Raw genomic sequence first — 144,179 nt, 5'->3', positions numbered from 1 at the left:
GCACTAAGAACTCTTTACATAACAACATCATTACGACAGACCAGCCTCTTAAAGTAAAACCCGCATTCAGTGTTGGTGGTTGTGAATTATGTACATTTCTCCCCATTACTTTACCCTGCAATATCACTTCTGAATCTTCTAACCTCTGTGACTGATCGATTTAATCTCACATAGGGCAGTCCCCTCATTCAGGAATCAATCTCGTAAACCATTGTTACACCCCTCTGAGACACATATATCTTTCATTAGGCAAAGATACCATAATTACACATATGGAGATAGATAATGAAGGATAGGAAGAGATTACTCAGTCTATTGAAACATTTTAAGTTACAGCAAAGTAGAATGAAGTGGAGGGAGAAATATAGAGACAATTCAATATAAAAATAGAATCGTAATTGTGGGCATTTTTAATTAACATTGAATAAGGTAACAAGGAAAGGTGTGAAAAAGGGGATTTTTATACCTTATGCAGAATTCCTTTCTGACCCATAATGTAAGAATTCCAGAAAGAAAATAGTTGGAACAAGTATGAAAGAAATAGAATAGCAGATAGAAGAATTGGAAGTGGGATCCCATGTAAGGAGCATTAATCACACCTGTTAGGGTGCATTCTCCAGTTACCTTATGAGGTAACCGTAGCCTTCAGCCAGGAGCAGATGTCATCAGGTGGTTCCCAACCTTCTCCGAGTGTTTCGACCCTTAACCACGACACTCTCCAGTTGGTGGGCCGGCAGTGGTGGCCAAATCACTGCCCATCTGCTCCTGGCTTCCAGCTCCCCTTCTCTCGCCTACTCCAAATCCAACAAGAGGCTCGTTCTGCCTCTCCCCCCACCTACGAAGTGCTTGTTTTTTGCTCCTTTCGTCCAGGCCCAGATCTGACAACAACTGCCATGCTGATTTGGCTGGGAAACCTCTGCAGCCGATCTCCACAGGAAACAACCATGCCTGCCATCCCTTGTCTTTACACTCCTGCAGTAAGGGCTGGTACTTCAAGGCCTTTCTCTCGTGGGCCTCTTCCCATCCCTCCTTCCATGGCACAGTCAGCTCAACCAGAATTATTTTCTTGTCTTCGGTTGACCACAGTACAATGTCCAGGCGTAGAGTTGTGTGCACCACATCCAGAAACTGCAACCTCCTTCCCACATCGACCCTCATATCCCAGGACCTGGCTGTTAGCAGCAGACTGGGCTTTGGTTGTTTGGTTACGAAAGCCCTAGCTCCCTCTTTGATGAAGGTGATGGCTTTCCTCAAATCTGTGCCAGCCGTCCTCTTCTTGCATGTCTCCCGCTCTAGTGTGTCAGCAAGAGCCAGAAGCACCTTATCATGGTACCACCTACACCATCCTTGAGTTAGAGCTATTTTACACCCGGACAGTATATGAGCCAGTGTCCCCTTTTGACCACAGAGCTTACAGTTCGGGTCCTCTCTCATCCCCCATGTGTACAGATGTAATGGTGAAGGAAGGGTGTCATACACGGATCGCAAGAGGATGGAAATACGGAAGGGCTCCAGTCTCCATAACTCTGCCCAAGAGATCTTGCGCTTAGGCAGATCCCATTTTGTCCAGGCACCCTGGGACGCTTGTTCCAGTGCCTTTGAAATCCACTTCTCTTCCTCACAGATCCGTACTTCTGCCTGTATCATGTCTCAGCTGTTCCTTATGCTTGCGTTTCCCCACTTCTGGAAGTCGACTGAGCCGAGGCCTTGTCACCCGACGCAGGGGTTGCCGGTGATATCTCGCAGCTTCAGAGAACACACTGCCTCCTCCACAGCTGCGTTGGCTGCCCACTTGTGCCCCGATCTGGTTGTAACACCTGCTTGCTTTACCAAGACATCATTGGAATCTCTCAAGCTTAATAAGGCTCTGCATTTTGCCACCTTGAATTCCTCCACAACAGATGACAGGGGAAGCTGCAGTTGCCCAGAACGAATGTAGAGGCCCGCTGAAGAGAAGCTTGGGGGAACTCCCAACCATCTCCGCAGGTGCTTGTTGGTTTTCCTCTCGATGCCCTCTGCGGCAGTCATGGGGAATTCATAAAGTGTGAAGAGCCAGAGAAGCCTGGGCAGAATGCCGTATTAGTACAGCCAGGTCTTGAATTTACCCGGAAGTCGGGATTTGTCGATCTTCTTCAGCCATTCGTCTGCCTGTTTCACAGCATTGGTGACATTGGCCCCATCTGTCAGTGACACATTAAGCCACTTCCTCAAGCATTTTATGGGGTTACCTTCGATGGAAGGGATGACCTCACCCTGAACTTGGAGGCTAAACTTGTTAGTAACTTTGCCCTTTCTGATCACCATGCACCCGGACATGTTGGCCTTGAACGTAATTGGCCGTGCTTTGGGTTTGATCTCCCACTTCGGAATTGTGATTTACTGTCCATTCATACCCTCACTTAACCTGTCCAATTGTGTGGGGCTTTGCTCAATGGGCCTCCATTTCCCATGGTCCACTTGTGTGCCACGGTGAGCCACAGTGCCCCGAGGATGCTACTTTGCTGGAACATCCCTGACAACTGACAAAGCTGACCACCAGGGTTTCCTGGCTATAAAAACTTTAAGTTAGTTGCAATAAGTACGAACATTGAATGTGTTATTCTGGATTTTCAGCATCTGCAGAAACTCTTGTGTTTTTAATTTAGTCGTAACGGGCTTTGAATGTCTGTGGCATTCAAAGACAATTAGAACCTATTAAAATCAAAGTAAATAACAAAAAATTGACTCTACCTAAACACTTATTAATAACAACATTAAAGTACAGCAACTTATCGGAAGTAGTATATTTTCCCCATTGCCCTATAAATCTTGTTCTTGTGTTCCCGTTGAGATCAATGGGGCTGGACAACAGGTTTTGCCCAGCCTTGAACATGGGAAGTATGAAAGTGAATTGTTGATTAAATTAGTGCGGAGAAAGAAATATTCAAATTTGTGCCTGAATTAAGTGCCATGCTGATTCTTTCTTATGTATTTAATGTCAAAACTCCTATTTGTTGTTTAATCCTCAACTCCTCCTATCCTCACCACTGAGTGTCACCATCCTTTCGCCTTGCATTCTTTCACTCCAATTCCCAAAAAGATCATCATCACCTCATCCCTTACACTCAAATCCTGATCTCCTCCATTTATTTGGGTGTCCCCCACCAATCAGTTCCTCCTCTGATCACTTTTGTTTTGCTGTTGTCTTTGCCCCATTTCCGTCAGCATGCCTTTCCTAGTCACCTGTCCTCCTTCCTCACTTCCCTGATCGCACTATCCACTTCCGATCTGATAACGCATTCCTCCACTCATCCGCATTGAAACCGCCCTTTTCTCTCTTGTTAACACCCAATCACCCTCCTTTTCAGGGTCTGCTTTCCAACTACAGACTGGACCTAATTGGCATCCCGTTCCCCAAATAATCCTTTCCAAACATCATATGTCTGTCTCCCCTCTTGTGCTCATTTTTGGCATCCACCAACCTTTTCTGGTTGACCTGCCACTTCGAACACCCCAGAATATCTCCATAACAGGCAAAGCAGTGGCTGGAATTTGAACTTTAGCTTTGATGGTAATGAACTCTCATCAAGAAAACAAGGGAGAAAGGAACAATGAAATTAAGCTCAAGGAATTAATTTAACAGCCTTGAAGACCCATCGATTCAACTAATTTCTTTTGATTGCGATGAGGACAGTTGCCTGAAAAGAAAGCTGAAAACATTGTCTGCAGTGTTGGAATTTGCAGATTACAAGTTGTTGTAACTTTCTTCATTTTCACACTGATGAACATGAATAGTTTTCCATCATTACAACAGCAATATCGGGGCCAAGATGTTACTTATGGAACTACCTGTTCATATAAAACAGCTATGAACTTGTAATTCATGTTTGATATGGGAAAAAGCAACTTAGAATGTCAAAGGGTTTTGGAAATGCTTCTCTTACATTGGCACATTGCTGGAAGAGAAACGGAGGGTTATGGGCTGTGTAGGAGGGAGGGATTAGATTAATCATGGAGTAGGTTATTAAGGTCAGCACAACATTATAGGCTGCAGGGCCTGTACTGTGCTATTCTATGCTCTATGTTCAAAAATGAAAGACAAAGATGCATTAAGAGCTCCAAGTTCATTTTGACAGATACTTTATACTTTATTCTTTATTGTCGCCAAACAATTGATACTAGAACGTACAATCATCACAGCGACATTTGATTCTGCGCTTCCTGCTCCCTGAATTACAAATCGATAGTAAATATTAAAAACTTAATTTATAAATCATAAATAGAAAATAGAAAAATGGAAAGAAAGGTAGTGCAAAAAAAAAACCGAGAGGCAGGTCCGGATATTTGGAGGGTACGGCCCAGATCCGGGTCAGGATCCGTTCAGCAGTCTTATCACAGTTGGAAAGAAACTGTTCCCAAATCTTGCCGTACAAGTCTTCAAACTCCTGAAACTTCTCCTGGAGGGAAGAGGGACGGGAAGTATGTTGGCTGGTTGGGTCGTGTCCTTGATTATCCTGGCAGCACTGCTCCGACAGCGTGCGGTGTAAAGTGAGTCCAAGGATGGAAGATTGGTTTGTGTGATGTGCTGCGCCGTGTTCACAGTCTTCTGCAGTTTCTTCTGGTCTTGGACAGGACAACTTCCATACCAGGTTGTGATGCACCCTAGAAGAATGCTTTCTACGGTGCATCTATAAAAATTAGTGAGGGTTTTAGGGGACAGGCCAAATTTCTTCAGTTTTCTCAGGAAGTAAAGGCGCTGGGGGCCTTCTTGGCAGTGAACTCTGCTTGGTTGGACCAAGTCAGGTCATTTGTGATAATGACCCGGAGGAACTTAAAGCTTTTGTCCTGTTCCACTTGTGCACCACCGATGTAAATTGGGTCGTGTGGTCCGCTACTCCTTATGAAGTCAACAACCAATTCCTTTGTCTTGCTGACGTTGAGGGATAGGTTATTGTCTTCGCACCATGTCACCAGGTTCTTAATTTTCTCTCTGTACTCAAACTCATCATTACCCAAGAGACGGCCTACAATTGTTGTGTCATCAGCGAACTTATATATTGAGTTTGATGGAAACTTGGCTACACAATCATTGGTGTACAGTGAGTACAGCAGGGGGCTGAGTACACAGCCTTGTGGGGCACCGGTGCTCAGAGTGATTGTAGAGGAGAGCTTGTCCCCTATTTTTACAGCCTGGGTTCTGTCTGTGAGGAAGTTGAAGATCCAGCTGCAGATCTGAGTGCTAAGGCCCAGGTTCCGGAGCTTAAGAATCTGTTTATTTGGAATGATGGTATTAAAGGCGGAGCTATAGTCAATGAAAAGTAGCCTTACGTATGCGTCTTTATTCTCCAGGTGTTCCAAGGAGGAATGTAGGGCCAGAGAGATGGCATCTGCCATTGACCTGTTGCTCCAGTAGGCGAATTGCAAAGCGTCGAGGTTGACCGGTAGGCTGTGGTTGATGTGTGCCATAACCAATCGCTCGAAGCACTTCATAGCAATTGATGTTAAAGCCACAGGTCGATAGTCATTCAGGCATGCCATCTTGCTCTTCTTCGGCACTGGGATTATCGTTGCCTTCTTAAAACACGAGGGATCTTAGACTGAAGCAAGGAGCAGTTGAAGATGTCAGCAAACACTCCAGCTAGCTCGCTTGCACAGGCCCGGAGAACCTGTCCTGGGATGCCTTCTGGGCCCGTCACTTTCGTGGGATTTATCTTCAGGAAGGCCCTTCTAACGTCCTCCTTGGTGACGATGAATCTCGAGGCCACCAGGTCCGGTTCATCCGGAGGGAGTGGGACGCTCCTCTTCTGTTCCAATCTTGCATAGAATACGTTAAGTTCGTCAGGAAGAGAAGCACCACAGTTATTGACATTCCTAGCCTTTTCTTTGCATCCAGTGATCTCATTTAGACCCTACCATAGTCTACTGGCATCCCTCTGCTTAGCCTGGGCTTCCAACTTGGCTCGATATTGCCTCTTGGCACCCTTAATGGCTTTCCGGAGTTCACGCCTGGATTCCGTGTAGCGACTGGTATTCCCGGACCTAAGAGCTGCAGCTCTAGCCTTCAAAAGGGACTTAAGACCATAAGACCATAAAACAAAGGAGCAGAAGTAGACCATTCAGCCCATCGAGTCTGCTCCGCCATTTTATCATGAGCTGATCCATTCTCCTATTTAGTCCCACTCCCCCGCCTTCTCCCTTCTCACCATAACCTGGCTACTCAGATACCTATCAATCTCTGCCTTAAATACACCCAATGACTTGGCCTCCACTGCTGCCCGTGGCAACAAATTCCATAGATTCACCACCCTCTGACTAAAAAAATTTCTTCGCATTTCTGTTCTGAATGGGCACCCTTCAATCCTTAAGTCATGCCCTTGATCTCATAATTCATCCAAGGTTTCTGGTTAGGGAATACCCGGATTGTCTTGCGAGACCCACAGTCCTCCATGCATTTCCAAATAAAGTCCATCACAGCTGAGGCATAGTCATCGAGGTTAGCTGCCGAGTCCTTGAATACTAACTAGTCCACTGATTCAAAGCAGTCATAGAGGACCTCATTGTTTCCTCCGTCCAAGGCAACGCTACTTTTGACACCGTGACCTCCCGCTTCAGTTTCTGTTTGTAAGCCGGGAGGAAGAGTACGGCCTGATGGTCCAATTTTCTGAAGTGAGGTCGTGGGACGGAACAGTAGGCACCCTTGACTGCTGTGTAGCAGTGGTCAAGTATATTCGGGCCTCTAGGGTGGCAGGAGACATGTTGGTATAACTTTGGCAGCTCCTTTCTGAGGTTGGCCTAGTTAAAGTCCCCAGCTGTAATCAGCAAAGCCTCCGGATATCTGGTCTCAAGTTCACTGATGTTGGCATACAGTATGTTCAGAGCACACTCCACGTCTGCCTGGAGTAACAGATGATCAAAGATCAGTACTTATCTCCCGCCAAAGAAACTGCAGATTGATTAGTGTTAAATTTAAAGCTGCGCCTTAATAAACTCTTGTGCCAATGATCTCAGATGAGGAAGTCACATCCTGAGTGCAGTGTCCATGTTTGCTGCTCATTTAAAAGTCTGTGATAAAAGTCCCTGCAATGGGTCATGGGCATGTAAACTAAGTGAGCAAGAGGGTAGCAAATTTTGGGGCTGGGAGACAGTCACCAGCTCCAAAGCTTCCTTGTTAGCCATTTCCTCCCACATGCCCATCGGCTTAACTCAACACCCCAGAAGTAATACACAGCAAATGGCAACCACCACAACTTTTGGATGTAGGAGGAAAACTCCTGCACACAGAGGATGCCCACCTGGTTACAGGGAGAATGTATAAGGTCCATGCAGGGAATTCAGGAGACTTAGATTCAATCTGAGATGCTGGTGTTGTGTCTTGTAACTTCTAAACGTTAAACTAATTCCAAGGAAGACAGAAGAGTCAGGGTATGTGGGTCTGGCTTTGGCTTTACTGTAAGCGAGGCATGTGCATATCACATGGTAGTGTGATGACGTATGTTATTCTTGTATCTTGCATATAGCTCATAATAAATTATTTAAACAAACAATAATGCTATATGTATTTATTCAAGATTACTCAAATATTATTGAAATACCCAACAGATGGATCCATGAAGCTCTGATGCTACCTGCTGTGTCACTATACCACCATTAATTATATCTTAGAAGCAAAAAAAGCACAGAAGGAGGCAATTGAGCCCTTTGTGGCCAAAAATGGAATTGCTTAGGCAATTCACAGCCCTGACTCTTGCTATCCTGAATCTTCGTTCCTGGGTATCAACATTTCTGAAGTTCCATCCTGGGGCCAGCGTATCGATGCGATTATGAAGAAGGCACACCTGTGGCTACATTTCATTCATAGTTCGAGGAGATTTACTGCGACACTGAAGACTCTAGCAAATTGCTACAGCTGTACCATTCTAGCTGGTCGCATCACCGTCTAGTAGGGAGGTGCCAAAGCACAGGGTTGGCAAAAGCTGCAGAGAGTTGTAAACTCAACCAGCTCCATCAAGGGCGCACGTCTCCCCACCACATTGAGAAAATATTCAAAAGGTGATGCCTCCAAAGGGCAGCATCCATCATTAATGACCCCCACCCCCTTCCAGGACATGCCCCCTTCTCATTGCTACTGTCAGACAGGAGGTACAGGAGTCTGAGGACACCCACTCAACATTTTAGGAGTAGCTTTTTCTCTTCCACCATCAGATTTCTGAACGGCCCACGAACCAATGAACAGTACCTGACTATTTCGCTCTCTTTTTGCACTACTTTATTATTTTAGAAGTATTTCTTATTGTAATATATAGTAATTTTTATGTGTTGTATTGTTCTGCTGCTGCAAAACAACAAATTTGATGACATACACTATGTCAGTGATAATAAACCTGATTCTGATTCTGACTCTGATTGGTAACCCTGTGGATTATGGATTTCCATCTACTCATCCAAACAGCCTTCAAATATCTCTGCCTCCTTCTGTGGGACCACGATTGGTTGGGATCCCAAGAAGTAGCTGTAGTGGTGGGTAAGATTTTAATTGGAAAGGCAGCCAGTTCACCGTTAGCAATTAAAGTTTATCTCAGATTAATATCAAAGAAAGGAGATCTTTTGTCCTCTTAATTACAGGAGGAGATTTTCATATCTTGAAACTAATCCTCTACATTATGAAATGTTCAACTGAATTGGGTTCCTACATTGAACAGCCGAACAAAGATTTAGCTTGTTTCAGGATAGTATGTAGAATCAGTATTTATCACTCTTCCTAAAAAAGATGGAGCAATAGAATGTGAATTACATAGGACCATAATGAGTCATATTACCAAGATACTTCTAAGAATTTTGATAACAAGAGTTAAAAGTAATAAACAAGCTGAAATACGCAAAGAACAATGTGTTTTTGTGAAAGACAAAGGTACAAGAAACGCAATATTGATGTTAAGGATACTATCAGAATGAGCTATTCAAGTGCAAAAAGACAACTCTGATGATGTTTCACTCAATAGGGTTGATTCTGGGCAGCAGGAGATCCCGGACCATCATCAAGCTACTGCTCATAAAATTAAAGTAACACGAAAGAAAATTATTGCCAGTTGGAATGTAAGAACCCTATATCAAGCAGGAAGATTGGACAATGTGATAAATAAAATGGAAAGACTAAAGATGAACATCATGGGAATTAGCAAAGTTCATTGGATAGTTGCTGGAACATGTCAGATTAGAAATAAAACACTAGTTTATTCTTGTGGAACATCCCATACTAATGGAATAGGAATTCTTATGGATGAAAACATGGCAAAAAGTGTTTTAGGACATTAGGCAATATCAGAAAGAATGCTCCTTGTTAGATTCAGAGGACAACCATTTGATTTAGCAATTATACAGGTACATGCACCTGGAACAAATGAAGATATAGATATATTCTATGAAGAGCTTGAACAAGCAAATCTCAAGATATGGTTATTGTCATGGGAGATCTAAATGCTAAAGTAGGACAGGTGCTGATGGAAATACCATAGGAAAATTTGGACTAGGAGAAAGAAATGAAAGAGGTGAGAAATAGGTAGAATGGTGAAAGATGAATAATCAGGTCATTATGAATACCTACTTTAAAAACCATCCAAGACACTTGTGGACCTGGAAAAGTCCAGGTGATAACACTAGAAATCAAATTGACTTTATTTACTATAAACCAAAGATTTAGAAACTCAGTGACTCAATGCAAAACACATCCAGGTGCAGACTGTAATAGTGACCATAACCCAGTAGTATGTCATGTAAAAGTAAAACTTAAAAAACTGAAGAAGCAAAAACCTGAACAACCTCTTGCCTACTTGCAATTAATTAAAGAAGAAAACTTAAGACAAAAATTTACAATTGAAGTAAGGAATAGATTTCAAAGTCTAGAAATAGAATCTGTTGAAGATGAATACAATCATGTAGAAATGAAATTTAACTCTCTGAAGGATGCCTTGGTAGAATCAGCAAAGTCAGTGATTCCTAATAAAGAAAAAAAGCACAAAGAATAAATGGATGACAGATGAAATCAAAAATCTAATGGAAGAAAGGAGAGGGAAGAAAGCAAATCCTATAGAATATAAGTCCTTAGATAAAAAAGTTAAAAGCATATGTCAAAAAGCCAAAGAAGAACAGTTAAACCAGGAATGTGAGCAAATAGAAAGAATCCTTATTACTGATCCAAAAAAGTTACATGAACAAATCAAGAATATCACTGGTAAAAATCTCCTCTGTTCTTCAAGTGCATGTTTGAAAGCAAAGGACGGTGCCATTATCATGGAAAAAGATGAGATTATGAGCAGATGGACTGAGTATATTCAGGAATTGTTTGAAGATGATTGAGGCAAAATACCAGAAATTTAAGAAAATCATTGAAGGTCCAAGTATTTTAAAATCTGATGTTCGTAATGCAATAAATAAGATGAAGAAAGGAAAGGCAGCAGGTCCTGATGAATTAGTAATAGAACAAATCATTGCCCTTGAAGTTTATGGAATTGAAAAAATTAGATTAGATTAGATTAGATTAGAATGATTTCTTATGATATCATTCTGGAGGAACATTGTATCATTTTTTAATGCATGCATTTCTAAATGACAATAAACGAGGACTGAGTGTCCTCATAATCTAATCTAAACTTACTGATGTAATCAATGACATTTATGAGACTGGAATAATACCAGAAGAGATTAAAAAATCAGTATTTATCACTCTTCCTAAGAAAGGTGGAGAAATAGAATGTGAGTTACATAGGACCATAAGTTTAATGAGTCATATCACCAAGATACTTCTAAGAATTTTGATGACAAGAGCTAAAAGTAAGATACAAGCTGAAATAGGCAAAGAACAATGTGTTTTTGTGAAAGACAAAGGTACAAGAAACCCAATATTGATGTTAAGGATACTATCAGAACAAGCTATTCAAGTGCAAAAAGATTTGTTTGTTTGTTTTATCGACTACACAAAAGCATTTGATAAAGTGAAGCACAATAAATTATTTGAAATGTTACAGGAAACCCTAGATCTAGATTCGAAAGACCTCGGCCTAATCAGAAATCTGTACTGGGAACAAACTGCTGCTGTAAGAATAGATGGAGAAGTGAGTCAGTTTTATGAAAATCAAGAGAGGCGTTAGACAAGGGTGTGTTTTCTCCCCTGATTTATTTAATGTGTACAGTGAAACAATATTACAAAAAATAAGAGACACCTTGGGAATCAAAGTTGGCAGTGAAAGCATCAATAATTTCAGATATGCAGATGACACTGTGTTAATTGCAAGTACGAAGGAAGAACTACAAAACTTAATTGATATAATTGTTGAAGAAAGTACGAAAATGGGTCTAACTATCAATTGCAAAAAGACAGAATGTATGGTGATACCCAAAAAGAAGGAGAATCCTATCTGCAGGCTGAGAATAAATGGGGAAGACATAAAACAAGTACAGAACTTTTGCTACTTAGGAAGCTGGGTGACATCAGATGGCAGGTGCGACTTGGACATCAAAAGAAGAATAGGGATGGCAAAAGACACCTTTACGAGAATGAAGAGTATACTGACAAATACTAAACTAGGCATGACAACCTGCCTCAGAGTACTGAAATGTTACGTTTATCCAGTTATGTTATATGGCTCAGAATGTTGGACAATATCTGGTAACATAAGGAAACGAATTGTAGCAGCAGAGATATAGTTTTTGAGGAGGATGCAAAGAATATCATGGATGAAACGAATATCTAATAAGGATGTCATGAACAGAGCAAACACAAAAAGATAAATAATGTATGAGATCATGAAAAGGCAACGTAACTTCATTGGACATGTGATTAGGAAAGAGGAGTTAGAATGCACGGTAATTATGGGAAACATTGAAGGGAAGAAAGCAAGAGAAAGACAAAGAGAAATGATGATGGAGACAGCAGCCAGAGAACTGGAAATGAATACCAATGAATTGATCCACTTGACCGGAAACAGGCGTGTGTGGGCCATGGCAGTCAAAGCTCAAACTGGGCATGGCACCTGATGACGATGTAGAATTTTATAGTATAACTGTAAAATGACTAAAATTCACCATTTTGACCACATTGAATACAGATGATAGAATGAAGCCAATTGTAAATCCTGCAGAACATATCCTGATTCGAAGCAGCTTCTCCACAAATGTTGACTTCTGTTCGTTTCTGGTGATTGGTGTTTCATATCTTCATTATGACAGAAAAAGTACAATTTATTGAATGTGCATCATACACTCGATGGCTACTTTATTAGGTAGCCCATCTACTTCGAGGTTCGACGAGTTGTGCATTCAGAGGCGCTCCTTTGCACTTGTCTGCTGTACCGTGTGGTTATTTGTGTTATTGTCACCTTCCTGTCAGCTTGAACCAGTCTGCCCATTCTCCTCTGACCTCTCTCATTAACAAGGCACTTTCAATCATAGAACTGTTGCTCACTGGATTTTATTTTTCGTTTTTCGCACCATTTTCTGTAAATCAGTTATGCATGAAAATCACAGGAGATGAACAGTTTATGAGATATTAAATCACCCCATCTGGCACCAACGATCACTCCACGGACGAAGTCACTTAGGTCATATTTTTTCCCCATTATGATGTTTGGCCTGAACAACAACTGAACCTCTTGACCATGTCTGTATGCTTTTATGAATTGAGTTGCTGCCACATGATTAGCTGATTAGATATTTTCATTAACAAGCAGGTGTACAGCTATAGCTAATAAAGTGGCTACTGAGTGTATTTTATAAATGTTATAAATTGTTCATCTTGTTAACACCTTTTTACTGACAAGTTATTCCAGAGCTGAGTCTTATTGAGACGTACAGTATCTTACTGGGCACAACAAGCATGATTTTCCCTTGTGTAAAACAAAAACAACAAATAGAAATAAAAAGTTAGAATTGGTTCATTTAACATAACTTCAGAAGTTGCAGAAGTAAATCAATATTCCAGTATGTAGAGAAGGAATTAATTTATTCATATGAAAATTAATTTCCCACAACAAAGCTTTATTTTTTTTATAGGCATCTGTTAGTCTCGTGAGACCATAGATTTGCGCCTTTGGGAGGCTTCCAGGGCGCAGGCCTTGGCAAGGTTGTATGGAACACCAGCAGTTGCCCATGCTGCAAGTCTCCCCTCTCCATGCCACTGATGTTGTCCAAGGGAAGGGCAATAGGACCCATACAGCTTGGCACCAGTGTCGTCGCAGAGCAATGTGTGGTTAAGTGCCTTGCTCGAGGACACAACACGTTACCTCAGCCTAGGCTCGAACTAGCGACCTTCAGATCAGTAGATGAACGCCTTAACCACTTGGCCACATGCCAACACTTTATACTCAGGTGCATAAAACATAAATATTTTGCTTTCAGTATGCCAATCTAGAAAATTAAAATAGAACTTTGCAGTTTAATGCTGTTGGATAGATTTATGGTTCTCCTGTGTTGTTGGATAGATTTATAGCTCTGCTGTGACATATTAAGGAACTGAAGCTGCAGCTCGATGACTGTCGGCTCATATGGGAGACTGAGGAAGTCATAGGTTGGAGCTACAGGGAGGGAGTCACTCCCAAGCTGCTGGTGGCAGGTAACTGGGTGACTGTCAAGAGAAGGAAGGGAAATGGACATCCAGCCTGGAGTATCCCTCAATAACAAATATACTGTTTTGTATGCTGTTGAGGGGCACGACCCACTGGTGGGGAGCCGTGGTGACTGGGTCTCTGGAACCGAGTATGGCTCAGAAGAGAAGAGAGGTGAAGAGGGATCGCAGCGGCGAAAGGAGGTGCCATAGTGAGAGGAAAAGAGACAAGATTCTGTGGACACAAAAGAGACAATATGAAAGTATGTTGCCTCCCAGGTGTCAGGGTCAGGTATGTCTTGGATCGGGGCCATGACATTCTAAGGGGGAGGGCGGGCAGCCAGAAGTCTAGGTACATATTGGCATCAATGACACAGGTAGGAAAGGCAAAGAGGTCCTGAAGAGAGATTTAGGGAGTTAGGTAGAAAGCTGAAAAGCAGGACTGCTAGGGTAGTAATCTCTGGATTGCTGCCTGTGCCACGCACCAGTGAGGGTAAGAGTAGGAAAGTTTGGTAGGTGAGTGCGTGGCTGAGGAACTGGTGCAGGGGGCAAGGTTTCAGATTTCTGGATCATTGGACTGTCTTCTGGGGAAGGTATGACCTGTAAAAAAGGGACGGGTTACACCTGAACCAGAGGGGATCCAATATTCTCGCAGGCTAATTTGACAAGGGGATGAGAACCAGAGTGATAGGCTGAGGATGGGGCACTTGGTTTAAAGGAGAGGCAGTGAGACTGCTGGCAACAACAGGCTGATGATAGGTAACATTGCACACAACAGGTTGAGTTTCAGTGTAAAAGGGGGACAAAATCGAATAGGGTGATGAATACTAGACTGAAGGTGTTATATTTGAATGCATGCAGTATATGAATAAGGTAGATAAACTTGTAGCACAGTTTTTTCATGTTCGTCTATCATTGGCGATGAAGATCTCGACACCATTAGTCACTTAAATGATGATGATGGTGTCGAGACTAGCGCATGATTTGGATTTAAGTGAGGGAGAGTTGCACAGTGTCAGCCTCGCTCTCTCTTCCCAATTCCCATCTGGATCCAGTGGCAAGACGAGAGTTGAGATGGCTGGAAATGGGATTAGGCACAGTGGATGACCAGGACATATTCTGTGTCTTGTCCTGCTCTACATGTTCCATGACGCTTGCAGAGTCCGCCTTCTTGACCGTTGGACCTTCCATTGGTCTCGTCCGCTCAATCCGCCGGAGTCTGTCTTCACATGTTGGGATAGACATATAGCACAGTTACAGATTGGCAGGAATGACATTGTGGACATCACTGAATCATGGCTGAGGAAAGATTATAGCTGGGAGCTTAACATCCATGAATAAACATTGTTTCAAAAGCACAGGGAGGTAGTCAAGGGGGATGGAGTGGCTCTGTTGGTAAAAAAAAATAAAATAAAATCCTTAAAAAGATGTGACATATGATTGGAAGATGCAGAATCCTTGTGGATAGAGTTAAGAAATCTCAAGTTTAAGAAGACCATGATGGGCATTATATACAGGAATTAGAAAAGGCATGTCAAGAGGGCAATGTTATGATAATCATGGGGGATTTCAATGTGTAGGTAGATTGGGAAAATCAGGTTGGTGCTGGATCTCAAGGGAGGGAGGGATTTGTAGAATGCTACAAGATGGCTTTTTAGAGCAGCTCGTGGTTGAATCCGTTAGGGGATCAGCTATTCTGGATTGGGTATTGTACAATGAACAAGAGCTGATTAGAGAGCTTAAGGTAAAGAAACCCTTACGGGATAGTGATAATAACGTGATAGAAGTCACCCTGCATTTTGAGAGGGGGAAGCTAAAGTCAGTTGTATCAGTATTATCGTGGAGTAATGGCAATTACAGAGGCATGAGAGAGGAGCTGGCCAAAACTGATTGGATGGGGATACTAGCAGGGATAACGGCAGAGCAGTAATGGTTGGAACAATACTCACAACACGCTGGAGGAGCTCAGCAGGTCGGGCAGCATCTGTGGAAAAGATCTGTCGACGTTTCGGGCCGGAACCCTTCGTCAGGACTGTAGAGGGAAGGGGCCGAGGCCCTGTAAAGAAGATGGGGGGGGGAGGGTGGGAAGGAGAAGGCTGGTAGGTTCCAGGTGAAAAATCAGTAAGGGGAAAGATAAAGGGGTGAGGGAAGGGAGGCAGGGAGGTGATAGGCAGGAAAGGTGAAGAAAGAATAGGGGAAAACACAATGGGTAGTAAAAGGAGGTGGAACCAAGAGGGAGGAGGTAGGCAGCTGGGGGAGGGGGCAGAGTGACATAGGGATAGGGGAAGGGAAGGAGAGGGAATTACCATAAGTTGGAGAATACTATGTTACCGGAAGATGGAGAATTCTATGTTGGTTGGAATTTGTAATGGTTGGAATTTCTGGAAACAATTCAAAAGGCTCAGGATATGTACCTCACAAAGAAGAAGAATAAATATTCTAAAGGCAGAGTGATGCAACCGCGGCTGACAATGAAGTCAAAGCCAATATAAAAGCCGAAGAGAGGGCATATAAAGAAGCAAAAATGAGTGGAAATTAGAGGATTGGGAAGCTTTTAAAAACCAACAGAAGGCAACTAAAATGTCATAAAATGGGAACAGATGTAAGCTAGCCAATATTATTAAAGAAGGTGCCAAAAGTTATATAAAGAGTAAAAGAGAGGTGAGAGTAGATATGGTATGCTGAAAAATGATGCTGGAGTACTGGGGGAGAAGGAAATGGCAAATGAACTGAATAAGCATTTTGCATCAGCCTTCACTGTGGAAGGCATGAGCAGTATGGTGGAAGTTTGGAACTGTCAGCCATGCAGAAGTGAGTGAAGCTATCATTATTAGGGAGAAGGTGCTTGGAAAACTGAAAGGTCTGAAGGTAGATAAATCACCTGGACCACATGATCTACACCCCAGGGCTCTGAAAGAGATGGCTGAAGAGATTGAGGAGGCATTAGTAATGATCTTTCAAGAATCAATAGATTTTGGCATGGTTCCAAACGACTGGAAAATTGCAAATGTCACTCCACTTCTCAAGAAGGGGAGAAGCAGAAGAAAGGAAATTATAGGCCAGTTATCCAACCTCAGTGCTTGGGAAGATGTTGAAGTTGATTATTAAAGATGTGGTTTCAGGGTACTTGGAGCTGCATGATAAAATAGGCCCTAGTCAGCATGGTTTCCTTAAAGAAAAATCTTGCCTGACAAATCTATTGGAATTCTTTGAAGAAGTGACACGCAGGTTGGCCAATGAGAATTGGTGCATGTTTCATACTTGGATTTTCAGAAGGCCTTTGACAAGGATACATAAGACAGGAAAGATACTAGCATGGATAGAGCATTAGCTGATAGGCAGAAGCAAATAGTGGGAATAAATGGAGCCTTTTCTGGTTGGCTGCTGGTGACTAGTGGTGTTCTGCAAGGATCTGTGCTGGGACTGTACCTTTACATTAGATGTCAATAATTTTGGATTACGGAATTGATGGGTTTATGGCCAGGTTTGCAGACAATACAAAGATAGGTGGAGGGGCAGGTAGTGTTGGCAAAGCAGGGAGATGGCAGAAGGACTTCGAGAGATTAGGAGAATGGGAAAAGAAGTGGCAGATGGAATACAGGAAGTGTATGTTCATACACTTTGGTAGAAGAAATAAGAAATAAGTAGAAGAAATAAAAGCATAGACTATCTTCTAAACAGAGAAAAAGTTCAAAAAATCTGAGGTGCAAAGGGACTTGGGAGCCTTCGTGCAGGATTTCCTAAAGGTTAGTTTGCAGGTTGAGTCTGTGGTGAGGAAGGCAAATGCAATACTTGCATTCATTTTGAGAGGACTAGAATATAAAAGCAAGGATGTAATGTGGAGGCTTTATAAGTCATTCACTTCGAGTATTATGAACAGTTTTGGGTCCCTTATCTAAGAAAGGATGCACTGACGTTTGAGAGGGTTCAGAGGAGCTTCACGAGACTGATTCTGGGAATGGAAGGGCTATCGTATGAGAACTGATTGATGGTTCTGGGCCTGTACTCATTGGAATTCAGAAGAATGAAGGGAGATTTCATTGCAACCTATCGAATGCTGAAAGGCCTCAACAGAGTGGATGTGGGGAATATATTTCCTTTGGTGGGGGAATCTAGGACCAGGGGGCACAACCCCAGAATAGAAGGGAGTCTACTTAGAATGGCGATGATGAGGAATTTCTTTAGCTAGAGAGTGGTATATCTGTGGAATTCATTGCCACAGATGGCTGTGGAGGCCAAGTCCTTGGGTATATTTAAGGCAGCAGTTGACAGGTTCTTGATTAGTCAGAGCATGAAGAGTTATGAGCAGAAGGCAGGAGACTGCGGATGACGGTGAAATGGATCAGCCATGATGAGATGGCAGAGCAGACTTGAAGGGCCAAATGGCCTCATACTGCTCCTATATCTGAAGGTCTTATGGTTTTTTGAGTTAGCCATTTGTCAGGGCCAAGGAGCTACTTTAGACACTGTGACTGCAATACAGTTGACTTAATTTTCTTTAGCAAGAGAGTAAAAGGTAAATCTGATACTATCTGTTAAACCGAATTAGGACTATGAAGGTAAAGATGTTGGGTGAGGTTGATTGAGCTCAAAGTTGATGTCATCTGAGTTTTTCAAAACAACATTGACCACTAGACCCAGTCCTTCAACAACCCATGGAAACAGATTTCATGCAAGAGTTTGTTTTACAGATATTCATATTTTTAAAAATGTAAAAAAATCAAGTCCTTTGCGCCGTTTGCTGCATGCTGCATGGATTTTGAATTGTGATGCATATCTAGATCTGTGTTTGATCTGCTCTACAGCAAGACAAAGCCAAATGCCTTGAATGGAGATGGAGGGAAGCACAATAAGAGTGGAAGGATGCATTGACTGGATTGTGTTGAAACAGGCCACAGCCTGCACTCAGCACACCCCCGCATCTCCAGTCTGGATGTTGAATGCAAATATCACCGGCTCTCTGTTCCACTGAGTCCTTTGCTAAGACCTGGACAGAGACCAGCCTGGGGCTGGTGCAGTGCAAAGATCTTGTATGAAGTGCCCCAGACCGGTTTGACAAAGGGTGAGGCAGAGCTTCGAATTCTCTCCATGTTATTTTATTATTTCTCCAAAAATCTCTGGTACTCTGGGACATTTTAAAAACACGTAAATAATTATTTAAAAAACTACCAAAGAAAGCTCAAAATACAAGTAAACAATCCATTAGAAAAATTGGGACAGATCTTCAATTAACTCTGAGATCACTGGCCATGGACAATGCAATTTATTCCTTCATGGTCATGGGCACAGCCTTTCACTGGATGGCCAGCTGCCATTGCATTGGCACAGCCCAAGTGCAGTATACCATCCAACAACCCTTCTGCCAGTGTGAAAGACCACTTCATGGTTCGGCACACGTGACAGGTGGTGAAATCTTGTCCCTGTTGGATCTCTGTTTATTTTCTGATCCTCAGGGTCCTTTTGGGAATCAGGAATGAAGAGCAGTCTTAATTCCAAGATTTCAGTTTATTTTAGAGTGCAAACAAACATACAAATGCTAAGCAAACTAAATAAAGAGCTGAGAAACGATGCTAAGAGTTGAATGGATGCGGAGACAATGGAATAAAGAAGAAGTCACGATGGTGCCTCTGAAAAATCCATCAGTTTTATAGATAAGAGAAATATCCTAGATAGGGAATAAACTAGCTAATTAGTTACATAATTAAAACAGTTACATCATGTGGACTAAGTGCTAATACTTAGCCAATGAAAAATCAGAAAGGTGATAATACATTAGTTTAGCTGCTATGCTGCTTTCTGTCAGTGAGTGTGAAAAATACATGAGTTTGTTAAAAAGCACAAAACTTATAAAAAGTATTTTTAAAAGCATTGGTTTCAAACACCCAAATCCTCTGGTTCACTGTCTCACACTACAGTTGAGTATTTGAAAGTGTTTTGACTTTGATGGGTACACAAAAATTTCAATAACACCTGAGAACTATTAAAAATAAAATTAATATTTAAAAAATATATTAAATTTGGCACAAGCTCAGAGGGAAGATTCTCCTCGTCTGAGAGTTGAGTTGCGAAACTTGTGGAAGTCTGTGCTGGTCTAAAAGACTCTACTAAAGCCCTCCACTGGTACCATGCATGATAACACAGTGGAAGATGTGTTTAAAAGTTGCTTTGCAGTGAAGTCTCAAGCATGAGGAAGTCTGCAAATGCTGGAAATTCAAGCAACATACATAAAAAAATGCTGGTGAACGCAGCAGGCCAGGCAGCATCTATAGGAAGAGGTACAGTTGATGTTTCGGGCCGAAATCCTTCGTCAGGACTAGGGTCGAAGGGTTTCGGCCTGAAACATCGACTGTACCTCTTCCTATAGATGCTACCTGGCGGGCTGCATTCACCAGCAACTTTTATGTGTGTTGCAGTAAAGTCTCTTTGTTTTGTGTTTCAACAGCTGTAGCAGCATAGGCGTGGAAGTAGAGCCATATAAATGTTGCTTTGCAGGTATGGACTTGTTTAAAAGAAGTAGCCATTAAGGCAAGAGCTAAGAATAACTAGACCTCCAAGTCTATCTGTTAGTCCTAGAGTGGGCAACGTCCAGGACTGCTCATCTTTGAACAGGTGAATAGTGGTTCCACTCAAGACCATTGTCCCATCCAAGATGATTACGCCCATGTCATAATGCTAATTTTACAATGCAGTGTATGCCTGTGGAAGGGCCTATGGGGAGAAATTGTTGCCCTGGTTACTTGTATTGAATGGGCGTGAGGATATTGGTTGCTGATTATGTTCGCCCTATACATTCATTTCGGCTGGCTTCAATAAAACAAAATCTGTGAGGTGAATGCAACTGTTGGGGGGATATGAAGAAATACTGTTGGCTGGAGATACATTTCTCTTGTTACATCTTACTTACGCGATATTTAGAACAACAGGCCATAGCTGCAAATAAATTCAGTAAATATCCCTCTTAGCATTATCATGGAAAAGGATAGAATCAGAGAGGACAGGAAAATTTTTAATTGGGGAAGGACAAATTATGAGGCTATAAGGCTAGAACTTGCGGGTGTGAATTGGGATGATGTTTTTGCAGGGAAATATACTACGGACATGTGGTCGATGTTTAGAGATCTCTTGCGGGATGTTAGGGATAAATTTGTCCCGGTGAGGAAGATAAAGAATGGTAGGGTGAAGGAACCATGGGTGACAAGTGAGATGGAAAATCTAGTCAGGTGGAAGAAGGCAGCATACATGAGGTTTAGGAAGCAAGGATCAGATGGGTCTATTGAGGAATAAAGGGAAGCAAGAAAGGAGCTTAAGAAGGGACTGAGGAGAGCAAGAAGGGGGCATGAGAAGGCCTTGGCGAGTAGGGTACAGGAAAACCCCAAGGCATTCTTCATTTATGTGAAGAAAAAAAGGATGACAGGAGTGAAGGTAGGACCGATTAGAGATAAAGGTGGGAAGATGTGCCTGGAGGCTGTGGAAGAGAGTGAGGTCCTCAGTGAATACTTCTCTTCGGTATTCACCAATGAGAGGGAACTTGATGATGGTGAGGACAATATGAGTGAGGTTGATGTTTTGGAGCATGTTGATATTAAGGGAGAGGAGGTGTTGGAGTTGTTAAAATACATTAGGATGGATAAGTCCCCGGGGCTTGACGGAATATTCCTGAGGCTGCTCCACGAGGCGAGGGAAGAGATTGCTGAGCATCTGGCTAGGATCTTTCTGTCCTCGTTGTCCATGGGAATGGTACCGGAGGATTGGAGGGAGGCGAATGTTATCCCCTTGTTCAAAAAAGGTAGTAGGGATAGTCCGGGTAATTGTAGACCAGTGAGCCTTACATCTGTGGTGGGAAAGCTGTTGGAAAAGATTCTTAGAGATAGGATCTATAGGCATTTAGGGAATCATGGTCTGATCAGGGACAGTCAGCATGGCTTTGTGAAGGGCAGATTGTGTCTAACAAGCCTGATAGAGTTCTTTGAGGAGGTGACCAGGCATATAGATGAGGGTAGTGCAGTGGATGTGATCTATATGTGTCTTAGTAAGGCATATGACAAGGTTCCACACGGTAGGCTTATTCAGAAAGTCAGAAGGCATCCAGGGAAGTTTGGCCAGGTGGATTCAGAATTGGCTTGCCTGCAGAAGGCAGAGGGTGGTGGTGGAGGGAGCACATTTAGATTGGAGGATTGTGACTAGTGGTGTCCCAGAAGGATCTGTTCTGGGACCTCTACTTTTTGTGATTTTTATTAACAACCTGGATGTGGGGGTAGAAGGGTGGGTTGGCAAGTTTGCAGATGACACAAAGGTTGGTGGTGTTGTAGATAGTGTAGAGGATTGTCAAAGATTGCAGAGAAACATTGATAGGATGCAGAAGTGGGCTGAGAAGTGGCAGATGGAGTTCAACCCAGAGAAGTGTGAAGTGGTACACTTTGGAAGGACAAACTCCAAGGCAGAGTACAAAGTAAATGGCAGGATACTTGGTAGTGTGGAGGAGCAGAGGGATCTGGGGGTACATGTCCACAGATCCCTGAAAGTTGCCTCACAGGTAGATAGGGTAGTTAACAAAGCTTATGGGGTGTTAGCTTTCATCAGTCGAGGGATAGAGTTTAAGAGTCGCGATGTAATGATGCAGCTCTATAAAACTCTGGTTAGGCCACACTCGGAGTACTGTGTCCAGTTCTGGTTGCCTCACTATAGGAAGGATGTGGAAGCATTGGAAAGGGTACAGAGGAGATTTACCAGGATGCTGCCTGGTTTAGAGAGTATGCATTATGATCAGAGATTAAGGGAGCTAGGGCTTTACTCTTTGGAGAGGAGGAGGATGAGAGGAGACATGATAGAGGTGTACAAGATAAAAAGAGGAATAGATAGAGTGGATAGCCAGTGCCTCTTCCCCAGGGCACCACTGCTCAATACAAGAGGACATGGCTTTAAGGTAAGGGGTGGGAAGTTCAAGGGGTATATTAGAGGAAGGTTTTTTACTCAGAGAGGGGGATGCACTGCCTGAGTCAGTGGTGGAGGCGGATACACTAGTGAAGTTTGAGAGACTACTAGACAAGTATATGGAGGAATTTAAGTTGGGGGTTTATATGGGAGGCAGGGTTTGAGGGTCGGCACAACATTGTGGGCTGAAGGGTCTGTACTGTGTTGTACAATTCTATGTTCTATGTTCTATGTAGAACAATTTGATTGTTGAAGTTAGAACCAAATGAAAAAATTGTGGTAAATAACACTGATCCATTTCAGGGGAAGCAGTTTGGCAAATAAGAATGACATTCAGGACAGATAGGCCAGGGTGGACTAAGATAAAAGGAGATTTAAATCCAATGTAAACATACTGTATACAGTAGACAAAGGTAGGTAGTGTGAATGGTCTGGTATACTCTATTCATAGAAGCAGGAGTCATATTTTCATATTATCATGAGATGTTAACTCTGATTCTCTCTCCATAGATTCTGTCTGACAGAATTTCCATATTTTCTGTTTCCGTTTCATTTTCATTCGCAGTTTGCATTGCTGTGAATTTGGGTAAATCTATGTACTTTGTATTAAAGTATGGTTTTCTACCCTCTTTCAGCAAAGTAATTTAGTGTTTTAACCATTTTTATTAATTCTCCCAAGAGACTGTGCACTGCAGTATCAACGAGTTTGAAAATGAACTAAAAGTAAATTATCAGCAAAGTATTCTTTGCTATTTTTGACAGTTTTTGAGCAACGCGTTTCGAGGTGGTTTGGTGCAGATTGTCCCCAAAGAGCTCCGGTGGGATTCCCGGAAGAGCTGCCGAGAAGATGGAAAGCAAAGATGGGGAAAAAGAGATAGTTTCAGCTAAGAGAACAGGAGAATTGGAGGTGGCAGCTGATACCGTGACTGGGGACGGCAGCAGGAAGAGCCTGAAGAGCAGCGAGTGAGTTGAGGACCAAGGCTGCAGGCACTGACTGTGGGATTGAGCACCGGCTGCAGGGATAACAGTGTTGCCGCCTGAATATGAGCGATGTAGGAAGGGAGGAGTGGAGGGTGTGGGTTTGTGATACGGCAGTGGGGAGGGGAAGGGGGGAAGGGGAAGGGGGGAAGGGGAAGGGGGGAAGGGGGAGGGGAGGGAAGGGGAAGGGGGGAGGGGGGGAGGGGGAGAGGGGAGGGGGAGGGGGAGGGAGGGGAGGGGGAGGAGGGAGGGGGAGGAGGGAGGGGGAGGAGGAAGGGGGGAGGGAAGGGGAAGGGGGAGGGAGGGAAGGGGGAAGGGAGGGGGAGAGGGGGAGGGGGAGAGAGAGGGGAGGGGAGAGGGTGAGGGGAGGGGGAGAGGAGGGGGAGAGGAGGGAGAAGGGGAGAGGGGAGGGGAAGGGGAGGAAGGGTAATGGGAAGGGGGGAAGAGGGATGGGGAGTGGTACAGTTACGGATGGGTAAGGATGATACAGAAGGAGGAAGGGAGAAGGTGCGAGAGAAGGGTGCATGGTACAGAAGGAGAGAGGAGGGAGAAAGGGATGCAGGAGGGGGTGAAGAGTAAGGTACAAAAGAGTGGTATATGGTACCGATGGGGGTGGTAGAGTGACAGGAAGGGTGTGGGTGATATGGGGTGAAGGAATAGGGGAGGAGAAGAGGGATGGTTCACCTACAAAAGGGCTGTGGGAGATAGCAATGAGGGTAGGAAGGGTGAGTGGTGCAGGAGATGGGAAGGAAGAAGGGTGAAGGTGAAGGAGGGGTCGGGTAGTGTAGGAGACCAGGAGGGATGCATGATACAGTAAATGGTTTCTTTTGATGACTTACACTGTTTATCTTGAGTGTTTTAATAAAATATAAAACCTATAGCAATTGTGCCATAAGACTACTATTGGCTGCCAGTATGTTTCACTAACCATGCAACCCTTTGAAACCTGTTTTTGCTCAACATTTTCATTCAGTGTCCATGAAGTTCATTTCCTGTCCAATCTGTTGATTGGTACTATCCTTGAAGCCAGTCTAATCAAGATCAGTTAATTCTGCAGAGAATTGAATTTGAAATCTTGTCACCTTTTATTAATAAATCACTTAAGATTTAATTTAGTGTGAAATTTTGCAGCCCTGATGTTGTCATGGAACAAATGATTGTTTTGCACCTCAATGAGTAACTGCAGCTTAAATTTTGAATAACCAGAATGATAATTGTTTGATATCACACCACTGATACAATTAAAAAGGGATAGCCACTGAAGAAAACATCTGTTCGTGAAATTAAAGCATTTTGTTCAAAATTCACTTCTTTAAAAAAAGAAAGATGTAACATCTGAGTCCTCTCAATGATTTTGTGTTTCTCTCATACGTCTAAAATATAAGATGTAACACTCCCTAGCTCTTCCTGTGCTAAATCGATGACCGCATTGGTGCTGCTTCATGTACCCACGCTGAGCTTGTCAATTTTATCAACTTTGCCTTCAGCTTCTACCCTGCCCTTAAGTTTACTTAGTCCATTTTTGATACCTCTCTCCCCTTTCTCGATCTCTCTGACTCCATTTCTGTTTAACAATATCTTTTATAAACCTACTGACTCTCACAGCTATCTTGACTTGACTACTTCCCACCTTGTCACCTGTAAAAATGCCATTCCTTTTCCTGATTTCCCCTGTCTCCACCTCATTTGTTCCCAGGATGAGGCCTGGCTTTTCTTTCCAAACATCAGGGCTGTCTTCCTTCTCCAAAGAACGGGGTTTGCCTTCCTCCACTTCCTGGACATCCATGCTTACCCCACCTTTCATCTGCCTTAACGGGGATAGAGTTCCTCTTGTTCTTACCTACCACCCTATGATGCCTCCACATCTAGCACGTAATTCTCCGCAATTTCTGCCATTTTCAAAGGCGTCCTACCACCAAACACATCTTTACATACCCCCCCACACTCTCTGCTTTCCAGAGGGATTGCTCCCTCCATGATTCCCTTGTCCATTTTTCCCTCCCCACTAATGTCCCTCCTGGCACTTATCCCCGAAATGTTCAGGGTCCAACCAGTCTTTCTAGGTGAGTCCGTCAGCATCATCTATTGTACTGAGTGCTTCTGATGTGGCCCCCTTGACATCAATGAGATTCAGTGTAGATTGGGGGCCGCTTTGCTGAGCACCTTCACTCCGTCTGCCACAAGGCGGATTTCCTGAAGGTCAACGATTTTAATTTCAATCCCCATTCCCATTCTGACTTGTTGGTCCATAGCCTCCTGTACTACCATAAAGAGGCCACTCTCAGGTTGGAGAAGCAGCAACTCATTCCGTCTGTGTGGCCCTAACTTGATGACTTTAACTTACAGTAATTTTTTGCCCCTTCCCCCTTCCCGTTCTGGCTCCCCTCTTATATCCTCTCTTCTCCTCACCTGCCCCTGGTGCCTCTGCTCCTTCCCTATCTCCCATGATCCCCTCTCCTCCTGTCAGATTTCTTCTCCATGGATGCTGCCCGACCTGCTGAGTTCCTCCAGCGTGTTGTGAGTGTTGCTTTGACCCCAGCATCTGCAGATTATTCTGTGTTTAGATTTCTTCTCCTTCAGTCCTTCACCTTTTCCACCTATCAGCTCCCAGCTTCTCACTTCACCTCCCCCCCCACCTTCCAAACTCCCCCCCCACATCACCTTTTAGTTTGTAATCCTCCCCCTCTCCCCACCTTATTCTGGCTCCCTCCTCTCCCTTCCTTTCCAGTCCTGATGAAGGGTCTCGGCTCGAAACATAGACAGTTTATTCCTTTCCTGAGATGCTGTCTGATCTGCTGACTTCCTCCAGCATTTTGTATATGTTACTCGAGTTAATTATGTTCCTTGTATACTCAAATGGCTTTTCCAATATGAGTTTTTCTGTTCATTCACATGCCACGTGTAATTACCAACAGATTTGGGTTTAATGTGAAAGATCATAAACTTGCAATTTGTCATTCCTGCATATCTGTCTTGCAGAGTTGCTCTTAGTCCAGAGGGGCATCAAGTTGATCATGTGATTCAGTATGAAGCTCCTCCACTCCCCAGTAAGTATCTGTAACTTCAACAGAATGGCGGTGAAGCACAGTAATTTTGCGTGAGCGACATAATTACACTCAAACATTAACAAGAGACTGTATTTGTGACCCTGTTTTTGATCATACAAAATCCACTTGAGAAACAGTGCTTATTTCGAATATTACCTGAGGTGAAGGAACCTTCACTCCTTTCCCATTTGTTGCAACCAGTAAATATATTACCTGATGTACTGTTAAATATTCAAGCTGCAGTGAACATACTGTCCAAATTGAACTGCTGTAAAAATATCTGTATGCTTCAGTTATATCGGTACTATCACGTACCTTGTAAGAATCTTTGATCTTCTGAATAAACATATTTGATCTGATGAATGTCTATGTACGGTACGTTTAGTGTTTGGAATGAGCTCTTAAAATGGTGGCTAAAATGTAGGATCTGTAGTGGAAATAGTTTGTTTCCTTCTCCGTCTGTCAGTGACTCTTTCTCAAAGTCACATTACAGATTGTGGACAACAGTGGAAATGTGACTCAAGTTTCAGGCTCTAAACAGAAGTTATTTGTAAGGAAGAAATAACTTGCTGGCAATTTTAACATTAAATAAGTAATCTTTTGATGAGGTTTAGGGAATTGTTTTGAAAAATAAGGATGCTAGGCATCAGAATCAATGATTTAGAATAGATGGCTTTTTTGGATTGTATCAGGGGGAGGGGAACCAGAGTGTTAGAGCAGATAGTGAGGTGGAGGAGGATAAAGGTCATGCGAGAACTGCAAGTGTAGTGCATGGAGTAAAGCCAGATCTAAATTACTAAGAGGTTTTGATGAAAGGGGTGTAAAGGTAGTAAGGTAGAAGGGCTAAAGTGCACATACTTCAAGGCAAGAAGCATCAGGAACAAAGGTGATGAACTGAGAGCTTGGATACCTACATGGAATTATGATGTAGTGGCCATTACAGAGACTTGGCTGGCACCAGGGCAGGATTGGATTCTCAATATTCCTGGATTTCAGTGCTTTAAAAGGGATGGGGGGGGAGGGGAGGAGGGGTGGCATTACTGGTCAGGGATACTATTACAGCTACAGAAAGGGTGGGTAATGTGGCAGGATCCTCTTTTGAGTCAGTATGGGTGGAAGTCAGGAACAGGAAGGGAGCAGTTACTCTGTTGGGAGTATTCTATAGGCCCCCCGGTAGCAGCAGAGATTCCAAGGAGCAGATTGGGAGGCAGATTTTGGAAAGGTGCAAAAATAACAGGGTTGTTATCATGGGTGACTTTAACTTCCCTCATATTGATTGGCACCTGATTTGTTCCAATGGTTTAGATGGGCAGAGTTTGTTAAGTGTGTCCAGGATGGATTCCTGTCACAGTATGTTGACAGGCCGACCGGGGGAATGCCATACTAGATCTAGTATTAGGTAACGAACTGGATCAGGTCGCAGATCTCTCAGTGAGTGAGCATCTGGGGGACAGTGACCACTGGTCTTTAACATTATCATGGAAAAGGATAGAATCAGAGAGAACAGGAGAATTTTTAATTGGGGGAAGGGCAAATTATGAGGCTATAAGGCTAGAACTTGCTGGTGTGAATTGGGATGAAGTTCTTGCAGGGAAATGTACTATGGACATGTGGTTAATGTTTAGGGATCTCTTGCAGGACGTTAGGGATAAATTTGTCCCAGTGAGGAAGATAAAGAATAGTAGGGTGAAGGAACCATGGGTGACAAGTGAGGTGGAGAATCTGGTCAGGTGGAAGAAGGCAGCATACACGAGGTTTAGGAAACAAGGATCAGATGGGTCTATTGAGGAATATAGGGTAGCAAGAAAGGAGCTTAAGAAGGGGCTGAGGAGAGCAAGAAGGGGGCATGAGAAGGCCTTGGTAAGTAGGGTAAAGGAAAACCCCAAGGCATTCTTCAATTATGTGAAGAACAAAAGGATGACAGGAGTGAAGATAGGACCAATTAGAGATAAAGGTGGGAAGATGTGCCTGGAGGCTGTGGAAGTGAGTGAGATCCTCAATGAATACTTCTCTTTGGAACTTGATGATGGTGAGGACAATATGAGTGAGGTTGATGTTCTGGAGCATGTTGATATTAAGGGAGAGTAGGTGTTGGAGTTGTTAAAATACATTAGGATGGATAAGCCCCTGGTGCCTGACGGAATATTCCTGAGGCTGCTCCACGAGGCGAGGGAAGAGATTGCTGAGCATCTGGCTAGGATCTTTCTGTCCTCGTTGTCCATGGGAATGGTACCGGAGGATTGGAGGGAGGCGAATGTTGTCCCCTTGTTCAAAAAAGGTAGTAAGAATAGTCTGGGTAATTATAGACCGGTGAGCTTTACGTCTGTGGTGGGAAAGTTGTTGGAAAAGATTCTTAGAGATAGGATCTCTGGGCATTTAGAGAATCATGGTCTGATCAGGGACAGTCAGCGTGGCTTTGTGAAGGGCAGATCGTGTCTAACAAGCCTGATAGAGTTCTTTGAGGAGGTGACCAGGCATATAGATGAGGGTAGTGCAGTGGATGTGATCTATATAGATTTTAGTAAGGCATTTGACAAGGTTCCACACGGTAGGCTTATTCAGAAAGTTAGAAGGCATGGAATCCAGGGAAGTTTGGCCAGGTGCATTCAGAATTGGCTTGCCTGCAGAAGGCAGAGGGTGGTGGTGGAGGGAGTACATTCAGATTGGAGGATTGTGACTCGTGGTGTCCTGCAAGGATCGGTTCTCGGAGCTCTACTTTTCGTGATTTTTATTAACGACCTGGATGTGGGGTGGGTTGGCAAGTTTGCAGGCGACACAAAGGTTGGTGGTGTTGTGGATAGTGTAGAGGATTGTCACAGATTACAGAGAGACATTGATAGGATGCAGAAGTGGGCTGAGAAGTGGCAGATGGAGTTCAACCCGGAGAAGTGTGAGGTGGTACACTTTGGAAGTCCAAACTCCAAGGCAGAGTACAAAGTGAATGGCAGGATACTTGGAAGTGTGGAGGAGCAGAAGGATCTGGGGGTAGCTGTACACAGATCCCTGAAAGTTGCCTCACAGGTAGATAGGGTAGTTAAGAAAGCTTATGGGGTGTTACCTTTCATAAGTCGAGGGATAGAGTTTAAGAGTCGCGATGTAATGATGCAGCTCTATAAAACTCTGGTTAGGCCACACTTGGAGTATTGTGCCCAGTTCTGGTCGCCTCACTATAGGAAGGATGTGGAAGCATTGGAAAGGGTACAGAGGAGATTTCCCAGGATGCTGCCTGGTTTAGAGAGTATGCATTATGATCAGAGCTTAAGGGAGCTAGGGCTTTACCCTCTGGAGAGAAGGAGAATGAAAGGAGACATGATAGAGGTATACAGATATTAAGAGGAATAGATAGAGTGGACAGTCAGCACCTCTTCCCCAGGGCATCACTGCTCAATACGAGAGGACATGGCTTTAAAGTAAGACATGGGAAGTTCAAGGGGTATATTAGAGGAAGGTTTTTTACTCAGAGAGTGGTTCGTGCGTGGAATGCACTGCCCGAGTCGGTGATGGAGACAGATACACTAGTGAAATTTAGGAGACTACTAGACAGGTATATGGAGGAATTTCAGGTGGGGGAGTTATATGGGAGGCAGGGTTTAAGGGTCAGCACAACATTGTGGGCCGAAGGGCCTGTACTGTGCTGTACTCTTCTATGTTCTATGTTCTATCTTAATATTACCTAAGTAATAACTAGTTGTATCCGTTACCTGAGTGAAGAACCAGATTGAAATAGTTGAATAATTTGATTTGTAATGGGTGATAGTTTGAAATTCTTTTAAATTAGTTAATTATTTTCCTGATTATTAGATAATCTGTATTTTGTCCCCTCTCTTTGCCGATCTGAAGGGGCCTGGGTCCATTCTTCATATCACTCCCAATGCATGGCCCCTTGTCCTCCTTTACCTTCATCTCCCAGTTTGTGAAGAGGTACATCTGGCTGTGATTAATATTCACACGGAAGTTAACTTAATCAAGGAATGGTGCTGACAGCGAGGTGCTTGTGGTTGAGGAAGAGGTGGGACTGAAAGAAAGGTACTTGGGCCGCCCTGGGGTTAGTTGAATAGGGAGGAGAAATATGTCCAAGCAAGTGTCCAGCTACACTCATCTCATTATTATTTTTCTCATCTTCTCATCAACTGCCCTCAGATTCTACCATTCAGCTACCACCAGTTACTAACTTCCATGCCTTTGAGACGTGTGAGGAAATGGGAGAATCCAGATCAACACACACAAAATGGTGGGGGAGCTCAGAGGGTCAGGCACCATCTATGGAGGGAAGTGAACAATCTACATTTCGCCACATCAAACCCACGTGATCACAGGAAGAGCAAGCAAACTCCACAAGAACAGTGGCCGAGCTCAGGATTGAACTTTGGCCTCTGGCGCTGTGTGACGTCAGTACGAGCTGTGCCCGTTCTGTGCTGTGAATGTGATTTGCTTGGCTGACGGTAAGCAGAAGAGATGAGGACTAACCAATCAGGAGGGATGGACTAAGGGGGTATAAATACCACCGGACTAAACATGCCCAGGCATCTTCTCTGCTGAAGATGGCAGAGTTTTGTCATTGAAACATCGATCTTAATTGATACCTGTAGCTGGCATGAAGCCCGAGAAGAGTGTATTCATCATATACGCCGAGAAAGCACTAGATCCTTTTTCAGAAGAGATACTGTATTTGCTGGAAATCCAGAGTAACACATACAAAATGGAGGAGGAACACCATTGTAGGAAATGTTGGAAGTCAGGCAGCATCTATGGAGAGGAATAAAGAGTTGATGTTTTGGGCTCATACCCTTCATCAGGACTGGAATGTCACCCTTACACCAGCTGCTGTGTCCTGGTGGCATTTGGGACAAGTTTCTCCAATCCGAGGAGCAGAAACAGGAACATTTTGAAGAAATCTGACCTGTGATGGAAATCCATGTATCGTGAATTTCTGAGCTACTTGCATTTGAAATGTTGTTGTCTTTGAATTTGTTTAACTTCAAGGGCTGGAAGGTTGAGAAAATGCATTTGTTTTCTAGGCTGAATATATTCAGCTCTTTTCATGAAGTAAGATTGTATCCAATAGAGAAAAGAAACTTTAATATTGTATGGGCAATGCCTAAAGCCTGGTTCAAGGGCATTGTGCTTGCAGGTCACCTCATCCTGGTCTTGATGTATTGCTATGAATTTTAATAAATCATTCTAGTGTTTAAGGTGTACTGCCATGTATAAATTAGAGATAAGGCTCCTAATTGTTTTGAATTCTTTGTTACGTGTAGGCTTTTGCTACGACCCTGACACCACTGTACCAGTCAGCTTTTACATTCCATCACTCGAGCAACTGAAATTGTGGCAGCCCTCTATTCAAGAGGATCAATTCAACAGAGCCGTTATCCCCTTAGCTCCGCGACAGCCTCCTCTGCAGTGTAATCGGCCAAGGACGCTGGTCTGTCATGATATGGCTGGTGGATATCTGAGTGACAGGTGCGTCTGTAAACATACCATGTCCGGTCATTGGCCTGAGAGTGAGGCAAAACACTGTGTGTAATTCACTTCGCACTGTTTTATAGTGAACCCAAGTAATCTGTCCCTTAACACAAAAATGGATTGTTATGGTGGTGTTGATAATGTCGATGATTTTATATTAATCTGCATGACTAATATGTAGCGTCATAAAGCACTACAGCACAGACGCAGACCCTTCGGCCCACCTAATCAGTACCAAACTAGTTCCATCGACCACATCTGGACCATACCCCTCCGATCCAGGTACTTATCCAAATTTTTCTTAACTGCTGCTATTGAACCCGCATCTACCACTTCCGCTGGTGGCTGGTTCCACACTCTGTCCACAGAATGAAGACGTTCCTCCTCAGGTTCCCCTTACATATTTCACCTTTCACCCTTAACCTCTCATTCTAGCCTTACACAACCTCAGTTAAAAAAAAAAGCCTGTTTGTATTTACCCCATCTATACCCCTCATAATTTACCTCTATCAAATCATTCTCCTACACTGCAGGAGGAAAAAGTCCTACCTCATTCAACCTTTCTTCAGAACTTGTGTCCTCAAGTCCCGGCACCATACTTGTAAATTTTCTCAGTACTCTTTCTACCTTATTAATACCTTTTATGTAGGTGATCAGAAACGGCACACAATACTCAAGTTCAAGTTTAATAGTCATTCAACCCTGCATGAATTCCCATGATTGCAGTCAAACGAATCAGCATTACTCCAGGGCCAAGGTGCAAGGCACAGTACCAACAATCACATACAGTACAAGTCATACATAGCAGATGTAAGATGGCAGTAAAATACAGAAATATAGTGGAAGTCCTTGAGTCCATGAATGCTGCAGTAGTCTGTAGTCAAACACAATGTAGCTGAGCTTCTGCTAAGTGAACTCTGGGAGGTATCACTGACTCCGGCATGGATGCCACGCCACTCTGTCTGTGGCCCTCCAGTGGAGCGCTGGGCTCCGATGTCTCCTTCGGGATGGCTGCAAGCGGGTGATCCACGTTCACCAATAAACCAAGGAATTGGACTTGCAATATTCCACACCACCAACATCCAGCAGGGTCTTGTGATTTGGGGGAAAAAAATGTTTAAAAAAGTTAATCACACCTTTTGTTGATCCTGTAGAAGCCGCTGAGTCAGACCATGCTGCTATCTAACTGGAAGTCCTGACTGGATAGATTCTCCAAATTTGCGTCACCAACGTCTTATACAACTTCAGCATAACATCCCAACTCCTGTACTTAATGCCCCAACTTATGAAGGCCAATGTGCCAACAGCTCTCTTTAGGACCCTATCAACCTATGATGCCACTTTAAAGATATTATAGATCTATATTCCCAGATCCCTCTGTTCAATTGCAATCCTCAGTCCCCTGTTGCTCACTGTAACTTAGATATGTCTGTGTGTAAATATTATTTTTGATATGTTCCCCTTAGTAATTTATCCAGTGGAATGTTGGTACCTCTGGCAAGGCCAGGAGTTATTGCCAATTTTTAATTTCCTTTGTGCTGAATAGCTACTGAGCCACTTCAGGAGACAGCAGGAGTCCTACCGAAGCCAAGCTGGGTAATGGTATAGTTTCAATCCTGAAGGAAATTGTAAACCTGATGGATGTTTATGGCAGTCTGGTGAATTCCTAATCCTGGTTATTAATATAGGTTTTCTTTATTTTTAAATGTACTTACCTAAATTTAAAGTTTCTAATTGTGGTGGTCAGATTTGAACTGCTGCCGTGTTGGTCCAGCCCTCGGGATTGCTAGTCCAATGACGTGCATATCGTGCAACAAGTTGCAATGAAATAACTTTACCTTTCAATTAGTGGAGTAAAGTAGGCAGTTAGTACAGACTTTTTGCTCAATGGCAGAGAGGAGAATTAAGAGCTCACTTAAGTGATATTAATAATGAACATTGTTGAAGGCAAGAGTGCATGTGTTTTTAGCTTGGGATAGTAGAGGAGGTGATTTCTATCAGGGTAGAGATTTTAAAGGGCTGGAGCAAGTGGAAATAGTTTATCAGTGTTTTTCCTTTTGAGGAGAAATATTGGATCTGTAGGTCCTTCAATGTAGGAAAAAAGGCAAAACTAACTGCTTGAGAGTTTCTTTTTCACTGGAGGAATATAAATTTTTGTCTATACTTTCAAGAATTGAGTAAAATACTCTCCTTTACAGAAGGTTCAGACTTCTCTTTGCTGATTTACCTGTTGATTTTGTAAGGGACCTTTTTAATATACCCTTGCTACGTACACAGCATTTCTTTACCTATTTTCTTACCTTGATTTGCAGCACACAGTGACCTCCGCAAACACCAGATATCCTAAAATATCCTCCCTTGCCATTTCAGAGCTTCACTCACCAAACAGTTTTTTAAAAAAAAATCCAAACAATTCTTTACCCAATGGCCCAGAATTTCAAAGGTGCACTTCATCCAGAGCATACTTTATTTTTGGAATACCTTTTTAAGAGGTATTTTTATAAAGTAGTATTCATTTGGATTCTTCAGGCAAGAAATACTAATAAATTATAACTAGAATCTTCCTTGATAGGCAATAATTACAGTAAACACGAGGAAATCTGCAGATGGTGGAATTTCAAGCAACACACATAAAAGTAGCTGGTGAACGCAGCAGGCCAGGCAGCATCTCTAGGAAGAGGTACAGTCGACGTTTCGGGCCGAGACCCCTCGTCAGGACTAACTGAAGGAAGAACTAGTAAGCAGACGGTCTTTAGTATCGAGGTTTGGTAATAGATGGAGAAAAATACCTATGTTGTCTTAGAGTCATAGAGTACCTTTGGCCCATCTGGTTTGTGCTTGCCTGGTCTTCAGTCTGATCCCTTCAATCTGCACCTGGATCATAGCTCTCTATGCCCCCCCACCCCTCAATCCATTTTCCTATCTAAACTTCTAAATGTAACAAGTGAACTTGCATCTACCACTTATGATAGTAACTCCTTCCATACTCATACCACCCTCTGAAGAAGTTCCCCTCAGATTCCCTTTTAAAAGTTTTACCCTTCATCCTGAACCTGTGACCTCTAGTTCTGGAGACAAAAGCCTGCATGCATTCACCCTGTCTATGCCCCTCATAATCTTGTATACCTCTGTAAGATCTTCCTCCATTCTCCTGCACTCCAGGGGATAAAGTCCTAACCTGTTCATCCTTTCCCGATAACTCAGGTGCTTAAGTCCCAGCAAGACCTTGTAAATTTACTCTTTTAATCTTGTATCTTTTCTCTAGGTAGGTGACCAGAATTGCACACAATACTCCAAATTTGGCTTCACCAATGTCTTATACAACTTATACATAACATCCTAACTCCTGTACTCAGTGCCTTGACTTAAGAAGCCCAAATGTGCCAAAAGCTCTCTATGAACCTCTCTGCCTGTCATACCACTTTCAAGGTATTAGGAATCTATATTCCCAAGTTACCTTGTTCGAAGCCTTACCATAAGACACTGTATGTTTTACCTTGTTTCGTCCTTCCAAAGTGCAACATCTCACACTTACATGAATTAAAATCCACCTGCTATTTTTCAGCCCATTTCCTCAGCTGATTGAGATCACACTGCAAGCTTTGACAGCCTCCCTCATTGTCCACCACACCCCCAATCTTGGTGTCTTCTGCAGATTTGCTGATCACATGTGCCCTCCCATTGTGCTGCTGCCACTTACTTTGAAAAGAAAAACAATTCTACTTCCATTTTAATCGAAGGGAGCAATAGTGTTATTTGCCATATATTGCAGCTCCATGTTATCAAACAATGCAGTTATATGTTTAGATGCAGCATCATATCCATCTCAAATTTTCTCTTTAAACTCCTGATAGTTTTGGTGCTAATGCATTGCTTTGTTTTCAGGTATATACAAGGCACGCCTGATGAGAATCCTTTCATCTTTTACCATTGGATGTATATAGACATCTTCGTATACTTCAGTCACCAAATGGTGACCATCCCACCGGTCTGCTGGACCAATGCTGCACATAAACACGGTGTTGCTGTTCTAGGTAAATATTGATGGATTTCGCAACTAAAATGCGGCGGTGCATCACTTAGCCATAAAAGAACACGTTTCTCAATGTGAAGACAATAGTCATAGTAGTCATAGTCATAGTCATACCTTACTGATCCTGGGGGAATTGGTTTTCGTTACAGTTGCACCATAAATAATTAAATAGTAATAAAATGATAAATAGTTAAATAGTAATATGTAAATTATGCCAGGAAATAAGTCTAGGACCAGCCTATTGGCTCAGGGTGTCTGACCCTCCAAGGGAGGAGTTGTAAAGTTTGATGGCCACAGGCAGGAATGACTTCCTATGACGCTCTGTGTTGCATCTCGGTGGAATGAGTCTCTGGCTGAATGTACTCCTGTGCCCAACCAGAATATTATGTAATGGATGGGAGAAATTGTCCAAGATGGCATGCAACTTGGACAACTTGGACACAAAGGACTTGCAATTAAATGACGTCTTATTGAGCTGTATTTAGTACAAGTATAATCCATTCAAAATGTAAAGTTGAGAACAATGGGCTCCCATAGAAAGCCATTTCTTATTTTAGTTGATTGGTGGATAAATAATAACCACAGGATACCAGGAGAAACTTCCTGATTCTTCAAAATATTTTTGTGGTGTTGTTTCTGTCAAAGGAAGAACAATAAGGCAATTCCTCTAAATTGGGAAGCAGTCCCTGAGAGCTGAGTGTAACATTAGCTTAGATTTTTGAGTTTAGAAGCTAGAGTGTTACTAGTTGATCTAAAATTGGTCCAACTACTACTGAATTATGGCTGGAATGGTTCAGAGGGAATTTTTTTTCCCTTTGACTTTTAGCTTATTTTAATTGCTGTCTTCATGGACTGGAGTGCAATCTCTGAACCATTTTCAATGCAAACATTGGGTTGGAAGTTTTAATTTCTTTCCCAACTGACTGTAAATATCGCTGAGTGGTTCTAGTTATCTTCTTTAGATCTTTTGTACGGTACTCATTTTGATTTCTTTCTTTTTTTTTAAATCTTTTTATTAATTTTCAAAATTACAAACTCAATAACAAAGTTGGTACACAGAGATTGGAAAAATGTTCATCAACATATATAAAATGAATTTTAAGTAACACAGATATAAAAGACTTCCAAACTCATAATGAGATTAAACATTAAAAAAGAAATAGAAAGAAAATATATATATAAACAAAAAAAAACCCCAAAAGAAAAAGAAGAAAAAAAACCCCCAAGAAAAAAAAACAAAACAGGGCTAGACCAACAGCTTATATCGAACATGTTCAACAATGTCATTAACTCCGCTCCTCTCCTCATATAATTCAAGTTTAGAAAAAAGATTCGGAAAGGTCAGATTACATCATATGAAAATGTTGCATAAAAGGGTTTCCAAGTTTCTTCAAATTTAACCGAAGGGTCAAAAATATCACTTCTAATTTTTTCCAAATTTAAACTTAATATGGTTTGAGAAAACCATTGGAATGTAGTTGGAGGATTAGTTTCCTTCCAGTTCAACAAAATAGATCTTCTCGCCATTAAAGTAACAAAAGCTATCATTCGACAGGCTGAAGAAGACAAAGATCTATGTTCTACCATTGGCAATCCAAAGATTACCGTAATAGGATGGGGTTTTAAATCAAAGCATAGAACTGTTGAAATAATATCAAAAATGTCTTTCCAATATTTTTCCAAAAGTGGACAGTACCAAAACATATGAGTTAAAGAAGCCACTTCAGAGTGACATCTATCACAAGTAGGGTTTATATGGGAATAAAAATGAACTAGTTTATCTTTGGACATATGAGCTCTGTGTACTACTTTAAATTGTATTAAAGTATGCTTAGCACATATACAAGAAGTACTAACTAATTGAAAAATTTTTCCCATTTCTCTGTAGGTAGAGAAAGCTGAAGTTCCCTTTCCCATTCATTTTTAATTTTATCAGATATATCTGGCTGTAATTTCATAATTATATCATAAATTATTGCTATTAATCCCTTCTGCAAAGGATTAAAGCCTAAAATTTTATCAAGAGTGCCAGAAGGATTGCAAGTCGGAAAGGTAGGCAACGTAATATTTTAAAAATTTCTTATTTGTAAGTATCTAAAAAAGTGGAATCTAGGCAAATCAAATTTCTCAGATAACTGCTCAAAAGACATAAAGCAGTTATCCAAAAATAAATCGCGAAAACATATTATGCCTTTCGTTTTCCATATCAAAAAGGCTTGGTCCATTACCGAAGGTTGGAAAAAAAAATTAGATATAATAGGACTTGATAACATAAATTCATTCAGGCCAAAAAATTTACGAAATTGAAACCATATTCGCAATGTATGTTTAACTATAGGGTTGAAAATTTGTTTATTCAATTTAGATAGTGCAAAAGGCAATGAAGTTCCTAAAATGGAGGCTAAAGAAAACCCTTGTACAGAATGGCCTTCAAGGTTTACCCAATGTGGGTTTGGAGTTATATTCCAATCTTGTGTCCAAAATATTAAGTATCGGATATTAATTGCCCAGTAATAAAATCTTAGGACAGGCAATGCCAAACCACCTTCTTTCTTAGATTTCTGTAAGTATTTTTTACTTAATCTGGGATTTCTATTTTGCCATATATAAGAAGAAATTTTAGAGTCAATAATATCAAAAAAAGATTTAGGAATAAAAATCGGTATCACTTGAAATAAATATAAAAATTTGGGTAAAATAATCATTTTAAAAGCATTAATACGGCCAATCAATGATAGAGACAAAGGGGACCATTAATGGTAAAAGGTTGAAATTGAATAGATCCCTATGTATCTTAGTAATTTTAACTCCCAAATAAGTAAAATAATCAGTAATCAATCTAAATGGAGAATTTCTATAAATAGGAACCTGCATATTTAATGGAAAGAGTTCACTCTTACTTAGGTTCAGTTTATAACCAGAAAAGCTACTAAACTGAGCAAGCAAAGTTAATACTGCCGGAATAGATTTTCCTGGGTTAGAAATATATAATAGTAGATCATCTACATATAGTGATAATTTATGAGTCTCATTTTCACGAGTAATACCAAATATATTAGGGGAGTCACGAATGGCAATAGCTAGCGGTTCCAAAGCAATATCAAATAATAATGGACTAAGAGGGCAACCCTGCCTAGTACCACGAAATAAATGAAAGAAAGGGGATCTTTGGTTGTTAGTAAATACCGAGGCCGAAGGGGTAAAATATATCACTTTAATCCAGGAAATGAATATCGGACTAAAATTGAATTTCTCAAGGGTATTAAATAAATATACCCATTCAACTCTATCAAAAGCTTTTTCAGCATCCAATGAAACGACACATTCTGGAATTTTGGGTGAAGGCGTATAAACGATATTCATTAATCTCCTAATATTAAAAAAAAGAGTAACGATTTTTAATAAATCCAGTTTGATCAGCAGAAATAATTTGGGGTAATACATTCTCCAATCTCGTTGCCATTATTTTGGAAAAAATCTTAGAATGCACATTCAGCAAAGATATAGGCCTATAAGATGCACATTTCAGTAGGATCCTTATCTTTTTTAAGAATTAGGGAAATAGAAGCTCGATAGAAAGATTGTGGTAATTTACCTATTGAAACTGCATCCCCAAAAACGTTACATAGCCATTTTGATTTCTAACTTGAGAAAAAAAAAGCATTATTGTACTATTGCAGAAATAATAGGGCATCTACATTTTAGCTAGGTATGTGGATTAGTACAACTTTAAATGTCTTTGCCCTGTGACTAAAGAGGGAAAATTGTTACTATTTTGAAAGGCAAAGTGTTTTGATCCTTGTGTTTCGGTTACAGGAACTTTCATCACAGAGTGGAAAGATGGGGCTGCAATCTGTGAGGCATTCTTGGAAAATGAGGAGTCTTTCTGTGCATTGGTGGAGAAGCTTGTGATGATTGCACAGTACTTTCAGTTTGACGGATGGCTGATTAACATTGAAAATCACTTGAGTGTGAGTAAAGTGATTTATTCTGTACCAAGGTTGCAAATGGGCTGGTGCCACTTTAAGCTAGGCACCAAGGAAAGGGATGCAGTCAGTGGCTGTTGACCAAAGATGACGACTTTGCTCTTAACTAGTATTTAGTTGATGGCATTTTCTGTTCATTTAGTGCCAGGCATCAGATAAATGATGTGGAAGGTTTGTGCGGGGTTGTGTGGAAGATGATGTAGGTAGAGGGTGGTGATAATGGGTGCACGTTTTAACTTTGTTAGCTTACGGTAGCTGCCATCTTAATATGCAGCTGTGCAGACTATCAGAAGTAGAAATCCCTCCCAGGTTCGTACATAGAGATACAAGAAGACAAAAGCTAATTTTTAGTCAGGGTGAGCAATAGCTTGGTCAGTGACAACACAATTTTGAGAAGTTCTAAAGAAAGAAAAGAAATAAGAGGTTATTCGAGGGGAATTCGGAGTGTGAAATCAAGATGGCTGACACTGGGACAATGGAGGGAGGAAGGTGCTTATGAGGCCAGGAATGTAGGCTTTGGCTTAATGTACATGGAGTTGAAGGGAATTACAAAGCATTAGGGAGGTAGTAAGAGACAAGATGATAGAAGGTAAATAAGGAACTAACAATGTATGGCTTTGGGAACTGAATAAGAGAGAGGCTGTTTGATTTGTGAGGAGTTGAAGCTTAGGAAGTCTGGCCCTTGAAGCAGAGTAAAGGTTTCCTGCAGTGAGGGAGATGGAGCTTATTTTTTGGCTGCTATGCTGCGCCTTCCGGTAGTAGCACAGATTTCCAGGCAGATTGAGAGCAAGCTGCCTCAAAGCTTTATAGCCAAGGAATTATGTGCAGATGCCAAATGATAGGGTTTAAAAAAAAACGATGCATAAATATTCTAGTTAACGATTTAACTATAAATATCTGGATTCTGTCAACAAATAGGATGTTTGTATTTCAACTTGAGCTGGTGTTCACTCAAGAGTCTATTTTGTGCAGAAGGGTACGATGCTTTGTTCCTGTCTTGTTCCTGCCTGCAGTAGTCAGCTGAATTTCTTCCAGGATATTTTGAGTCGCTCTCTGGATTTTAGTCTCGTTGTTGCTCATGGTTGTCAATTGAAAGCTTTGCACTGCAGAGCAGATTTTTAAAAGGCAGTCAGTTTTATGGAAGGGGATGTTTATGATGCCATTAGATCGGGAGGAATTGGTACTTTTATTTATAGTCTGTAGATTAGTTCTCAAAATACTGTGTGATTTGAAATAGTGACGGGAGGTATATTTTAAAAGAAATCAAACTGCTGGTTGAAATGCTAGACCCGGCTGTTGTTGCAGCTGTTGGATTCTGTTGTTTCGTTTGCTCTTGGTTTAAGTATTGTGCTTTATTTCGTGGGCTGGATGGAGGGATGTTATGGAATCATAGAAAATGTGTCATAAGGCCATATGACATAGGAGCAGAATTAAGCCACTCGGGCCATCGAGACTGCCCTGTCATTCTGTCATGGCTGATTTATTACCCTTCGCAACCCCATTCTCCTGCCTTCTCCCCGTAACCTTTGACACGTTATAGGAGACCATTTGGCCCGTTGTGCCTGTGCCATTTGCAAAGGAGCTACTCACTGTTATCTCACTTTTCATCACTAGATTGAAAGCCTTGCAGGAATGCACAAAAAGCTACTTGTTTAATATGATGAGGGTCTTTGGGTCTGCTGCTCTATTGGGTAGTGTGTCCCAGATCAACACAATGCTCTGGCTGGGAAAAGATGAACTATTCTATCCTCTCATCCTTAACGATTTTACATCTTTGCATCGTGGCTTGTGACCATCAGCCAAGGGAACTTGGTCCTTCTCTATTTTCTCTGTCCTGGCCCTGCATAATTTTATTCACCAATTACAGCTCCCTTTGGCTTTCTCTCTTCCTGTAAAAATAAATCCCATTCTGTCCAGTCTTTCCTTGGAGTTTGATGTCAAATGCCTTACCAAAATTCATGTGGACTGCAGCAACCACAATGACGTCATTGATCCTCCTCGTTACCCCAAAAAGTTCATTCTAGTAAGGCCGACGAGTCCACCCCTCTATAAATTAATGATGACTGTCCATGATAAATCTGTGCCTTTCTAAATGAAAGTTTCTACTTCCACTAATTTGCAATTAAAAAGCAAAGAACTGTAGATGCTTGTACCTGAATCAAAACAGGAAATACTCATTAATATTGGCAGCATCAGTGGAGGCCTTATCAGCAGAATCTTGGTCTCTTGCTCAGAGTGTTTGCAGATCTGTAGTATGCTCCTAATAATGTGTGATTACTCCTTTTGTTCTGTTCTTTACGACAAGCCAAATATCACTTTTTTTTTAGATTATGAAGACACGCAGTCCTCTTTTACTGTCATTTAGTAATGCATGCATTAAGAAATGATACAATATCTCCTCCGGTGTGATATCACAAAATACAGGACAGACCAAGACTAAAAAAACTAACAAAACTGCATAATGATAACATATAGTTACAACAGTGCAACAATACCATAACTTGATGAAGAAGTCCATGAGCACAGTAAAAAGTTCTAAGTCTCTCAAATGTCCCACATCTCACGCAGACGGGAGAAGGAAGAAAGCTCTCTCTGCCATGCCCGACCACAATCTGTCTCTGAGTCATCCGAAAACTTCGAGCCTCCGATCAGCTCTCCGACACCGAGTACTGAGCACCATCTCTGTCCGAACGATTCAACCTCAATCTCGGTCACCAACAGCAGGCAAAGCCGGGGATTTTGAGGCCTTTCCTCCGGAAGATTCCCGACCGCTCAGTAACAACAGCAGCGAACTGGCGTTTCAGAAATTTCTCCAGGTGTTCCTCTGTGCTTTCACGTCTGTCTCCATCAAATCAGAATTGTCCACGGCTCCTACTTAACGGATACGATATCATTTTTCACCAGAGGGCTGCGCACACGTGACGCGCTGCTCTCTCTCCTTCCGCCTATAATCCTTATAGGATATCATTTCTTTTACAGCTGTAATTATTATTCAAACTAATTCTGCCAGTATCTTCTGCCTTGCCTGTAAACCAAGATGGTAATCAGGTATGTCCTGCCCTCCTTTAAGCTAATTGTATTACAATGTGACTGGATCAAGTTCAAGCTCGCTGCAATTCAACGGTATGCATGTGTGCCGCCAAATGAAGTAACGCTCCTCTGGACCAAGGTGCACAAAACAGTACATATAACTCACACACAACACTTAAGGTAATATTACCACAAATACTTTAACAAATAATAAAGTTTAAAAGGTAACCAGTATAACACTTCTGGCGCTTCGTACATGGTGAGACCTGGGTGCTGGCAGAGAGTTCAGTAGTCTTATGGCCTGGGGAGAGAAGCTGTTTCCCCCCTTAACAGTCCTTGTCCTCATGCTGGGGTACCTCCTGCCTGATGGTAGATTATTGGACGGATGGAAGCGATTATTGACACTTGTAGTCAAGTGCCTTGCAATTCCCATACCAGACAGTGCCCTGGTCGAGGCACGCTCAATGGTTCTGCTGTAAAAATTAGTGAGAATGTGGGGAGGGGTGGCGGAGCCTCACTCACCTCTGTCTCCTCAGGAAGAGGAGACACTGCTGTGCTTTCTTGTCTAAAGAGGTGGTGTTGAGGGACCAAGGAGATTGTCCGTTATGAGCACTCCCAGGAACTTTGTGCTCCGAACGCTCTCCACGGAGGAGTTGTTTATGTGTAGTGAGGAGTGGTTAGTTTACGCCTTCCAATATCCCCTCTTTGATCTAGACCTTGTTGAGACTCAAATTGTTGTGCTCGCACCATTCAACCTGCCGCTCTTCCTCCTCTCTGTGTGCCGTCTCCTGGTCGTTGTCGATGGAGCCAGCCACTGCTGTGTCATCGGCGAATTTGGTGATTCGGTTTGAGCTGGATCTAGCAGTGCAGTCATGCATCAGCAGCGTGAACAGTGGGCCGAGCTCGCAGCCCGAGGGGGCGCCGGTGCTGTGCGTGATGCAGCTTGGGGATAGAGCGAAGTGCGAATGTTAGTCGTGAAGGCTGCAGTCCAGGAATTGGTGAAGGAGGCACAAATCAAAAGCATCTGCAGTCTCTGTTGTGTCAAAAGAACAGAAGCTGTTTTCTCTTTTATTTTGGTGAAGGACCATTGGCATGCCTTGCAGCATGGTGCTTATTGTACATGTCAGCTGTAGCTCAATTGGTAGAACTTGTGTTTTAAGTCAGCAGGCTATTTGTTTAAGTTCCACTCTGGAGACTAGAACTTAAAAACTCAGACTGTCACTCTAGTGGAGATCTGAAGGAGTGCAGCACTCTTGGATGTGTCGTCTTTTGGTTAAGATGTTACATTTTTCATTGTACGTTAAAAAAAAATCTAACCCTAATTGAAAGAAGTATAGAATATTCATGCCCCATGCCATTGCAAGTCTTTATCTCTCAACCAGCATTACAGACTACATCGTCACTACACGGAAGGATGTTTTGTGCAAATTGGTTGCCATGTTTGTGACACTGAGAATATTAGCTGCATCTCAACAATACCTCCATGTTTGTAAGTTGCTCTGTAACACTCTGTAGAAGACATGAAAGGTACAATATAAATGTATTCCTTTGTTTCTACTAAGCACTGTGACTTGTTATAAGGTTTGGCTCAGTAGTTTTCACTGTCAGCACTGAGTCTAAAAGTTAGGGATTAAATTCCCACTTCAGTAGCAAGAACACATGATCCTTGCTGGCATGCAATGTTGAGCTATTGGTAGGCTGATCTTTCGGCTGAGATATGGAACTCCTGGAGAGGCAGAGTTTTGAAGAAAAATTGCTGTCCGACTGTGCTGCTATAATTTATCTCCCAGTTAGTAAGATACGTGTCTAAGTAATTTAAAATAGATTATTTGGTCATGTATCTCAATGCTGGTTGTGTGAGCTAGCTGCTGCATTTCTTGCATTAAATTAGTTACTCTGCAATCTAAAAGATTGAAAGCTTTGATAGTGAAAGAAAGTACAAAATAACCCAAATACTTTACTGTGTTTATTTAGACATGAAACAATGGATGGGCGATTAATTACTATGCCTTTTGAATTGTGCCCAAGTTTGCTGTGAAGTTGTGTACAGTCTAGTGGTCTCAAACTTGAACTTGCTGTACAATTTTAATCGACTTTTTACCTATCAAAATCCTTGGTGAATAAGAATTAGAATTTTTAGAAAAGACATTTAGTGCACTGAACCTGAATATAGCAGGCAAATGGATTTAGTTAAGTTCATTCCTGACCTTTTGAATGATGGAGTGACCTTTTGATCTATTCCTTCTGTTTCTTGAGCTGTTTTCAATGCTGGCATTTCAGGATTGGATTCTAGCACTGCATATCTGTTTGATGTTTATGAATATTTTTACTTGTGCTTTGAAAACTCATCCTGTTTTATGTTGTCTGTTAGTTCCTTGTGTGTGTCACTGAAAGAGAAAAATAACTAATTGTTTCCTAGTTGACCCACTGAGTTCCTCCAGCAGATTTGTTTGTTGCTTCAGATTCCTGACCCGATGGGTTTTCTCCCCCAGCAGATTGTTTATTGTTCCAGATCCCAGCATCTGCAGTGGCTTGTGTGGCTCTAGTTGCTTCCTTATTTGGAATCTTTGCATCTCGATCTTTGATCTCCCCAAATTAATAGTCTGCAGGCAATCATGACCCAAATTGCGTTCTACAGCATTAGCAATCTCTGTTAGAATGAATTGCGTGTCCCAGAGTTCATGATTGCCATTCTTTCCCTTACTGAGCAGTGACTGGTATTATTATAATGCAGTCCAATAAAATAAAAATACTGATTAAATGGATATCAAATAGTCTCCAATCGCACTGACAGTCATAACAGGTCTGAGTAGAAATTTTACACATAGGGATACAGCAGACCCAATTACATTTTAATAACTGGAATTTTGTTTTAATAACCGTGCCACTGTTAGCTCAGCTTGTGTTATTTACCAGAGGTGTCATTTATTTTGAAAGTCTTGGCGTCCTTGTAGGAGTCCCACTTGAATGGCGAGGGTGGCGGGGTGGAGTTGCCAAAGGAGGTGCATGGTGCTCATTCCCTCCGCCTGCGTGTAGGTCATCCTTGGGCAAGGTGCAGTACCTGCTTAGCGTCCCTCCCCCACTGATCAGGGTCACGTGAAGCCATAGGAGCAGGTGGTGGACGGTCGTACGAGCAGCTGTCACGTATCACAAGTCCTGGTTATGCGGCCACTGACGTTAGGCAGACAACTTCTGAAGAGTATTGATAATGGCTGGGGTCACCTGTCTTCTAAAGACACTGCCCAGAAGAAGGCAATGTCAAACTATTCTGTAGAAAAAAATTGCCAAGAACAATTATGGTCATAGAGCATGATCACCCATGTCATACGACTTGGCACATCATGCTGACAATGATCTGTACTTTTATTTTAAAAAGCTACCTGGTCATTACAAAGTTCAAAGTAATTTTATTATCAGAGTATGTATATATTGCCATATGCTACCTTGGGACTCATTTTCTTGCAGGCATTCACAGTAAAACAAAGAAATACAGTAAAATCAATGAAAATCTACACACAAAGACTGACAAATAACCAATGTACAAAAGAAAAAAGACTGCAAATATATATATAAAAAAAATAGTACTGAGAGCATGAGTTGTAGAGTCCTTGAAAGTGAGTCCATCGGTTGTGGAATCAGTTCAGACTTGAGGTGAGTGAAGTTATCAATGCTGGTTCAGGAGCCGAGCCTGATGATTGTACGGTAATAACTTTTCCTGAACCTGGTGGTGTGGCACCTGAGGCTCCTGTACCTCCTTCCCAATGGCAGCAGCGAGAAGAGAGCGTGGTCTGGACGGTGGTCACTCTTGATGGTGCATGCTGCTTTCTTATGGCAGCACAACTCGTAGATGTGCTTGGTGGTGAGGGCCTTGCCTGTGGAGTATCCACCACTTTTTGAAGGCTTTTCCAATCTTAGGCTTTGATGTTTTCGTACCAGGCCATAATGCAACCAGTCAGGTTACTCTCCACAGTGCATATATAAGGAAGTTTGTCAAAGTTTTAGATGACATATATAATCAGCCCAAACTTCTAATTAAGTAGAGGCATTGGCGTGATTTCTTTCTAAGGACACATGCTGGTCCCAGGACAGATCCTCTAATATGAAAACACCGAGGTATTTAAAGATACTGGCCCTCTGCACCTCTAGTCTTCTAATGAGGGCTGGCTCATGTATCTCTGGTTTCTTCCTCCTGTGGTCGATAATCAGCTCTTTGGTCATTTTGACGAGAGAATCCAAAAGGTTAATTTAAAAATAATGCTGTGCTATGCGATACGGCAGTCAATGTTCTACAGCAGAGCTGTTAATGGAGAAACAATGTTCCATGCTGAGAGCTCCCCCGCCTTGCTTATCTCATTGCCTGTTTGGAATGAGACAAGTCTGCAGTACACAGTGGGTGCATAAACTTGAATAACAAGAAACGAATCTGATGGCCCTTGTGATGCATCAATTACATTATTTTCCCTTCTCAAAGCTTTCACTACTTTTAAATACCCAGAAGTATACTTGAAGTTCAAAAATGTAATAGGAAGTCTTGAAATCCATTCTTGGTTCAGGCAGATATAATTGTGCAGCAAGGGAGGTCCTAGTGAATTTATGGTACAAAGTTGCACACTTTCAATTCCAAAATATTTAGTATCCTTAAGAAACCAATGAAGTCAACTAAGAGATTACCATGCATGTCTAATATGATTTCTTTTCCTACATATTTCAGCCCACTGCAGTAAAGAATACGCCCAAGTTTCTTCGTCATTTACGCACCAGGATGCAGCAAGCTGTTCCTTGGAGCCTGGTTATCTGGTACGATAGTGTGCTGGAGACTGGTGTTCTTCAGTGGCAGAACGAGCTGAATGAGCAAAACAAGTAAGTGGGAATCGTCTGTATAATAGTTAACTTGCTGCTGGAATAGCATTTGATCATTATCTTGTACAAGTGTTCCAATAGTTCTAAATTCTGTCTGACCTATCCCTACTTGCAGAAATCAATTTTGATTTTGGCCTGGATCAAAATGCATCATGATCTGCACAGGGCATTGTACAAATTATCAGATCATGAGGCATCGGAGCAGAGTTAGGCCATTCAGCCCATCGAGTCTGCTCCGCCATTTGATCACGACCGACCCATTTCCCTCTCAACCCCATTCTCCTCCCTTCTCCCCATAACCTTTCATGTCCTGACTTTCAAGAATCCATCAACCTCCACCTTAAATACACTCAATGACTTGGCCTCCACAGTTGTCAGTGGCAACGAATTCCACAGATTCACGGCCCCCAGCTAAAGAAATTCCTCCTTGTCTCCATTCTCAAGGGACGCCCCTCTATTCTGAGGTTGTACCCTCTGGTCCTAGACTTCCCCCACTACAGGAAACATTCTCTCCACATCCACTGTGTCTAGGCCTTTCAATATTCAGTAGGTTTCAATGACATTTCCCCCCTCATTCTTCTAAATTCCAGCAAGTACAGTGAATTAGGGGTTGATAAAATAAAATTTTTGGTTGTGTTATCCAAGATTTTGTATGCTGATTCAGTTTTGGTGGGGTAAACCAAGCAAAACCTCTGCAAAGTCTGAGTTGTGTGTTCTGGGAAATCCCCCAGCATTGAAAGAGTGAAGCATGGAATACCTCACAATGGCATCCATTGATTTGCAGCTTATATCTAGATGTACCTTCTGGGATTTTTATTTGTCCAGTGAATTTAATAAGCTACTTGCACAGAAATAGATTTTGAAAACATCTATGGAGTCTAAATCAGTATGCCATGAAGGGGACCTCTCTAGACAGAATAAGGTAGGTTCTCTAAATATATTATTTATCTGGCTTTCCCATTTGAACTAGATAGTGGATATGGAGAGGATGTTTCCTATCGTGGGAGAGTCTAAAGACCAGAGGGCACAGTCTCAGAATAAATGGACGTTCATTTAGAACAGAGATGAGGAGGAATTTCTTTAGCCACAGGGTGGTGAATCTGTGGAATTCATTGCCACAGACGGCTGTAGAGGCCAATTCAATGGATATATTTAAAGCAGAGATTGACAGGTCCTTGATTAATCGGGGCATCAAAGGTTAAGGGGAGAAGGCAGGGGAATGGGGGCAAGAGGAATAATATATTAACCATGATGGAATGGCGGAGCAGATCCGAGGGACTAACCGGCTTAATTCTGCTCCTATGTCTTATGATCTTAAGCAACTCAACAGTAACAGCTTTTACTACCTATACCTTTTCTCTAGCAGCTTGATCTCATCCAACAAGCCTTCCCAAAGCACTGATTATAAATTCCCCATGCATGCACTCAACTTAACAGCCATGCAGACCCAAAATTGGTTCAAACCCCTAATCTTTCTACTGCAGACCTTGGGAATGGCTCCAGGCCTGTTTGGTTTCTTTTGCCTACTCTGTATTGTACTATGCAGTGCACTCAACTCATACAGCAAATGGCTGTTTTCTGTCCTGAGCGTTTAACAAAATAAGCCTTTTGACAGCAGCGGTTTAGGAGTGTAGCGGCAAAACAAATTGAAAATCAAAATAGAACAATTGCTGCTTGCCTGCGACTGTCCGAACTTTTATCCCTGTGTGGCGCTTCCACAGCTCAAATAATTGCTCCAAAAGTCGAGCCCTTTATTAACAATTAGCAAACGCACAGTTAAGCATTATTAAGTGTTATCTCAGCGGTCAGCAAAAGATACGACCTCTGCTGATCCCAAACTAGTAATTCCACAAAATAAGCAAGAATACATAACCTATTCCCTTCATTTTTACCAATCCCCCACTCATGTGGCTAGTTACTATAAGAAACATGCGACACAGAATGCAAAGCAGATGGAGAACAGATACATGGCTCCGACAAAGAGCAATATTTTTGTTCAGCTTCTGGACCTTTGTAAGAGGTGATTGCTTGCGGAAATAATTTATAGTACCTAGGGCATAAATACAATAATTGAGGCAGAGAGTCTGTCACTACACCCCTGTGTTAATAGCTGTGATCTTCAGAATCTCTAAGAGATTGAGCAGAATTACACAGTCACTGCTCTGAAATCTACACTATATTCCTTCAGCTGCATTGAAGAAACAATATGAGTATTAACAATTTAGATAGATGAGGCTCAGTTCTTAATAGCAAAACCAGATTACTGTTAAGGTTGAGCAGAAAATTAAAAAAAAGACTAGAAGAATGGTAGTTTGAAAAAAAAGAATGGTTTTATCACATTAATCTTGTAGAGTAGTACGGTGCGGGTTGTTTCAAAGGGGATTGTGTTTCAAAAACTGATTGGACTTTGCACGATTGTACTTTTGGTGCTCCAGACATTTTATTTCTTGTTTAGAGTTTTCTTTGATTCCTGTGATGGTATTTTCCTGAACTATAATTGGACGGAGCAGCATCTTGAGCGAATGACGGCACTGGTGGAGGGTCGTCAAGCTGACGTCTATGTTGGAGTTGACGTGTTTGGCCGAGGAGATGTTATAGGAGGAGGGTTTAAAACCAATCGGGTAATGCTTATTTTAGAGTTCTATTCCAACGTCTTATTTAACTTTCACCCAGCCATGTCCCTATTTTTAACGGTATTTGAAAAAATGTCCTTATATTTGAATGAATTTGCAAACTAGACATACAAATATCTGACTTGTATGATTTGCTACACACATCAGAAAAAAATGTGCCAGTGGTCTTATAGAATTTTTATATTCAAAGATGCTTATTTCAACTTGACATTCTGTATGACTTAATGATATGAACCTTGGTCTTTTTGTTTTTTTGTGGCTATCTGTAATTTATATTAAAATTTCAAAGTAAATGTTATCATCAAAGTACACATATGTCACCATATACAACCCTGGGATTGGTTTTCCTGTCAGCATACTCAGCAAATTTATAGAATATTAACCATAATAGGATCAATGAAAAATTGGCTAGAGTGCAGAAGGCAACAAACTATACAAATGCAAGTATAAATAAATAACAATAAGTAACAAGAACATTAGATAATGAGATAAAGAGTCTTTAGAGTGAGATAATTGGTTGTAGGAACATTTCAATGATGGGGAAATTAATGTAGTTATCTCCTTTTATTCAAGAGCCTGATTGTTGAGGGTAGTAACTGTTCCTGAACCTAGTGGTGTGAGTCCTGAGGCACTTGCACTTTCTACCTGATTGCAGAAGCAAGAAGAGAGCACAGCCAGGATAGTGGGGTCTCTGATAATGGACACTGATTTCCTACAAAAGCATTTTGTGCAGATGTGCTCAATGTTTGAGAGGGCTTTGCTCATGATGTGCTGGGCTGAATCCACTTCCTTCTGTGGGATTATTGTATTGCATTAACAATAATTTAATTTTATTGTTGTTAAGTAATTGACAAGTTATTGCAAAAGTCTTGGCATTGATCTTTGGACTGTGTTTTATTGAAGTTCTGTTAGACTATCTAAAAGGGACTTTAATCAAGAAGGTGGTGATGTGGCCTCTGATTTTAACAATTGTATAGAATATACAAACTTAATTTGGGGTCATAATGGAATTGATAAGTTTTCCAATCATAGGTCCTTACTTACCTTTTGTGCCCAAATAAATAAAATGCTGGAGGTCCCTTTTGTTTTGAGAATATTGATGTTAGTTTTTTGCTGCCCTCTGCTGTTGTGCCACTGTAATGAGACAGACAGAAATCTGTGCCTTTTTCAATCCAAAATCCACAGATGATCCTGGGTATGTGCCTTTAATGAATGTAACAAGCTGTCGCTGAGCACTGCTGACATTTTTCATGTTCAGAGGTTGAAGCAAAGTTTTTTTTTGAGGGAGATTATTGAAATTTAAGAGACTGGCAGAAGAAGATTTAAGCAGGATTATGAAACGAAAATGATTCTGTGATGTACAATATGTAAAGTATTGTGTATGTGATGCCAAAGTATAAACAAAATCAACTGGGGGTTTGTGGGGCTGAATTCTGTCAGGTGAACTTTTCCGGAATAAGTTGTTCTTGTAAATGGGTTTATATGTCCTAAGCTACATTGAGAAAGAATTAGTTGGAGGTAATTTTATGCACTGCCAAAGTATTACCTTATAAATCAAAAGTATCGCAGATGTTGGAAATCTGAAATAAAAACAAATCGCAGGAAGCACTCAGATCAGGCTGCATTTGTGGCAAGAGCGTCATAGTTAACATTTCAGGTCAGAGATCCTTCACCAGGACCAGAAACATTAACTCAGGTTTTCTTGCTGCTGCCTGACATGTTGACTCTTTCCATCACTTTGTATAAATATTGCATGATGGAAAGTTTGGAAGGATTTAATTCTTTTCTGCATTGAATATAACCTTTGATTTGGTTTCATGACTTTACATAAAACTTATTTTACATTAGATTTATTTGACCATAAAGATCAGATTTGGGGAGCAAGATCAGTCATAAGGAGAAAACATTTTGCCAGTCACTTTCACGTCTAACTACCGTTTATAATACTTTTTACTCAGCAAAACATCCCAAGATCCATTACAGTAAATTGGGTACTAGAAGACAATGGGATAATCAAAAGCTTGTTCAAAGAGGACCTTTAACTTGTCTTCAATGAGGAAAATGTAAAGGCTTATGGTTGTAATTAGACTTTCAGAGCTTATTGTGGAGATGGGGGTGTTGCAGGGTATATACTGAGTATAATTGAGCCAAGTATCAAACCAGGAGACAATAAAACATTTTCATTATGAATGTGAAAAGATGCAATTAACTACTATGGTTGATAAATGTCTTTTTGATAATGTCTTGTTGAAGCAAATTAGTAGTTGAGATGATTTGTGTCGACTTAAAAGTTGCATAAGTATTCAGCTGTTGTCACGATGCAGCAATGAATAGAGGCTCTGCCTGCCTCTTCGTGTATTCAAGTTGTATGAAAATGAATGCCAAAGCACGGATGTTGCTGGTACTTGTTTCACCTAATTTCATCTCTTAGCTTGAAACAAAAAGGGAACTGATTAACATCCTGTGTGTGAGCCACTGCAGTCTGATAGTGGCTGTATAATCATGTATAGTTTCAAACCGTTATCTTGCATATCACTTGCTAATGTTCAGAGATATTTCAGAGTTACCCGTTGGGCAAAGATTCTTTTAGGGAGTATACCATAATTAATATTGACTAAACTTTGGGTCTATATTTGTGATGAATTTGCAAAGGTGGGCTGCCTGATCAAGTACCAGTTGTAACTGGCACAATAGCTCTCATCACTCTGGGTATTGTACACTTCTCTAGGAAGATGTGTGCAGACTGGTCCTGCTCTCTCTCTTTGCCTTTGAGGAGCTGGACCTGTGCCACTTTGGGCAGGTGTAGGGACTGGTGTGGTCATTTGATAAGAGGTTCAGTCTGGAGAGAGACTGGCCTTTGGTCTTTGTGGTTGGAAGGAGAAATTGGAGATTGGGAGGGATTGGAGCCAGAAGATTGGGGAGTGTGGTCTACAGGTATTGTAGATCATTGTAATGGATGGGTACAATGTTGCATGGCTTTGAGATAAGTAGATGTTAGGCAGGGATAGATGTTTGGGTAAGTGATAGTCCCTAAGAAACCTCTAGGCGTTCTAGTTCAGTGCTGTTTGAGTAAGACCGAACAGAAACTGAAAGTGACTGATGAAGGGTGCCACTAAGATTGAAACATGATTATGATTATGTAACATTTAAAATATATTGTTATTCAATTGGATGTCCTGGCATTTTTATTCAAGTATTCATTGTATGTATTGCTTTTGTTTCAAGTTGTACAAACCCTGGCTTAATTTTGCTTTGAGGATATCTAGTGCTAAGGATAATTTATTTGACTTTGAAAAGAATATTCAGAACTTCCATTGAAAGCTTCTAATTCTCAGTGTTTCTTATCTGATATTTTTAACAAAGTATTTTTAAGATAATTTGTATTCTATTCCAGTCCTTTGAGCTGATTCGGAAGTACAATTTCTCAGGGGCTATATTTGCTCCTGGATGGGTTTACGAGACTCTGGATAAGGAGTGCTTCCATCAAAACCAACTGAAGTAAGTTTTGAATTACAGAATCTATGACTAATATTACTATATTTATAGATGATAAGTTCTTTTAAAACCTGCACATCTACACAAATGGTATTTACTTCCCAACATCACTTGCAACTTTATGATAGGTAGCTCGGATTCAATAGTGGATAAGGCAGTGATTGTTGTTTTGTGGTATCTGCAGAGCATAACTATATGTCCTCTTGAAAGAGTAGACATGCTGGAAGTAATCCACTTACTGGGTTTAGGAAGAGGGAGAAATCGATAGGATTGGTGGTTTTCCTATCAAATATCAACCACACTCTCTGATTTATGAAACATCTTAAAAACTTAATTGATAGGCATTGGATTTTTACGGTCTGGGAAACACCTTGGGCATTTATGATATTAATATGTAAGTTGTCAAAGATCAACTGAATTGATCATGTTTTTTAATTTGGTATCTGTTGCCTCTCTAGGTTCTGGAGTTTGTTAGTTAAGTACTTGCCCACTCACAGCATCTGCACACTACCCCTTGTCACATCATTTTGTCAAGGCTTCGGGAAGAATATTTACAGGAATGGAGAGGTAGGATTTGAATGAACCACTTAATGGTATAGATTTCACTCTCTCACACTGTGTGTACAGTTTTCAGTATCGTCACAGTGAGATTATTAATCTCAGTTCCAATTCACCTGCTCTCACTATTTTTCCTGAATGTGTTCATCTGAGCCATGGTGATAAAATCTCTTGCTTGGTCTTCTGCTTTTTGAGCTCTATCATCTATGAAGTGCTGCTCATGTATTATGAATTGTTACCTCTGCCGCACCTGAATGTGAAAGTGGGTAATGGGTGAAGAGACTTCTAAGTAGATTGCTCTTGGTAGTGACCATCGTCAATGTGTTGTGCTTCACTCATCCTGATTAATTAAGAATAGTCTAATTGATACATTCCTAGCTTGAGTCCTGTCAGTTTGAGATGATTAGGAAGGATGTCTCCTTTAAATGCTTACAATCCAAGTTTTTGTGTTCATTTGGCTGTTTCTACTACTGTCTCAGTGATAACACCAGCTTTCTCCAATATGTTGATGGTGGGAGATGTTGTTGGTGCTATTATGAGACTGATGCAGAGAAGATCATTATCTGACTCTAGTGCATCGTGTTATCAGCAACTTGTCTGTCCATACTTTGTCCTGAGCCTGCTGCAAGTTGCCGCAGGATATTTAATTTTTAAAGGAACTGCGGATGGAGCTTTACGTGGTAGAATCATTGATGTTGTGAGGTGCAGAGGGATCTGGTGACCCAGTGTATAAATCACCAAAGGGCTGTATGTAGGTACTGCAATTGTTTAGTAAAGTTAACAATAAGGGAGACATAAAGGACTGCAGACTGGAATCTGGAGAACGTTCTGCAGGAGGAACTTACTGGGTTGAACAGCATCTACGGCGGGAGGGGAGGGGTGGATGAGGACGGTGGAAACTCTGTATTAGTCTTGAAGATCTACCTGGAAAAGGCATGTAATTCTGAGAGAAGATTGGGTAGGGTTAGCTCGTAGGTGCTGGAGTTTAGAAGAGTGAGAGGAACTTGTTTGAAACATGAGGGGTCTTGAGAGGGTAAATGCTTCCTCTTGGGTAGAACCCAACACTTGGGATCGCCCTTTCTTAAGATAAATGGTTCACCCAATTAAGGTAAATTATTCTTTTCCTGAGAATCCCGAGAGTTTGAAAGTTCCTTAAAGTTCAATGGAAATCTTTGAGTATTTTTTGATATGGATAAATACTTAATAAGCAAAGGGTGAAAGGATACTGGGGTAGACAAGAATATGCTTGCAATTGGAGGAATTGACTAAGTGACAGAGCAGGGTTGAGGGGCCAGGTGGCCTATGTTTCTAATTTATATGTTCATTTGTAATCTTCAGTGTCCAGCTTTGTTCATGACCTCATAATAGTGAAAGGTCATGTATAAAACATCTGGAGATAACTGATTATGAACTGTTCTCAGTGTCTCTATAGTAGAGTTCTCCACAGCATGTCTCACAGCAGAGACATGATAGTTAGTCTCTGAAAATCATGCCAATGCTTGTTAAACTCTGATATGGGTTAAGTTACTGAAAGGTGTTTTTCTTGACCCCCTTCTGACCTATAATTGACAGACCGCTACTTGATGTTAAGGATAGTTTTTCTCATCCTACAACTTTAGATGCAGCAGAGACATGTGTTTGGTTTGAGAACAGATGCTGTACTTCTGCGCCAAACTAAAATAGGTTAGTTTTATCTGCGTAAGGCATAGTTTTAATGTTCTAACAATGCACGTCACATGCACCATAGGCATTAGATGCCTCTTTCATTTATTTAAGAATTTATTTTCTTAAGATTACTTTCAAATTAACGTTAAAGGCCATCTGCAAACACTATTTAACCTAATGGGGATCTAACACACTAGGGATCCATTGATACTCGGTTGTAAGTACTCCTCAATCATAACTATCTGTTTGATGATCGGGATTACACCCTTGTTTTATTTAGGACTATATGGGGCATCAGATTTATTCTTCTACTTACCTGAATATTTTATTGCCTCATGTGAAAATAATTCTGCTCATTATAATTTTTCTCCTCCCATCATTACTCTGACTAGAATGGCTCAAGAATGATTATTGCTAAATGAATATCCAATAAGTGCAAACGAGCAGCATTCTTTTCAGTTTTCATGTATCAGATCTCAACCTGTGATGTTAAAAGGGTTATATAAATTGCCATTAAATGTTTCAATAGAGACAGTACCATCTAGATTAAGTTTAAATATTGACGATAAGAAGAAAACTTTTGACACCGCGACTCAGAATGAGGGAAGGATACCCAAGTAGCAAGTCACAGAAATAATAGCAGTTGTTAAATATTTCTTTTATAAATATTCCATGCAGTATTTCTTCCTTGGGGAATATTTCTAAATTTAAGAAAGTTTTGTTGAATGTGCAAAATACCAAATTTCAGAGCAAGCTGAGATCTCTGCAACCTGCAGGCTAAGCATAAATTAGTACGTTGACTTACCAATGTAATTATCCAAGATCCCCTTATTGTATTGCTGCATATAATGTGGAGTGACTTCAAAGACATTATCTCATGTTTGAATTCGGATAACTTAACAAGGGATCAATCTAACGAACCAGATCCTTTGATGTGATAATAAATCTGTACTCTTTTCTTGCACTCTGATATTTTTATATCTTTGTTGGACACTTGCACAAATTAGATTAGATTGGTTTATTATCGTATACACCAGGGTGCGATGAAATTCTTTATTCACATGAAACTCTCAGAGTAAACAGTGACCATGGTAGTAATAAATATTAACAATAAATGCAATGACAAGCGCAAAACAGCAAGATGGTAATATTGTAGTGCAAAAAGAAATGCTGGAGTGACAATAATGGAATAACTGGAAGAGAAGGAATTAAGAATCTGAGAAGTTGGCAGCACATGTGAAGATGGGGGTCAGAAGTCTGATGGCAGTGGGGAAAAAGCTGTTCTTGTCTGGACGTCCAGGCTTTCAATCTCCTAGAACGTAGAAGATAGAAAATGAAAGGATATGGCTCCTTGACAGTACTGATCCCTTCCTAAACCAGCACATCGCAAAGAAGGACTGGATGGAAGGAAGTGACCAGATTGTGATGGACTGGGCTGCGTTTACCACTCAAGCAACACACACAAAATGCTGGTAGAACGCAGCAGACCAGACAGCATCCATAGGAAGAAGCACAGTCAACATTTTGGGCCGAGACCCTTCGTCAGGACCTCGGCCCGAAACGTTGACTGTGCTTCTTCCTGTGGATGCTGTCTGGCCTGCTGCATTCTACCAGCATTTTGTGTGTGTTGCTTGAATTTCCAGCATCTGCAGATATCCTCGTGTGTGCGTTTACTTCTTGATAGTTCCAGTGGTCGAGGCAGTGCAGTTGCTACACTGGGCTGAGAGGCAACTTTTCAGGATACGTTCTACAGTGCGTCTGTAGAAGTTTGTGAGAATTCTTGTGGACAACCAAATATTCTCAGGCCCAAGAAAACATATACAGAATGCTGATATACTTTTTTGATGACTATTTCAGTGTGAAGGAGCCAGATGAAGATGCTGGTGATATGGAACTTGAAGCAGTTGACAATCTTCATTAGCAGCTCTGTTGATGAGGTGTTTACCCATCCCACCCCATCCCTGTTGCTGATGTTAAGGGCTAGGGTGTTGTTCTTTCACCATGCTACAAGGTTTGCAATTCCTTTCTTGATTCAGTTGCATTATTGTTGTTAATCCAGCAGATGTGGTGTATTGGCAAACTTAAAGAGTGAGTAGAACAAGGGATTGAGCACGCAACTCTGGCGAGCATCATTGTCGAGGATCAGGGTGAAATTTTAAGCAAAACACAGAAAATACCGGAGGAAGTCAGCAGGTCAGGCAGCATCTATGGAAATGAATTAACAGTTGACGTTTCAGGCAGTGACCCTTCTTCGAGACTGAAAAGGAAGGGGGAAGATGCCAGACGAAAGGAGGAAGGGGAATGAGGATATCTGGAAGGTGAGAGGTGAAGCTGGAGAGGTTAGATGACATTCTAACCAACTGAAGCCTGCTGGTTAGGATGTTTAGAAGTTAGTTGCAGATGAGGGTCCAAGGCCAAGGACCAGAAGATTAGAGATGATCCTGTTTGTTATTTTGGTGCTGAACATTGATCAGAATTCAATGAATATCATATCATTCTGAAATGAGTATTTTGATTGTTGAGGTACAAGGGAGATGATGTCCTCCTCAGACTTATTTTCCTTCTACACAAAATGCAAGGGGTCTAGATTGTCTAGACAGCAAACATTTGAAAATACCTCTTTATACAGTATTATAAATACTATTTTTGAGTATCTGTGTGCTATTTAAAAGCAGCAAAATTTTTTTTTAAATGCATATTTAAGACTGTCTTCATACATTTGATGCTTGGTGACTTGAATTTTACTTGTTTTTACCTGTTTTAATCCAAACACAAGAGTGTGTCGCAGCACTTTCATGTGCAAGTAGTTACTCAGTGATAGAACTTATCCCCCTGACTTAGAAGGTTGTGGACACAATGCTGACGCGGGAAGCACAGAAATCTAGGCTAGGACTCCTATACAGCAGTCAGATGAAATGTTAAGATAAGGCACTGTCCATTCCTTCAAGCGAATGTTATAATATGTGACACACACTTTCGGGAAAGAGCATGGGTTGGGGTGTAGTGGGGATGGGCTTTCCTGGAGCTCTGGCCGATTATCTTCAACAGTTATCACTAGCTGGACATGTAACCCATCTCTCTTATTCAAGTCTATGTTTATTTCTGAGAAATACTTAGTTAATGTGAGTTGTCCCAATGTCAACTCAGTACTACGAGATCTTTTTATACTGGGAAGTTATTCAGTCATAGTTAGACTAGTAGTTGACTCATTCAGTATTGCCTCAACTTCTGAGAACTTGAAAATTTCTCTTCCAAGGTTGCTGCTTTTCTTGCATTACAACTGTGTTTATACTTTCTAACCTTAATTGGCCATAAAGCACCTTGGGACTGGCTTGAGGTTTTGAAAGACTCCAAATAAATGCTGGCTTGTTTGCTTTTGCAGTGAAGGTATTCCTTATGCTCTGCTGTGGGTATGATTGAAAATGATCTGGAAAATGAACACATTGGCTGAGATTACAAGAAAACAGCTTAATGATTTAACACGTTTATGTTTTAAGTTCAGCCAATATAAATTGGAATTAAGTGCTTATTTTGCTGAAAAATTTCTGTTAACAATCTGTATTCATTATCACTGTCATTTTCTGCAGGTGGAGACCACTGGAAATTGGCTGAATCTAAGCACTCAGGAAATTCAACCTTTATTTGTTGATCAACAGCCGGATCAAGTTGATGGTCCAGTGAAGACCTACGGGTGTTCAGAAGATGCCTGGAATGGAGGATGCAGTTTGGTAATTAAGGGGTTAATCCCTAGTACCAGGCCGGAAGTATCTGTAAGGTTAGCTCATGTACAAATATTTATAGATTTATTGGTTTCTTAACATCTTTTTGTTGCCAAGGCCAGGTTTGTGTCTGATAAATCCCTGAGATAATGCGTTATTCTGGCGCTCTCTTAGCACTTTGTGCTCTTATACTGGAAAATGAATCAGTCAATAGCTGGCATGGCACTTAACTCTGCCTTAGCATCTCAGAATTTGGCAATTTTTCAAAATGTAGGTCGTGATGTAATTTTCTTTCAGTTCCATTTATAAAATATTTATGCTGTTTTTGATAGCTAGAAGCAAATCATTGAGTTTAGACCACTTTCATCAATGATTGCAGCAGATGTGCACCCTTTACTTGATATTATAAGACCTTCTAGTGTATCATTGCATTTTCTTTGGTAAAGGGGAAAGAATTTGTAGTTTGGCCAATATCATGCTTATAGCAATTTGCTGGACAAATTTTCCTTTGAATCTGGCTGGGTAAATTTTATTTTTAATTTCGGAGATACAGCACGGTAACCGGCCCTTCCGGCCTGATGAGCCCTTGCTGCCCAAGCACCAATTAACTTTGTATCGTGGGAGGAAACTGGAGCATCGCAAGGAAACCACTTCATCGGGGAGAATGTACAAACTCCTTACAGACAGTGGCAAGAATTGAACCTGAGTCACTAACACTGGGAAGTTTTACTACGGTACGTGCGGCCCCAATTGTGTATCCTCAGGTCGAGTTGATTGCCAAGTTGGCTTTGAGCTCTTCTTTTCATTGCTGAGTACATTGAAGGTTCAGGTGAAAAAGAATATTCTTTTCTTCCCATTGTTCATCAAGTCGGGCTAAACGTCTTCTAATATTTATAGTCTACTTCATTTTCTCTTTTACTAGCTCTTGGAAGAGGCTGCAGCTGTAATATTGGTCACATTATAGGACTATGTTTACTTTGGAGCAGCTCTACTTTTGCTCATTTACCAGAACTCTTCTGTCTCAGAGGAAATATGATTTATCAAGTGTCCCCTCGCAAATAAAACTTCATCATACAGTTGTCTGGCTATAGTAATTTGGTTATTAAAATCTAGAATTGTTATTAATTTATTGATAAATTAACTTTTCTGCTCTTTCCCTTGATCAAAGTAAATTTATTATCGAAGTACATATATGTCACCATATACACCACTGAGATTCATTTTCTTGAGGGCATACTCAAGGAATCTATAGAATAATAACCATAACAGTATCAATGAAAGACCTATCTAACTTATAGTCATAGTCATACTTTATTGATCCCGAGGGAAATTGGTTTTCGTTACAGTTGCACCATAAATAATTAGATAGTAATAAAACCATAAATAATTAAATAGTAATATTTAAATTATGCCAGGAAATAAGTCCAGGACCAGTCTATTGGCTCAGGGTGTCTGACCCTCCAAGGGAGGAGTTATAAAGTTTGATGGCCACAGGCAGGAATGACTTCCTATGACGCTCAGTGTTGCATCTCAGTGGAATGAGTCTCTGGCTGAATGTACTCCTGTGCCCACCCAGTACATTATGTAGTGGATTGGAGACATTGTCCAAGATGGCATGCAACTTGGACAGCATCCTCTTTTCAGACACCACCGTCAGAGAGTCCAGTTCCATCCCCACAATATCATTGGCCTTACGAATGAGTTTGTTGATTCTGTTGGTGTCTGCTACCCTCAGCCTGCAGCCCCAGCACACAACAGCAAACATGATAGCACTGGCCACCACAGATTCGTAGAACATCCTCAGCATCGTTCGACAGATGTTAAAGGACCTTAGTCTTCTCAGGAAATAGAGACGGCTCTGACCCTTCTTGTAGACAGCCTCAGTGTTCTTTGACCAGTCCAGTTTATTGTCAATTCGTATCCCCAGGTATTTGTAATCCTCCACCATGTCCACACTGACCCCCTGGATGGAAACGCGTCACCGGTGCCTTAGCCCTCCTCAGGTCTACCACCAGCTCCTTAGTCTTTTTCACATTAAGCTGCAGATAATCCTGCTCACACCATGTGACAAAGTTTCCTACGGTAGCCCTGTACTCAGCCTCATCTCCCTTGCTGATGCATCCAACTATGGCAGAGTCATCAGAAAACTTCTGAAGATGACAAGACTCTGTGCAGTAGTTGAAGTCCAAGGTGTAAATGTTGAAGAGAAAGGGAGACATGACAGTCCCCTGTGGAGCCCCAGTGCTGCTGATCACTCTGTCGGACACACAGTGTTGCAAGCACACGTACTGTGGTCTGCCAGTCAGGTAATCAAGAATCCATGACACCAGGAAAGCATCCACCTGTGTCATTGTCAGCTTCTCCCCCAGCAGAGCAAGGCGGATGGTGTTGAACGCACACAGGAGAAATCAAAAAACATGACCCTCACAGTGCTCGCTGGCTTGTCCAGGTGGGCGTAGACACGGTTCAGACTTGGGCATTCAACCAGTGTGCAAAGGACAACAAACTGCAAAGACAAAAAAAAACCAAATAATAGTAATAATAAAAAATAAGTAAGCAATAAATATTGAAAACACGAGGTGAAGAGTCCTCGAAAGTGAGTCCATTGGTTGTGGAAACATTCCAGTGATGGAGCAAGTGAAGTTATCCCTTTTGATTCAAGAATCTGATGATTGGGGGATAGTAACTATTCCTGAAGCTGGTGGTGTGGGTCCTGAAGCTCCTGGACCGTCTTCCTGATGGCAGCAGTGAGAAAAGAGCTAGGTGGTGGGGATCCCTGATGATGGAGATTGCTAATCCAACATTTTAAAGATCTTAACTTGTAACTTGGGTTCTACTATTCCTTGTGAATGAGGTAATAAAGGTTTATAAAGGGAAAGGTGTTTGCAGTGGAAGGTACCATTTTGCTGATAAGTGCAAGATTAAATTGTAGGAAAAAGTTATGATGAACAGTTTTTGATTTGGTAAACACTTATCATATCGAGGTCATTTGATTTGCTGTGTAGCATGAAATACTATGATTTTTAAGGGCTCTCTGAATGAAACTGAAGCTAGTCTCTTAATCCTCTGATCATACTGTGATGCTACTTTTTAAAGTTTTGGATGTGCGTCCAGTGTTGTGAAATTCTAATATTAACTGCTGTCCTGTGACTTCCAAACAAAGTCCATGATGACAATAGAACAGTGACACAACCTTTTTTTTTGTATTATTTAAATTTTTATTTTAGAAGTACGGATTGGTAACAGGCCCTTCCAGCCCCACGAGCCCGTCGTGTCCAATTCCACCCTTGTGACTAATTAACCTACTAACTGGCAGGTCTTTGGAATGTGGGAGACAAATGGAGCATCCAGAGGAAACCTACGCTGGCGTAGGCAGAACTAACAAACTCCTTAACGGCGGTGGTGGGAATTGAACCTGGATCTCTGGTGCTGTAATAGCATTGTGCTAGCAATTATGTTGAATTACCACAGTCGTTTTTTTTAGCAAGCTGATTGCACTCTTTATTTTAAAAATATTTCTCCCAGCATTGTTTATCCTTTTCATCCAAATTCGATGTGTAATGATGCCTTTTTAGACTCCAAGATCCTTTTCAGGAAATCTGTTTTCCTGACTTTAATAAAGAAAGGCAACTGTGTTTATCCTGAATAAGTTAGCTTAATCTGTTGGCAACTGGGTCTGGAAAGTCCTGTGTGTGACAGAAATTGAATCTATTAAATACTCCCCAGCATCCATTTTATTAAGTACTAAACACCTTTTATAGAAATATTTCAGACTGACTTGTCAAAACAAAACAAAACTCCAGTCTTGTGTTTGGTCTCTGTAGTACTATTTGGAAGCATGCCAGCTCATTGGAATATTTGTTCCTTGGTATTGTTCAGTGATCTGGAGAAGCTAGTTATATATCATCAGAAGTTAAGACATTGAGGTTAGCATCTTGAAGGAAGCTCTGTCACATTGCGGCAGGAATGGGAGTACTGCTGTATCCTCCAGCGAGAAAGCTCTTTTAAACTATCAATAAGCGAACTTGTGAAGGTTCAGTTGTAGCTAAGTCTGTTTCTTGCCTCATTTATATGTCTCTTCATTCATCTTCGATTATGCTCATTTGTGATTGAGCAAATTGTGGATGTGTTTCTGGATTGAAATTTAAAATTAATCAATTACAAAGCATATTTTAAAGTAACACACGAAATGCTGGAGGAACTCAGCAGGTCAAGAAGCATCTGTGGAAATGAATAAACAGTTGACATTTTGGGCTGTGATCCTTCTTCAGGACGGGTGGGGGAAGGTAGCAGAATAAATCGTGGGGGTGAGGGGAAGGGGGATAGCTAGAATGTGATAGGTGGTCAGGTGGGTAAAAAAAAAAAGGTAAAGGGCTGGAGAGGAAGGAATCTGATAGGAGAAGAGAGTGGACCATTGGAGAAAGGGAAGGAGGTGGGGACCCAGAGGAAGTGATAGGCAGGTGAGGAGAGGTAAGGGGTCAGAGTGGGAAACAGAAAAAGGGAGGAGGAAGGAATTTTTTTTTACCGGAAGGAGAAATCGATATTCCTGACATCAGACAGAATAAAAGGTATTGGTTCCCCACCCTGAGGAGGGCGTCATCCTGACGCAAAAGGAGTCTTGGACCGACACATGAAAATATGAATGGAAATGTTTGGCCACCGGGAAGTTCCACTTATAGCAGATGGAACAGAGGTGCACGATGAAGTGGTTCCCCTAATTTATGACAGGCCTCACTAATGTAGAGGAGGCCGCATCGGGAGCACTGGATACAACAGATGGCCCCAGCAGATTCACAGGTGACGTGTTGCCTCAGTTGAATGACTGTTTGGGGCTTTGAATGGAGGTGAGGGAGGAGGTGAATGGGCAGGTGTAGCACTTTGGCCACTTAAAAGGAGGGAGATTAATGGGGAGGGATGAATAGACAAAAGAATCATAAAGGAAGTGATCCTTGCAGAAGGTGGAGAGAGGTGGGGAAGTAAAGGCATGTTTGGTGGTAGGCTCCCTTTGGAGATGCTTAAGGCAGCAGGAAGGTAAGGTGAGTGCTGATATTTGGGAATTAGAGGCGATGTGGGCGAGGGCAGCGTCAGTGGTGGAGGAAGTGAAACCTCGTTCTTTGAAGGAGGACATCTGTGACGTTCTGGAAAGGAAAGCTGCATGCTGAGAATGGCAGAGACCGATACAGTTTGGCACCAACAGCGTCACAGGAGTTGCCAGTCAGGGTGGTCCTCAACATAGGATTGCCTTCGGGACTCCAGCTCCGGATTTTTCCCTTGGGGTTTAGTCTCAAAGACTTCGCCATGAATGGGTATAGCCGCAAGGCAGTGGAAGTTTGAAATCAGAGGTTTCCTTCTCCTGAATGAGCTTCCAACCACGGCTGACAAGCCCCATGTGCATGAAGTGATTGGTCTTAAAGCGCCAGTAACCGCACCTTTGCCCCTTCTCCTATCAATAGAAATGGTTCTGCCAGGAGCTGAACTTGGTTGTTAAAGACTATTTGGGAGCATTTAATAAGTAGTGGGAGCTTGTCTCCAAGACCACCTCCGGCCATAATAACTTTAAGGTGGGAAGAGGTATAGTCATATTTTAAAGTGTTAATTTTTAAGCAGTTGAACCGGCATGCAAATCTGTCGTGCTTTTCCAGAGGTATTGTTTGAAAGCCTAGGGAAATGCTTATCATTCATAGGGAGCAGATTGTATGCCGGGGGACAGTGCACAAAAGAGCTTCTTATGAAAATTTTACACCTGTCTGGAATGGTCTTCAGATTCATTTTAAGCACCAACAAGTGGACTGGTCAGTTACTAAATGGGATTGAGTTTAGCATGCTGTGCCCATTTCTGTGTAAGACAGCTGTTAAGCAGTCTCTTTCAGCTTTGGTTAGAAATTCTAACAAAATTAGTTCAGTCCTTGGTAGGTTGGATCAGTGTAGCTGCACAAGATAGCCTCTCATGTTGAACATTGCCTTTCTCTTCAGAAGAGAAATAGTAAATTCTTTCAGTAAGGAATTCCCAATAACACTTCGTGAATGCATTTATAAGCCTGTAAGCTGAATCCTGAAAATAATTTGAATAAGCGGATCAAATATTATTTCCCATTATTTTCCGTAGAAGGTATAATTAAGCATGTCATATAGTCCCCCTCAACAGGCTCTCTGCACTTTTTGACCACTGATTTTTCTAGGATATGCACAATGCCTGATTTTTCTGCTTGTTTTACTTTTTTAAGATGGGGAATGAGTAGGCAGAATTTTAGGCTTAATGTGTCATTGAGATGAAGCCTGATTCTGTACTGTAATGTAATTATTTTATGAAGGTCATGAGGTGTTAATGCATTTTACATATAACAGTTTGAAACAACAGGGAAAATGTTGACTAATTCAAACAGTTCCTGAAACATTAAAGGAAAATATTGTATTGTCTCATCTATTTGACCCAGGAGGGGTTTACTTCCACTGAAGTACCCTCGCAAGAAGTGGGTAGCCACTCTGTAGATATATCAACTGATCACTCCCTGGACAGTAGGCACATTGGAGCATACAAGAACATGCAAGCAGCAATAGGCCCCTCCCCTTAAGCCTGCCTTACTATTTGATAGGAGTCAAATTTAGTTTTCTGTCATATACACTAGGGTGCAATGAAATTGCATGTATGAAGCTGGTAAAGTAATAGCAGATGCAACACAGAACAACCATGATGCAAAGATAATAGTGGAATCTGAAGTAGTGCAGAAAGCAGCTAAATTACCAATAATGGAATAAATGAGAGAGAGAGAGAGAACTAAGTGTCTGAGAACATGGCAGCACCACTGGGAAGGGGATGTGTAAAAATTGATTGGTTCAGAGGTCTGCTACCAGTGGGGAAGAAGCTGATTTTGAGCCTGGACATCCGGGCTTTCAAGTTCCTGTATCTGCCCTAAGAAGGTCTGAGAGAGAAAAGGGAATAGCCAGCCTGGCAGGATTCCTTGATATTGGAATTCTCCATAACCCTCCAATTCCTTGATCTTTCAAATATTTATCTTTACCTTAAAAAGATCTAAATGATCTGGCCTCCACCATCTTCTGAAGCAGAGAATTCCAATGTTCACTCCCCTCTTCGAGGATTCAGACTTGGGATTTTAGATCAGAAGCTGAGTCCTTTGTCGACTAGTCTGCTAACCAACCACTTTACTGCCGTGGCATTCTGTGAGGACTAGTTTTAGTAATGCACATGCAGTTAAAGATTGATGTTTTGAGGTATTATTTTTGTGAAATTGCTTCACATTATGTAAATTCTTAATTATGTGGTGTTAAATTCAGTCAACCTTGTTCCAACAGGTTATTTGGTTTGCAGGTCCAGAGTCCTCCCAAACTTTTTGTTGCCTTTATTTACAAGCTACAAGATGGCAGTGGAATCAGTGTGAGTCCGGAGCTAACGACGTGCCCACTGTCACAGTGTCATTCTGACAAGGTTTCCTCAGTCAATGGTATGTGACATGGTATTGAATATGCATGTTAGCACTAAGTTGCTGGTAACAGTAGATATGTTTCACAAAGAAATCTGTAGTCATTATATGTGTGTGGTTCGTCTGCAGCACAGAGCTGGGTCCTTCAAGCCCACTGTAGCCATCCTGATCCTGGGGTACTGATCAGTACTAATCACATTTCACTCTTGGATTGTAGCATACTGTCCCTTGGCAAGTATGTTGGAAGGGAATTCAGGACTATGCAGATGACTGTCCATGTCTCTTGATCTCTTCACAATATGAAGGGATCTGCAACCACGGCTGCTTTAATATATGTTTGAAAGGCGGTCATAATGGACTTCCAAAGAACCTTCCTGTTGTAGAGTCATAGACAATACAGACCAGATACAAGTTCTTTGGGCCAGCTAGTCTGTGCCAACCACATTGTCCACCCCTAGTTCCAACTTCCTGCATTCACCCCATAATCCCTCCAGGCTGCACCTATCCATTTACCTATCCTAGTGTTTTTTCATCCACTTTCTCTGGAAGCTCATGCCATATACCCACTACCCTCTGCATGGAAAAGTTGTCCCTCAGGCACCTTTTAAATCTTTCCCCTCTTCCCCCTAAACTTATGTCCTTGACTCCCTTACCCTATTGTTACCATTCACCTTATCTGTGCCTCTCAATTTTAGCTACTTCTATATACCTGTTTTTCATAAGTTTCAAGGAGTAAAGATCTAGCCTGGTCAGCCTTTCTCTAACTCAGGCCCTCCAGCCCTGGCAACATTCTCATAAATAATTTCTGCAGTCTTTCTAGTTGAACTACATAAGGGGTTGACCAAGTCAGTACACAGTAATTCAGTGTGGCCTCAACAGCGACTTATACAACTGCAACATAATGTCCCAACTCCTGTACTCAGTTCCCTGACTGAAGGCCAGAGTGGCCTTTTCCACTACCCTATCCACCTGTGACACTGCTTTCAAGAATCTATGCACTTGTACTCCTAGGTTTCTGTTCCTAGCATCTGAATTTTCCTTCCCGCTGAAGAAACAGATTAAATATTGGCTAAATCTGTTTATTACTGTACAACCACAATATTATTTCTTAATTCATCACCATTTAACGTTTGTTGTGCTTGAGCACAAATTTGGCAATGACAAAATCAGACTGGGTTTACATTAGAATACTGTGGGAATAGTGAGATAATCTCCTGTCTGCTGAGCTGGTGTGTTTACTCTGCAAAATTTGTTCCAATACAAACAGCTTTGCCTGTGTTTTTTGTTCCCACACATTTGGCAGTTCTGACATATTATATAATTTAAGTGTGCTATAGTACCTTTGATCCAAGTATAAAGATTTTGTTCAATGATTCTGTTCATTCCCTGTGCAGAAGTCTTTGTCCTTGCACACATTCGTGTTTCCAATTCCACCTCATCTTTTTCCTATTAGTAGTTCATATCTCAATAAATGGTTGCCTGACTGCTAAGTGCAAGTTATTTTTAAATGAAAAGGAATTCTGGTATATGTTTGATCAGGCAGTCTATTCAACACCAACAAGGGTATTAGTTATAATTTTGCACATAATAACAAACTTTGCTTATTACTTTGTTGTTTCACCATGATTTTGCAGAGCCAAAAGTGATGTGCTCTTCATGGAATGCAAGCTCACCAATTAGATAGAAGAATCCTCACTGAAATACACAATTAAACTAGACAGAATGATAGAATACTTAATTCAATGCATACTTATGTGCAGAAAGGAAAAGAAAGAAAAATTGAATTGTGACAGTGGATAAACAATTTTTTTGACACAGGGCAATATTTGCTGAAAAGATTTACTCTTGTGAGTTAATTTTCAGTATCAGACAGGTAGTTTAGCTTGAGAAAAATCACACTTGTATTTTAATGGACTTGCTCTTAAAGGTAACTCCCACAGTACAGCTATTTGGGTAATGGAAATATGCCCTTACATAATTCACCAATCACTACCAATTAAAAAAAACCTGAGATTCAAAATAAAAACTGTTCTTGTGGAACTTACGTGGGGGAAAACGTAAATGCAGAATTTACTTCTTTTCAACTTGCATTGCTTGACATATGCAAAGCTAACACTGTTTCTCATTATATTGTTATATGGAGTGCTTTCTGTACACAGATTTACTGTACCTTTGTTGCTGTATTGAACATGTATTTAGAGAATAAATACTGTCACGTTTTTTTTTCTTGTGAATATGTTGAGATATACTCAGTGATCCTATATTTGCTACACCTGTGCACCTCGTTAATACAAGTATCTAATCAGCTAATCATAATGCAGCAGCTCGATGCAGAAAAGCATGCAGACATGGTCAAGAGGTTCAGTTGTTGTTCAGGCCAAACATCAGAATGGGGAAGAAATGTGATCTAAGTGACTTTGACCGTAAAATGGCTGTTGGTGCCAGAGGAGGTGGTTTGAGTATCTCAGAAACTGCTGATCTTTTTGTGTCTGTATTTACTAAGGAAGCTGGCATGAAATCTATGGAATTGAGGGAATCAAGTAGTGAGACCGTGGAAAGTGTACAGATTAAAAAGGAGGAGGTGCTTGCTGTCTTGAGGAAAATTAAAGTGGATAAATCCCCCGGACCTGACAGAGTGTTCCCTCGGACCTTGAAGGAGACTAGTGTTGAAATTGCGGGGGCCCTGGCAGAAATATTTAAAATGTCGCTGTCTATGGGTGAAGTGCCGGAGGATTGGAGAGTGGCTCATGTTGTTCCGTTGTTTAAAAAAGGATCGAAAAGTAATCTGGGAAATTATAGGCCGGTGAGTTTAACGTCAGTAGTAGGTAAGTTATTGGAGGGAGTACTAAGAGACAGAATCTACAAGCATTTGGATAGACAGGGGCTTATTAGGGAGAGTCAACATGGCTTTGTGCGTGGTAGGTCATGTTTGACCAATCTGTTGGAGTTTTTCGAGGAGGTTACCAGGAAAGTGGATGAAGGGAAAGCAGTGGATATTGTCTACATGGACTTCAGTAAGGCCTTTGACAAGGTCCCGCATGGGAGGTTAGTTAGGAAAATTCAGTCGCTAGGTATACATGGAGAGGTAGTAAATTGGATTAGACGTTGGCTCGATGGAAGAAACCAGAGAGTGGTGGTAGAGAATTGCTTCTCTGAGTGGAGGCCTGTGACTAGTGGTGTGCCACAGGGATCAGTGCTGGGTCCATTGTTATTTGTCATCTATATCAATGATCTGGATGATAATGTGGTAAATTGAATCAGCAAGTTTGCTGATGATACAAAGATTGGAGGTGTAGTAGACAGTGAGGAAGGTTTTCAGAGCCTGCAGAGGGACTTGGACCAGCTGGAAAAATGGGCTGAAAAATGGCAGATGGAATTTAATACTGACAAGTGTGAGGTATTGCACGTTGGAAGGACAAACCAACGTAGAACATACAGGGTTAATGGTAAGGCACTGAGGAGCGCAGTGGAACAGAGGGATCTGGGAATACAGATACAAAATTCCCTAAAAGTGTCGTCACAGGTAGATAGGGTGGTAAAGAGAGCTTTTGGTACATTGGCCTTTATTAATCGAAGTATTAAGTATAAGAGCTGGAATGTTATGATGAGGTTGTATAAGGCATTGGTGAGACCGAATCTGGAGTATTGTGTTCAGTTTTGGTCACCAAATTACAGGAAGGATATAAATAAGGTTGAAAGAGTGCAGAGAAGGTTTACAAGGATGTTGCTGGGACTTGAGAAACTCAGTTACAGAGAAAGGTTGAATAGGTTAGGACTTTATTCCCTGGAGTGTAGAAGAATGAGGGGAGATTTGATAGAGGTATATAAAATTATGATGGGTATAGATAGAGTGAATGCAAGCAGGCTTTTTCCACTGAGGCAAGGGGAGAAAAAAAACCAGAGGACATGGGTTAAGGATGAGGGGGGAAAAGTTTAAAGGGAACATTAGGGGGGGGCTTCTTCACACAGAGAGTGGTGGGAGTATGGAATAAGCTGCCAGACGAGGTGGTAAATGCGGGTTCTTTTGTAACATTTAAGAATAAATTGGATAGATACATGGATGGGAGGTGTATAGAGGGATATGGTCCGTGTGCAGGTCAGTGGGACTAGGCAGAAAATGGTTCGGCACAGCCAAGAAGGGCTAAAAGGCCTGTTTCTGTGCTGTATTTTCTATGGTTTCTATGATTTTCACACACAACAGTCTATAGAATTTACAGATAATGGCGTGATTAAGAAAAAACAGTGAGTGTCAGGTCTGTGGGTGACAATGCTTTGTTAATGAGAGAGGTCAGAGGAGAATGGCCAGACTGGTTCAAGCTGACAGGAAGGTGACCGTAACTCAAATAACCATGTGTTACAACAGTGGTGTGGAGAAGAGCACACAACACATTCGGTTTAAGATGGTGCTTGTGAGTCACAGTGACGTCTTGCTGGCAGCAAGCAAAAGTACTAACTGCTCTATTAATCACACTTTTTCTGGTGACGTTCACTGCAATCAATACCCTGTAACTTCTGTTTTGGGGTTGAGCTTTCAAACCACCTGTATGACCCGCTATTTTTGTGGTGTAAGCTGAAGTCTCGAAGGTGCAGGATAGTTAGAGTGTGGTGTGTATGGACCAAATCGAGGCGGCCGAGCCCGAGAGCGAGAAATGAGTCAATGTATGGGCATTCCTGGAGTGGACTTGGAGCCATTTCACACTAGCAGAAATGAGGCGAAGCAGAATTGAGGCAATGGGGCCTGGGCCTGGGCCTGAGAGCAAGAAACAAGCCAATGCCTGTCCAATTTATGCACTGGGCCAGATTGGAAAAGTAGGGCCAAATTGAGGCAGTGGGCCCCGGGCCTGACAGAGTATTGAAGCAGCAACGTCCGGTTTGAGAGTGAGGAACAACCTACTGTTTGACTGATTTAAGCGCTGGGCTGGATTGAAAAGGTCAGGGCGCTGAGGCAGGAGGAGAGTGATGGGCCCGTGTTCAGCTCACTGCTTGACAAGGTTTCTCTGTCTTTGTGCTGGACTGAGGCCTGCAACTAACAAGCTCCTGGATCGGCTGTGATTGACTTTGTGGCTGTGGACTCATTTTTGTGAACTTCAGTTCTGAATGTTATTTGGCTACTTTTATTGTTTGTATGATTTATTTCTTTTCTGCACATTGGGTGTCTGAGGGCCTTTTTTAATGGGTTCTAATGGGTTTCTTTGAATGGCAGTGTCTAAGTGAATGTTGAACATCTAGACCTTAGATTGAGAGTATATAGTTCCTTAAAAGTGGAAATGTGGACAGCGGTAAAGAAAGCACAAAGTACACTTGCCTTCATTGGTTGAGACATTTATCTTGAATTATGTCTGTTATCTAATCTCCAAAGCAATCAATTGACAAACTTCAACTCATTTAGAAAGCTACTGCTAGACTTTGAACCAAAACTAGGATAAAGGAACATATTACACCCACACTAGCTACTTCTGCATTAGCTTCCTGCATCTTTTAGAATTGATTTTAGATTTCTCTTACTTGTTTTTAAGGCTCTTAATATTCTGGGACCTAAGTACATCAAAGAATCATTTTCATTTTATAATTGTGCTTGAGATCTCATGTTTTCTTCTGCCGTTCTCTTAAATTTAAAAAAATCTCCCTCAAAAGATAGTTGGCAAGTCAGCTTTTTTGAACCACACTCCTAAACTGTGGGATTCAGTATCTAAAGCGATTAGGGATGAAGACTCAGTTGACTCTTTTAAATGCCAGCACAAAACCTGTTTATTTAACCTTGCTTTTAACTAACATCTTGTTGTCTTTTATTCTCATATTTTTATTTATTTTCATAATTGTACTTTTAGCCCTTTGTAAATCACTTTGATCTACATCATCTGTTTGAAAAGTGCTCTATAAATAAAATTGTTATTATTATTATTATTTGGTAACCAATACAAAGCTTATCAAAAATTATGGGGGGGGGAGGGGATCTTGATCAGTCCAGTAAATGGGCTGAGTAATGGCAAATGTAGTTTAATTTGGGTAAGTGTGAGGTGTTGTATTTTGGGTAGTCAAATCCAGGTAGGACTTTGGCAGAGAACACCAAGGCCCTTGGGAGTGTTGTAGAACAGAGGGACCTCCGAGTTCAAGTGAACACTTCTCTGAAAGTAGAGTCACGGGACAGGATGATGAAGGCGGCGTTTGGCTTGCTGTCTGGGATATATCACAGCAAATTTGGGAATTCCTGTTGTGGTTGTTTGGGATGCTGGCGAGGCTGCCCTTGGAGTATTGTGTTCACTTTCTGGTTGCCCTGCTATAGGAAAGATATTATTAAAGCGGAGGAAGAGTGTAGGAAAGATCTTCTAGAATGCTCCAGTTAGTATGATGCTAATACAGCTCCGGCTGTCGGAGTTCGATTCCAGTGCTGACTGTGAGGTGTTTGTACATTCTCAGCTTGATTCTGTGGGTTTCCTCCCACAGTCCAAAGACATACCAGTTAGTAGGTTAATTGGTCATTGTAAATGGCCATGTAATTAGGCTAGGGTTAAACGGGTGGGTTACTGGATGGCACAGTTTCTTGGGCTGGAAGCGCCTGTTCCATGTTGGATCTAAAGGTAAATAAGCTGAAGGATTGAGAAATAGGGAGAAGTTGGGCAGGCTGGTACTTTATTCCTCTGTGTGTCAGGGACTGAGAGGTGATCTTATAGAAGTGTAAAAGAATTATGAAGGGCCTAGATAGGGTGAGTGCACGCAATTTTTCCCCCCCAGAGTTGGGGTATCAAGATCTAGAGTGCGTAAATTTAAGGTGAGCGGGAAAACTTTTAAATGGTGCTTCAGAAAGTGTGGCTGCCAGAGGAAGTGGATGAAGCAGATACAATGAAAACATTTAAAAGACAGTTGAACAAATAAATGAAATGGAAATGATTAGAAGGTGAAATGCTGGCAGATGGGACTGGCATAGATGGGAATCTTGATTGGCATGGATCAGTTGGGTCGAAGGTCTGCACGACGTGGAGTACAAAAATTGGGATATCATTTTAGTGTCGAACACAATGTTGGTGATAGCACATCTGGAAATATTGTGTGCAGTTCTGGTTGCCGTACTACACCTGGGATTTGATTAAATTAGAGAGGGTGTAGAAAAGATTCATGGGGACGTTGCTGGGACTGAAGGGCTTGAGTTTTAAGGAGAGACTGTTTAAGCTGGGGTTATTTCCCATGGAGCAGAAGAGGCTGAGGGTTAACCTTGTAAGAGGTTTATAAAATCATGAGGTGGATGTTCACAGTTTTTTTTCCCCCTCAGGGTAGGTTAGATCTAAAACTAGTAGGCATAGGTTTTGGGTGAGGAGAAAATAATTCAGGAAGACATGAGTGGCACGTTTCTGCCCTCCATGTGAAAAGCTACATGGAATGGGCTGCCAGTGGAAGGGATGGAGGTGGGAACAATTACAACATCTTAAAAGGATTTGTGACGGGTACACGGATAAGAAAGATTTGGGGGGTATGCAGGTGGGGATAGCTTAGGAAGGTGTCTTGATTAGCATGAATGAGTAGGGCTGACAGACCGCTCTTAGTGCTGTATAGCTCTGACTCTACCAAGCTTCTGCAGGAGCAAGGCACCCTGAGTATTTGACTTTGAATATTTTTAAATCAAGCCCCAATTTTTTACTGGGTAACAGGGAATACTGATACTGTAATCTTGTCATTCTTACCATGCAGGGTCACGTTAATCTTGTTGGCTGCTCTCTGCCACTTTATAATATTGAGTGGATTTTGAACAGGCTGAGAATTAATAACTATGATTAATTTCTCTGCAGGTTTACCAAATTAATGATTCCCCCCACCCCCTCACTACCTTGCCTGTGTATTAATAGTCAGCCCATTATTATAGCCCAGCCCATCTACCGAACAGTCCTATTAGAATTTCTGCTTGGAGGAATTAAATTATGTATGTGGACCACATATTTTGGATGCAAGTTCACGTGCAACCAGCGTTGAAGCAGTGAGAAGATCATAAATCTTCCCCTGCTTGTGTTGAAGATTGATACTGGGTGTTGGACACTGTTGCACTTTGTGCCAAGCTATAGATGTCTTTGAAATGCCCATTTGCTAGTACTCCATGAATACACTCAACTACCGCTGTATCTTCTACCTTCATTGCACACTGGCTGACAACTTGCAGCTCATCGTGCTGCTTCTGTTAAATGCATTCAGTATGGCTGCATTAGATAATCAGTCTACTATAGCTAAATTTGCTTCAGAGTAATCAGCATACAGCATGACCCTTTGGCCATCAAGCAACGATTTGTACTCATTCTACACCAATCCCATTTTATTCTCCCTACATTTCCATCAACTCCAATTCTTCCCCCCCCTCCACTTTTTCCCCCGCAGATTCTGCCACTTGCTTACATATTGAGGGGAATTTACGGTGACCAGTGAACCTACCAATATCTTTGGGATACGGGAGGAAACTACAGTAACTGGAGGAAATCCAAACAATCACGGAAAATGTGTGAAGTCCAGATGGACACCACCAGAGGTCAGGATTAAATCAGAGTTGTGGTGCCTCCAAACATCTTATGAGTTTATGCAATATATTCACAAACTGCTGTTTCTTGTATTTGCAGTACTGAAGCCATTACCACTACCCGAGGATAATACCTTTGTTCAGAAGTTTATTCAGAATTGTGCTCCTTGGAGCCCTGAGGGATGGACTTGTTGGTGAGTATATGTGGAAGTTTTTTCTCCCCCTGTAGTCACGGTGAAATGTAGAGCGAATAAAGTAAAGTATAATTTGTTGACCATAAGATGTGATTTTTCCTGTCACATGTCAAGCAAGTTCCAGGAGACTGGAAAATTACAAATGTCGCTCCACTCTTCAAGAAGGGAGGTAGGCAGAAGAAAGGAAACGATAGGCCAGTAGTCTCACCTGAGTGGTTGGGAAGATGTTGGAGTGGATTGTTAAGGATGTGGTTTTGGGGTACTTCGAGACTCATGATAAATTAGGCCGTAGTCAGCATGTTTACTTCAAGGGAAAACCTTGCCTGAAAAATCTGTTGGAATTCTTTGAAGAAAAAACAAGTCGGATAGACAAAGGAGAATCGGTTGATACTGTGTATTTAGATTTTAAGAAGGTCTTTGACAAGGCGCCATACATGAAGTTGCTTAACAAACTACAAGCCCATGGTATTACCAGGAAGGATTCTAGTATGGATAAAGCAGTGGCTGGATTGGCAAGAGGCAAAGAGTGGGAGCCTTTTCTGATTGGCAGCCAGTGACTAGTGGTATTCCACAGTGGTCTATATTGGGACCAATTCTTTTTATGTATACTGTATGTCAATAATTTGAATAATGGAACTCACAAGACAAAGGAGCAGAAGTAGGCCGTTCGGCCCATCAAGTCTGCTCCGCCACTCCACCATGAGCTAAACTATTCTTCCATCTAGTTCCAATTTCCGTTTTTTTCCCCATATCCCTTGATACCCTGACGAATTAGATACCTATCAATCTCCTCCTTAAACACCCTCAATGATCGGGCCTCCACAGCTGTACGTGGCAACAAATTCCATAAATCCATGACCCTCTGGCTAAAAAAATTTATCCTCATCTCTGTTTTAAATGTGTACCCTCCGATTCTAAGACTGTTGCCTCTTGTCCTGGACTCACCCACCAAGGGAAACAGCCTTTCCACATCTACTCTGTCCAACCCTTTCAACATTCGAAATGTTTCTATGAGATCCCCTCTCATTCTTCTATACTCCAATGAATACAGTCCAAGAGCCGACAAACGCTCCTCATATGTTAGCCCCTGCATTCCAGGAATCATCCTTGTAAATCTTCTCTGAACTCTCTCCAACATCAGTACATCCCTTCTTGATGGCTTTCTTGCAAAGTTTGCACACAATGTGAAGCTAGTTGGAGGGGCAGTTAATTCTGACAAAGTAGCAAAGGTACAGGAGGACTTGCACAGATTAAGAGAATGGGCAAAGAAGTGGCAGATGGAATACAGTGTCAGGAGGTGTATGATCATGCACTTTGGTAGAAGAAATGAAAGGATTGACTATTTTCTAAATGGAGAGAAAATACAAAAAACTGAGACGCAAAAGGACTTGAGAATCCTTGAGCAGGATTCCCTGAAAGCTAATTTGCAGGTTGAGTCTGTGGTGAGGAAGGCAAATATAATGTTAGCATTCATTTCAAGAGAACTAGAATATAAAAGCAAGGATGTAATGTTGAAACTTTATAAAGCACTGGTGAGGCCCTACTTAAGAGTATTGTGATCAGGTTTGGGCCCATTATCTTAGAAAGGATGTACTGAAACTGGAGAGAGTTCAAAGGAGGTTCACGGAAATGATTCCAGGATTGAACGGCTTGTCATATGAAGAGCGTTTGATAGCTCTGGGTCTGTATTCTCTAGAATTCAGAAGAATGAGTCGTGACCTCATTGAAAGCTATTGAATGATAAAAGGCCTTGATAGAGTGGATGTAGAGAGGATGTTTCCTATGGTGGGAGAGTCTAAGACCAGAGGACACAGCCTCAGAATAGAAGGGCCTCCTTTTAGAATGGAGATGAGGAGTTTCTTTAGCCAGAGAGTGGTGAACCTGTGGAATTCTTTGCACAGGCAACTGTGGAGGCCAAGTCTTTATGTGTATTTAAGGCAGAGGTTGATAGGTTTTTGATTGGTCAGGGCATGAAGGGATACGAGGAGAAGGCAAGAAGGGTTGAGAGGAAAATTGGATCAGCCATGACAAAATGGTGTAGCATGCTCGATGGGCCAAGTGGCTTAATTCTGCTCTTATATCTTATGGTTTTATGGTCTAATGTTGTTTGTAGACATCATCCTTGTTAAACATTAAAACCACCTGACTGGAAAGTAGTGGTGGGCATTTAAAAAAAAATCTCTGTGGCCATCATCCTAGGGAAAAAGTTGATTCTTAAGTTGGAATTTTGGTCCAGACCAACTAGGGAAATTTATGAATTTTTATATAGTTGTATTTCTTTGATGTATTCAAGACTACAAATTGACACCTTTAATCGAAAATTCAGTAATGTACTCTTATAGCAAGCAATTGGTGTTTAAAGTATTAGCAGAAATCCTCCTTATTAACCATTGAATTTGATTTACTGGGGTCAGTGATAACATTAGTTTTACACATAACACTTGGAGGATGAGGGGCCTTGCTACGTGCCTGCTCACGTTGGGCAGTCTCTGAAAGTTTGTCCTACCTTGATCTAAAACAATTTGCTGGAAGAGGTGCTGGAGCCAGATACAGTTACAGTACTTAAAACGCATTTGGAATGTACTAGGATAAGGAATGTGAGGAGCAATATGGGGCTACCCCGCGGTCGGCATGAGTAAGGTGGGCTGAAAGAACCTTATTCTACGCTGTACCATTCGATATATTGAACATGACTTTTGCAAGCTTCTAACTATTGGTTAATCTCTTAACTCCACTAAATTCTTCAATAAAATGGTTGTTGGAAGCATCATCTATAACCAAAACAATATTTTTAAAACTTTTATGACAACCAGAACTGGGAACAATATTCCAGTTGCGGTCTCTTAGCTGTAACATGAGGTCTCAACTCCTGTACTCAATGTGCTGTATGATGAAGGCAAGTATACTACATGCCTTTGTCATATTGTCTACCCACGTCACTGTTTTCAGGGTACTCTGTACTTGTACTCCTCAGTCTCTCTATTCGATGTGTTTAAAATTCCAAAATACATCTCTTCACCCTGGTCCAAGATAAATTCCAAATGCCATCCCTTTGCCTACTGTCACAGTTCATCTAGCTATTGTTGTATATTTGAACAAACACCTTCACTGAAATATTAAAGACACCTGACTGAAAAGTAGTGGGAAGCATTTAAAGAACTCTCCATTGCCATTATCCTGGGGGAGAAGTCGCCAAAACTTGATCCTTCAGTTAATATTTTGGTTCAGGCGGACTGGGAAAGTTTGTGAATTTTTATGCACCCCATATCACTAATTGTAGTATCATCCACAAAGTGACCCAACACAACACCTGCATCTAAATCAATAATATACAAGATAAACAGCGCAAAGCCCAGCAGTGATCTCTGGTACACTGCTGATTATAGATCTCCTATATGGAAAAACAACAACTCCCCCCTTTTTTTTGTGCCCAATTGACTTGCTCACCCTGGATTCCACACGATCTCACCTTCCAGATCAGACTATGATGTTAGTTTTTGTCAAAAACCTTGCTTAAGTTCATTTAGACCATGTTTACCGCTCTGCCCTAGTCATTCCTCTTGGTCACCTAGTGGGAATAAAAATACTCATGATTGCTCCTTCTGCACCAGCCGGGATTTCCTGGTGGCTGGCCAATTTAGTTTCATTTCCCTTTCCTGCACAGACATCTTCACCTACGGCCTGAAGGGTCTCAGCCTGAAACCTTCCTAGAGATGCTGCCTGGCCTGCTGCGTTCACCAGCAACTTTTATGTGTGTTGCTTGAATTTCCAGCATCTGCAGAATTCCTGTTGTTTGCCCTGTACGTTCTACGTTGGTTTGTCCTTCCAACGTGCAATACCTCACACTTGTCAGTATTAAACTCCATCTGCCATTTTTTAGCCCATTTTTCCAGCTGGTCCAAGTCCCTCTGCAGGCTCTGAAAACCTTCCTCACTGTCTACTACACCTCCAATCTTTGTATCGTCAGCAAACTTGCTGATCCAATTTACCACATTATCATCCAGATCATTGATATAGATGACAAATAACAATGGACCCAGCACTGATCCCTGTGGCCCACCACTAATCACAGGCCTCCACTCGGAGAAGCAATTCTTTACCACCACTCTCTGGCTTCTTCCATCGAGCCAATGTCTAATCCAATTTACCGCCTCTCCATGTATACCTAGCGACTAAATTTTCCTAACCAACCTCCCATGTGGGACCTTGTCAAAGGCCTTACTGAAGTCCATGTAGACAATATCCACTGCCTTCCCTTCATCCACTTTCCTGGTAACCTCCTCGAAAAACTCCAATAGATTGGTCAAACATGACCTACCAGGCACAAAGCCATGTTGACTTTCCCTAATAAGTCCCAGTCTATCCAAATGCTTGAAGGTTCTGTCTCTTAGTACTCCCTCCAATAACTTACCTACTACCGACGTTAAACTTACTGGCCTATAATTTCCCGGATTACTTTTCGATCCTTTTTTAAACAACAGAGCAACATGAGCCACTCTCCAATCCTCCGGCACCTCACCTGTAGACAGCGACATTTTAAATATTTCAGCCAGGGCTCCTGCAATTTCAACACTAGTCTCCTTCAAGGTCCGAGGGAACACCCTGTCAGGTCCCGGGAATCACTTAAATCTCTTGACTTTGGATGGCTCTGCCTTGTCAATTGTTAACACTGAGCCAAAGAAAAGTAATTGCAGCCACACGGATCATGTGTCGGCAGCAGGCTGGTTTTAACATAATCTAGTACATCACCAGGGCAGTATGAAGGAATGCCACATTGACCAAGGTGAAATATTGATTGAATGTCCCATCTGTCTTTAGGTGGATGATATGTATCTGGCGGTATTATTTAAACCCGATCATGGAAGTATTTGCTCCTTGACTAACACAAAATGAATCCCTCCCCAGATTTATTGAGAGCTTTAATGGGACCTTGTTTGCATTGGTTGGTATGCTTACTTCTAGTAAGAATATTTTAGAGATTCACTGACAGAAATTTGTTTTAGGATGTGTTTAGGATGTGTTGAGGATGTAGAAGATGCTCTATGTGTGTATACCCATTATTATGTTAGGAAATGTGCATCTGCCTTTGAATTATTTCACTAAAGCAACCATTAACCTGGAATTAACCCTGTGAAACCTAGATATCACAAGATCATGACTTGTACAAAAAGACAATTTTTCAAAGGTCACTGTTAATTAATAATCTAATCTGTGTTATCCCACGTGACATATTGAAATATTTTCCCAAATTGCTTTTGGTCTTCCATGTGTGTGCAGAACTACATTATAGTCTGATTCCCCAAGGATGAGTTTGCCTGAAGGATTTTCATCAAAGGTCATGTTATGGAGCTGGTTAAACCCTCTAACTTTGTAGCTAATTAAGGGCTCTGGTTATTTAATACAAGGATTTGCATAATGCATTTTCTCTTAACTTATCTTCCCCCTGTACTTTGAAATAAAAAGTTGGAGCAACGCAGTGTAAAATCACAATTGAAGTCAATGAAGGTTAATCATAGCTTATGGCATTGTTTCAGTAAGTGTTTGTATGAAATCCTGATTGGTGCCATATATCAAAGTCCAGCAGATGTCCTGGGTGTCCTTTACACTTTGATGGCCCGTATTCACTTGTGACTTCAGAAACACACATCATTCTTTTCCTCAATAGATATTTCATAACTGTAATACAAGTCAACTGGACTTGATCCTCATCTTGAGAATAATATTGGTCAGCATCACACATCACTGTTGACCATTTGGGTATTTTGTCTGTGCTGACCCTGAAATAAAATGAATATTTTCCATGAATGATGACTTGTATAGAAGCCAGAGTGCCTCATCTGAGCCAGATCTAATACTTGCTGCACAAATAAAAGTGAAACACACAAAATGCTGGAGGAACTCGTCAGGTCAGGCAGCATCTTAGGAAAGGAATGAAGAGTCGATGTCTTGGGACCTGATGAAGGTTCTCAACCTGAAACATTGACTCGTATTCCTTTCCATAAATGCTGCCTGATCTGCTGAACTCCTCCAGCATTTTGTGTGTGTTACTCTGGATTTCCAGCATCTGCAGAATCTTTTGTGTTTTATGTGCACAAATATAAGTTTTTTTTTCTTAATTTGCTATTGCCATTTAGCCACCAATCTTTAGTTTTTCTCCTTACCTCTAGCCTGCCATTATGCCTCCAGTATGACTATTAATGACTTCAATTTTAAGGGCTGTTCTTCAATTTTAAGAACCTTAGTGGTTCTAGGCACCACTCCCCAGTGGTTATGCTTTATTTGTGAACCCAAGCTGGAGGCCATTACGAATGCAGATGATCATCTTCTCTGCGAGTGTACACACATAATTGAGAATGTTGCCTTAGTCAGGACTAGTTAATAGCAATATTTTAATCATTGTGCATTAGAAAACATTCTTTGGTGTAATTAGTAACTGGTTGTTCCATCACTCAGCTGCTTTCTCTTGGAGCTGACAGAATGCATTCTTCAGGACTTCTCTGTCAGCATTGCCCGTGAAGTGAAGGATGACAAGGACGTGCAATTTAAATGCAGAATCGGAGAAATCAAGGTAACTTAAGGACTTTTTTTTTGCCAGGGTATTAAAAAAATAAAACAATTGAAAGCTCATGTTCCAATTATAGAACTTCCATTGCTGTTTTGTTTGCTGCTGCAATGCTTGTACTCGAGCCATTGACTTTACAGATCTTGTTTATGCAGTGTCTATGGGTACTTAATCTTTGTAGCTGTTGTCAGTTAAAAGGCACTGTATAAATATAGGAATAGTTCTATTTATTCTTTTTTACCCTCTGCAAAATCAAAGGATTTCAAATTATGGCCATGCCATTGGTCTGACTTCAGCCCTCATCTGTTTCTCTTTACACAAAAAATAAGGTATATACACCAGGGTGTAATTTCATACTGTCTGACTTGTGTAGTGCTTGAGGGAAGGAAGGCATTTTTGCAAATGCTGAGAAAGATTGAAAGTGTTAAACATTCTATTGATCAGATGTGACACTTGGGGAAGGTATATGGAATGGATCATTTGATTACATCATCATATGACAACCAGGCAATTTAACTCAATTTAAAAGGATACTGTGGGAATCGGTGCCCAGCAAATCATTTATTTCCAACTTGTTCTACTCTGTGCACAACTCTCATATACAAAATAAGTTTACTGCATCGGTTTAGGATTCTTCTTCTGAAAGTTCAAAGGCTAAAATGAGAACAAAAAAAATTTATGCGTTAGGTCTGATGTAGATGGAAACCTGGCAACACAAAACAGAGAGAAACTGAAAAATTAAATAGAATTTTACTTTCTGAAGCTTAGTGGACCACTGTACATTTTCTATACGTCATTAATGGAAGGCAATTGACTCATTTTATTTCTTCACTAAGAGGTTCATTTTAACACCTATACAATTTTATAGAAAAAGTGAGAAACTAAGAACAGTGTAGGTGAAGGAGATTAGGACTTAAAACTTACACTTAATGAAAACATAAAACTCACATTTAATGAAATAAAACTGCCTCAGCATTTTGAAAAGGATTACGACACCAAGTAGCAACCTGAGTTTAAAAAAAAATCTTTTATAACTGTCCTTGCAGTGCATAAGATTATTAGAATGGCACAATGCTTTACAATATCAGTGATCCGGGTTCATTTCCAACAGCTGTCTGTAAAGAGTTTGTGTGTTTTCCCAGCGACTGCATGGGTTTCCTCAGGTGCTCTGGTTTCCTCCCACAGTCCAAAGACATACTGTTTGGTAGGTTAATTGGTCATTGTAAATTGTCTTGTGATTAGGCCAGGGTTAAGTTCGGGGTTTCTGGTTGACATGGCTCAAAAGGCCAGAAGGACTTACTCCGCACTGAATCTCCATAAATAAGTAAATTAAAAGTTCAAGCTTGTTGGGTTGTATTAATACTAGCCATTTTGACTCTGACTTTCAGATCCGATAAAGGGTTCGTACTCGAAATGTTGACTGTGCGTGTCTTTCCAATAGATGCTGCCCAATCCTCTTGAGTTCCTTCAACACCTTTTGTGTTGCCCCTGGTGATCCTGCTCATTTTTGACAATGGGTACAGATTGGCTTACATCCTGGGCCTTCTTTATGGACAAAATGCTGGAACTCTCAGTTTACTGTACTTGCGGGAGGAGGAAAAGTGTTAACAGCTGAAGTTGTAGCTGAACTAGCCTTTCATTAGTTGTATTTTTTTTCTCATTTACTCAAGGAGCGTCATCAGCTGATTCATTAACTGTTTCTCCCTCCACCATTGCTGCCTCATGCTAAAGGAGCACTTCTAGCATTTTCTATTTTTGTTTCTGATTTCTGGCATCTAAAGTTTTAACTTTGTCTCCCTAAGAGGAACTGATTATGATGCTAGTACCTACCCTTAGAGCCTTGTGGTGCCTCTCTTTGGTGTGGTTCTGTTGTAAGTATTATGTAGTTGCAAGTGTTATCCAGTGTTCTGTGCTCCATTGATTACAGTAACAAGGCAGTAATGATCTGTGGTTCATTACAAGGTGTACTCAATTTGAGGAAGTGATTGCAAAGAACTGAAAGTTGCATTCACACATACACACACACCTTTCTAAAGCTGACTTTAATTGCTCATCCTGCTTTCTCTGAAAAAGCCACACTGACTGTAGTAGTGGAAAAAATAATCCCACGATGCCATTATAGCCACGTAGTGAACTGAGCCCGGATGAACTGCTTCACATCTGAAGGACAGTGTCAGAAGATCACCTATTGCATTAAAGTTTCTATTGCAGATAAAGCAGGAAGTGAGGCTTTGCTCCCAAGTGGATTAGGCCCTCTGTATTCTTTTCCTTGACCTTCTTACAGAGTGGTTGAAGTTCCAATCAACTTGGCTGATGGGTACATCACAGTCCAATAATATACATTGTTAATTGACCTAAAATGCCAAATGAAAGCCAAAGTCATCACTGTACGGGCTCTACCTAGGATTAGCTCACGATCCAGTTGAACAGAAGCCTAAGATCTTGGTGGGGCTTGAAGGAGCACAATAGAACTAGTGTTTTTTGGACTGGAAGCTGGCCTGATGCAACATAACCCAAAGCCAGGGAACATTATCCAGATGTTTGAATGCTAATCAGGTTCCACCTCAGGATGGATGGTCCACATGCTGACTGCTCACTCTCATTTCCAACCAAGTGAATTTCTAAAGTCAGAGCTTTATTTGTCACGTGTATCAAAACATAACAGTAAAGTACATCATTTGCGTCAGCACCCAGCACAGTCTGAGGATGTACTAGGGCAACTTGCATCTGTTGCCATGGTGCTGCGACCAGCACAGCATGCCTACAACTTACTAACCCTAATCCGTACATACTTGGAATGTTGGAGGAAACCAGAGCATCTGGAGGAAGCCCATGTGTTCACGAGAAGGATATACCAACTCCTTACAGACAATGTTGTGAAATAAACTCCAATCACTGGACTTTAAAACGCCATGCTGACCCCTAACCGCTCTGCTATCACGCAGCACTATCCTTTTCTAATGCTGGAAAGCTATGGAAAGGACATGGCTCTTTTGCTGGATTAGAAAAACCATCTTGCAGTCTCTCTTTTAGATTAAGTTAAATTATGAGGACACGCAGTCCTCTTTTATTGTCATTTAGTAATGCATGCATTAAGAAATGATACAATGTTTTTCCAGAATGATATCACAGAAACACGTGACAAGCCGCCTTAAAAACTGACAAAAACCACATAATTATAACATATAGTTACAACAGTGCAAAGCAACACCGTAGTTTGATAAGAACAGACCATGGGCACGGTAAAGGTCTCAAAGTCTCTCGAAAGTCCCATCATCTCACGCAGACGGTGAACCTCCAGCGCCGCAAACTTGCTGATGCAGCATCCTGGAAGCATCCGACCACAGTCCGACTCCGAGTCCATCCGAAAACTCCGAGCCTCTGACCAGCTCTCTGACACCGAGCACCACCTCTGCCGAGTGCTTCGACCCCGGCCCTGGCAACAGGCAATAGGCAAAGCCGAGTATCTGGGACCTTCCCCTCCGGAGATTCTCGATCGCACAGTAGCAGCGGCAGCAATGCAGGCATTTCGGAAGTTTCTCTAGGTGTTCCTCCATGCTCCTCACGGCTGTCTCCCATCAAGTCAGGATTGTGCACGGCCCCCTAGTTAACACATCGATATCATTCGGAACGGCCGCGCGTGCTGCGTCGCACCGTCATCTTCTCCTCCTCCCTCCTCCTTCAATATCTGAGGTGGCTTTTGAGTTGCTGATAATACTCGAAGAGTCTTTGGCATACAAGCCAAAGAGACTGCTTATAGCAGAGCAAAAATTAGTGGGAAGTTAGAGGATTGGAAGACCTACAGAAGACAACTAAAATGGTCATTAAGAAAGTAAAGATGGAGTACGAAAGTAAGCTAGCCAATAATGTTAAAGAGGATACCAAAAGTTTATTCAGATACGTAAATTGTAAAGGAGAGGCGAGAGTGGATATCAGACACCTGGAAAATGATGCTGTAGAGGAAATAATGGTGAACAACGAGATGGCAGATGGACTGAATAAGTATTTTGCATCAGTCTTCACTGTGGAAGATATTAGCAGTATGGTGGGAGTTCCAGGTGTCAGGGGTCATGAAGTGTGTGAAGTTACCGTAACTAGAGAGAAGGTTCTTGGGAAACTGAAAGGTCTGAAAGTAGATAAGTCACCTGGACCAGATGGTGTACACCCTAGAGTTCTGAAAGAGGTTGCTGAAGAGATCGTGGAGGCATTAGTAATTATCTTTCAAGAATCACTAGATTCTGGAATGGTTCCGGAAGACTGGAAAATTGCAAATGTCACTCCACTCTTCAAGAAACAAGACAGGCAGAAGAAAGGAAACTGTAGGGCAGTTAGTCTGACGTCAATGGTTGGGAAGATGCTGGAGTAGATTGCTAAGGATGAGGACTCAGGGTACTTGGAGGAACAAGATAAAGTCGGCTGTAGTTAGCGTGGCTTCCTCAAGGGAGAATCTTTCCTGACAAATCTGTTGGGATTCTTGGAAGAAGTAACAGGCAGGGTAGAAAGGAGAACTGGTTGATGTTGTGTACTTGGATTTTCAGACAGCCTTTGACAAGGTGCCACACATGAGGCTGCTTAACAAGCTACAAGCCCACAATATTACAGGAAAGATTCTAGCATGGATAAAGCAGTGGCTGATTGCAGGAGGCAATGAGTGGGAATAAAGGGAGCCTTTTCTGACTGGCTGCTGGTGACATGGTGTTCCACAGGGGTTTGTGATGGAACCAATTCTTTTCCATTTTTTGTTAATGATTTGGATGATGGAATTGATAGCTTTGTTGCAAAGTTTGCAAATGATATGAAGATAGCCTGGGGGCTCAGGTAGTTTTGAGGAAGTAGAGAGGCTACAGAAGGACTCAGACAGATTAGGAGAATAGGCAAAGAAATGACAGATGGAGTATAATGTTGGGAAGTGTACGGTCATGCATTTGCGTAGAAGAAATGAAAGTAGAATATTTTCTAAATGGAGAGAAAATACAAAAACTGAGGTTCAAAGGGACTTGGAAGTCCTTGTGCAGGATTCCCTAAAGGTTAATTTGCAGGTTGAGTCTGGTGAGGAAGACAAATGTAATGTTAGCATTCATTTCAAGAGGACTAGGATATAAAAGCAAGTATGTAATGTTGAGACTTTATAAAGCACTGGCGAGGCCTCAGCAGGTTTGGGCCCCATATCTTAGAACGGATGTGCTAAAACTGGAGAAGGTTCAAAAGAGGTTCAGGAAAATTATCCCAGGATTGAATGGCTTGTCATATGAAGAGTGTCTGATGGATCTGGGCCTGTATTCTCTAGAATTCAGAAGATTGAGGGGTAACCTCATTGAAACCTATTGAATGGTGATAGACTGGATATGGAGAGGATATTTCCTATGGAGGGAGAGTCTAAGACCGGAGAGCACAGCCTCAGAATGGTGAGGCATTCTTTTAGAATAGAGATGTGAAGGAATTTCTTTAGCTAGAGAGTGGTGAGTCTGTGGAAGTTTTTGCTACAGAGAGCTATGGAGGCCAAGTCTTTATGTGTTTTTAAGGCAGAGATGGATGGATTCTTGATTGGTCAGGGCATGAAGGGATATGGGGAGAAGGCTGGAAATTGGGGCTGAGAGGAAAATTGGGACAGCCATGATAAAATGGACTCGATGGGCCAAATGGCCTAATTCCGCTCCTATATTTGATGGTCTTATAGTCTAGATACTTGAAGACCAATTAAATTATCTTTTCACCCAATATTATCAGCAGTTAGTGAAGTTGGCATCAGAGAAAACATTATGTAAAGATGGGCATTGATTAAGCAGGAGGTAGTGCTTGCTACTTTTAGAAGCAATGATGTAGGAGATTCTCATATTTGTGCAAAAGATTAATATAGCATCACATGGGTGACACGTAAAAATGTTATCTTTTTCAGAAGTACAAAATTCGGAGAAAGAAGCCTTAATTCCAGTTTATAGAGAGTGTCCACTGTTGTGAGAAATAAAATCACAATGATTTACTGATTTACATATATTGAACTTTATCTGTAGACCAATCTATTTTACCTTGCATGATACAGTTGACTGCCATGTTTCAGCTGTTGGATTAACTGAAATACACCCCTGCTGAAATATAAAAATTTCAGAAGCCAAATAAAATTCACTAGCTGCACAGAATGAGTAGGTGTATAGACAGTTTTTTTTTGCAACTTACATTTATAGATGCATGAGTAACTCATATAACATTGTTACAGAAATTCATGATATGGATTTCTTGGAGTGCATCCCACCGAAATGTGGTGGTTGCCTGTGAGAAACACAGGCTGGCAGGTGATAGGTGAATCCAGGTGAGGGGGATTGTAGGTATGTGGGGGAGAGGTGGGATAAAAGGTGGAAGAGGTAAAGGGCTGAAGAAGAAATGGTTGCCTATATTGTTTCACCAAATGTATTATCCTTTGACTTGTTCTGGTCAGAAAAGAAAAATGTATGCTTTTTTAGAATGCAGCACATTACTACAGAAACTGTGATACTTTTTTTTCCTCTGATATGTGGCAAAGCGGCTTACTGCGTACAAACAAATAGCTCTATCATTTGGTGCAGATAATCTGTTTTAGATATATTGTTGTGAAATAAGTATTGTCCAGTGCACAACATCTTTCCTCAGTGCATCAAATGATACTTGATGTAGTATTCCTTTACTTTTGCACATCACAAGAACGTAAGAAATAAGAGCAGGAGTCGGCCATCTGGCCTGTTGAGCCTGATGTGCCATACAATAAAACCATGGTTGATTTAGTTGTGGACTCGGCTCCACCTACCTCCCTTTTCCTCATAATCATTAATTCCCCTGCTGTGCAAAAATTTATCTAACAGTGTCTTAAATATATTTAATGAGGTAGACTTTACATAAGAGAGCAGGCTGTGCCTTTCTTTAAAGTCTAATCTGTAAGGTTACACTCTCTCTATACTCTAATTGAACTTGGTGTACAAAAAAGTTCTTTGAAATTATAAATTAACCAAATCTAACTGTCATAATTAAGCAGCAAGTCCACTGCCTGTTAGCTAGCTTCAGACAATTGCATATTTTATTAAAATAGACTCCATAATCCTTTGTGTGTTTTGGATCTTAATGAGCTTCTGGAGAAGGACAATTTTATTGCTCTACCTGCTGTTCCACAAGTTGTATACAATAATCTCTTTTGTCAGAAGAGACAATTCCTCTATTTATTCTAAGTCCCTCATGAATCTGACACCTGTTATTGCATCTCCTGTCCCGCTTCTGTCTTTTCTGCAGATCACAGGTTCTTTAATCTTGGCTCATGACTTCCCTTTCCTGGTATTATCCTAGTAAACTCAATTCTCTCTCTAAGACTAGGACAGACTTGACAAATTGTGGAACTTAGATAAGACAGGACACCATATCAGAATATCTTAACCAGTGATTTGCTAAGGTTTAGATTGTAAATAGAGAAGAGAAGGGAGTAAAGAACTTGAGGCTGATTCAAAGTTCAAAACAAATTTGTTATGAAAATATGTATATGTCATCATATGCTACCCTGAGATTCATTTTATTGCAGGCATTCATAGTAGAACAAAGAGTTACAATAGAATCAATGAAAATCTATACACAAAGACTGACAAATAACCAATGTGCAAAAAGACAAACCGTGCAAATACAAAAAAAATGATAATATAAATAAATATTACTGAGAATACTGGTTGGATCTGTTGAAGATTGCACTGGTGAACCATGACGACATGTTACAGGCAGCTTACAGAACTTCTAAATGTACTTCTGAATTACTCTCACTGCAAACTGCAGTCTGTAATTTCCCTTTAAGCAACATTATTTTGAACTGTCATAATGAACTCTTGATTCCACGGTCTTCTGAGGGACTCGGCAGATTCAACTCTCAGGCACGCAGGTTTGGCGTCTTTAAGTGGACGAAGTACACTGCCATGGCCAAAAGTGGGGGAGGAAGGGAGGACTCAACGCCAGGCCAAAAAGCCAAGGAATTAAACTCCCTCTCTCCAGCATCTTGTTGGCAAGTGGAGAGGATTGCTTTGAGTAAGCCCATAGGCCATAAGACATAGGAGTAGAATTAGACCATTTGGCCCTTCAAGTTTGCTCTACCATTTAATAATCATGGTTGATCCTCTTTTTCTTAAAAGTAGACTGGGCTGGTTCAAGGACTCATCAGAGGATCTGAATGAATACACCATAGTTGTCATGGGCTCTGTAAAAAGTTGAGATGAGTGTATCCTCACAAAATCATTCAAAGTCTTCCCTAACCAGATGCCTTGGATGAACCTTGAGATCTACAAACTGCTGAGGGTCAGATCAGTGGAACTGAGGTCTGGTGACCAAGTTAAATACAAGAGGTCCAGGTATATCACTGGAAAGCCATCTTGCATGCTCAACAGCTGTGTCAGGGCTCCTACAAAGTGAAACCAACTGATATAGGTGACAAGGCTTTGATCGCAGATGAGCTCAATGTCTTTTAGGAATCAGAATTGGATTTAATATGACTGGCATATAGTGCAAAAAAAATGTAGTGAGGTAGTGCTCCTGTTCAATGTCCATTCAGAAATCGGATGGCAGAGGGAAAGAAGCTGTTCCTGAGTTACTGAGTGTGTGCCTCCAGGCTCCTGTACCTCCTCCCCTGATGATAGCAATGAGAAGAGAGTATGTCCTGGGTGACGAGGGTCTTTAATGATGGATGCCGCCTTTTTGAGTCATCGCTCCTTGAACGTGTCCTGGGTGCATGGAGGCTAGTGCCCATGATGGAGCTGACTGAGTTCACAACTTTCTGTAGTTTCTTTTGATCCTGCACAATAGCTCCCACCCCACTATACCAGATGGTGGTGCACCCAGTTAGAATGCTCTCCACAGTACATCTGTAGAAATTTGTGAATGCCTTTGGTGACATACCGATTTTCCTCAAACTCCTCGTGAAATATAGCTGCTGTCATGCCTCCTTTGCTACTGCATCGATATGTTGGGCGCAGGATAGATCCTCAATGACGTTGATACCCAGGAACTTGAAATTGCTCACTCTTTCGACTTCTGACCCTCCATAAGGACTAGTGTGTGTTCCCTCATCTTGCCTTTCCTGAAGTCCATGATCATTTCTTTGAGTGCAAGGTTGTTGCTGCGACACCACTCAACCAGCTGATCTATCTGGCTCCTGTACGCCTTCTCGTCATCAGCTGAAATTCTGCCAACAATAGTTGTGTTGTTAGCAAACTTATAGATGGCATTTGAGCTCTGCCTAGCCATAGTCATGAGTGTAGAGAGAGTAGAGCAGTGAACTAAGCACTCATCCTTGAGGTGTGCCGGTGTTGATTGTCAGCAAGGTGGGGATGTTATTTCCAATCCTCACAGACTCTGGTCTTCCAGTGAGGAAGTCAAGGATCCAGTTGTAGAGGGAGGTACAAAGACCCGGGTTTTGAAACTTTTCGATAACGACTGTAGGAATGATTCTGTTAAATGCCGAGCTGTAATCAATAAACAGCATCCTGACTTAAGTATTAGTGTTGCTCAGGTTACCCAAGGCCACGTGAAGAGCCAATGACATTGCATCTGCTGTATGTAGACGTATTGTGGTATTAGGCAAATTGTAGTGGGTCTAGATCCTTGCTGAGACAAACTCTCACAGCCCTCGATACCCCATGATTTCAGTCTCTGAGGCAGACATGAGAGCATCCTTGAGGAGGGAAAACTCACAGAAGGCATCTGGCCCAGACGGGGTACCTGGCCAAGTATTAAAGACCTGTGCTGATCAAATGGCTGGAATGTTCACTGACACCTTTAAATTCTCACTTCAACAGTCTGATGTACCCACCTGCTTCAAGCAGGCTTCAATTATACTGCTGCCTAAGAAGAACCTGGTACTCTGCCTCAAATACCATCATCCAGAAGCACTTATATCCACTGTGATGAAGTGCTTTGAGAGGTTGGTGATGAAACATAACAACTCCTGCCTGAGAAATGACTTGGATCCTCTTCAGTTTGCCTACTGTCACAACAGGTCAACAGCTGATGCAATTTCACTTAATCCGAGATCATCTGGACAGCGAAGATGCATACATCAGGATGCTCTTCATTGACTACAACTTGGCATTCAATACTATTGCCCCTTCGAAACTAATGAATAAGCTTCAAGTCCTAGGCCTCAATACCCCCTTGGGCAACTGGATCCTTGATTTCCCACTTGCAGACCCTAGTCGGTTCAGATTGGCAGCAACATTTCCTCCACAATCACCATCAGCACAGGTGCATCTTCACCCCCTGCTCTGCTCGCTTTATTCTTTTGATTGTGAGGTTAAGCACAGCTCCAGTATCGTATTTAAATTTGCTGACGACACCACTGTCATTGACTGAATCAAAGGTGGTGACGAATCAGCGTATAGGAGGGAGATCGAAAATCCGAGCAACAATGTCTCACTCAATGCCGGTAAGACCAAGGAGATGATTATAGACTTCAGGAGGAGGAAACTGGAGCTTCTTGAGCCAGTCCTCATTGGGGGATCAGGAGTGGAGAGGGTCTGCAACTTTAAACTTCTCAGTGTTATCATTTCAGAGGATCTGTACTGGGTCCAGCACATAAATGTCATCACAAAGAAAGCAGAACAGAGCCTCTGCTTCCTTTGAAATTTGTGAAGATTTGGCATGACATCTAAAACTTTGACCAACTTCTATAGATGTGCGGTGGGAAGTATATTGACTGGTTGATCACGGCCTGGAATGGCAACACCATGTCCTGGAATGGAAAATCCTACAAAAAGTAGTGGATCCAGCCTAGTCCATCTTGGGTAAAGCCCTCCCCACATTGAGCCCATCTACAAGGAGTGCAGTTGCAAGAAAGCAGCATCCATCGTCAAAGACCCCCCACCATCCAGACCATGCTCTCTTCTTGCTGCTGCCATAAGGAAGAAGGTACAGGAGCCTCAGGACTCGCCCCACCAGGTTCAAGAACAGTTATTACCCCTCAACCATCAGACTCTTGAACCAGAGGGGATAACTTCACTCAACTTCGCTTGTCCCATCACTGAACTGTTCCCAAAACCTATGGGCTCACTTTCAAGGACACTTCACCTCCTGTTCTTGATAATTCTTGCTTATTTATTTATTGTTATTATTTCTTTTATTCCTCTCTCTTTTTGTATTTGCTCAGTTTGTGTTTTCTTTTTGCATATTGGTTGTTGTCCATCCTGTTGGTCTGGTCTTTCATTGATTCTATTGTATTTCTTGTATTTACTGTGATGGCCATCAAGAAAATGAATTTCAGGGTTGCATATGGTGACATATATATACTTAGATAATAAGTTTACTTTGATATCTTCTGTGCAGAAAATACATCGAGTAATTCAAGGTGTGTGATTAAATTATGTGTTTTTTTTTAAGATTCTGGATGCTGCCGAATTAAGTGTGGAACATATTCCAGTTGAGAAGCTCACCATTTTCAATATTTTATGGAGAAAGGTACATGAAGCTGAAGACCAGCTGTCTCTGAGTGTCACACTGCAGTGGACTTATCCTCCAAACACAGCAAGTTGCTTCAAGATATATTGTCAAGGAATAAGCCAATATCAAGACCAAAAGGTTGCTAAGTCTGAATTGATTTGTGTTGGCCGAACACATGCAAACTTTTACCGTGTGGTGGGCCTGCGGGTTCATAATGCTCCAGTGGGTAAGGCCTGTCAGGTAGAGTTTCTAATCCAGCCAGTGAGTCGGGCAGGCTTTTTGGTGAATCAGTCAGCTTGGGGAAAGTTAACACTGAACTACAAACATCCACACTGAAAAAGTGGTGTGCAGCATTTGTCTTTTGGTGGTCGAAACACCATAAGCGCAGACTTGTGCTGCTTTGTATTTGCATCTGGGGCTTTTCAGCAGTCTGTCAGCCTTTATTGACGATTGTGACTAATGAAACAACTGTGTCACTTCCATGCAATTGTTACACAAGAACAGAAAGTTTGAAGTTTATCAGTTGCATTGAGACAAATATTTCTTGTTCCTGGCTATTCTGTGTTTCTGAATACTTTTTCTATTAAAATTAAGAATTCTTTCCTGAGAGAGAATGCCTTGAATAAAATATCTTTAGAATTTCTTGTATGTTACTGTTAACTTATTAAGCATGAGCTATAGTCTTTCTGTCACATCTCTGTGGGCAACATTTTCAGGCATCAGTTCCTGAAGCAGAGTGTACCTCAGTTTGTTACGGTGTTGATTAAAAATCCAATGTTGCACTTCCTTGGGTCTTTCGAATTGCAATCATATAATTGTGCTCCTTACATTGTAGAAATAACACTTTAAGTCATATTTCCAGCAGTAATATTATTTGAGATCACAAGTGAGAGGTTTTTGGGTCTATAAATCCTACAAGTTTCAAACCTCACTGACTGAGATTTCTGAGTTGCTGGATTCTTTCAGTAAAGGCAGATCCATCAAACGGTGACTGAAAAGATTTTCTTGGCAGCAGCTTCCTCTTTGTGGCCGCTCCCATTTTATCCATTGAAAACAATCAATTAGCAAGGATTGATGCCATGGAAACACGTAGAACATTTCCTTTAACGTGCAGTAGCTTTCCCAAGGACAAAAATTGTGGTATTACTTAAATTCAGTTCCTCAATACAGTAGTCAGATCTTTTTGAATGTAGAATTTGAAAAGTTGCAGCTCAGCAGTTAGTGACTTTCATTTGTGTTTCTGAAATTTGAGACCCTTGTCTGAAGTCTCTGCAACGTGGAAGCCAGTGCACACTCAATTCTCCACTATCTTTTGGGAGTGAAAAACAGCTTGTGGATGCATTCATAGTCATAGTACATCTCTCCCAGACAACACAGGGTCACTAGATACTCAATTGTCTCTGTTGGATTGGGCAGGCTTTACTACTCACAAGCTTGACATTAGACTCTCAATATACTCTATTCTGAGTTCTGTTATGAAAAAAATTGTGAATATGATCAAAGCAGAAAAGTATTTGGGATGGTATTGAGAGCAGAGCCCATGCATCAGAGCCACACAGAATCTTTAGAAGGGGTGTACCACCTCAGAGCCTGTCCACCTGCCTGCCCTGAGACATGTAATCAAAAACCTTGGAAAAACTCCTATAGCTGTCTGGTGGAAAGTTTATTGACTAGTGGCATTATGGCCTGGTATGGGAACACCAGGGCTGGTGGTGTAGTGGCATCAGCACTGGACTTCAAGGCAGATGGTCTTGAGTTCAAACCCCGGCTACTTCCGTATCTTGCCATGAAAATCCTGTGGTCCATGAGGTCATGAAGAGTTGGACTCGACTTAAGGACTGAACAACAACAAATAGGAACACCAATACCTTTGAGTGAAAAATCCTATGAAAGCTGATAGTTTTGTCCCAGTACGTCACAGGTAAAGCCCTCCCAACCATTAAGCACATCTACATGAAACGTTGCTGTACAAAAGCAGCATCCATCGTCAAAGATCCTCACTGCCCTGGCCATGCATTTTTCTCACTTGCTGCCATCAGGTAGAAGGTACAGGTGCCTCACACCACCAAGTTCAGGAACAGTTACTACCCCTCAACCATCAGGCTTTTCAACAAAAGTGGATAGCTGCACTCATTCTACTTCAGGTGTTCCCACAGCCAATGATCTCACTTTAAGGCAAACACGAGAAAATCTGCAGATGCTGGAAATCCAAGCAACACACACAAAATGCTGGTGAACGCAGCAGGCCAGGCAGCATCTCTAGGAGGAGGTACAGTTGATGTTTCAGGCCGAGACCCTTCGTCAGGACTTACAGTCGATGTTTCGGGCCGAGACCCTTCATTCTGATGAAAGGTTTTGGCCCGAAACGTCGACTGTACTTCTTCCTATAGATGCTGCCTGGCCTGCTGCGTTCACCAGCATTTTGTGTGTGTTGCTTGCATCTCACTTTAAGGACTCTTTATCTTGTTATTTCATGCTCTTGTTATTTATTTCTATTTGTTTATATTTGTATTTGTGCAATTTGTCATCTTCTATGCTTTTGCTCTTTCATTAATCCTGTTTATGGTTACTGTTCAATTGATCTGCTGACTATGCCCACAGGAAAATTAATCTCTCAGGGTTGTATGTGGTGACATGTATGTACTCTGATAATAAACTTACTTGGAAGTTTGGAAGGAAGACATCCTTGTTCCTGACCAAATGGCTGCATTAGGAAGACTGTTTTCTGTTATTTCCTGACAGCTGGGCACACACAGATTACCTGCTGGCTCTCAGGGTAAAATGATGGAATTGTGGCTGTAGGGGAACAAATGGTAAAAATCAAAAGACAGCTCTGTGCAACACAATCAACAAATTCAGCTGAGAGGTGAGTGGCAGGAGAGCCTCATCCGCAAAGTGTGTGAGGGAAGAAGAGTTCAACCTTAGTTGGGACTTTACTTGCTCAGAGAACAGTAGGTCCATGGAAGAAGTTAACAGTCTGTAGAGTGAGGGCTGATTCAATTTGTCTGTTGATAGTGCTGCTATGCTTCCTGTTTAGGGTTTGCATTGAGCCAGAAGTAGGTACCAAATAATGTGTGAGAAACAGTTCCCAGAAAGGATCAAAGGAAAACTTCCCGATTATTAAATTCCTCCATGGAAAATGCAATGTAACTCAGTAGGTAAGAAATCAATAGTGTATGTTGTTGTCCCTTTTCACACCTTGAGCATTTTTTTTTTGCCATTTCCTTAACACACAACCAGCACAGATGGAAAGGGGCCAACTTCCAACCCTGGATGCTTTCAAGAAAGAGATGGATAGAGCTCTTAAAGATAGCGGAATCAAAGGTTATGGGGATAAGGCAGGAACTGGATACTGACTGTGGATGATCAGCCATGATCACAGTGAATGGCGGTGCTGGCTCGAAGGGCCAAATGGCCTACTCCTGCACCTATTGTCTATAACTGGATTTGAACAAGGGACCATTCACCTCAAAGTCCGGTGCTGATGCCACTACGCCACCAGCCAGCTTATTAGTTTATGAGCAGTAGAGATAGGCCAGCTGCTTTTATCCTGGTCAACATGTTTCTATGCTTGTGTGAAGTAGGAGGTTACTTGGGGATGAAACAAAACCAATTTTGCAGAGATCACATTCTGATAACTTTTTGTCTATTATCTTGATAGTCTGTCTCTGCACTTCTCCAGCTCCAGGATGAAGTGGAACATGGAGAAAGACATCTTCATGGGGTCCAAAATAGAAATGACAGTCAGAGGCTGGACAGAAATCCCAGCAAGACTTAAGTGCCACTCAATTTGTGGATTAACTGAAGCTAATACCCTTTAGCAACTTGCCAGATGATGCACACTTAACCATTTCTTACTGATGGCCACTTCAGTAAGGGCAACTACTAATAGAATTCTCTAGGATGTTGCCTGGTTATTTTTGTCACTGAGTAATTAGCCTGATGCTGTATTTTTATTTCCTCTGTTCTTTTTCTCCTTTTCAGTTAAATTCACTGACTTCCCAGCTGGAGTTTCAAGATCACAAGAGGTGTTATATATTTAGGAGTTAATTTTTCCTGCATTAGAGTGGATACTGCAGACAGCAATACATCAGGGTTGCATGTTCATCCATCTTTCATACATGCAGAGCAGGAGGTCAAAACTTAGATGAGAGCCCCAACGTATCTGCTTCTTCCTCTTTCATCTTCCATCCCTGGAACCAGTCTTACTGTTGACTCAACATATTCCAAAGACGTGTGCTTCTGACCTCTTGAGTTTTGCTCCAACTGAAGACGATGGTAAAAACTTTTCCTCTCAAACTTTCAAACTATCAAGTTGCACTCCAACAGGCTGGCATTGTTAGCCTGGTGTAAGCAGCTGGCAGGCAAAGCACACCTTTTTCAGTTGGTCTGTGCAATTGGTCAATTTTTTGTGATCTTTAAAGGTTGAGGCACGTTAATACACCCAACTCTGGCTAAAATGGAGGCAAGTTGAATTAGGGTTGAATCTCTTTAGACTGTGCAAACAAAGAGGTCATGCATATAGGAAGGGAAAGCTAAGGGCCGAGTGATTGTTAGATGGAAACATCGTTCCTGCTGTTTATAAATGTAATTACTATCTCCAACTTCCAGAAAAAAGAACACCACATAATTTCACTGGATACAATACTCCTTCCTTCTGACTTGACCAGAGGAATTACAGACAACACCAGTGTTATAAGCCAGCAGTCTACTTCAGTGTTTCCATAGTCTGGTTAATAATGAGCAGCTAATTTTACCTTGGCGTTACTCAAATAACAGCTTTAACATTGTGTAATCTTAAAATTTCTGCATCTTGGTATTTCTGTAAGCAATTTTATTCTGTAAAATGTCAGTTTTACAAAGCAGCAGGTGTAGCAATCTATTAAAATGATTACTTTAAAAATACAATATTTATTCCTCTGTTCCATACTTTCTTTTCCAAGGCTGGCAGATGCAATGCTATTCCAGCCATTGAACATTAACCGCTGTAAAACAGCTCCCTCTCTTGGATTGTTCTGTAATTGCAGAATTGATTTACCCTTGTTTGGCAGAACTACTAGTCTGCAGTTGTGGTGAGGTCAGGAAGGGAAGGGCAATCGACAGAAGAAAGTTATTTTAATTTTGGAGTGCTTTGAATTTCATTCTGCAACGAGCTTGTATTGACTGGATTTTCACACATTCAGTTGCCTGATATCAGTTTCCATACAAAATTAAAATGTTGAAGAAAAAGCTTTTTATTTTCTCTTCAAATACCATCAAATACCAGAATCCTAACAAATGATTAAACAACAATCAGGTTACTCATGAAAATACTGCACTGTACATTCATTTTGCCCACTGAATACACAATTTGTTGAATCATATGCGTCTTTATATGAAATAAATGACTTGTAATTGAATTGACTTTATTTCATACATCCTTCACATAAATGAGGAGTAAAAATTTTTACATTACATCTCCATCTAAATGTGCAATGTGCAATCTTAGTAATTTATAATAAATAGAATAGTCAATGTAATATAGAATACACTCAAATCAGCGTGAGTTAATCAGTCTGATGGCCTGGTGGAAGAAGCTGCTCTGGCGCCTGCTGGTCCTGGCTTTTATGCTGCGGTACTGTTTCTCGGATGGTAGCAGCTGGAATAGATTGTGGTTGGGATGACTTGGGTCCCCAGTGATCCTATGGGCCCTTTTAACACACCTGTCCTTGTAAATGTCCTGAATCATGGGAAGTTCACAACCACTGATGCGCTGGGCTGTTCACACCACTCTCTGCAGAGTCCTGCGATTAAGGCAGGTACAGTTTCCATACCAGGCAGTGATACAGCCAGTCAGGATGCTCTCAATTATGCCCCTGTAGAAAGTTCTTAGGATTCAGGGGTCCATACCAAACTTCCTCAACTGTCTGAGGTGAAAGAGGCTGTGTTATGCCTTTTTCACCACACAGACCACGTGAGATCCTCGGTGATGTGGATGCTGAGGTACTTAAAGCTGTTTACCCTGTCAACCCCAGATCCATTGATGTCAATAAAGGTTAACCCGTCTCCATTCTTCCTGTAATCCACAACCAGCTCCTTTGTTTTTGTGACATTGAGGGAGATGTTGTTTTCTTGACACCACTATGTCAGCGAGCCTTCCCTCTAGGCCACCTCATTATTGTTTGAGATGAGGCCAAATCAATGTAGTGTCGTTAGCAAATTTAATTAGATTAGAGCTGTGGGTAGCCACCTAGTCATGGGTCTACAGGTAGTAATGGAGGGGACTTAGTACACAGCCCTGAGGGGCTCCTGTATTGAGAGTCATACGGTTGGAGGTGAAGGAGCCCACTCTTACCACCTGCTGGCAATCTGACAGGAAGTCCAGAATCCAGCTGCACAAGGCAGAGTCAAGGCCAAGGTCTCTGAGCTCCTTGTCGAGCCTGGATGGAAGTATGGTGTTGAATGCTGAACTGTAGTCCAAGAACAGCATTCTCACGTAAGCATCCTTCTTCTCCAGATGTGTAAGGATGTTATGTAGAGCAGTGGCTATTGTGTCGTCAATCATTCGGTTGTGTTGGGAGGCAAATTGTAGGCATAATGAAGGCATATAACTGCTGATTGCATGAGAATTACAGCTGCACAAATACAAACGTGAAGTTATGTAACTTCTGTTGTAGAAACAAGTATACCTACATGTGGTATGATGCCGAAGAGAACGGTGTTTTCATCTGTGCAACTCAAAGAATTAAACGGTGACTTCAGACTGAAACAGGCTCTTTGGCTTCAGTGTTTCACCAGATTTTGTGATATTACATGTTGCATTCTTCCTCTGTTCATTTAACCTGCATTTCCATCTGTTAACTGCCTTATATTAATCTGGCTTACGTTACCCATGTCCTCCAAACTCTCTGAGGTCGTATGTGGCAGGATTTCCCAACCTTTTTTATGCTATGGACCAATACCATTAAGCAAGGCATTCATAGGTCCCTGGTGGGGAATCTCTGATCTGTGGTAACTATAGACTGTAGAACAGAAACCGGTCTGTCCACTGGCAGTGCATGTCCCGACCATGATGTCAGTCAGGGGTTCAGGACTTTTCTTACACCATGGACCAATACTGTTAAGCAATGGGCTGGGAACTCCTGGTAAACTAATCTCATCTGCCAGCACATGGTCTATATCCCTCAATTCCCAGCCTGTTCACTTTCCTAACTGCATATTCCTGGTATTTACCAGATAGTACATTTTGCCTCTCCTCGCCTAAAAGGGAATCCCAGTCAATGTAACATAGGACAGGAATGAACAAGCTTGTGATGTCCAATATGACCATGATGCTAAATTCAACTGATCTCTTCTGCAGGCACATGGTCTATGTCCCTCTAATAGACTTGTGTGCATATGGCTGTCCAAAATCCTCTTAAATGCTATTCTATTATTGTTCCCAGCATTTTCCCTGTAGCCCATTCCGGACACCCACCACTCTCTGTGTAAAAAAAAACCTACCCCTCACATCTCCTATGAACTTACCCCTTTCTCACCTTAAATGCACGCTTTCTTGTATTAGATGTTTTCAAATTAAATTTCAAGGTAAAACTTACTTCAACTCTTGGGTGGGGGCGTGAAGATACCAGCTATCTATTCTATCTATGCCTCTCAGAACCTTATAAGTTTTTATCAAATCTCCTCTCAGCCTCTGCTGCAGCAGAGAAAACATCCCAAGTTTTTCCAACTTCTCCTTATAGCACATTCCCTCTAATCCAAGTAACTTCCTCTTCTGCACATGCTTCAAAGTCTCCATGTCCTTTCTGTAAAAGGGCGACCAGGATAATAGTTTGATGAATCAAATGTTGAATTCGCAATCAATCTTGTGGTCTGTGGAAGTAGGGGATGATTGAGGAACATAAGATCTCCTTGTTTTGCTTCTTTCCATGATCTGCTTGCTTGTCTTTTCCTCGAGCTCCAGATGGCTGTTGGAAAGTCTGTAAGTCTGTAGAATAATTTCAAAGTGTTGCATCTTTCCAGTTCCTGAGTTCTACCATCTGGCCTTGCTGGATTAGCTCTCCAGGGTGTCCCCTTTTTGTGCAGATGTAACATTTTCCCCTATCAGTGGTGCAACCCCCACTCCTCTTTGATATTTTTCTCATTCATATTTGAAATGTCTATACCTTGGAATATTCAGGTGAGAGTTCTGTGCTTCTTTCAACCAAGTTTCTGTATGAATTCCAGCCCCGAGCTCATCTGCTTTATCCCTGATTCTCCTTGCACTGCAATAAATACATTTCAGACCTTCACTAGTCTTCATTGTCCCGGCCTTGCCTGTATTTCCTGAGACACTGCTCAATTTGACTCCTGCCTTCTCCTCAATCACTTCGCCTCCTGATCTCCTAGCCTAATTCCCATCTCCCTGTCACACCAGTATTAACCCTCTCCAGTTGCACTAACAAGCTTCCCTGCAAGTTTATCGGTGTCCCTCCAGTTTGGGTGCAAATTGTCCTTCTTGTGTACCCTACCTGCCTTGGGAAGAGATTCCAAATCCAGGAAAATGAAGCCCTCCCTCTTGTACTATTTCAACTGTGGCATGAACAAACTGCTGGAGGAACTTCAGATGAAGGGCCTCTATCTGAAACCGTTGATCTTCCTCCATAGATGTTGCCTGACCTGCGGAGTTCCTCCAGCAGTTTTCTGTTCCTGTAGTCTCTTGTGCCTCCACCTACTATCTTCCTAACTCTGGCCGCTCTAGCAAACATGGCACAGGGAGATCATAACTCTAGAGGTCCACTTTTTCACTTTTTACGCACGTGATTGTATAATGTGTCTTTTGCACATTGGTTGGCAGTCTTAGTTATTTAAAGTTTTTCATAAATTCTATTGTGTTCCTTTATTTTCCTGTAAATGCCTGCAAGAAAATGCAGGTCAGGGATATCTTGGATCCGGTCTGTGGCATTCGTAAGGGGCAGGCTGAACAGTCAGAAGGCGTGGTACATAGGTAGGAAAAAGGAGGAGGTCCTGAAGAGAGAAAATAAGGAGTTAGGCAGAAAGTTGAAAAGCAGGGCCTCCAGGGTAGTAATCTCTGGATTCTAAGTGGATGCAGTGTGTCATGTGATTGAGGAAGGACAGGCAAGATGGAAGGGCAAGATGGGCCAAAATTACAGACAGTGGGATGAGTTAAAGTGTAACAGGGAGCTAAAATCAAAAAAGGGTGATGAATACAGGACAGAAGGCATTATATTTGAATGCACGCAGCATCCGGAATAATGTAGATGATCCAGTAGCACCGTTAGAGATTGGCAGGTATGATGTCATGGGCATCTCTGAGTTATGGCTGAAGAAAGATCCTGGTTGGAAGCTTAACATCCAAGGAAACACATTGTATCGAAAGGACAGGCAGGTCGCAGATGGTGTGGGGTGGATCAGAGAATGTAGAATTCTTTTGGGTAGAGTTAAGAAACTGCAAGGGGAAAAAGACCCTGATGGGAGTTATATACAGACCTCCAAACAGTAGCCAGGATGTGAGCTACAAGTTACAAAGGGGGACTTTAAAAAAGCATGTAAAATAGGCAATGTTGCGATAATCATAGGGGATTTCAATACAGAGGCAGATTGGGAAAATCTGTTGGTGCTGCATCCCAAGAGAGAGAATTTGTAGAATGCCTACAAGTTGGCTTTTTAGAGCAGCTTGTAGTTGAACCATTAGGGGAAGAGTAATCTGGAGTGGCTGTTATGTAATGACCCAGATTAGGAAGCTTAAGGTAAAGACCTTTAGGAGACAGTGATCATAATATGATAGCATTCACCCTGCAGTGTGAGAAGGAGAAGCTAAAATTGGAATGGAGTAAAGGGAATTACAGAGGCATGAGAAAGGAGCTGGCCAAAGTTGATTGGAAGGGAACACTAGCAGGGATGACAGTAGAATAACAATGGCTGGTGTTTCTGGAGGAGATTCAGAAGGCACAGGAAAGATACACCTCAAAGGTGAAGCAGTATTCTGAAGGGAAGATGAGGCAACTGTGGCTAACAAGGGAAAACAAAAACAGCATAAAAGCAAAAGAGAAGGTATATAATATAGCAAAAATTAGTGGGAAGGAAGAGGATTGGGAAACTTTTAAAAACTAACAGAAAACAACTAAAAAAGCCATAAACAGAAAAAAGATGAAATATGAAGGTAAGCTAGCCAATAACATAGAACAGGATACAAAAGGATTGTTCAGATATATATGAGAAATGAGAGAGGATACTGGACCACCGGAAGATAACACTGGAGAGGCAGTAATGGGGGACAAAGAAATGGCAGAGGAACTTAATAAGTATTTTGCATCATTCATTACTGTGGAAGACACTAGCAGAGTGCCGGGAATGCCAAAATATTAGCAGCAGGAAGTGAGTGAGGTTGCTATTACAGGTACTAAGGAGAAGGTGTGTGGGAAACTGAAAAATGTGAAAGTAGGTAAGTCACCTGGACCAGATGGAATACACCGTAGGGTTCTGAAAGAGGTGGCTGAAGAGATTGTGGAGACATTATTAATGATCTTTCAAGGATCAATAGATTCTGGAATGGTTCCTGAGGACCCGAAAATTGTGAACGTCACTCCATTCTTCAAGAAGGGATGGAGAGAGAAGAAAGGATTTTTCAGTCAGTTAGCCTGACTTCAGTGGTTGGAAAGATGTTGGAGTCGATTACTAAGGATGAGGTTTCAGTGGACTTGGTGGCTCATAATAAAATAGGCCAAAGTCAGGATGGTTTTCTAATCTTGCCTGATAAATCTGTTGGAATTCTTTGAGGAAATAATGGGCCCAATAAACAAAGGAGAGTCAATCTGAATTTTCAGAAGGCCTTTGACATGAGACTGCTTTACAGAATAAGAGCCCGTGGTGTTATGGGAAAGGTACTAGAATGGATAGAAGGCTGGCTGACTGGCAGGAGGCAAAGACTGGGAATAAAGGAGGCCTCTTCTGGTTGGCTGCCAGTGACTAGTGGTGTTCCACAGGAGTCGGTGTTGGAACTGCTTTTTTATGTATGTCAATGATTTGGATGAAGGAATTGATGACTTTGTAGCCAAGTTTGCGGATGATAGGAAGATAGGTGGAAGGGCAGGTAGTGATAAGGAAGCAGGGTGTCTGCAGAAGGACTTAGACAAATTGGGAGAATGCGTAAAAAAGTGGCAGATGGAAAATAATCTAGGGTAGTGCATGGTGATGCACTTCAGGAGGAATAAAGGTATGCACTATTTTGTAAATTGGGAGAAAATTCAAAATTCAGAGGCACAGAGGGACATAGAGTCTTCTTGGAGGATTCCCTAAAGGTTAACTTGCAGGTTGAGTCAGTGATGAGGAAGGCAAATGCAATATTAGCATTCATTTTGAGAGGACTAGGATATAAGAACAAGGATGTGATACTAAGGCTTTATAAGATATTTTACAAGCTACACTTGGAGTACTGTGCGCAGTTTTGGGCCCCTTATCTAAGAAACGATGTGCTGGCATTGGAGAGGATCATGAGAAATGATCTCAGGAATGAAAGGGTTAACATATCAGGAGTGTTTGATGGCTCTGAGCCTGTACTCATTGGAGTTTAGAAGAATGAGGGGGTATCTCATTGAAATCTTTTGAATATTGATAGGTCTGGATAGAGTGGATGTGGAGATGATGTTTCCTATAGTGGGGGAGTCTCGGACTGGGGGCACAGCCTCGGAACTAGAACAGAGTTGAAGAAAATTTTCTTTAGCCGGATGCTGTTGAATCTGTGATTGACAGATTCTTGATTAATCAAGGCATCAAAGTTATGGGGAGAAGGCGGAAGAATGAGGTTGTGAAGGATAATAAATCAGCCATGATGGAATAGCGGACAGCCTTGATGGATTGAATGGCCTAATTCTGCTCCTCGGTCTTATGGTCCTATGGTTATAGTCAAAATAGAATCTCAAGGTGTATATGGTTACATATACATACTTCAATAATGAATTTAGTTTGAAGTTTGAAATTGCTTAACTCAGTGAACTCTCTGTGCAGGACACCATCTCTTTTCCTGCCTATGTTGTTATTATCAGTATAGACCATGCCTTCTCTCTGCTCACACTCCCCTTTTATAATGCCCTGTACATTCAGAAGACATCCTTGCCACCGGTAGCAGGGAAGCAACAAAGTATCCTGGGGTTTTGTTAACAAGAAAGTAAACCAAGAAATGGTGGATAGAAATTATGCAAGACTTGCGAAGGTGCTTTGCGTCATAAGCTTGCTGGTATGGTATTGCTGCACAAGTCAATATCATAGGCAGAGCCTGTGATATTGTTGTAGACTAGGTACAATATTTGCACCCTTCTTCTATAAACAGTGTTGGAATATATAGAAAAAGAGTGCAATAAATTGATTTGTAGAATAAGTTTTGGATTTTCTAATTCCTTATTTATTAGAAGACAGGAAAGAAAATTAATTTTCAATTATTTTGAAATGTTTCCACTTTAATCTATATAACATACAAAAAGAAAGAAAAGGTTAAAGATTAGCTTTATTTGTCAGAGGTATATGAGACATAGAGTGAAGTGTATCAATTGCATCAGATCAAATCGGCGGGGGTTGTTTCCGGCATCCCGGAAGTGTCACAAACACATCTGGCATCAACATAGCACGCCACAACTCACTTACCCTAACCATCTGTCTATGGAATATGGGAGGAGACCAGAGCACCAGGAGGAAACCCACACGGTCACGGGGAAAGTGTACAAACTTACAGGCAGTGGCAGGAAATGAACCTGGATTGGAGATTGCTAGAGCTGTAAAATGAAGTGCTAGCCACTATGCGTTAATGATAAATGATCTCTTATACACCTCTGATGCCAGCAGCATTTTCTCCAGGCTCTATGTTCTGCAGCACCCTGCTTAAAGCAGCCTTCACTTTAGTTCACAAGGACTTTGATTTTAGAAAAATAGTTGATAAGGGATAACATAAGAGTTCGTCTTCTTCTTCTTCTTCTTCTTGCGCCCTTAACTCCTGGTGGCGTAGTCGTGGTGCCGTCATGACAAGCTTTGCACCAGTTTGGTCTGCTCATCATGCGGCATCTTGGGCATCTGAAACCTGGCGGAGCCCATCCCTCTCCAGGTTTGACCACAGCCGATTTCCTCCAACTAGGTGGCTCGCCTTGGTCGTGAACACGTGGCCGTTATAGTTCACCTGAGAACCTTTCCACCCCGGCCGGTGACTTCATCATGGAATTCATTCACCCAGTGGTGCCGTGTTAACGCCACCCCCTCACGTGGTTTAGCCTGCCAGCTGAAGCGGTTTACCCGGGTATGGCACTTGGAGCCAACACGTCAGAGATTTAGGAGATGGATGAGAACCAGTGATGCCCGTCCACCCTGTCTAGTAGGGAACAGCATGCCAGACATCAAAGGTACTACCTCTATCCAGAGCCCCCTATACCCCAACATAAGAGTTAGTAGTTATACCCCAACATAAGAGTTAATAGTTATTAAAGAAAGTTCCAACTATACTTAGTGCTAGGCCAAGCATTTGAGTGAAAATCTTTGCAAGAGTCTCTAAGGATCTGAAGTATAAAGAGCAGCGTGTCTTTTAATACACCATAATTTCATGTGTAGTATAAAACTCCTGCAGATTTGTAGTATCACATATGTAACTGCTGTAAATACACAGATAATGGTAAAAACGAATATTGTACTTGTATGGATTAAGAGTATTGCTTGCTCTATTCTCATTTTTTTAAAGGTTACTCATGTTATCCAGTTTTGATGAATTTTAAATTGGATCGAGGATGAGAATTTGTTTTTAATTTCCTTTTCAGGATCTTGAGCATCCCCTCTGCCAGTGGTGGATTTCATGTTCTTGGCAGCTCTGCATTTGGCCTTGTGCCTGCTACTGGTGAAGATTAGCTGGAACCTTGTGACTCTGACAAGACGCAGGTCACTGCAGAAGGGTTTGGGCTGTCCACTCCTGCAGGCCTGCACCTAATTGGTGCCTAAGGTCTGTGACGCCTAAGTTCCAGGGTATGCCCCAGCCAACAGCAGCACCTCCTCCCACACTAGAATATAGAACAGTACAGCACAGCACAGGCTTTTTGGCCCACTGTTGTGCAGGAATTTTATTTGTTTATTTAGAGATACAGCGTGGAATAGGCCCACTGAGATACACCGCCCAGAAACCTGCCTATTTAACCCCAGCCTAACCACAAGACGATTTACAATGACCATTTAACCCCCTACCCGCTATGCCTTTGGTCTGTGGGAAGAAGCTAGAACACCTGGTGGAAACCCACACACTCAAGGGAAGAGCATACAAACTTTCTTACAGGGGATGCAGGAATTGAGCTTCCCGCACTCTAGTTAGAGAATAGACAATAGGTGCAGGAGTAGGCCATTCAGCCCTTTGAGCCAGCACCACCATTCACTGTGATCATGGCTGATCATCCACAATCAGTACCCTTTTCCTACCTTCTCCCCATATCCCTTCACTCCACTATCTTTAAGAGCTCTACCTAACTCTTTTTTGAAAGAATCCAGAGAATTGGCCTCTACTGCCTTCTGAGGCGGAGCATTCCACAGAACCACAACCATCTGTGTGAAAAAGGTTTTCCTCAACTCCGTTCTAAATTGTCTACCCCTTATTCTTAAACTGTGGCCTCTGGTTCTGGACTCCCCCAACATCGGGAACATGTTTCCTGCCTCTAGTGTGTCCAATCCCTTAATAATCTTATATGGTTCAATCAGATCCCCTCTCATCCTTCTAAATCCCAGTGTATACAACCCCAGTTGCTCCAATCTTTCAACATATGACAGTCCTGCCAACCCGGGAATTAACCTCGTGAACCTACGCTGCATTCCCTCAATAGCTAGAATGTCCTTCCTCAAATTTGGAGACCAAAACTGTACACAATATTCTAGGTGTGGTCTCACCAGGGCCCTGTACAACTGCAGAAGGACCTCTTTGTTATGAAGGCCAGAATGCCATTAGCTTTCTTCACTGCCTGCTGTACCTGCATGCTTACTTTCAGTGACTGATGAACAAGGACACCTAGATCTTGTTGTACTTCCCCTTTTCCCAACTTGACACTATTCAGATAGTAATCTGCCTTCCTGTTCTTGCCACCAAAGTGGATAACTTCACAGTTATCCACATTAAACTGCATCTGCCTTGCATCTGCCCACTCACCCAACCTGTCCAAGTCACCCTACGTTCTCATAACATCCTCCTCACATTTCACACTAATTCCGTCGTGCTAACAGATATGCTACTCTGGGTTTTAACATACTCTAAGATTAGTCAGACCTTCTCGCTCACATGCCCCTCCATTTTTCTTTCACCCATGTGTCTCTCTAACAGTATCTTAAACGTCCCTGAAATATCTGCCTCTATCACCACCCCTGTGTTAAAAACTTACCTCTGACATCTCCCCCTAACGTTCCTCCAATCGTCTTAAAATTATGCCCCTCGTTTTAGCCATTTCCATCCAGGAAAAAGTCTCTGGCTGTCCACTTGATCTATGCGCATAATCAGCTTGCACATCTGTATCAAGATACCTCTTGTCCTCCTTCGCTCCAAAGAGAAAAGCCCTACCTCACTCAACCTATCCTCATAAAGCATGCTCTCCAATACAGGCAGCATCCTGGTAAATTTCCTCTGTGTCTTCTCTAAAGCTTGCACATCCTTCGCATAATGAAGCGACCAGAACTGAACGCTTTTTTCCATGTGTGGTCAACCAGAGTATTATAGAGCGGCAACTTTACCTAACATCACTTGACCTCAATCCTCAACTACTGAAGTCTAACACACCATACGCCTTTTTAACCTCCGTATCAACTTGTATGGCAATTTCGCTAAGCAGCAGTGTTCATCCTAAATCAGATTTTACTGGAGGCCCCACCCAGTTTTCAACTGGTGAAGAAGGACACCAGGAAGCCCTGGAGTTAGAGAAAACCGCATTGGGAATACACTCGGACGGGATGAGCTGCCCCCCTCCCCTTTTGCTCAGCCTCCAGCAACAGAGTTGTGAGATGGCTCAAGCCGACTGCATAATGTGTGTCTGTAACAGCTGGGAGCTTGAACTGGAACAATAAAGTGTAAACCTTGGGAAGTTAACTTGTGCAGAATCCTGGTCTCAGTTCTGCAGGAAAGATATCCGTGTGTGAGAGATGCTGCACAAAGAAACTGATTTTGGGCTTAGGTACCAAACAAAAACAGCCGTGAGGAGAGACAGCAAATGTTTAACATGGTTGAGGACGTGCTTTGGGGATAATATTATTAAACATAAATTATTATGGGGAATAAAAGATCATAAGCACTGCCTTCTACAAAAGGACTTGATTTCGAACTTGAAAGATGGGATATGAAAACTCAATTTAGCGACATCTCACAAATGAAGACAGTCTGGGATGACAAGAAGGGATGGTTGTGTTAGTAAATTCAAGAGAGTGCTGGGTAGTGAAAAAGAGTAAGAGAAGCAACATGAGATATAAACACTGCAGTGGCCAGATGCATTGCAGTAGTTTCTGGTTCACTAAGTTCGAACATTTCTATAATGTGCCTGATTAATTGCCTGTGATGCTGGATCAAGAACTCACTCACAATCTTATTAAAAAAAACTGTGTTTAGTTGTGTAGAGGATGGAGAAATCTGCATGCCTTGCTTAATCCTTCAGATCTTGTTTGCAAATTGCAGCGGCTATTAAACTCATTTCAGCCTGTTCTGTAAATAAACATCCGCACTATCTTCACAAGAGTTTCTCATCACACCCCAACCCTATCAAAAAATTTCAGGGGATATTAAAACTGACAGCAAGAATAATTAATATGCAGCTGGAAATGATTCTACAGTTATTTGATCACGGGTCTCACACTCAGATTAATTTGTATATCTTAATTTCAGTATCTGTTTTGCAGCTGTGACTGGCTATTGCAGATACAGCAAACAGGAGAAGCTCTTGTTACTTGACTGCTGTAAGTGATAACCAGTGTGGGGAACTTCACTCACCTCAACACTGAATTGATTCCACAACATACTTACTCAGTTTTAAGAACTCTACAACTCATGTTCTCAGCATTATTTACTTATTTATTTATCAATTTTTTTTTTGTTTTGGTGCAGTTTACCTATTTTGCACATCAGTTGTTTGTCAGTCTTTATGTATAGCTTTCCATTGATTTATTGTATTGTTCTACTGTGAATGCCTTCAAGAAAATGAATCTCAGGGTAGTAAACTGTATGGTGGCATAAACGTACTTTAATAATAAATTTGCTTTGAAGTAAAGAAGTTCTGATGGGAACTGATGGAATCACTTGGCAAAGGAATTGGGAAGCGTAGAAGCATTCTTCTTCACTAAATACTAGGCAATGCTGTTGAGTTGAAAGAGAGACATGAAGCTATTCTTGATATTTCCAAGTAGCAGCACTGCATGGGGCAGCCAAAGCTCAGTACAATGGCCAGCCAGAGTGGAGCTGAGTAAGTGCCCTTTCATCAAGTTTGAGGTCCACACTGGTAAAGTGAATGAGATGATTCAAATGTGGCATATTCCTGGAGAAATCATCCTTGCTTTTTATTGAGAAAATTGTAGTTGTTAGTGCATCCACCACACTTTACATGCTCTCTGCTGTCTGAGTTAAGTTGTTTGGCATTCAGTTTGGTTTGTGCATGTTACCCACTGCCCCAATGTATCCCAAGTGCTCAATAATCATATTACTGATGCCGTCTAAAGCAAATGAATTTAAATAATAATAAATTGCATACACATAGTACTTCCACTGTAAAGGGAACACTCTTCTAGGGGCAAGCAGATTACACAGTAAAGGTTTTGGATAAATATGCTGAGAAGGCTGGGAAACTTTGTGGACTGACCCCCATGGTTTCTCACCACTTTCCAGATTTCTGGAGATGAATATTAATTACAATTATAAATTTAAACTAAAATTAAATATGTTAATTGCCAAAATAATAGAAGCTTAATTACTGGACTCAAATGACTGCCTGTCAGATGTTGTGTTGGAAATTATATGGGATGTTTGGTCCTTCAGGAAGGATGGGCTCATGACCCAAGAGACCAGCTAACTCCATTGTGTGTCTTTTAAATATACGACAAAGTAAAACAGCTGAACATAGAACATGGAATAGTACAGCACAGCACAGGCCCTTTGGCCCACAATGTTGTGCCAACCCTCAAACCCTGCCTCCCATATAACCCCCCACCTTAAATTCCTCCATATACCTGTCTAGTAGTCTCTTAAACTTCACTAGTGTATCTGCCTCCACCACTGACTCAGGCAGTGCATTCCATGCACCAACCACTCTCTGAGTAAAAAACCTTCCTCTAATATCCCCCTTGAACTTCCCACCCCTTACCTTAAAGCCATGTCCTCTTGTATTGAGCAGTGGTGCCCTGGGGAAGAGGCGCTGGCTATCCACTCTATCTATTCCTCTTATTATCTTGTACACCTCTATCATGTCTCCTTTCATCCGCCTTCTCTCCAAAGAGTAAAGCCCTAGCTCCCTTAATCTCTGATCATAATGCATACTCTCTAAACCAGGCAGCATCCTGGTAAATCTCCTCCGTACCCTTTCCAATGCTTCCACATCCTTCCTATAGTGAGTCATTGAGGCTGGTGAAGGGACCACCCCATAAAAAGATGGGTAGAAGGTGACAGCCTTTGAACTTAATAGGGGGAGGTTGGACAAGCTAAGTTTTCCTTGGAACAGAAGAGATTGATGGAGACTGGAATGAGGTGTGCAAAATTATGAGGAAACTTTTCCCCATAGCAAAGGTGTTAAAAACTGGAGAATACACGTTATGGTAAATGGTAAAAGGGATGAGGTTTAGAGGAAGAAATTTTTCACCCAGAGGGAGCTCTCATATGTATAACTGATGGTTGGCATAGCCATGAAGTCGCAGTGTCATAGTCATACAGCACAGAAGCTGGCCAGTTGGCCTATTGTGTCCATGAGGAGTGTCAAGTGGCCTAACCAATGTTTTATAAAATTATACCATGATCTCCTTTCTCTTGGAATCAATGTCCCAGCTAATGAAAGCAAGTATCCTTTATGTCTTCTTCACCACCCTGTTTCGCTGTGCTGGCATCTTCAAGAATCTTTGGACTTGTTACCAAGGTGTCTTTGTTCCTCAATACTCCTTAATGCCCGACAGTTCATTATCTACATCCTATCTTTACTTGTTCTCTCAAATTGCATCACCTCACACTAATCAGGACTAAATTCCATCTGCCATTGTTATGTCAGTCTATTAACAGATCAATATCATCCTGAAGCCTGAAATTTCATTTCTTTTCTCAATGTCATCATCAATCTAACTAATAATAGTTCCTGCATTCATATCCAAGTAATTAATGTATATAAAAAGCAATAAAGGCATCAGCACTATTCCTATGATACACCATTCATCATAGACTTCCAATCATAATGACAACCTTCCACCAACATCCTGGAGATGGAGCAGGTGAGAGGCGTTGAGCTGGAAGTCAGGAGCAGATGGGCAGTGAGTTGGCCACCTCTGCTGACCCACCATCTGGAGATTGTGGTGGTTAAGGTTTGAAACATTCTCTGAAGGTTGGGCACCACCGGTCGGCATCTGCTCCTGGCCGAAGGCTATGGTTACCTCATCAGGTAACTGTAGAGAGCACCCTGGTGTATGAAGCAAGTGTTTCCCATTACAAAGCCAAATTTGGATAGAATCATAATCAGCTCCAACTTTTTGGATGAGCCTACCATGTGAGACCCTGTCAAAGGTCATACTGAAGTCTACGTAAACCACAATATTTGTACTAGTCTCATCAGCATATATGTTTACCTCTTCAAAAAAATTCAATTAAATCATTCAGATGGAATTTGCTACCGACAAATCAGTGCTGACTACCCCTGATTAATCCATGGTGTAAAGTAATCCTGTCCTTCACTTTTTTTCAGTAATTATTTATCACTGCCCTTTAACTGACTTGCCTATAATTACGTGGTTTTTTTCCCCACTGTACTTCTTGTGTATATATAACAGATTTGCTATTTTCCAGTCACCTGTGGCTAGTGCAGATTTAAATAACAATCAGGGATCTAGCAATCTCTTCCTTTGCCTCCCATAGCAACCTGGCTGACATTGGAGAGGGTCCAAGGACAGTTCACGAGAATGATCCTGGGAATGAATGGGTTAATGTTTGAGGTAGGCTCTGGGCCCTGTACTCATTGGAGTTTAGAAGACTGGTGGGGGATTGCATTGAAACCTTTCGAATATTGAAAGGTCTAGGCAGATTGGATGTGGAGAAGATATTTGCTACATGGGGGAGTCTAGGACCAGAGGTCACAGCCTCAGACTAGAAGGGCATTCCTTTAGAACAGGAAGAATGTTTTTAGCTAGAGACTGGTGAATCTGTGGAATGCAATGCCATAGATGGTGGTGGAGGCCAAATCAATGGGTATATTTAGAGTGGAGGGTGATAGGTTTTTGATTAGTAAGGATGTCAAAGGTTACAGAGCGAAGGCAGAAAAATGGGGTTGAGAGAATATTAAATCAGCCATGATGGAATGGTGGAGCAGACTCGATGGGCTGAATGGCCTAACTCTGTTCGCAAACACGAGGAAACCTGCAGATGCTGGAAATTCAAGCAACACACACAAAAAATGCTGGTGAACGCAGCAGGCCAGGCAGCATCTCTAGGAGAGGTCCCTATAGATGCTGACTGGCCTGCTGCGTTCACCAGCATTTTTTGTGTGTGTGGCCTAATTCTGTTCCTATGTCTTATGGTTTTACAGTTTTATGGCTACATTTCATCAGTCCCAGGAAATTTATTCTCCTTCCTCCCACTAAAATATCTAATATCTTCTCAATTTTAATAGTGGGCCAAATGCCTATATCTATATTGTATAACTTATAAGTCTATAATGTCATCATTGCATGGAACTCCCAGTCACATAGCAACAACTGAAGTCATCAGTTAAATGTAGCATTAGTAGAGGAATCTTTAATAAGTGGAACAAGGCTAAACAGGAAAGGACACCACAGACCGAGTAATCTGACAAAGGATGTGAAAGTACTCAGCAGGTCAGGTGGCATCTGTCGAGAGAGAGCGAAGTCAACACATGCGGCCAATGGCTTTTCATCAAGACATGAAAGGAAAGGGACTAAAATGAGTTACAGAAAAGCAGAGCAACGGGAGGTTGAGAGATGAAATGGGAGAATTTGTGGTTAAACATGAATTAAACTCTACAGCAAAGCACAGAATAATTCTGCAGAAATGGAAGGAATGATTAAGGCAAGAAGCCAAGTATAGTCAGGATTACAGAGATATGACTAGAGAAAATCGTAAAAATCTTTGCGGGATATAACCTATTTATAAAAGATGGAGAGGGAATAAGGGAAAGTAGAATAGCTATAGTATATAACGTAAGGTCCTTTGAAGGAAATGAACGAATCTGTCGGTAAGACAGAAATAGAATCCCTGCATGTGGAGATAAAAGATAATTGCCTGATCTTCTGATTAAAATGTAGCAATTCCACTTGGAGTTACACAGTACTGCACAGGTTTGGGATCTCCCAGTGACGACTTGAGAGCTGAATGCTTCTACAACTGACCACCACTAATGGGATGATCATGTTCTCCCCTAGAACTCCTCCTGGAGTCCAGCAAATCCCATGTGGACAGCTGCCCGGTGATAATCTGATACCCTCAACAAGGCCATTCTGTTTAATGGAGAAAAGGCAAGCAGCACTAAATTTCTGTTCTCCCTCTTCTTAAACATAGCTAATGGTGTTTTAATCATTTGCTGGTATTTTGAGTATTTTACTTCAATTTTTAAGTGACTTTTTACAATATTTTAAAATTTTTATTGTTTCTGAATGTTTGCTTGTCAGAGACATTCACAAACCTTTCATCTCTTTGACAAGCTGGTAGGCCTGAGGGCAGGGCATCACTGGCTCTCAAAGCAGGTCTGGGAATGGTGCCTGTCAGTTTTGGCAAGTACAGTGTAGCCCACCCTTCATCTGGGAGAACTGTGTCTGGGGACACAGTCCAGGAAGAAGCAGGCTTCATGTATAGGAGACAGGTAAATTCAAATAACCCACAGACGATCTGGGCCAACAAAAGATCAATTTCACAATAGGCAGGATCTACAAATCAATTAATCACCGAAGGCTCAGGGAAATATATGAAAACAAGCTAGGAACCTGAAAATTCATCACGGGAAATGTCAACTATCTTGAAATTAGTTGTGTAGCAGAGGTAGGCAAAGTGGAATGGAGTTCTCACTGTGTAGCCCAGTATGTAAGAAGCCTAATGAGAAAGGTTTCACCGCTGGATGCAGTGAAAATCGGAGTGAGTCAGAGACGAGGATGCCAGAGAACATGCAGGCATTAGTAACGATAATATAATACACTTCAAGATAAAACTGAAATGAGCAAGAAACTTGGTAACAGATCGGTGGAAAGCCAGTCTGAGGCTTAGAACTTAGCAAAAATTAAATGCATTACATTACCGGCAAGCAGTGATGCAGAGCAGCAATGTGAAACATTTAAAACAGTAATCTGCCTCTAAAAAAAAATATTCTGCTAAAAGACAAAATAAGCAAAACATTTATGAGAATCTACTGAATAATAAAGGCACAAGGGTAAATTGCTGGTGCAGTAGGAGGACTGCTAAGTTTGTAGATAGCAGGCTTGATAACGGAGAGGATGGAAAGATTAGGAGAGAACGAAAAATAGGAAGGCAGCAGTAATTATGGAACTAAATTATCAAGAAGGCAAAACAGTAAAATATTCTATAGGCACATTAAGATAAGGGCCACTAAGCAGCTGTGAACAATAAGCAATGGCGGCAAAAATTAAATCATTACTTGGCTCTAAAAGCTACCAGATTGACCTGACATCAGATGAAAGTGCAGATGAAATAATTGTGTTTATTAACTGGTGCTCTTCCTTTTATTTTAATGTAGACATATTCAAGGAAGATAAATCTTGATGGATTGTATCCATACATTTAAAAAAATATTAAGCCCCAGAAGCCCCAGAAGACACATTTAATAATTCATTATTGAAAAGTTTTAATGGCAGGAAATTATTGGTTAACTAATGTGATATTTACACTCAGTGGCCACTTTATTAGGTATCTCCTGCACCTAATAAAGTGGTCACTGAGTGTATGATCAATCATAAGCAAGAAAAAATCTGCAGATGCTGGAAATCCAAGAAATACACACAAAATGCTGGAGGAGCTCAGCAGTCCAGGCAGCATCTACGGAGAAAAGTATAGTCGACGTTTTGAGCCGAAATGTCGACTACACTTTTTCCATCGATGCTGCCTGGCCTGCTGATTTCCTTCAGCATTTTGTGTGTGTTACTGAGTATATGATTGTGGTTTTCTGCTGCGATAGCCTATCCACTTCAAGTTTTGATGTATTGTGTATTCAGAGATGCTCTTCTGCACACCACTGTTGTAACTTGCACGTCTTTGAGTTACTGTCATCTTCCTGTCAGCTTGAATCAGTCTGGCCTTTCTTCGCTGACCTCTCTCATTAACAAGGTGGTTTTGCCCACAGAATTGCCACTCACTGGATTTATTTTTTTGTTTTTTGCACTATTCTCTGTAAATTCTAGAGACTGACGTGTGTGAAAATCCCAGGAGATCAGCAGTTTCTGAGAACCTCAAAACACCCTGCCTGGCACCAAAAATCACTACATGATCAAAGTCGCTTAGACCACATTTCTTCGCCATTCCGATGTTTGGTCTGAACAACAACGGAACTTCTTGACCATGCTTTTATGCATTGAGTTGCTGCCACATGATTGGCTGATTAGATAATTGCATTAATGTGCAGGTGTACAGGTGTACATAATAGAGTGGCCTCTGACTGTATTTCTAATAACATCTATTAATAGTTATAGCGACAGCAAAAATAATGGAAATCCTATTTCAGGAGAAAATACAAAAATGTGGTCAAAATGGCTTCTTTTCGTGCCTTCCTGCCTCAGCAGCAATCCCAATTTAGACTAATCTTATACTAATGGCAAGCATCCCATGACCAGCAACAGGCTTACCTTGTGTGGTCACAGTTTGAATGCTTCCTTTGTGCACCACGTGTATATACTGCTATACGGTATCTCATATTAAATAACTATTGTATGGGGGAGGGCTGAAAGGTTTAATATTGCAGGGGTAATGCATGACGGCCAATAAATTCTTGATTTTATTCTTAGCCCTTTCTTGAAAAGAAATTATCAATTTGTCAAACCGTGTCAAGTTTCCCGTTTATTCCGTTGACTAATTGAATAATCTCAGGATTTAATATTCTGAATGGGAGTGCACTCTGCTGGAAGCGCATAATGGAAATTTGGCATTCATTGACAACTTACAATACTGTCTGTCTGTCTGTCTAGGTACCATATCCGATGCGGACTTTGGTGACCATGGTTTTCCATATAGATCTATCCTTCGTTTTTTGGATGACTTCCATTTCCTCGATGTGTAGCCACCTGGCTATGCTTTTGATGTACGTTAGCCGAGGTCTTCCTCTAGGTTTGCTCCCCTCAATCTTTCCAGAGAGTATGAGTTTTTCTAGTTCATCTTTCCACATGATGTGTCCTAGGAATCTGAGTTGTCTTTCTCTTATTGTTGGTATGAGTGATCGAACTGCTTGGGTTCTTCTGAGAACTTCTTCATTTGATGTGTGTGTGGTCTATGATATTTTTAACATTCTCCTGTAGAACCATAATTCAGCTGCTTCTAGTCTCTTTTCCATTGCTGGAGAAATGGTCCAGCATTCACTTCCATAAGTCAGGATAGAATAAATGTAGCACTGCAGTATTCTGTTTTTAGTGTGCGTGCTCATCTTTCTGTCTGTTAATATGGTCTTCATTTTTTGGAAAGCTTCTTTCGCCATTGCTATTCTGTATTTGATATCTGTGTCACACCTGCCATTACTGGTATTAGGCTGCCAAGATATTTGAATTTGTTGACTTGTTTGATGTTTGTATTTCCGATCTTGATCACACATTGTGGGATGTTTGTCTTTCTGGAGATGACCATGCTTTCTGTCTTCTTGGTGTTGATTGAGAAGCCTCTGCGATTGCTTTCTGCTGCCACGATAGTGAGTAGTTCTTGAAGTTTTGTTTCTGAGTCAGCTATTAGTACGATGTCATCAGCATATATGATGTTATTTACAAACGTTTGTATATTATGGCCTCCAATTGTGAATCCTTTTTGATGTCTTTGATACTTCTCAAGATACTTTCACTATACAGGTTGAATAAGTCTGGCAAAAAGACACAACCTTGCCTGACTCCTCTCATGATATTCACATACTCACTCACTTCTCCTTCTATTCTGATGGATGCTGTCTGGACCCAGTATAAATTTCTTAAGAAACGTATACCTTTCCCATCTATGTCAAGATCTTAGATTATTAGATTAGATTATGAGGACATGCAGTCCTCTTTTATTGTCATTTAGTAATGCATAAATTAAGAAATGATACAATGTTCCTCCGGTGTGATATCACAGAAACACAAGACAGACCAAGACTGAAAAACTGACAAAAACCACCTAATTATAACATATAGTTACAACAGTGCAAGCAATACCGTAACTTGATAGAAGAACAGACCACGGGCACTGTAAAAAAAAGTCGCAAAGTCTCTCGAAAGTCCCAACATCTCACGCAGACGGTAGAAGGAAGAAAATTCTCCCTGCCACGAGCCTCCAGCGCCGCAAACTTGCCGATGCAGCGTCCTGGAAGCACCTGACCACAGCCGACTCTTGAGACTGTCCGAAAACTTCGAGCCTCTGACCAGCCCTCCGACACCGAGCACCGAGCACCATCTCTGCCGAGCACTTCGACCCCAGCCCCGGCCACCAGCAACAAGCAAAGTCGAGGATTTGGGGCCTTCCCTCTGGAGATTCTCGACCGCACAGTAGCAGCGGCAGTGAACCGGGCATTTCAGAAGTTTCTCTGGATGTTCCTTCGTGTTTCTCAGATCTGTCTCCATCAAATCAGGATTGTGCACGGCACCTATTTAACAAATACGATATCATTTCACCGGAGAGGCCACGCGTGCTGCGTCGTGCTGCCATCTTCTCCTCCCTCCATTTCTAGAAGCATTTCCAGAGGATCTTGCTTTCTGACAGTATCAAAAGCCTTTGTATAGTTAATGAAACATAGGTAGATGTCTTTTTGTACCTGGATGGCTCGTTCACAGATCATCCGTAGCATGAAAATTGCATTTCTGTTTCCAGTGTTTTCCACAAAGCCGCATTGTTCTTTACTGATTTCTGGTTTTATACAGCGTCTTGCTCTCATCATGATTACTCTGAGAATAATTTTTGTCACGTGGCTCATCAGACTTATTGTATGATGTAACTCATATTCTGTTGCTCCTTATTTCTTTGGAAGTGTGATGAACACTGATTTACTTAAATCATCAGATATCTCCCCATGATCATAGATTTCATTCACTTACAATACAGGAGGGCATTTTGGCCAGCAATGAGCCACCCACCTTAATTCTACCTCCCAGCACTAGGTCCCCTGTCCTTCACATTACGGCTTTGCAGGCACATATTTAAAAGTGATGAATGTTTCAGCCTCGGCCATCCTTCCAGCCAATGAATTCCAGACCACTATTTAAACTTTTGCCTCTGGTTTGGACCCTTTGAGCAGATAAACAGATCCTTCCAATGTACTCCGTCTAGGATTTCCATAATTTTATACAACTAATTAAATCTTCCCTTGTCTTCCCAAAAAGGACAAGCCTAATGCATGCATTTGTTATCCTGACCACAATCTTCCAGTCTTAGTAACATTCTTTAAAGTCTCCTGTACTGTCTGTCCTGTTCCATTTGAAGTATGGTGACCAGAATTGTATTCCAGCTTCTGACATTCATAATCTCCTCACTTTTATATAAAGTATGTTGCATTCCTTTATAACTGTCCTTTCCTTGAGTGTTACGCATACTATGAATATTCCAAAAATTACTGTTCATTCTCTTGCCTTTTTGCACCTTCCCAATATGCTTTCACACTTAGAAACATAGAAACATAGAAAATAGGTGCAAGAGTAGGCCATTCGGCCCTTCAAGCCTGCACCGCCATTCAGTATGATCATGGCTGATCATCCAACTCAGAACCCTGTACCAGCCTTCCCTCCATACCCCCTGATCCCTTTAGCCACAAGGACCATATCTAACTCCCTCTTAAATATAGCCAATGAACTGGCCTCAACTGTTTCCTGTGGCAGAGAATTCCACAGTTTCACCACTCTCTGTGTGAAGAAGTTTCTCCTAATCTTGGTCCTAAAAGGCTTCCCCTTTATCCTCAAACTGTGACCCCTCGTTCTGGACTTCCCCAACATAGGGAACAATCTTTCTGCATCTAGCCTGTCCAATCCCTTTAGGATTTTATAAGTTTCAATAAGATCCCCCCTCAATCTTCTAAATTCCAACGAATATAACCCTAGTCGATCCAGTCTTTCATCATATGAAAGTCCTGCCATCTCAGGAATCAATCTGGTGAACCTTCTTTGTACTCCCTCTATGGCAAGGATGTCTTTCCTCAGATTAGGGGACCAAAACTGCACACAATACTCCAGGTGTGGTCTCACCAAGGCCTTGTACAATTGCAGTAGTACCTCCCTGCTCCTGTACTTGTCCGGAATAGATTCCATTTGCCACTTATCTGTCCAACAGACCAGACCTATGATGTCTTTCTGTAGAACTAAAACTTCTCTTCTCACTTGCAACTGCAGCTAGCTTTTGTATCATTTACAAATTTATTTACCGTTCCCCCTGCGCTTAACCCAAATTCATACTATGTAGTATATTACAAAAGAGACAAGGACAGGTAAAATAGTGTAAACTCCCCAGTTTACAGTGATTGACTCCCCAGTTCCAGTTTGCTAGATAACCTGCTTAGGAACACAGAATTGACTATGGGTAGAATAAATGTTATCTCTATATATATTGATGTAACCATTGCTACAAAGCTTTCACTTCCATCCATGCTATTGATTTACCCAATCTGATGTGCAGTGCTAAAAATTTCAAAATGATGTTTTGTAAATAAGCTTATTAATTACAAAAGCGTAAATTCAAACATTATAAGTGGGAAAGCATGTGTTGTCCTATTCTTAGAAGTAGTTGAAGCATGTATTTCAGAATGCTCTGATTAGATAGCAAGGGAGTTCTAATCTGCCACTTCATGTTACTGCATGCTGGCTTTATTTATTAGGGCAATAGAGCAACAATGAAATATTATTATAAGCTATTTCTGGAAAACTCAGGATTAAACTTTCCTGGAAAACAAAATTATACAAAATTTAAATCTTCCAATATATAAAACTTTAAATTGAAACTACATTACTTTCTCTATTAGACACAGAACTGACCTGCAGAAGTGTTAAGCCTCCTTTCCTATTTGTAAAGTATTCCCTTACACTATAGTCAGATGTCACAGAATGTAGGAAGCATTTTTATGTGTACTACCCAGTTCTAATTGTTGAAGCAATTTCCTTAACTATCAGGTGAAATAAAACTCACAAGCATGAGGTAACCAAAGTTTTCTTTTCAGAATCAGAGAACAAGAGAATTAGGAGTGGAAGTAGGCCATCTGTCTCTTCCGGGTTGCTCTTCAATTCGTTGCAACACAATGCAGTCCAAGGAAGCTACACCCCCTCCCAGGTGAGCAGCCTCTGTGTGTAACAGCAGCGGACATGAAAAACACTCTGCAAAGAGTCAACCCCTGCAAGACAGCCAGGACAGACACCATCCCAGGCTGAGGATTCAGGGAGTGTGCACACCAGCTTTTACACAGACATCTTCAACACTTCACTCATCCAGACTGCAATCCCCACGTGCTTCACATCAGCCACCATCATCCCAGTACCAAAGACCTTGACACCTACAGAACTAAACAACCACCGCCCAGTGGCACTAACACCAATCATCATGAAGTGCTTTGAACAGATGATAATGGCACATATCAAAAACTCCATTTCTGCCACATTGGACTCTCACTGATATGCTTACCGATAGAACTGCTCAGTAACAGATGCCATAGCATCTGAAATGTATGTGCCCCTGATACACCTAGAAAACAAGGACTCTTATGTCAGAATACTATTTCTGGATTTCATTTTCAGCATTCAACACCATTGTCCCACAGACCTTTGTGAATAAACTCCTACTCCTTGGTCCAAATACACTGCTGTGCAACTGGGTGTTGGACTTCCTAATGACCAGACCTCAGATAATCAGGATGCAAAACTGCTCCTCCCTCCCCATCGTCCTCGACATGGACGCCGCCTAGGGCTGTGTCCTGAGCCCATTGCTGGACACTCTGCTCACATGTGACTGCATGGTCAAACACTGAGCAATCACATTGTCAAGTTCACCAATAGCGGTAGGGCTCATCACCAACAATGATGACATGGCCAACAGAGAGGAGATAGAAGAGTATGAAGCCTGGCGCTAGGCAAATAACCTCTTCCTCAATGGCAACAAGACAAAGGAGATGGTTATCGACTTCAGGAGAACTCGTGTCACTCAGACCCTTCTTTACGTTGGTGCTACGGCAATGGAATCTAAAGCTGTTTCAAACTTCTGGGAGTGCACATCACACAATTCCTCTCATAAGAACATAAGAAATAGGAGCAGGAGTAGGCCATCCGGCCCATCGAGCCTGCCCCACCATTCAATAAGATCATGGCTGATCTGTCCGTAAACTCAGCTCCATCTACCTGCCTTTTCCCCATAACCCTTAATTCCCTTACTATGTAAAAACCTATCTAATTGTTTCTTAAATATATTTAGTGAGGAAGCCTTAACTGCCTCCCTGGGCAGAGAATTCCACAGATTCACCACTCTCTGGGAAAAACAGTTTCTCCGCACCTCTGTCCTAAATCTTCTCCCCTGAATCTTGAGGCAATGTCCTCTAGTTCTAGTCTCACCTACCAATGGAAACAACTTTCCTACTTCTACCTTATCTATCCCTTTCAAAATTTTGTATGTTTCTATAAGATCCCCTCTCATTCTTCTGAACTCCAGAGAGTATAGTCCCAGGCGACTCAATCTCTCCTCATAAATTAACCCCTTCATCCCTGGAATCAACCTGGTGAACCTCCTCCGCACTGCCTCCAAAGCCAGTATATTCTTCCTTAAGTGTGGAGACCAGAACTGCACACAGTACTCCAGTTGCGGCCCCACCAGTACCCTGTATAGTTGCAGCATGACCTCCCTGCTCTTGAATTCAATCCCTCTAGCAATGAAGGCCGACGTTCCATTTGCCTTCTTAATTACCTGTTGTACCTGCAAGCCAACTTTTTGCAATTCATGAACAAGCACTCCCAAGTCCCTCTGCACAACAGCATGCTGCAATCTTTCACCATTTAAGTAATACTCTGTTCTTCTATTATTCCTTCCAAAGTGGATGATCTCGCATTTACCAATGTTGTATTCCATCTGCCAGACCTTGGCCCACTCACTTAACCTATCTATATCCCTCCGCAGACTCTCCACATCCTCTGTACAATTTGCTTTTCCACTCAGTTTAGTGTCACCGGCAAATTTTGCTACACTACACTCAGTCCCCTTCTCATGGTCCCAGATCACATCCTACACAGTCAAGAAAGCTCACCAATGTCTCTACTTTCTGAGGAGGCTGAAGAGAGCTGAACTTTGCACATCCATACTCACATCATTCTACAGATGCCAGTAAAGAGCATCGTAACATGCGGCATCATTGTTTGTTACGGAAACTGCACAGAGGAGAACAGGAAAGCTCTACAACAGAAAATCAGAACTGCCCAACACATCACTGGCACTAGCCTGCCTACCATAACTATATAGAGTGGTGCCAGAAAAGGGCCAGTGGTATCATAAAGGTTCATGGACTGTTTGTCCCATTCCCATCAGGGAGGAAGCCATGTTCTATCCATGCCAGGACTACTAGACTCAAAAAACAGTTTCTTTCCTCAAGCAGTAGGGCCGATCAACACCCCCACTCACTATCACCACCACTACTTTATTAGTCACCTTATGTACATCCTAATATCACTTTAAAAAGGCAAACACGAGGAAATCTGCAGATGCTGGAAATTCAAGCAACACACACAAAATGCTGGTGGAATGCAGCGGGCCAGGCAGCATCTATAGGAAGAAGCACCGTCCTGGCAAAGGGTCTCAGCCTGAAACGTTGACTGTGCTTCTTCCTATAGATGCTGCCTGGCCTGCTGCATTCCACCAGCATTTTGCTAATGTCACTTTATGGCCATACAATCAATCTATGTGTATAAGCTATCTTATATGTTTGTATTTATTTTGTGTTTATTATTATTATTATTATTGTGTTCTTTTTATTTTGTGGTTTTTGATGCTGTTTTGTGTCTGTAGTAACAATTCTTTCATTACACTTATGTAGAGGAAATGAAACTAAACAATCTTGAAAGAATGTCAGAATAATGGCACATCTTCTGCTTCAATGGCCTATTCAAGTTCAAGTCCAAGTTTAATTATTATTTAAGTATACATGAATACCCATGAATACAGCCAAATGAAACAGCATCTCTCTGAGCCCAAGGTGCAAAACACAGTACCAACTGCCATACACAGCATGTCACATATAGTACATTTTCAGCACCTAATTGCCCATCATTGAGAACATCTACCATGAACGCTGCCTGGGCAGGGCGAAAAGCATCATCGAGGATGCATCTCACCCTAACCATGGACTTTTTACTCTCTTTCCATCCGGTAGGCGCTACAAGAACCTCCGTTCCTGCACCAGCAGGCACAGGAAGAGCTTCTTCCCTGAGGCTGTGACCCTGCTGAACCTCACATCACAGGGCTAAGCAGTATTGCACCCATATTGGACTGTCTCAGTACTTTTATATTTGTATGCTGTAGCACTTACTTCTTAATCGCAGTTATTTTGTAAATAATAGTATTCTTTTGCACTTCTGGTCAGATGCTAACTATTTTTCATTGGCTTTGTATCTGTACTCGGCACAATGACAATAAAGTTGAATCTAATCTAATCTAATCTAAATATAGCACATATAAGATAGCAAATAAACATACAGCCACACAAAAATACATATAGCCCAAGTCGCTGAGTGCCCTGTTCTGTAAATTGTTGGTGCATGGATGTTTGTGGCAAGAACGATTAGTTCTCAGCAGTCTGCAGATGAACATACACATACAATCCAGCTTGCATTTCACCAATCAAACACTGGATGGCAGTACTGATGGGAGGAGCCAGCTCCCAACCCAGCATGGATGGTATGATATACTGCTTCCTGCATCACCTCTCCTGAACTGCTGCAACAGGCAAACCCGCGGCTTGAGTCCTGCATCTCACTTCAACCGAGGCCACACAGCTCCCCTGCCTTCTGTCTCACCAATAAATAGGAAAATGGACTTGCAGCAGCTTACATTACCAACGTCCAACAGGATTTTGTGTTTGCAAAGGAAATATCCAAGACAATCACTCGCTGTTGGACTGAACACTGCCTTCGCATACCATCTGTGCTACTCCTTTGTTATCTCCATGTTCTTCAATTCCCTTAATATCCAGAAATCTATCAGTATCTATTTACTCAGTGACTAAACCTCCAGAGCCCTGTCAGATCATGAATTCCGCAGGTTCATCACTCTCTGAGAACAAATTTCTTCTCACCTCAATCCTAATTGGCCTATCCCTGGTTCAGAAATTGTGACCTCTGTTTCTGAATGATTCGTCCGGGGCACAAATGGAAGGGCGTCCCTTTAGAACAGAGATAAGAAGGAATTTCTTTACCCAGAAGGTGATGAATCTGTAAAATTCATTGCGACATGCAGCTGTGGCACTGGGTATATTTAAAGTGGAGGTTGATAGGTTCCTGATTGGTACAGGCGTCAAAGGTTATGGGGAGAAGGCAGGAGAATGGGGTAGAGAGGAATAACAAATCAGCCATGATTAAATGGTGGAGCAGGCTCGATAGGCCAAATGGGCTATGTCTCTGGTCCTATGTCTTCCTGTCTTGTAGTCTTATGGGAGGCATTCTTTCTACATCCACCCTGTCAAGTCCTGTAAGAATATTGTATGGTTTGTTGAAATTCCCCCTCGTTCTTTGTTGTACTCCCGCTATGGCGAATATATCCTTTGCTGTATTATGGGCCACCAAAGCCTACATAACTGCAAGAAGACTTCTTTATACTTGTACTCAAAACATCTTGCAATGAAAGTCAATGTGCAATTTACCCACTTCATATATTCCTTTGTCTGCATGTTAACTTATAGTGATGTGTGCAAGGATATCCAAATTCTTTTAAACATCAGCATTTTCCAATTTGTTACCATTTTAAACATACTCTGTTTGTGGTCCAGGGTGAATGTCTTTGCATATTTCCACTTTACATATCATTGGCCTCATCTTGCCTATACTTATATGAAAAGCAAATCTGAATTTACCTCATTTGATCCTTTCAGCCAAATTGTTGATAAGGAATGTGAGTGGCTGAGGTCCAAGCTTTGATCCTGTGGTACCCAGCTATTGACATTCTGCCAAATTAAGAATGGCTTATGTATTCCCACTCCTGTCTTTCTGAATGTTTACCCACTCTCGATCCATCCCAGTACATTGCACCACACTTATGTGCTCTGACCTTTTGACCAATTTCCTGTGAGATGATATTTTTGACTCGCTTTCTATAGTCATTTGTCCTTTTTAACTGGTGAACTCCAAACCACAAGGTGCAGCAATTGCAGAGTTAGCTACATTTCCCGTCTTCATCGAGGTCTGGGCAAAATCTATTCAATTAAGAATAATATTATTCTGCATAGTACACCTGGAGGGCTGTACTGATTTTGTAATGGCTGAAGTTTTGAAGCCAGAATGTAGACTGAATTTTCCCCTTTGGATGGAGACACTGTCCACAAACTAAATACAACTTTTGACCAGTTATGTATGTATCTATATAACTAGCTTAACACACTAGTAATGTAACAAATACTTGCTATTGGTTAATGCACTAAACTAGGTGCTATCTTATTCCGCCCACTATTGTACTAATAATTACTCATTCTCATTACTTACCCAGTACTTCATTTAAAACATTGGATTGTGGTGTTGATTAAGCTATTAAAACTAGATTAAGGTAACTTTGGAATCATATGGGATGAGAGTTAAACTGCTACAGGAAAACTATTTTTATTTGTTTGTATTTATAGGTAGCCATAGTAACTGTATGTATCATTAATCTCTCTCTCTCACTGAAATGTCATTTGAATTTCAATCTTTACATTTACCTCCCTCCAGGGAAATGTAAATTGGAGAGGCTCTTTTTGTCCTTAAGTGGGTAGAAACAATTCATTACTGCCTTTAAGTGCCTTGGAGCATGTTTGAGGAAATGCTAATTTTATATATTTTATATCTTGTGCTCCTCCTCACTGCAAATCTTATCCGAAGGCAGTTAAAAATTTGTACAGTAAAAAAATTCATACATTTTCTGAGAAGGTACTCTTTATTGTTGGTTCAGCAGAAAAAAAGATTATGTTAAAGTTAAACAATAATTTGAAATTCAGGAAGACATTTAATGATAATAAGGAACTATTTCTCTCTCATCAATATGAATGGACACAAGATCCGATGGGTGGGAAGCATTCGTTTTATTTCTTTTAGTGGCTTAATAGAAAGTAAGTGACCATTTGAGGTAAGTGCTTTTGTGTTTTTGGTTAGGCTCATTTATATGAACCTTTATTGTTCAACTGCTTCGGCACTGCAGGGGCAAAAATACAAGCTAAACATTTTAAATATCTGCAGGCTGGTCCATTAATAGAGACATAATGAGGTTTTTTTTCCCTACTGTGTTTTTTTGCTTATTTGTAGTACTCTTCTTAACTGAAGCTCTTAAAAAAAAGAAATTGGACTTGTTAGTTTGCAATGGACCATAGTGAGGTATACTGAGAACCCTTGATGTCACCATACACCACTGGTAAACTAACATAATTGGTTTTCTGTTTTCCGTTTCAAGGGTGATGAATCAGAAGATAAACCCATGAGGAAAAGGCAACAAATTTTCTCTGGAATAATAAAACAAATTTCCTTTATTCAATTAATGGTGGAAAAATTCTGGGACCTAAGCCAGAAGGAGATATTATATCTCCCACTCACTGGAAGTTTGTGAATTGTTCATTTTTAAGTAAATTCAAGCTGATAATTTAAAATGTATGAAGCAATTACCCTTTCAGACTTGTGGTTTTATGTTCAGTGCATGGAACCATTCCTGATTTGTAGCACCCACAGCTCACTCTCTAAAACTGGCCCTTTGACTTTCTAACTTTTATTTCCTTCAGATTTTTCTTCCGTTTACTGTATGGAATTACTTTAGGATTATAAAAACTTGACACAATACAAAGCTTTCTCACTGATTTATAAATCCCGTTGTAAGGAACGTGCATTTCTATATCAATTTTTACTGGATTTGCTTCACCTAACTTATTTATTTATAAAGATCTATTTTAAAACCTGTAAGTATTTAAACTTTACATCCAACTGTGTAAAGCAAATACTGTAAAATCCAGTCTTATTAAAATATCTTTCCCGTAAGAATTCTGTGTCACTGTTTAAAAACTTAATCCTATTCAATGCTATTTATTGAAATCTCGAGGGGTGAAGACATATATAAACACTTTAATAACTAAATCCTTGATTTAAATTTTACAGGAAAGTAAAGATTTATATTAAATTAGTTAATACTGAATCCAAAGGTTTCACAGAATCTTAGTGTAAAATTTAGTAAATCACATACTGTAAATTACACTAATTTCCAAATTTAATATTTAGATAAACCAAATCTGAATTTTAATAGTCATATTTTGAAAGTAAAACATAAATAAATCTGGAAATCATAAATGATGTGACAAATGAAAATGTAAACCACGGAAGCCTTATACCTTATTTCAGTGACTGCCCGATTCTTACAATATGCAGTAAATATTGTAACTCTGGATTGTATCAGAGACTGTATAATCCCTGTCAATTAATTAATTTAAAGGAACAAAATGCCAGTCTTTCAGGAAATTTGAAGACATTTGGTAATGTAGTTACCTCTTTTGGAAAATTTACATCTTCTATATTTAATTATAATGCAATTATTTGATAGGATTCTGCAAATGGAAACGAATAGTAATCCTTGGGACAAAACGTTAGCAAAAACAAAGTATCAACAAGATTCTGTAGTTATGGCAAGTGCACAATTACGTACTCCCATCTCACAGCCAGTGGCAAAGTTAATTAAATGAAAAATATTATATTTAATAAAAACAAAATCAATTTGGACTTTGGAAATGAAGATCGACGAGGTAAAGTTACTCAATCAGCAAAGTTGCCCTTTTGCTCTTAATCAATATCTGAAATATTCTGACTTAGTAATGCCGATGCTTTGGCAGTATTCAAAAAGCAATGCTGGTTTAAAGGTGAAAAACAATCATTTTCAGGTTTTATTCTGATGAATTGGCAAGTCTGAGACACCAGCCAATTGTGCTATTTGATTCCAATGAAGTCATTAAAGTGAGAAGTTGATTAAAATTTCGCATGACAAAATGAAACTATTCAGCACAACCAGGAACGTACCTCTCTGTCAGTGCCAACTTTCCCATTTACTAAACTAGAATCTATCACTAGGGGACAAAAGAAAGATCTGAGCTCATTCAGCGGCATGAAATATTCAGCATTCTGGCACACTTGGAATTACAGCCATTTGTTCCTTTCACACTGCTGCCCCCTCCCCCTCTCTTTCTAAAGTAAGTATAAAAATAAACTTCAAAAAAAGAAAAGGGACTTTTATTTAATTGCAGGGCAATCTAATCACTTCCTTCTCCTCATTCATGCAAAGACTGTGTGAACTTTGGTAGTCTACTGATCAACGTTGGGGGCATTAAAGCCATGTGCTGGTGAGGAAGCCAAATGTGGTTTCCCTCATGAGTTAGTCTTAGAATTTAAAACTAACTTAGGCTACGTCCACATATTTTCCCAGTTTTCTTTGTATTTCTCAAAGACATAGTTGAAAGCTTCTCTCGCTGTTGTTGTAGGTACTCTAGTTTTTGACCAATGGAAATAGCACAACGCCGCCATGGAAACATAAATATTATACTGTTTCCTCTTCGCTTGTTTTCTGTAGATGTGTCTGCGCATGCCCAGTAGGAGCAGATTCGCCCAAGTATCTGTTTTAGTGTGGACAGAGATATTTTGAAAAACGCCTAGTGTGGATGCCTGTCGTTTTTACTCAAAACCGGTGTTTTCGAAATTATCTGGTCTAGTGTGGACATAGCCTTAGGATGTAGGCAGCTTCTCTCATTGCTGCTGCGTAAGCTTGCATTTCTACTTTGATTGTAAGCAGGGATAAGAAATAAGTCTATGGCAATTCTGCACTGTACATTTAATAATAGTTATTACTATATTCCTCAAGATAACATGTAACTCATAAGATATGTTCTCTATGCTGTATCTCCTAAAATTTGCATTATTATAGTACCTCCAACGCATAGATTTAAGGGTGCAGATACAATAACTAACCAGAGGTCAGTTGTCTATGGGAATGTCTCTTTGTTATAATGTACACTCATTTTATTCATGCACCACACACAAAATGCTGGGGGAACTCAGCAGGCCAGGCAGCATCTATGGAAAAGAGTAAGCAGTCAATGTTTCGGGCCGAGATTCTTCATCAGGATTGGCTAAAATAGATGAGAAGTCAGAATAAGAAGGCGGGGGGAGGTGAAGAAGAAGTACAAGGTAGCAGGTGATAGTTGAAACCAGGAGAGGAGGGGAGGGGTGGTGAAGAGCTGGGAAATTGATTGATGAAAGAGATAAAGGGTTGGAGAAGGGCGAATCTAATAGGAGAGGACAGAAGACCATGGAAGAAAGGGAAGGGGAGGAGCACCAGAGGGAGGTGATGGGCAGGAAAGGAGATAAAGTGAGCGAGGGAAATGGGAATGGGGAAGATGGGGGGCACAATTACTGGAAGTGTGAGTAATTGATGTCCATGCCATCAGTATGGAGGCTACCCAGTTGGAATATAAGGTGCTGCACCTCCAAAGGCCCATGGACTGATGTGTCAGAATGGAAATAGGAAGTAGAATTGAATGGGTGGCCACCAGGAGATCCCACTTCTTCTGGCAGACGGAGCATAGGTGCGTGGCAAAGCAGTTCCCCAATCTACATCAGGTCTCACTGATATACAGGAGGCCACACTAGAAGCACCAGATGCAGTAGATGAACCCAGCAGACTCACCTGGAAGGACTGTTTGGGGCCCTGAATGGTAGAGAGGGAGGAGGGGTAGGGCAGTTGTGGCACTTGTTCCGCTTGCAAGGATGAGTACCAGGAGGGAGATCAGTGGGGAGGGACGAATGGACAAACGAGTCGCATAGAGAGCGATCCCTGCGGAAAGTGGAAAGCCGGGGGCGGGGGGGGGGCGGGGTTGTGGGAGGGAAAATGTGCTTGGTGGTGGGATCCCATTGGAGATGGCAGAAGTTACAGAGAATTGTGTGCTGGATGGAGGCTGGTGGGGTGGTAGGGTGAGGACAGGAGGAACTCTATCCCTGGTGGGGTGGCGGGTAGATGGGGTGAAGGCAGACATACATGAAATGGAAGAGATACTGGTGAGGGCAGCATTGGTAGTGGAGGACAAAAGCCCCTTTCTTTGAAGGAGAAGGATGTCTCATTAGTTCCAGAATTCTTTGAAGAAGGAGGACAAGTACACCTACTTATTAATGCAAATATCGAATCCGCCACTCATGTGACAGCAACTGAATGCATAAAATCATGCAGACATGGTCAAGAGGTTCAGTTGCTGTTCAGACCAAACATTAGAATGGGGAAGAAATGTGATCTAAGTGACTTCGATCGAGGAGTGATTGTTGGTGCCAGACAGGGTAGTTTCAATATCTCAAAATTTGCTGATTTCCTGGGATTTTCACGCACGACAGTCTCTGGTGTTTACTGAGAATAGAGCAAAAAAAAACAAAAAAAAATTCCAGTGAGTGCCAGTTCTGTTGGTAAAATGTCTTGTTAATGAGAGAAGTCAGAGGAAAATGGCCAGACTGGTTCGAGCTGACAGTACCTCAAATAACCACATGTAACAACAGTGGTATGCAGACGAGCCTCTCTGAATGCACAAAATGTTGAACCTTGAAGGGGATGAGCCACAGCAGCAGAAAAACACATCAGGTTCCATCTCTGTGGCTACTTTATTCTCTACACTCCTCTAACTTATAAAGAGGCCACTGAGCATACTTTATTCAATATTTTTAGACTAGATGTTCATGGATTTTCAATATGACAAGCAAACAGCAGCACAGAGTATAAAATGGTTTGCAGGTTTTCCTTCACTGGAGATATTAAAATATTTGCTGGCAAAAAGCATTCCAACGACCAGCGGGAATGACTGCCCAACATGGTGCAGGTTTATCCTCCATGGGTCTAGTCTCACCCAGACATGTGGATGAGCATGGGGATTTAAGAGTTCAGGTTTGGTAGGACATGAAATTGGAAAGGCTAACCGATGCTCATGTTAGGGCATAATGTACCAAAGTCTAGAACTTGTGCTGCAGTTGTTTTTAACTGCACAGTATTCAGACTTTGGGAAGAATGTATTAGTTTTTGATAGCTGATCTCTGAATGAAACTGGTTGAAAGGGCCTAATTATAAGGAAGATTTACTTTACCCTAGGCTAGTATTCTGCTTGCCTAGGATGTTCTAACAGAGTGGACAAAGATGATTTAAAGTATGTTACAAGGTAGGTTAATTCCACTCAGAATTAAGGCTGGACTATTCAGGGATAATGCCTTAAAGTATTTCTTCATTCAAAAGATGGTGGAGAATGGGAACTCTCTCTAAAGGCTGCTAGTCCTGGATCAGTAAAAACTATTGAAATAGATGTTGATAAATGTTTGCATGTGTGCAAAGTGATACAAATCCAAGAGATTATGTAGAGTTGTGATTAAATGGTGGGACAGATCAAGAGACTGTATGGTTTTCTCCTGTTCCAACATCTCAGGCCTTAGAGATTTTTCACCACTGTATTAATTAATTGAAGTACAGTATACTAATTTAAATAATAAGTGGTTCTGCCTTTTACATTTCCCAGTCTCCTTGGCTAGAGCTTATAGCTGCTTTAGATGGTAAAGTCTCTTTGTCTTTTCATCACTCCTACATCAATAGTCTCCTTTAAACCAATCTCTTTGAGTAGGCCTTATGATCAACAGCCCATTGCCTTCTTTAGTTCAGCATCAGCATTCACCTGATTTCACTTCTCAGAGATACTTCGAAACGCTTTAAATACACCCATTAATACAGCCATTTGTATTAATGAATTCCACAGGTTCACCTCCCTCTGGCTAAAGAAATTTCTTCTCATCTCTTTTCTAAAGGGATGACCTTGTAACCTTTATGGACCTGATGCCGTCTTTGCTTTGTTGCCCTCGTGTGGAGAATAGTGCACTTCTTGTTTATGATTCAAATTTTGGTCTTGAATGCCAAATTTTAAAAAATGCTTTGATACAGCTTGCTGGCTTGAATGGATAAGCTACCTACAGTGCAAGATAACAGAATGAGATGCAGCATATGCATCATCTATTTCTTCAATGAACAGAAAATTAGTAGAATTCTTTGAAGATTTTCAAGTGGCAGTATGTTAATGTTACTCAGCAAGACCAATCATTAATCAGTGAATACAGATTAATTAGCTATCTGTTCTACAGGTAAAGGGTAATTATCACATTTTATTCAACACTGGTAATGCAATCAGTATTCAAAAGAACATTCAACATATGTCTCTTCACAAATGTTTATGCTCAAAATATTGTTACCTATGACTAATCATCTTGTGAAGGAATATAAATTAATTAATTAGTGTAAGTGGCTGTAAATTGACTAGGAAGGTTTTCTTTCACTTCCCACACAGAAGCCATTTTTATCTCATATTGAGTCAGGATATCTGAAATGCAGTCTATCAGCAAGAAGTCTTTGCAACTGTGTTATGGCACGAAGATGATTCCTATCACATCCCATTTTTTTATCAGGTTGAACATGAATATACTGCAGATTTTGCATCAAATACTAACTTTAGAGGGATATTCGATTTTTTTCCGCCCTGGTATAATTTACATGAGTTTTGATTTTGGGAGTGCTGCCTGTAGTTTTTGTAAGTACAGTAAATAGCACTAGAGTAGATCTAATTAGGGATCATACCTTCCTGAAGATGAACTCTTTGGCAATTTTGGATCATTGTTATATTGCCTAACCTCTTTCACCATTGGTCCTCCAGGCTTGGCCCTCAACTCAGTGCTAACCCTGACTGGTAAAAGAAAATTGTTATGGAAACAGTAATGAAGAGTCCTTCTACATCTGAGTGTGACAGTATTCCCGAGTGTCCACCCGGGACTTGTATGACTGATAGTAGTGAAAACCAAGAAGAAGCTTCTGAGACGATGAACACTGCCAGAGATGAAGGACCTTCATTGCTGCCCTAAACGCCAGTGGCTTAACAGGCAGTAAGTAGGTCTTTCACCATAATCATTTCTTTTATTTTCTCTTGCTTTTAATGTACGTATCTCTTCTGAAGTAAAACTGAAAATGCTGGAGATATTCAGAAGGTCGGGCAGCATCTGTGAGGAGAATCATTGAGCAGTGAATACAGATTAATTAGCAAACTGTTCTACAACTAAAGAATAATTATTCAATAGAAATAATTCAATCAGTATTCAAGAGAACATTCAACTATTCTGATGAAGATTTATCGATCTGATACATTAACTACTTCATTCTCTACTGATACTAATCAGATTCAGATTTGTTTACCACATGTACCTGAAAACATAGAGTGGAATACGTTGATAACAATAACAACAGCACACCTAAGGATTCATTTAGTGATATCGCTCGGAATAGGCCCTTCCGGCTCTTTGACCAGTGCCACCTCAACAACTGACAACTTCAATTTAACCCTAACTTAATCATGGAGCAATTTACGATGACCAATTAAGCTACCCGCTACTCGGACTTTTGGAGGAAACTGGGGAGCCTGGGGAGAACCCATGCATCTCAGGGGCTCTCTGGTTTCCTCTGTCTTTAACAGGGCTTCAGACTTATGGTCCACAGACCCCTCAGTTAACGGTAGGGGTCCATAGCATAAAAAACATTGGGAGCCCCAGATCTATAAGGATGTACAGACTCTTTACCGAGGATGTGGGGGTAGAAGGGTGGGTTAGCAAGTTTGTAGACAACACAAAAGGTTGGTGGTGTTGTAGATAGTGTAGAGGATTGTCGAATATTGCAGAGAGACATTGAAAGGATGCAGGAATGGGCTGAGAAGTGGCAGATGGAGTTCAACCCGGAGAAGAGTGAGGTGGCACACTTTGGAAGAACGAACTCCAAGGCAGAGTACAAAGTAAATGGCAGGATACTTGGTAATGTGGAGGAGCAGAGGGATCTGGGGGTATATGTCCATAGATCCCTGAAAGTTGCCTCACAGGTAGATAGGGTAGTTAAGAAAGCTTATGGGGTGTTAGGTTTCATAAGTCGAGGGATAGAGTTTAAGAGCCGCGATGTAATGATGCAGCTCTATAAAACTCTGGTTAAGCCACACTTGGAGTATTGTGCCCAGTTCTGGTCGCCTCACTATAGGAAGGATGTGGAAGCATTGGAAAGGGTACGGAGGAGATTTACCAGGATGCTGCCTGGTTTAGAGAGTATGCATTATGATCAGAGATTAAGGGAGCTAGGGCTTTACTCTTTGGAGAGAAGGAGGATGAGAGGAGACATGATAGAGGTATACAAGATATTAAGAGGAATAGATAGAGTGGGTAGCCAGCGCCTCTTGCCCAGGGCACCACTGCTCAATACAAAAGGACATGGCTTTAAGGTAAGGGGTGGGTAAGAAGTTCAAGGGGGATATTAGAGGAAGGTTTTTTACTCAGAGAGTGGTTGGTTCATGGAATGCACTGCCTGAGTCAGTGGTGGAGGCAGATACACTAGTGAAATTTAAGAGACTACTAGACAGATATATGGAGGAATTTAAGGTGGGGGGTTATATGGGAGGCAGGGTTTGAGGGTCGGCACAACATTGTGGGCCGAAGGGCCTGTACTGTGCTGTACTGTTCTATGTTCAATGATGCTGGAATTGAACTCCGTTATGCTAGGGGCAGCTCACAAGTGTCACCACACATTCTGGTGTCAAAGTAGCATGCCTGGCAGAACAACACGGAACAAGCAATGAAACGACGACAGTAAAACAAGCCCCTTTCCTACCTCCCACTCACCCACATACATGGACAGCCCTCCAACTCTAGTACAGACTTCCAGTCTCCAGGTCTCCTGATTTGCTGACTATTCTCTGCATGCCTTTTTAAAACTGAGAATAAAATATGAATTGGGTCACCTAGTGCAAACAGGGTGAATTCAGAAATGGCTCATATGTCTGATTGTACAGACTCCATGGCTGCTGCTGCCTTCCAAAGAGAACTCAGTATCTGGTAAATAGAGGGTTTCCTTATTTCAGGCCGGAGATTCCATGTAAATTGGTGCTGGAAGGATTTTATGACTTATATGAGACAACATTTACAGTTTAAGACCAAAGTTAGCAGCAAGTTTTCTGTTCAGAAACAGAGAACAGAAGAACTAGGAGCAAGAGTAGACCATCTGACCCTTCCGAGCCTTCTCTTCAATTCATCAAAATAATGACTCATCTTCTACCTCAGCCCCATATTCCTCAATTCCCTTGATATCTAGAAATCAGTCAATGTCTATTTCAAGCATACTTATTGACTGAGCCTCCAGAGCAATGTCAGATAGAGATTTCCTCTGGTTCATCGCTCTAATAGAAAAGAATTCTTCACACTTCAATCCCTAAAAGGTAGAAGGTGGAAATCTGAAACTTTGCGATGTTAATAACTCTACAAGGTATTAAATTATTATTCTTAAAAATGGTTAAGAATGGCCATGAAATGGAGGAATGTGGAGTGCACACTGTGGAAGTTCTGCAATCTTGCGTTTCATCCCATTTGTGTTCGTTTGTCCTTCCTTTCTCCATCATGCTAGCTCTGCCAGCTAAGGCAACCTTGGATCTGCTTGGAACTGGTGGAACGTATTGGGAAATTAGAGTTATGGCCAAAGCTCAGCACATCACAGAAACCAACCTCCCCTCTTTGGACTCTGTCTACACTTATCACTGCCTCAGTAAAGCATCAAATAATTCACTGCCATCATGGACATTCTCATTCCACCCCCCCCGCCCCCACCATCAGGCAGAAAATATAAGAACCTGAAAGCATGTAGCAACAGACTCAGACTTCTATAGCCCTGTTATAAGATTATTTTACAGTTCCCTAGTACAATAATATGGACCCTTTACCTCACAATCTACATCATTGCGACCTTGCACCTTACCCTCTACCTGCACTCACTGAAATACTTTATTCTTCACTGTTCTACATCAATGCATTGTTGTAATGAATTGTTCTGTACGGATGGTATGCAAGACAGGTTTTTCACTGTACCTTGGCACATGTGATGATAACAAGCTGATTTACCAATCTGGGTTGTTGGTACAGTCTTACCACAGCAGTGAAGCTATGCTTGAACAAGGTACTGATTGCTGCCACCGTGAAAACAATCTCTGACTTTAAATGTGTTACAAGTATGGGGCACAGTCTTGCAGTTTCGATGATGTCATAAATCAAAATAATACAGCACAAGTGGATTATAAAGTCATTTGAACTTGAAGGTTGTGTTATACAACCTTGTAATACAGCACAAGCCCGCTTCAATTTAAATGCACAGATCAGAAGTAAATTGTACACATTATAAATCTCACTTGGACTCCTTGGAGTTAGTGACAGTTACAGTGACACTGCACGGCAGAAGTGACAATATTGATGTAACTACTTGTGATGTAAGTACTTATGTGGTAGGACAGGAGCATTTTATAGCAATTATGATGCTTGATCTGCCTTGTTTCAATAGTGTGTTACCCCAGGACATAGTCCTACTGAAAAGTAGTATTTATATTGTGCCATAAACCACCAAATATTACTTTGTTATATTGTTGGTTCTGTGATGCGTGTCCCCAGCAACTGAAGTGGGATCGCAAGGAAGAAAAGTATTTGGCCTTTTTGTGAAATACGGTGCTTGTAAAATATTTATGCTAAGACTCTGCTGGTAATGCAGGTGAAGTATCACTGAAGAAAGGTAAAATTACATTCTGCTAAATTTTTAACAGTGACCCAGCTGTGGATTCAATGCCAGAAAGTCTGTTGCAGTTCCGTATTGCGTGAGTTGACACCTTTTTATAATATTATGCTGCATCACGGGAGGCCCTGTTAATGAGGGGAGATTCAGTCGTCAGAGAGATCATTTGGAAAAGGAAGGCACTTTCATCACAGATATAGATGTGAGTGCAACCTCACAACGATCTTGGAATGGAAGGCTGGTTTGTAGCTATGATGCATAAAAATGAGAAAATGTTACTTTCTGGAAAGAAAAGTGCTGCAATCTAGCTGAACTTCATTCAAATGCTAAAGATGAATTCTTGATTTCCTATATACATTGTCATGGCTGATGCACTTCATTTGTCATCTACAATATACTTTCTCTGCAGCTGCAACACTACATTCTGCATTTCGTGTTTCTTTTTTATTACCTCAATATATGGCAAGAAAATGAATCTTGGGATAGTTTGTGGTGGCATATATGTACTTAGATAATAAATTTATTTTGAACCTTAAATATTGATCTGACTGGATAGCATGCACTCTTTCTCGGTACTTACGGTAATAGTAAAACCAATGCAGGTGACAGATAACTGGCAATCAAAGAGAAACACAAGGAAATCTTGATGCTGATGATCTTGGACATAAATTGCACCATTGAATCTCAGTGTCAAGCAAACTAGTAACAAACAATTCGCTGAAGAAACTCAGGGGGTTGAGCAGCATATGTAGGTAGAAAAGAATTATCAATGTTTCAGGTTAAAATCCTGCATTAGGGCAGTAATTTCTTGTGTTTCTTCTTGACCTGCTGTCTCTCTCATTCTCTCTTTCCAAATAATGTAATTAATTTTTCGGTATTTACAAACCATTTTTGTGGGTTGTAATATGTAGGCTCCTCAGTTGTTAGTGTTCTAAATCACTGGTGAGTATTAACTGCTTATGCATATTCATGTAAATTGCTGCTGAAATGTATCCCTATTACTGCAGGTTTTGTCATATGATACTGGTTAGCTCGAGGGGGTGCCCAACAAGCATCAATAATGCCCTATACATCCTATCAAAGAGTAAAATAGCTTTACTCTTTTTCCGACTCCTAAAATGGGAACATTTTTGCATCAAGGAACAATGAGTTGCTGTGATACTTCAAAAAAGGCACCAGAGAAGCTCTAATTTACTGTAAGCAGACCAGACAGGCAAAAAAAAACAATAAGCACGGTCTGAATCAGCTAGCCATTCATTTTAATCTGTGCATTGTAAAACTCCAAAAGCCCACATTATAAATCATAATACATAAGTAAAAAGATTTGAAAGCTATAATCTAATCTTGGGAGGCATATGAAGTGCTTGAACCTACTGAGCCAGATGGTTTATGTTGTGATCAGAGGCTCTTTGATTGGATTATTACCTCTTCATTGCTTTCCATGCATCGATTTATCCTTGTGCATTGCAGATTATGGTTCACCTTCACTTGGAATTATATAGCACAGTTCTTGGGCTCTGAGAATTGCTTTTTACTTTGAACGTGCAGCATAAATTAGCAAACTAGATCAATTTGCAGCTATCCTGCAGAGATTAAAACTGTAAAACTTCACAGCTCCCTGCAGTGAATATTGAATGTTCCTTGTTTTTTTTTTGTAGATCCTCAGTTAATCTCAGGGGCAATGGCCTGTCGGGTCTGTTTTTTGGAAAAATGGGATTGGTAATGCTTCAAATCCCTCTTCCCGATTGGGAAAAATTGGGATTGAGAGAAGGTGGAGAGAAAAAAAACGTATTTCCATTACCACTCATTCACCCTTTTGTGGCGATATTTGAGGGTAAAGCTCAAATCTCTACCTCACCATTACTGTGTTCAGTACTCAGCAATCAATGGGAGTACCTCTGAACTCGAATCTGATGATACAAACTCAGATCTAATCGTGTGTACTGTGGAATCCAATCCCAACAATGCAGTTGGAACTGAAAAGCAGCTCCGTGTGTTGCTTTAAATTCCAGCATCTGCAGATTTCCTCGTGTTTGTGACTGTTTGTTGCTTCTCTAAAATAGGTCTTAAGGTATCAATTGATCTCATTGTTTTTGATGGATAGGAAATTAAACAAGTATTTATTTTTAAAGTAGGTGCATCCATCCAAAAATTATTTTTAGATTATGAAGACACGCAGTCCTCTTTTATTGTCATTTAGTAATGTATGCATTAAGAAATGATACAATATTTCCTCCGGTGTGATATCACAAAACACAGGACAGACCAAGACTGAAAAAAACTAACAAAACCACATAATTATAACATATAGTTACAACAGTGCAACAATACCATAACTTGCTGAAGAAGTCCATGAGCACAGTAAAAGTTCAAAGTCTCTCAAATGTCCCACATCTCACGCAGACGGAGAGAAGGAAGAAAAGTTCTCCCTGCCATACCCGACCACGGTCCGACTCTGAGTCATCCGAAAACTTCGAGCTCTGATCAGCTGTCCGACACTGAGTACAGAGCGTCATCTCTGTCCAAACGATTCGACCTCCTTCTCGGTCGCCAAAAGCAGGCAAGGCCGGGGATTTTGAGGCCTTCCCTCCAGAAGATTCCCGACTGCGCAGTAATGACAGCAGCGAACAAGGGTTTCAGAAATTTTTCCAGATGTTTCTCTGTGCTTTCATGTCCGTTTCCATGAAATCAGAATTGTCCACGGCCCCTATTTAACAGATACGATATTATTTTTCATTGGAGGGCTGCGCACGCGCGGCGCCCTGCTCTCTCTCCTCCCGCCAAATTATCTTGTGAATTTGTTCTTTCTTGCCCTTACCTTAGATGGCATAACCTGGGCTGCCTGAAAATGTATTACCTGTGCCCTCTTGAAAACTGAGTACATTCCACAACTTACAGACTCACTTTCAAGGACTCTATAACTCGTGTTCTCAGTATTATTTATTTACTGAATTATTCTTTTTATTTTTATTTTTACAATTTGTCTATTCTTGTACATTGGTTGCTTATCAGTCATAACGTCTATTCTTTACTTTCCTGCAAATGCCTGCAAAATTGAATCTCAAGGTAGGATATGGTAACATATATATAGTTTGATAATAAATATACAGTTCTTTGACTTTGACCTTAAACCTGAGCTGCACTCTGTTGTAGTAGCACAAGCATCATGGACTCGGAACATGAGGTTCAAGAAAGAATGAAAAGGAAAAGAAATTAAATTATTTGATAGGAAAATTGTTACTTGCACAATGTATACGATCTGAGTGCATGGATTTTCCCACTCTGATACATATTGGTACCAACGACATTGGTAGGAAAACCTAGGAGGTCCTGAAGAGAGAATGTAGCAAGTTAGGTAGAAAGCTGAAAAGCAGCACGTCTAGAGAAGCAATCTCCTGGTTGCTGCCTGTGCTAAGCACTGGTGAGGTAAGAATAGGATGACTTGGCAGATGAATGCATGGCTGAGGAAATGGTGCAGGGAGTAGCATTTCACATATTTGGATCATTTGGATCTCTCCTGGGGAGAGTATGACCTGTACAAAAAAGACCAGGTTACACTTGAACCTGAGGGGGACGAATGTTCTTGCAGGCAGGTTTGCTCGAGCTGTTGGAGAGTTTTTAAACTAAGTTGGCAGGGGGATTGAATGGGATTGATAGGGCTGAGGATGAAGCAGTTGGTATACAAGTCAATGCAGTGTGTAGTGAGACTGTGAGGATGGACAGGCAGATGATAGGGCAAAATTGCAGCCAGTGGGATAAGGTGAAGTGCAACATTGAGACAAAATTGAAAAGGGTGATGAACACAGCACTGAAGGTGTTATATTTCAACTGTTCGTATGGAATAAGATGGATGATCTTGCAGCACAGTTAGAGATCGGCAGACATGATGTTGTGGGCATCACTGAGCTGAGGCTGAATGAAGATCATGGTTGGGAGCTTAAAATCCAAGGACACACATTGTAATGTTGAAGTAGGTAGGTAGAGGGGGTGAGGTGGTTATGTTGGTAAATAATGAAATCAAATCCTTAGAAAGAGGTGAGGTAGGTTTGGAAGATGTAAAATCCTTGTGGGTAAAGTTGAGAAACTGCAATGATCAAAAGACCCTGGTGGGAGTTACATATAGGCCCCTGAGCAGTAGCCAGGGTGTGGGGTACAAGTTAGAACAGGAGACAGAAAAGTCTTGTGAAAAGGGCAATGTTAAAATGGCCATGGGGGATTTCAATATGCAGGTAGATTGGGGAAATTAGGTTGGTGCTGGATCCTAAGAGAGGGAATTTGTAGAATGTGGTGGAGCCCTCTGGAGGAAAGGAAATTCTGGAAAGGCTGTTGTGTAATGAATCAGATTCGTTTAGGGAGCTTAAGATAAAGTGAACGCTTGGGAGGCAGTGATCATAATATGATAGAATTTACTCTGCAGTTTGATAGGGAGAAGATAAAGTCAGATGTATCAGTATTCCAGTGGAGTAAAGGCAACTACAGAGGCATGAGAGAGGAACTGGTCAAAGTTGATTGGAAGGGGACACTAACAAGGAAGACAGCAGAACAGCAACGGCTGGAGTTTCTGGTGGCACCTCAGAAGGCCCAGGATAGATATGTCCCAAAAGAGAAGTATTCTAAAGGAAGGGTGACACAACTGTGGCAGACAAGGGAAGTCAAATTAATGAAAAAGAAAGGTCATACAAATATAGCAAAAATTAGTGGGAAGTTAGAGAATTGGGAAATTTTAAGAACAACAGAAGGCAACTAAAAAAGCTATAAGGAGAGAAAGATGAAACATGAAGGTAAGCTAGCCAATAAAATAAGATCGAATACCAGATGTTTTTTCTGATATACTGTATAAACAGTAAAAGATAAGCGAGTGTGGATATCGGATCACTGGAAGATGATGCTGGAAAGGGAGTAACA

General features: G+C 41.3%; 1 protein-coding gene across 1 annotated transcript; it reads left to right on the top strand.

The window, feature by feature from the left end:
- The first annotated feature begins 23,338 nt into the window (after positions 1 to 23,338).
- On the top strand, positions 23,339 to 96,319 carry engase (endo-beta-N-acetylglucosaminidase). The gene is made up of 14 exons (XM_072242126.1): positions 23,339 to 23,467; positions 26,462 to 26,529; positions 31,788 to 31,992; positions 35,881 to 36,029; positions 39,845 to 39,999; positions 47,756 to 47,904; positions 50,360 to 50,525; positions 53,932 to 54,035; positions 54,491 to 54,599; positions 59,843 to 60,030; positions 67,286 to 67,434; positions 76,008 to 76,101; positions 82,555 to 82,669; positions 94,031 to 96,319. Exons 1-14 carry the CDS (start codon positions 23,352 to 23,354, stop codon positions 94,424 to 94,426), a joined length of 2,163 nt encoding a protein of 720 aa, XP_072098227.1. The 5' UTR covers positions 23,339 to 23,351; the 3' UTR covers positions 94,427 to 96,319.
- The last annotated feature ends 47,860 nt before the right edge of the window (positions 96,320 to 144,179 follow it).

The sequence above is a fragment of the Mobula birostris genome, chromosome 24 (assembly GCF_030028105.1).
Source record: "Mobula birostris isolate sMobBir1 chromosome 24, sMobBir1.hap1, whole genome shotgun sequence".
NCBI classification, from domain to species: domain Eukaryota; kingdom Metazoa; phylum Chordata; class Chondrichthyes; order Myliobatiformes; family Myliobatidae; genus Mobula; species Mobula birostris.
This window is presented reverse-complemented; position numbering and strand designations above follow the sequence as displayed.

What these genes read in the sequence shown, in the direction of transcription:
- engase (XM_072242126.1), top strand. Translation starts at nt 23,352, where the DNA reads ATGGAAAGCAAAGATGGGGAAAAAGAGATAGTTTCAGCTAAGAGAACA. An exon ending in ATATTTACAGGAATGGAGAG is followed by an intron (nt 54,600 to 59,842) that starts GTAGGATTTGAA and finishes CATTTTCTGCAG; the next exon opens with GTGGAGACCACTGGAAATTG. An exon ending in CCTGAGGGATGGACTTGTTG is followed by an intron (nt 76,102 to 82,554) that starts GTGAGTATATGT and finishes TCCATCACTCAG; the next exon opens with CTGCTTTCTCTTGGAGCTGA.